General features: G+C 43.5%; 7 protein-coding genes across 13 annotated transcripts; 3 read left to right on the plus strand and 4 right to left on the minus strand.

The window, feature by feature from the left end:
- Window positions 1–3,916: 3,916 nt before the first annotated feature.
- timmdc1 (translocase of inner mitochondrial membrane domain containing 1) lies at window positions 3,917–9,904 on the minus strand. 3 transcript variants are annotated; one of them, XM_086147946.1, is made up of 9 exons: window positions 9,722–9,904; window positions 8,990–9,019; window positions 8,246–8,596; window positions 7,091–7,256; window positions 6,740–6,828; window positions 6,372–6,439; window positions 5,941–6,019; window positions 4,460–4,570; window positions 3,917–4,355 (listed from the first exon to the last, which is right to left on the minus strand). In XM_086147946.1, exons 3-9 carry the CDS (start codon window positions 8,575–8,577, stop codon window positions 4,205–4,207), a joined length of 996 nt encoding a protein of 331 aa, XP_086004072.1. In that variant the 5' UTR covers window positions 8,578–8,596; window positions 8,990–9,019; window positions 9,722–9,904; the 3' UTR covers window positions 3,917–4,204. The 3 variants fall into 3 exon arrangements, with proteins under 3 accessions (XP_086004072.1, XP_086004073.1, XP_086004070.1); XM_086147947.1 differs by lacking the exon at window positions 8,990–9,019 and having other exon boundaries at window positions 8,246–8,434; XM_086147944.1 differs by lacking the exon at window positions 8,990–9,019 and having other exon boundaries at window positions 8,246–8,598.
- Window positions 9,905–10,082: 178 nt separating this feature from the next.
- On the minus strand, window positions 10,083–15,013 carry poglut1 (protein O-glucosyltransferase 1). Its single transcript, XM_086147943.1, has 11 exons — window positions 14,896–15,013; window positions 14,324–14,414; window positions 13,884–14,027; window positions 13,662–13,797; window positions 13,455–13,576; window positions 13,262–13,321; window positions 12,928–13,027; window positions 12,677–12,735; window positions 12,342–12,509; window positions 12,170–12,226; window positions 10,083–12,037 (listed from the first exon to the last, which is right to left on the minus strand). Exons 1-11 carry the CDS (start codon window positions 14,966–14,968, stop codon window positions 11,881–11,883), a joined length of 1,167 nt encoding a protein of 388 aa, XP_086004069.1. The 5' UTR covers window positions 14,969–15,013; the 3' UTR covers window positions 10,083–11,880.
- A 667-nt stretch (window positions 15,014–15,680) lies between these two features.
- Window positions 15,681–23,980, plus strand: LOC147233297 (calsequestrin-2-like). The gene is made up of 11 exons (XM_086147942.1): window positions 15,681–16,157; window positions 18,082–18,166; window positions 18,364–18,464; window positions 19,309–19,417; window positions 20,051–20,124; window positions 20,937–21,067; window positions 21,911–21,956; window positions 22,083–22,137; window positions 22,229–22,329; window positions 22,466–22,540; window positions 22,622–23,980. Exons 1-11 carry the CDS (start codon window positions 15,915–15,917, stop codon window positions 22,829–22,831), a joined length of 1,230 nt encoding a protein of 409 aa, XP_086004068.1. The 5' UTR covers window positions 15,681–15,914; the 3' UTR covers window positions 22,832–23,980.
- Window positions 23,981–25,880: 1,900 nt separating this feature from the next.
- Window positions 25,881–80,511, minus strand: LOC147233298 (vang-like protein 1). Of its 4 annotated transcripts, none has more exons than XM_086147952.1 (9): window positions 80,465–80,511; window positions 65,848–66,081; window positions 55,112–55,238; window positions 40,407–40,838; window positions 39,754–39,929; window positions 31,861–31,994; window positions 29,087–29,234; window positions 28,337–28,571; window positions 25,881–28,009 (listed from the first exon to the last, which is right to left on the minus strand). In XM_086147952.1, the coding sequence occupies exons 2-9, from the start codon at window positions 65,916–65,918 to the stop codon at window positions 27,749–27,751; spliced, it is 1,584 nt and encodes a 527-aa protein (XP_086004078.1). In that variant the 5' UTR covers window positions 65,919–66,081; window positions 80,465–80,511; the 3' UTR covers window positions 25,881–27,748. The 4 variants fall into 4 exon arrangements, with proteins under 4 accessions (XP_086004078.1, XP_086004077.1, XP_086004081.1 ...); XM_086147951.1 differs by lacking the exon at window positions 80,465–80,511 and adding an exon at window positions 79,743–79,943; XM_086147955.1 differs by lacking the exons at window positions 55,112–55,238; window positions 65,848–66,081; window positions 80,465–80,511 and adding an exon at window positions 54,474–54,766.
- A 5,997-nt stretch (window positions 80,512–86,508) lies between these two features.
- Window positions 86,509–119,014, minus strand: LOC147233299 (helix-loop-helix protein 2-like). 2 transcript variants are annotated; one of them, XM_086147958.1, is made up of 6 exons: window positions 118,876–119,014; window positions 118,352–118,530; window positions 96,581–96,761; window positions 91,012–91,133; window positions 89,278–89,345; window positions 86,509–88,778 (listed from the first exon to the last, which is right to left on the minus strand). In XM_086147958.1, the coding sequence occupies exons 4-6, from the start codon at window positions 91,029–91,031 to the stop codon at window positions 88,366–88,368; spliced, it is 501 nt and encodes a 166-aa protein (XP_086004084.1). In that variant the 5' UTR covers window positions 91,032–91,133; window positions 96,581–96,761; window positions 118,352–118,530; window positions 118,876–119,014; the 3' UTR covers window positions 86,509–88,365. The 2 variants fall into 2 exon arrangements, with proteins under 2 accessions (XP_086004084.1, XP_086004085.1); XM_086147959.1 differs by lacking the exons at window positions 118,352–118,530; window positions 118,876–119,014 and having other exon boundaries at window positions 96,581–96,886.
- A 403-nt stretch (window positions 119,015–119,417) lies between these two features.
- LOC147233300 (uncharacterized) lies at window positions 119,418–123,787 on the plus strand. The gene has a single exon (XM_086147956.1). It carries the CDS (start codon window positions 120,600–120,602, stop codon window positions 123,120–123,122), a length of 2,523 nt encoding a protein of 840 aa, XP_086004082.1. The 5' UTR covers window positions 119,418–120,599; the 3' UTR covers window positions 123,123–123,787.
- Window positions 123,788–124,214: 427 nt separating this feature from the next.
- Window positions 124,215–128,643, plus strand: hpxb (hemopexin b). Its single transcript, XM_086147957.1, has 10 exons — window positions 124,215–124,383; window positions 124,842–124,864; window positions 125,003–125,101; window positions 125,592–125,749; window positions 125,833–125,986; window positions 126,159–126,374; window positions 126,468–126,557; window positions 127,856–127,986; window positions 128,082–128,229; window positions 128,320–128,643. The coding sequence occupies exons 1-10, from the start codon at window positions 124,319–124,321 to the stop codon at window positions 128,544–128,546; spliced, it is 1,311 nt and encodes a 436-aa protein (XP_086004083.1). The 5' UTR covers window positions 124,215–124,318; the 3' UTR covers window positions 128,547–128,643.
- Window positions 128,644–129,703: the final 1,060 nt, after the last annotated feature.

Genomic DNA, 129,703 nt, shown 5'->3' on the forward strand with positions numbered 1-129,703 from the left:
AGAGCGTCATTTCAGTTTAAAACGCACGGTTATGGATGGGTTGGTGACATCAGTGTGTATCTCTGTCCGGTCCAATGGGTGAGGTTGCTGGGACGAGGCCTCTTCTCTCATCACTCGCCTCCAGGGTGTGTACCAGAGTAAACAGGAAGGTGAGAATTAGTTCATTGCAGCACGGGGGTCAGTCCTTAGAACAAATGATTGGACCCCTTTTGTTCAACACATGGTTTTTGAGCAACATACATATGTTTTCTGATAAAATTCTGTACTTGAGGCACAACATTCCACCTTTTTGGTTCGAGGAGTGAGATGCTGAACGCAGTCTTTGAAACAAAACAAGGGCCAAACAGTCCTGGGAGTTTGAAACAACAACTGTAACGGACCAAAAAGTTCACATAGTTCGAAGGGCTTAAGCATCTGGTCATTAACCTGAGGCTACCTCTGGGCAAGTTTCTGACTGCATTCGTCACATTACACAAGATAAAAGAAGAAATACCTTATACAATCTTCAACTGCTCTTTGGTTTTTACCTGGGGAGGATCAATAATGACAGGAAGACAACAAAAATGTGGCTGGGAGGTCAAGAAAGGGGAAATGTTAGAAGTTGTTGGCTCGGCCCAGACTGGTGTGTGAAACGCAGGTGTACGAGGGTGAGGTGGTCCAGTCTGGTCTGTAAGGTTTACAGAAACGGGGATCGCACTGCCAAGACTAAATGCGAAGAGTACTTGTGAAGGTTGCACCACAGCTGACTTCCAGATCTGCTCCACCAGGTCTAAGAAGACCAGATCAGCTGGTATCTTACCATCGCTTACCCAACTATTAACCGGGGAACTAATATCCCTGACAAGGTCTTGCATCAGATCTCTAACAACGCTCACATGCTATGCCCTCCTTGACAACTTCGGAAAGGTTCTCTAAGGCATGCAATGTGTTGTTGATGAGGGCATAATGTAAGTTTACAGTGACTATGGTACCTTGGAGGGTTTGAAACAGTCCCTGTAGTTGTTCTAGTTCGATAAGGAGCCTTTGTCGGATTTCTGGCATTTCCTTATCAAGTCTGCCCAGGATCTTTGAAGTGACGCAACGCTTACGGAGTTTGCCGCAGTCCTCATCGCACTCCAACAAGCCGCCAAGATGACTATGGCTCAGCTGGGGATCTGTGCGGACTCCAACTGCGCTCGTCACAGCTTCATTTCTCGTCTCCCAGTGTGGACAAGGAACAATAGGAGAAACGCCAGAAGCAAGGTTAAGAACTCTGAACTCTTCCTGGCTTGCGACCATCTGGTCACGGACCGGGGTATGACACTGGAAGAAGGGGAAAGGTCACTCTCAAACAGCTGGTCCTGAGAAGGAAAAAACAATGAAGCTGATCGCCTAGCAACGCCAGGCAACGAAAGGGGTACATCCCGGGAGTTCAGAGACAAATGGTTTCCTATAATTAAAGCCTGCAAGGTAAACAGCATCACTTGCCGGCAGGCGAGTGAGACTTGAAGACCCCCAGTCCTGCACAGACCTTGCACCTGGGTTGCAAACCTGGTGACGCAGACTTGGTGACAATGCAGGAACGAGACCCAAAAATAAAAGCAATCCGCCAGCTCATTGCAGATCTCTCAGCTCAGGGCGCGCCTCAGAACCCCTCAGCAGAGTCCCGTGAGCAAAGTGTCCTCTGTAACCAATTGCCACATTTCAGGCTTGAAAAAGGCTTGTTGGGCCAAGGACAGTCATGGTTCAGCCCGCTGGGTTGTTCCAATTGACTATAGCTGGGTTATGTTAGGCCACGCCCATGACCTCCCCATCAGCTGACACTGGGGCCATAAAGGCACCCTTGGAAACCCTTCGATTGGTGGCCTACTGGCCAGTGATGGCTCACGGCCGTAATTACCACCGTCCTCCAGCGGAACCACATGTTCAGCCGTGGGGGTTTACCCCTCTTGGTGGACTCTGATTGAGGCACCCATTTCACCTCAAGCGTCATGACCGCCATGTTTGACAGCTTGGGAGTGGAAGTCAACTTCCACATCCCACGACATCCCCAGTCATCTTGCCAGGTTGAATGTGCCAACCGCAAAATTCACCATGTTCAGGAAGTATGTTAGCAGGGGTGGCAAAGAATGGGATGTTAAATTTCAATTGATGCTGATGGCCATACAGTCCACCCCTCACTGCACTACTGGAGTAACTTCCTTTGAGATGGTGACTCTTACCTTGCATTTCCTGTGCCGCCCGGAGGATGTCAGCGTTGCAACTGTGTACACAGCAAATCAATACGTGACAGACCTTGGCAACCACCTCCAAGACACTTTTTTTCATGAGCCTAGGAAAACTTGAATTCTTGCTCCACTCACTGCACAACAAATGGTGCCCCATGTGAGGCTCGAGTAGAAGAGTGCACAACAAGGGTATCATCACCGGGTGCACAATATCTGTTAACCTCTTTGCCCCCTTGCCATGAACATGATGGTCAATGTTGCAGAGGTGGAGTGCAGATGTCCATTAACAAGGTCTGACAAGCAGCTGCCCCCCATCAGAGCCTACATGGATGACCTCACAGTTACAACATCCACCATGCCAGGCAGCAGATAGATACTTCAGGGACTGGAGAGGCGTAGCAAGTGGGCGAGGACGAGCATCAAGCCAACTAAATCCACGTCACTTGTTCTGAATATCTTGATCGGAGTTTTTGATAAATTCCACTCTGACTTGGATGGCAATACCACTCCATTGATCAATGAGAAGCCAGTTGAGAGGTTAGGGAAAGTCTTTGATCAACTCTGTGAGGACAGTGTCATCTGATCAGCCATCAAGGAGCTAGAGAACTGGCTCAGCAGGGTGGACAAGTCAGGACTGCTAAGAAAGTTTAGGTCCTGGATCTACCTGTACGGTATTTTGCTTCGAATCCCTTGGCCCCCACCACATCAGTGGAGTCACTGGAGCAGAAGATCAGCTCATACCTAGAGGTAGCTTGGCTTACCACCTAGCCTGAGCAGTGGAGCTCTGTACAAGAGGAATAAAATACCAAATTTGTCTGTCTTTCATAAAACAGGAATGAGTGCATCTTGACAGGAGACCGTCTAGGTTAATTTTCTGCACATGGACAGTTTGGTATTCGAGGCTTTGGCCTGCACTGCATGCAGGAGACAAAAAAAACCTCACCCGTTTCTTCAAACTCAAAATCAGCAGGACCGAAGATTGCGGTACAAACTGTGTCATCTCTCTGTAATCCTCTGTCCCAGCCCTTGGCCAGCTCCACCAGGGGTTTAAAGGTCTGCGTCTCCAGCTCTGACTCAGTGTCTCACATCTTGTGTGCACCAGGGGCAAGGTCTGTGTGTGACCTAGTTACTGATAAGCCCATGAGGCAAAATCAGATGTTTTTTTTTGTCCTTCAACAAAACAGGGAAAACAAATTTAAAAAGCCAAGCCTTGGATTTTTTCTGCAAAACATCCAACACCTCGCTTTTTTGCAGTCAAAATGAAAGAATAGAATTGTGTTAGAACAATTTCCCGTTAGTTACAAGAATAAAGCCCATCTGAAAATGCCAGGGTGAGGATAAAAGACAGGAGATAGAGTTGGAGGCAGCAGAGAAGAAGATGCGGGGGTTCTTCTTCGCATGAAAGGAGAGGATCAGGAAGTCCGTCAGAGGGACAGCACATGTTGGATGCTCTGGAGATACAGTAAAAGTCTGACTGAAATGGTTTGGACATACACAGGAGAAGGATGGTGAAGATCTGGGTAGAAGGATGCTCAGGTTGGAGCTGCCAGGCTCGAGGTCTTGAGGAAGACCAGAGATTTATGAAGGGAGTGAAGGAGGTCATCAGGTTGTAACGGAGCGAGATGATTCACCCCCTGAAGGGAGCTGCCCAAAGGCAAGAAGAGTTTTTGATAACAAAAACTGAACGCAAATAAAAACTTGACATGGAGTTAAATTATAATAAAAACTGTCTTTATGCAGTGGGGTTCTGAGTATATATACAGTATCAGCCAAAAAATGAACCTTCCGGTACAATCAGACCGACCTATATACGGTTTCTACCTGATTGTTCACCGAATTGATGCCAAACGGACAGCTCTTTATTTTTTGCAGATTTCGTGAAGTCATGTTATGCCTCAGAATTTCATCCAGTCCTGGAAAACTGGTCCTATTTTTCGGAGCGTGTCGATTTCCCACTTTCAGCATTTGACAGACACGTGGTTAGAGGGCAGCGGCCGTCACTGGCTGCTCAAGTCCTGAGCTGCACAATCGTTTCGTGGTGAGCTAAGGAGCTCGTGGATTCTTTGCATGTCCGTATCGGTATCCTCGGGCCGAGAGCTTCTGTTCAGATCTCCAATCAACTCGTCCGTCAGCTGAAGACGCGCCTCCCTTTGGGAAGAAGGAGACGAAAAATGGAAAATGGGGAAAAAGAACAATATTGTAATATTTGTAATGTTTTCACAAAGCTTTTTTTTTATTTTTAATTTACGTACCATTCTGCCAGTTTGAGCTTGTGGAGCTCCCTGCGCTCCCGTTGCCTCCTCTCACGAAGAGTTTCTCCTTGCAGTGACTGCATGCTGGTGATCAAAATCCCTGCTGGAACCCTGGGAAAGAAACAATGTAAATTTATTGAATCGTTTTAGATGTTCAGGTGGCATTTTCTCCGTCTTACGGATTTCCTGATGGAGAAATATTGTATTTTCTGCAGCAATAAATGTACAGAGCAGTGATCTCTTTTCAGTGTGATATGGCTACACGATTGTTGCAACGCAGGCTTCTACAGGGTCAATGGCAGCATCCTTTTTCAGGACGGCTCTGTTACGAGAAACATTAAAAAGAAGGCATTGGACCAAATCTACATTGCTCCCAAAACAACACAGTATGTTTAAACCATCACTGTCAGCGTTTTTCATAGCTATCCAATCCAACATAAAAATATCAGCTGTTTTTTTTGTAACTATTGGATTGGCTCCTTGCTTGCACACTGATGGAGGAGACGGGGCCAGTTTACCCCAAAACATGCCGTTGAATAATATGTTTTGGTGCAACCAAAGCGGTCATGTGCAGGGTAGGTAAATGCACTGAATCATCTTCAAAAGGACTCCATTTAAGCCAATTCAGTGTAACAACTGCTGTCAGCTGTCTCTCGGGATAAATCACACCTTCTGCCGCCCCTCCAGCCCACCACAAACCCTCCACTTACACCTCTGCCATGGGCTCAGACAAGGAAACAATTATAAGAGGGGATCTGGAGCGTGATGTGCTTTACGATTAGTTGCCCACATTCATTTGTGCCCTGGCTGCACCTGGCACAGACAGGGCTGGGCCAGTTTGCACACATCAAATGTTCCAGGTGGCTAGTCACTCAGGCAAACAGGGACTTGGAGGGTGGGGAGTGAGGATGGCAGCGCTGCTAACAGAGAGCCAGCAGGAGAAGGGACAAGGGCAGAGCCAAAACGAAGACCATCACAGAGACAATCAAAACCAACTTTCCGGACTGACTTGCAATCAAACACCTCGCACTCCATGTCACATCACATACAAATCTTGATTTTGGACTCGTGGTTCAAAGTGGCCGCAGGAAGAGAGAAACGAGGTGGGACGAATCCGTGTCCAGATTAGACCACGGTGGATGGAGAGGATGAAGGATGGAAAAACAGAGATGATGTAAATGGGGAGAAAGGGGCAGCTGTTGCCTTGGACGCCCTCCTTGCTCTAGTGCCCAAACCACAGCCCTCTGCGGTTCACATGAGTCCCTCTGGCAGCCAGTGCCGAGCTGGGGATGGAGGCGGGGGCTGAGGTTCAGCTGGGCGACAGAGGGTTGCTAGGAGGGGCACAGCTGGCAGCCAGGGAGCTCATTGCTGTCAAGCACACTAGTGTGAACATGCGCACAAGCATGAGTTCGAATGCTTGCATCTAGACGCACACTCGGCCACTGTCTTGAAGTAGATTAGTAATCAATAGACCCACTTACCCCAGGGCTGCTCCGATCACTGCTCCTGCAACCAGTCCTCCCAGACCCAGGTTCATTCGGAAAAGCCCTCCTGTCACAGCTAAACAGTCACACACACAAATTCATGATTAATTTTGCTGCTTATTGTACTGTAAATGAGCTCATAGGGTACATGTTGCCAGTTTGGTGAGTTTAAGTAATGGGTGATCTGACTAGTTTTCAAAGCCCTTTAATGTTTGCAACTGGATTGCACCGCTGTGAAGTAGAGATGACACACCCTGTACAAAATCTACACCTAGCGTTCACCACTGATTATCCCTGGCACGTAAACCAGAGGAGTTGTTCGGTATGTGGCTTTGAGATGTTGCAATATGACGCTTTCTCATTCAACTTGACTGACGTGAAATAAAGTCTGTATCATGCAATCGGTCCCCAAGGTTGTGCCCACTCACCTCCAGCTGCAGAGTAGTTGCCCAGGCTGCTCCTGTCTCGGTACACAGACAAGCCTGTGCTGACAGAACTAGGACAGGGAAAAAAGGAAAAGAATTAAAAAGTAGTGATAAAAACTATTATTAATACACAATAACATCAGTGATTCTGTCATTAACAACTAAATATACAGGTTTGACAGCATATCTGATTAGCATTAGACCATGATAATGTCTATTCAATGAAACATAAGCATTTCTCCCCTCAACTTTTTCACTAGCAAGTTCATAGCCGAAGTCAATGAATACCCAAGTGGCTCAATAAGAGATAAGTCTCTATAAAACTATCCAAATGATTTGTGAATGATTGTAAAAGTGTTACTTTAACCTACTTGAATAAGGTGACAAATAAAGATACTCTCCAGCTCCATCTGACTCCATATCTCACAAAGCCTCTTATGGCGGCATTGTGGGCCGAGCGCTGATTCAAACACAACAAAGACATACAGTGCTTGTTAGCATCATCCTTTCACATTTGCCTTGAATGACATTTTCAGCCCTTTATCACGTTGCTATTCTTTTATATGTGGATCGCATTACTGGGTTCAAGTGTGGGCAGTTTGTAGAAGAGAAGCGATGCTAACAAGATGTTACGTTGTATTACTGTAAAACTTCATATTAAATTCACAGTTTAAAACGGTTTTTAAAGCACCCACCACAAAGGACTTATTCATTTCACTCACCACAGCATCCACCCGACTTGTATAGATTTCTGCCTGGCTGACTTGGATGTACCTCTCCTTGGCATGTCGAGCCGCTGGCAATCCCCCATAGATGAAACCTGCAAGTGCGGCCACGCAGCCGCTCTTTACCACGTTTGTCAGCTCCTCTGGGTACCTCTGCGTTGCACTGCAGGGCGACATGTGAAAGAGCTCATACGGTCATAAATCACATTCCGCACCGTCACACATGAAAACAGAGATGAGGAAAACTAAGCAGCCTTAAAATACAGCATAACTTCATTATCCAGTGAAGCGAATTCATATTTCTGATATCATAGAAAACAATGAAATGATGACTCGCTGATTTTACAAGCGAAAGTCTATGTTCGATATTTACGAATGCAAATCCTAAGGAACAGGTTGCCACAGTGTTTCTAACAGGCCACTACCAAACAGCCATGAGTAATAGCTGGAGATACAGTGCATTCATTTAATTCATGTCAAAATTAATCTTCTTGGCAAAGCGATGCAAACTGTCAGTATTATTATTGTTTTGTCGTCTATTGTTATCATTATTATCGCTATTACAGAGTCAATGACCTACTGATGTCAAGGTAATGAAGGGTATCCTTTGCAACAGCAAGGTTCACTAACCACTCTAGAGCTTTTGAATTAAAATCAAGCCCTTGGCTTGGCTTACACAGATTTCCATTCTCTTCATGAAATTTACTGACCATACAATAGTTCTTTTATGACACTCTTTTCACTATAATCCTACTTAATGTTGTTGTGAATGACAAAATAAAAATGCTTATTAAAGTACAACAGTAATAGCATTTTAAACAATGAAGTTCCAGCCTCATAGCTACCATAACGCACTTGTTTCGCCTTAAGTATTCAATGTGTGTTCATTTTTAATGCACTTATTCAAATTACTTCAAAACGTTTTCAAGTTCATGCCTATCTATAATATTCCAGTTTGAAAGTCCTATCTGAATATATGTATCTGTATATTACAGTCCTGGATGGCATCATTCATTTCATTGTTTTTCAGAAATTTGTTGCAGATTTTTCATAATGCATTTTTTGGTGAGGATAAATATTGGTAGGTAGTAGTAAGGTGTAGTTCCGACATGTAAAGTGTAAATAGAAAACACAGAAAATAAAGTAACTAACTCTCTTTCAAAGAGGTCTTTGATTCGATCCCATCCAGTGTCCGGGAATTCTGGCTTGCCCAAGGTGCTCGGCATTGTCCTGGGAGTGCAGGCAGGAACAGGAGAAGTGGAGGAGGAAGAGGTGGAGAGGGAGGAGCAAGGAGAGGGCATCTGTTCAGGATGGACAGAAGCCACATCAGCTGCATGGACCCTGGGGAGTAGAAAGCAGAAGGAAGGAGGCCAGGCGTTCTGGATGAAGCCCTGCAGTGGGCCGGTGCTCAATGCGCCCTGGGGGGCTGAATCTGCCTGTCGCCTCCACAGGGCCAAGCCTGTTTTGGGCCGTGCCGGGTGCATTATGCTTCAGCTGGCGTTAAACTGTGGCAGAGAGGCAGAAACACATGGCAGAGAGTTGGGATGCTGCGCTCGCTGCTTCAACATAAGCTCCATCCTCAAAAACAAATAGCCCAGAGGCAGCTGTAATCCTAGCATGGGCTATACAGGCTGTCCAGTACAACAGCTGCTAAAACAGTGCAGCCCTTTAAAAACACACAAGCAAAATCTGCAGTTTATTAAGATTTATTCCTGGCCTTATAACATCTCATTGACCTTCCGGGGATTCCTGGGTAAAAAGGGCGACTGGATTCAAGTGACCTTCCCTCCAAAATCATAAAACTTGCTTCTCTATGTTCAAAGTTATTAGAGAATTAATGGCCAGGTGCAAAATTCACATCTCTCGATATAGGTATAGGATGTGTGAAACACTCTTAACCTTCAAGTGTTTATGCGCTGTAAATCACTGAAAATCCAAACAAAAGGGCAGATAATATGTAAATAATCATTCAAGGCTCTTGAAATTCACCTGAATCTAAATATTTTTTCTTCTGACAAACGTCGAGAGACTTACTGTGACATCTCCAGGCCAAAGCAAAGAAGAGGAATTTTTTGAAATAAAGTGAAAACACGGTTTGAATGATTTACTTAATAAATACCTTGTACGGTTTTAACAAGAGAAATGAAGCAAATTGGGTTTTACAGGCGATTATGTTTAATTTTCATACGCATATGGTAATGTTTAATACCATAATATCACCGTCCCAATGACAAACAGTGGGACGGTGAGGCTTATAGCGATGATTCTCACTTAATGAATATATAAATTATGTAATGTTGCTCTTCAAATTTAAATAAAAAAAAAAAACATTGAATAATTAAAAGCCCGAGCAATATCCCGCTGTGACCTCAGCGTGGAAGCTAACAGCTGCAGCCAGTGGGTATCATTGCCCTCCTGTTTTTAGCTAATACTACCAGAGTTCTTTCTCCCGTAGTAATGCGACGTGACTTTCAGAATAAATCAGCACATTTCTAACAAACGCGTAAGTTAGTCTACTGGATACACAAGTAAAAACAGTGAATACACAAGAAATAAACTCGGGATGTCCGACAATCAGAACATGAGCGGTAGCTGTTAGCATGCTAGCAAACACTGTGTGCAGCTTACCAGCGAGACGTGACAGACATCTGTGAAACATTCCTGGTCACTGCTTAAAAACATTCTCCGGGACTCCTTCTGTGGGACGTTGTAGTTTTTTTTAAACACGAATGTCTTTCATTTTTGTCCTTGTGTTGTTTTTCAGCGGTGACGGAGAGCCGGCGTTTTGACCATTTCTTCTGGTCGCAGCCTAACTAGTGCCGCTTGTAGGTGGAGGACTGTAACTGCCGTGTGTCTGCAGAGATCTGAGGGGAAACAACAGTGAACACAGACCTGGGATTTGAACCGCTCAGGATCACATTTAGTAAATAAAAGACAACAATTTATTCTCATACGCATTTTTGAGCATGAATCAGTATACAAACAGAGCTTTTTTTTTTTAAACAAATACTTTAATGTCATAAAATGTATAGTTGCACAAAAATAGTGGGAATGGATGTTACAAAGGATTGATTTTTGGTCACAACATACAGCTGGACATTCACTACCGCCTTGGCAAACCACACATGATCTAATGCAAATACTACAACATATTCGGCATCATGCTGTGTTGGCTCACAACGATCCCTGCACCTTCCAAAGGTGACGTCAATCCACATTAAAATGTATAAAAAAACATCACACATAAAAATACTATGTGACATATTATTGCTGACAGTTGGCACATTATGTGAATTGACTTGTTGAAAGAATTTCATGGAGACAAGTTTGTTGCATAAGACTCTGTGCAGCTCTAGGAGAGCTGCACAGAGTCTTATGCAACTCTCCTGGAGGTTCTTGGTTGTCCTTTGGAGGGCAGTGTAACAAAGCAGATGCTATGTGGGAACTTGAACTTGGAACTGAAGAAACTAACCACATGTCTCTAAAACTCGAATGAGGTTCACTGGGGAGGACAAGGACATATTATTCCAGCCTAAATCATTCACTGACTGTGACAAACAAATAGCCGATTTAAGCAACTGGTGAATGATGATATCCCACATTGTGTAAAAACCTAGTAAAGTTAGATTAGCAAATGACGGTGAAAGGCATACATTGCCTATTGGGGATGCTTGTTAGTTACTTAAAACACTAAAGATCGAATTTACATTCAAAAGACGTTCGGGGCCCAGGTAAAGGAGCGTGACATAAGGCTAGAATCTGGAGACACACACCCCACTCCCCCAGCTGCCGACATTTGCTGTATGTCACACCCCTATTATTGAAATTCCAGTCCACCGTTTACACTAACAAGGATAAAAACTTTGAACAAGATTCAAAATTGAATCGTCCCTTCCCTGCAGCCAAGTCAGTGCAAAAACGATTCAATCAATGTTTTAGATTTCTTTCTAAAAATGTGCTTGAAAGAGAGGAAATTGTCTCATTATGGGAATAAGACAATTTTTCGCCCTCTTCTGAGCGGAGTAACTCAAGTTGATGGGCAGTTTTCATGAAGTCATCCCAAGAGAGCAAATAGGAGGAACCTTGGAACAACCTGTAGCGATGCTGTGTGTTTGGATATCACATAAACAGAAGGAGGAGAAAGAGAAATCAGCTTGGTGTTGAACCAGCCAAGCCTCATTATAGATTCATCCAGTTTCCAAATATTAGTTAATTAACTTTGTCAAGAGAGATTTTGCTATAGGAGTCAACCAGTATTCATATTCTTGGCACAAAATGAAACACTATAAGAGGAGCTCTACTGGCTGTTGTACTGGGGAAAAAAACAGCAGGTTACAATAGATCTGCTCTAAACTAAACCTTTTATCCTCCTCCTCTTTTTCCATGGGTTTGGCCAAAAAAAGATAAGAGACCAAAACTACTGGAATTTTTCACATATTCAGCAACGACGAGAAAGAGACTTTGAAACGGCGCTATTCTACGACAAATCCAAGCTTTGCCAGGGACAGGCTCTTGGATTTTGTCATCAGGTTCTGCCCACAAGTCTCATTCAAGGTGGAAGGTGAGCAGCCAGAGACGACATTACCGAAACTGTTTGGTTTGATATTGAAAGAGTTAATGAGTGATAATCATGGTCTGTTTTACCGTAGGACTGGAACACGACCCTCGAAAGAGTCTACACAGTCATCTCCTTCTACGGGCTGTTAAATTAAGAATGTTCTGTAATCTTAAAAGGGGGAAGTCAGTAACGTTTCAGGAGATGATGTGTCATGGTGCTGGTCTCTCCCTTACAGCTCAGTCTTTGTTGGCCTGTGGACAATTAGGCTGCAGCTGCTCTTTCTGCTGGGTTTGTACATGAGGAGCTGGCTGAACTCCGAAAGAAGCCTCTCCCAGTAGCAGGAAACGTCTTGCATCCTCAGATGCTCGAGGATGAATTCTTTACCCCTGCAGGGGAAAAGACATAGAAGTTTAAGGATTTCCGCATTTAAGTGAATTCAATCATTTCTGTTTACACCGACACTAGTCACTCATTTAAAATGAAAATATTTACTTTATACGGAATTCAAGTTCCATTACCTGTTGGCTATCTCCTGTGCAATGGCATCATTTTCTTTGGCAAACTGAAGCAGCTTCCTGATGACAGAACCAGGCAGATCACATTTTATACTGAACTGTGATTCTCACTTATTATGATTACCAAAATAAATCAATGCAAGCTGAAGGAAAGCGCCGTTTCAAGTATTTTAACCTGACGTCAGAGAGGTCCTGCTTGACAGGGATGTAGTGGACCCACGGCTTGAGCTGGAGGTAAAAAAACTCCTGCCATTCGTCCCCAACGTGGAACACCAGGGCACCACAGAGGAAGAGGTGTTTGAAGCGAAAGCTAGCGGCCACACCACGGAAGTTGAATAAATATCTAAAAGTGACGAAAAAGGAAGGGTTAAGATTTCCTGCCCCGTATTGCAGTTATTTATCTTTTTAAAAGAGTGAATCAGGTATAAAATGCACAATCTGGATTTAAAAAAAAAAAAAAAACTCAAAGCAAATCAAAATGTACAGAAATTGCAAACAAATCAGCCTCACTTGTATCTGCAGTGATCCACCAGTGGGATCTCTTTTGCCGGCGGTCTCCCCAGTGTGTCCTGTAATGAGCAGCTGTCATGAACAGCAAATACTCGCCACGGATCCATTTCACTATCTAATGACACATCCTTAATGTTTCACTGTTAAAGTTCATAGACAATCCAAAGGAGACATGGTGTGAGCTGGTGGGTTATTCTGAATCTTCAATTTAAAATTAAGCAATAGGTCGGAGCAACTGCAGTGTAACCAACCCGCTCAGACTTCCAGGCCTGATTCTTCGTGTACTCGGCATCGACCAAATCAGGACTTTCTCTGGACAGAAGGACCAGGGGGTCGCGCTCAGGGCTGGTTCTGTGAAAAAATATATAAAGAAGTGCAGGTTCAATTTATTTATTTTACCGCAAAATGCATGTTTGGTCGGTTTCAGGTGCTCTGGTAGAGCATCTGACTTCTTATTGTGTTCACTTTTGCTGGACAGCAGATACTACGTTTACACCTTCCACTTCAAAATTTAAACAACTGGTAAGAAAACAGAAAAAGTTGACGCTCGCCCAATAAAATAATGATTGGATAAACCGGACTGACCTGGAGCCTCTGAAGAATCCTTTCGACTCTTTCTTCTTCCATGGCCACTGAGCAGCAGCCCTGTAAGCACGTGATATATGAATAAGATCAACTTTACGTCACGTTTCTGCCACAAACCGTCTGATTACCTCTTCCATAACCCCTTATAAATGAAGAGTTGATTTGCTTTTGTCTTTTAGATGCTGGAACTTACGTTTTAAGATCCTCTCTCATCAGATCCCATCTTCCAAGTCCAGTTGGGTAGATGGGCCACACAGCAGGGCCTCCCTCCCAAAATGTCCATGCAGGGTACATGATATCCTGGTACTCTGAGGTCTGTTCAGTAGACACACACAAGCACACTTAGTTTACACAGACTTTATCGAGTATATTAAAAGTGAGCAAAGGTACAGAGTCTAACCTTACTGAAAGAGAAGACCGGTAAGGCTGATCCTGCCCATGTCGGGACTTGAGGATAATCCCTGACATTTATCACCATCTCCAAGTCTGGCAACCTGTCAATCCCCTCAAGAATGAAATGCTCCACCCCACTGCACCTGGTAACAGGAATAAATACATTAATTACACCCAGTGTTTATATTAGTCTTGATTAAATAAGTTATTAGCCAGCGCATCCACTTGCCTGGCTGGGAACATGCAGTTTTGCTCTCGATACAACTTATGTCCAATGATCTGATAGTGAGTCCCCACCCCTCTCTGAACTGCCGAAGCCATAAGATCCTTGGAGATTCCCTCTTTAAACGGTCGCAAATCATTCTGAAGGACACTGAAACCAAAGAAAAAATGTTTTTCGCTGACATCGCGCTTGCGGTTTGAAAGTGCATATTGATTCACCCATTCACAAACACATACACGCCGATTTGCAACTGGGGGGTTCAGTGACTCGCTTAAGGACACTTGGATCATCCAGAAACCTTAGGATTGGAGGGAGACCCTGTTCTATAAACTAAACCGCAGCGGCCCATTAAAAAAGAATATTTACATAATGACAAAATTAAAAACATGAAATGACTTAATTCAAATGTATTCCTTTCAATTCAGCCATAAAAAGGAAGGACCCACCTTAGATAGCAGCTACAGTTGGCAGAAATGCACGGCGTGAAATGCTTGACAGCATCAGAAATCTTATCTCTTACTTCTTTCCACTGTTTGCCTGCAGTGAAACAAAAAATACAAAAAAGTGTGACCATAGGGATCTTTATCTTGTCACAATAAAATGCCAGTTTATAAAGAAATTCTTGATGCTGATGCGTTAGAATTGGCTGTTAAAAGCAGATTATCTGAGAAATACTACCTATTGCAACCATACAAGGACAAGATAAATACAACACAACTGCCAGATTTCTTGGTAAAAAACAAAAAAACGAAAACAAACAGGTCCGCTCTTAAGGAACACTCAGATTATGATGAATGACTTCCATGTAAAACAATGCAGTCTTTTGCAAAAATGTACTTAAAACTTAACCAACAGTTAGCTAGCGTTAGCTCAGAGCTTTGTAGCTAGCTAGCTAGCTCGTGAGATGATGAATGACTCCAACACCAAAAGTTAAAAGATGGGATGAAACAATAAATCGAATGTTATCCGTCAAGCTTGAACCACTTGGTTAATGTATTTTCTTTGAACATAATTATACCCGATGCCGCCACCAAGCATAAATGGCACATTAGGAAGAGGAGTAAAATTCTCCAAAGGTATAGGCGCTCCATTTTTCGCTTTATCGTCCAGGTCTGTCTGGGAATCGAGCCGCCGGATGTTGCTTCCATTACTCTTGTCTGACTAGCTATTACGGTAATGTGCAACAAAATAATTTCATGCCGCAAAATTACCGTAAAATCGAAACAAATCCATTGTTTGATATTGACTCGACAACTTTAACCTCCCAAACCAACCCTTGTCTTGCGTGAACAGACGGAGATAGTAAATGTAACTGTTTGTTTATTCATTAATTTCGGGGATGGCTGACTCAACAATGAAAAGATCCTTGAGTTAGTCTTCTTACATTTTATCTTCTTTTTTCCTCAATCTTTTTTCGCGGCCTGCAGAGTGTGTGATATGAATCGGACAACAATAGAAGCAGTAAATAAATTACATTGTATTGTAAACTACACATTTTGATCAGAACCATTGCTGTAAAAAGCTCAGGGCCGTCTCTGATGAGATACTCAAATGCTGAATGTGCAAAGAGAAAAGTGAGGATTTTTGTTTTGAAACTAAAATAATAGAGATGTTGATTATTTGACTGTATAATTCTGTCTTGAAACATTTATTAACCAGGCGCATCATTTTGCATCAGCACCACACCTTCAGCATGTACCGTCCCCGGTCATCAAAACGCCATTGCTGATTAAATGGCCTGACTTACGAAATCCCCAAAGCTTTTCTGCTCTCATTTCTAAAATTATTTCAAGGACATGAATGGCTACCTAATGAATATTTTTTTCTAAATTTCTGTATATTTAGAGGGAAGCGGCATGGGCCTCTCGTGAGACCGGAGGGCTGAGAGAATAACCAAAAAGGAGAGGAGGAGACAGAGGACAGGTAGAAAAGCGGCGACATCAAATCAGAGCGACATCCAGGGGAAGCAGAGGAGCGGTTCTGCAGAGACTTTTGCTTAAATTTGCAGCTTTGAGATCCTTTCACATCTGTGCAGCGATGCAACGGATCCGCCTCTCGCTCCTGTGCGGCCTCCTCCTTCGCCTGGTTTCCTTCTGTGCCTCCGAGGAAGGTCTCGAATTCCCCAACTTCGACGGCAAGGATAGGGTGCTGGACATCAACGAACGGAGTTACAAGAAGGCACTGAAGAAGTTTGACTTGCTGTGTCTGTTCTACCATAAACCTCTGCCAGCCAACAAGGGCCTGCAGAAACGCTTCCAGATGACAGAGCTGGTGCTGGAGGTGAGAACAGGTCGGGAATATTTGGGCGTTTGAAGAACAAAAATGGAGAAAAAAAAAAAAAAAAAAGTAAAAATAAAAATACGGACAGTCAAATTATACGGGTAATAAGATGGATGCTGGCAGTTGTGATAGAATATCTTGCATAAATCTTATATTTCAAAGATGAAGAGGAAAAATTATTTTATAGCCAACAGTAGCAAGCTGCACTTTAATGCTATATAACTCAACACATGAGATTTCAATTGTCACTTTTGTTCTTAATTTTGGAACAACATGTCTGCCCATTAAGATGAATGACACGTATCAGCTTCGTCCAATATAACTGGATCACACATAAAGGGTGGACAGTAATTGATACCTGTCAACTCATTCTAAAATTGGCACCAGTGATACTTATGTAAAATATGAAGTCCGATTTATATCGACATCAGAAGATGAGTTCATTTGATGCCATTTCACAATACAATATAAAACCAGTGAGGAGTGAATAATTAGATTATCGGCTTAGTTACACAGTAATTAAATTGAAATGAGTGAAATTCATCCGGCCGGCGTAGTGGTGCAGCAGTTGGCACCCCCACCTCACGGCAAGAAAGTCCCTTGTTGGAGTCCCACGGGCGGCCTTTCTGTGTGGAGTCTCCATGTTCTCCCCACGTCTGATCGGGTTCTACCGGGTTCTCTGGGTTCCCCCCACAGTCCAAACACATGCACGGGGACGTGAATGAAAGACTAAATGCTTGCAGTTTTTTTTCCAATGAACTCAAATAATTTGAAATGGATTCTGATCCAAGTGACATATTTGACCAACATATTACAATCCAATATTATTAGATATACGAAAAGAAAAATGCCCATTTTTTTGCCCCCATTTTCTAACATAGATAGTTATTTGAACACATCTTTGATTTATGAAAGAAGAAACTAGAAATGATCCAAATCTGTATTTCTGGCCAATACTGGTTAATCTAAAGAATCCTTTGCAGATATACTCTGCTGCAGAATGCTTCTCCAGCCACCAAACAAATCCTGCAAAAGGGATATTGAGTCAGGAAATATGGAAATATACAGCTGATGGGTCCAGGAAATGTCTCAATAAGCCGTGGCTCAGACTCACAGTGTCACTATCGCTTTCATTTCCCCGCAACCTGTAGATAACAAGTTATTGTGCACTCCCTGACCCCAGCTCTGGTTTCATCACAGCGGACGCAACGTGCTTTCTTTTCTTCTCCGGCCACGATGTGTTCGCTGTCTATCACACCAGGAGGCGAATCTTCCCGTCAATCTGTGAAACACTGACGGATGGAATCAAGTGTTTCTCACCTGGAGTGATTTATAATGATACCTCTTCTGCTTTGGGTCATGAGCATCCAGGGACTCTGTTTCTGGGTCATTCTTTTAATTATAGCGTGTGTCCAACATGCACGACTATTAGTCTGCAGATAAGGAGAGTCACTCCTCCATTCCCCTGCAAATTGACATGAGCGAGAAACACATAGAATAGAATAGGATGTGCATTTAATTTCCCCACTGTGGGACGATTCCAGATTTCAATGAAGGTTGGTGAGCACTGCCACCTCACAGCAAGAAGGTCCCTGGTTGGATTCTGACAGAGTGTCCTTTCTGTGTGGAGTTTCCGTGTTTTCCCCGTGTCTGCGTGGGGTTCCCCTGGTTCCTCACACAGTCCAAAAACCTGCAGGAGGCCAAGTGGAGACCCTCAATAATCCAGATTGGTTGTATGTCATTATATGACGTGAGATTGACATCTAACCCGCCCTTTCTGCGGGTTCTTTACGTGCAAAGAATACATTTTAAAAAGAAATCCCATCTTTTTCTTGGTTCCAGTGAAAATCACAAAATATATCTTTGCTTTTTAACCTATTTAAAACCTGTATTTGAGTGAGGTTGTGTGTGTGTGAACTTGCAGCTCACAGCTCAGGTCCTGGAGAACAAAGACATCGGTTTCGGGATGGTGGACGCCCAAAAGGATTCCAAAGTGGCCAAGAAGCTGGGTATGCCTTATTTTCATTTGCATTCTGGAGCGTTGCACGCTGAGCTCCGGGACTTCTGAGAGAAAATCCATCAATATCTGGTTAGCTTTCACTTCTCGTGCTGCAGAAATGACTGCCGTCAATGGAGAGCCATCGGTTCCGTCTCCAGAGCCCCTCAAATTTGCTGTCCCAAAAATGTACTCCTGCTTTTCCGTCAGGTCTGCAGGAGATCGGCAGCTTGTACGTCTTCAAGGATGACCGAGTCATCGAGTTTGATGGCGAGCTCTCGGCAGACACGCTGGTGGAGTTCCTGCTGGACGTGAGTGGGAGGCTACTCCGCAGAAATGCAATCCTATTGAACAGAGCAGAGAAACTCCAGGGTAGATGCTCCAGTCAGCGGCCAGAGAGTATTTTCACAATCTTCTACAAACAACAACAAAAGGTCTCATGGATTCCACCCTGATGAAGGGAGATCACTGTCTTGATTACGCATCAGTGGAAAATGATCCTTGTTTTTTTTCCCTTGTCCAGCAAAGTAGGCCGACGTATTCTTGCGTAAGACATAAACTAGTTTCCCGCGACGGCACGGATGAATTCAGCAAACCCTCTCATCTCCAGTCAGTGGTTTTTTGGTGCTGTGAAACTCGATTATCTGTTCCCATTTGGGGAGGCATGTTAGCTAACCCTCAGAGAATCAAATGCTTTTCTCACACAGCCCTTTTGTCTCGGATGACACAGGCAATATACAAAGCATAATATATAAACAAAGAACTGCAGTGCACCTTGAAGTATTAACAGCGCTTTTTTTCATTAATGGATTCAATTATTTCTTTCCCCCAAAATTCTACACACAATACCCCATAATGACAATACAATTTTTTATTATTTTTTTTGAGATTTTTGCAAATGTATTTAAAATTCACAGGCTTTGCCACAAAGCTCAAAAATGAGCGTAGGGAGAAGCGCCTCAGTTGGGAAGTTAAATCAAGAGCCCGATGGTCACTGAGGAAAGAGGAGAACTTTCCAGAAGGACAACCAAAAACCAAAGCGCTGTGAAAACTTTCATGCCTCTCCAAAGCTAACTAGTATCCCCTAGCTTATCCAACTGAGCAAGAATACCTTCAAACACTTTGTATAAGGTGAAAATCACCTTCTTTGTGTAGGTGCTGGAGGACCCGGTCGAGATCATCAACAATGCAATGGAGCTGCGGGCCTTCGAGAGGATGGAGGAGGACATCCGGCTCATCGGCTACTTCAAGGGGGAAGATTCACGTCAGTTTAGCTCAACTCGTGTATTAACGCTTTGGCGTACTGATATCGCTGTTAAGCACAACACAGGGGTGTGTGACCGGTTGAAAAATACATATATACGCCACTTCTCTGTCCCCGCAGACACTAATGGGATCTAGAGGCTAATGGAGGCACGTCAGGCTGTCGGGGGAAACCTGATTCCACAGTCTGGCACTTCTTCAGTCCCATGAGAGCCTTTAAATAGCTTCTACTTCTCTGTCTAATAGGTCAAACTGCAATTATAGCTTTTTTAAAAAAAAGGGATGGGAAAGATGTTATCTTGTCCTATATGATGGTGGCAGGGAGGATATAGGTTTTTCTTTGGCTGTGACCTTGTTGCAACAGGGGCCAGCGGTGCATTACAAGCCTATAAACCTGAACATCAGTGGAGTGTGTTATTCCAGAGGCGGCAGCAGAGTCGTGATGGTGAACTGAATGAAGGGAGACGGTTTCTCTGCTCTGCTCCCTCATCACATCCCATGGGTTTGGCTCGACGCGTGACAAGAATTGGAAGATGTTCCACTCGCAGAACTTTTACCAGCTTTGCTTTTTGTTCATTCTTCTTTGAGTTTATCACAAATCTCTCACTGCGGTTCCTCTCCCTCTCCCTCTCAGACTACAAAGCTTTTCAGGAGGCTTCAGAACGCTTTCAACCCTACATCAAATTCTTTGCCACGTTTGATAAATCTGTAAGTATAACATTCATTCATTAATAATCCATACTGCTTATCCTGCACTTGGGGTTGCGAGGCCGGAGCCGATCCCAGCTGTCATCGGGCGAGAGGCGGAGTTCAACGTGGGCACGCCGATCAGAAAACTAGAATATTGTGATAAAGTTCTATATCTTCTGTAATGCAATTGCAAAAACAAAAAATGTCATTCATTCTGGGTTCATTACAAATCAACTGAAATATTGCAAGTCCTTTATTATTTTAATATTGCTGATTATGGCTTACATCTTAAGAAAACTCAAAAATCCTATCTCAAAATATAAGAATATCATGAAAAAGTAATTTTTGTTTTTTTAATTGCATTACAGACGATAACGAACTTTATCACTAATTTTCTGAGACAGTCCTGTAGAGACACAACCATTCACACATCATATACGGAGATACAGTAAAACTATTTATTCTCTCACTCATGAGTCATATAGAGACATACAACCATTCATCCTCTCATTCACACGACATCTACAGACCGACAATCATTCACTCTCATTCAAATGTCAGAGACAAACCATTCACTCTCTCATTCTCACATCATATAAGGACATACAACCATTCACTCAGTCATCCACACGTCTGGGCAGTTTAGGGTGTAATTATAAGGTGAACCATGAAATCAAAATGTGCGTTGAAGGGGTTCAGATTTGTAGATCCTTGTCTGAGTTGATCTGTACAGTGCTACGGTTTGCTTGGCACATGTGTGTATGTGTGTGTGTGTGTGTGTGTGTGTGTGTGTGTGTGTGTGTGTGTGTGTGTGTGTGTGTGTGTTTCAGGTGGCCAAACATCTCTCACTCAAGATGAACGAGATCAACTTTTACGAGCCTTTTATGGAAGAGCCTGCCATTCTGCCTGGAAGGCCCCTGTCAGAGATGGACATTGTTGACTTTGTTAACCAGCACAGAAGGTTCATATGACGCACATGTTGTTGGAATTACAGATATTCCCATTTACTACCTAATTTTCTATCAGCTGACAAAAGCTGATCCAGATCCTACAGATACTTATTCAGATGCTATTTTACACTAATACACGCACAACTTAATATGAAGATGGGATATGATAATGTTCTTTTTATATGACCTGGTCAAGCGGTAAGACATGAGTGTCGTCCTACTTTATTCTATCGTATACCGGACTGCCTCAGAAAATTAGAATATTGTAATAAAGTTCTTTATCTTCTGTAATGCAATTACAAAAACAAAAATGACTTTTTCATGATATTCTAATATTTTCAGATAGGATTTTTGTGTTTTCTTAAGATGTAAGCCATAATCAGCAATATTAAAATAATAAAAGGCTTGCAATATTTCAGTTGATTTGTAATGAATCCAGAATGTATGACATTTTTGTTTTTGTAATTGCATTACAGAAGATAAAGAACTTTATCACAATATTCTGAATTTTCTGACACAGTCCTGTGCTTGGATACTTGGCTTTCGAGCAGCACATCATTCATGTTTACCGATCGCATTTCCCGGAGGCTTCCAGCATGACCCACTGCATCATTGACATTCGGCTCCGTCTAAATAGTCTTACATGTCAAGAAATCAATTTCCCCGATAAAACAGAAGATGCTCGAAATGGCACAGTGCAACTTCATGTGGAAGCCGAAGCTATTGCTTTAGAGCTTCAGACAGGTTCAATCTCAACCGCTGTCTGGTTGAAAGACACTGGTCTGGGTTAGAACACACATATATTTGGATCAGATATATTTTCAACGCTGATGTTGTAATCTGGGTGTTCACAGGGCTACGCTGAGGAAGCTCCGGGCAGAAAATATGTTTGAGACATGGGTGAGTTGAGCCGTTTAGTCGTACTGGGAAGCTTTGACGTGGCCTCACACATTCTCTGAATGACCATCTTGTCTGACATCACTCAATTTATTCAGTCGCTCATGTCAGTGAATGTTCTCTCTGCAGGAGGACGACATGGACGGAATACACATTGTTGCCTTTGCAGAGGAGGAGGATCCTGGTTTGTAATGGGCTCGACCTTACATTAAAATTATAATGTCTCTTAGTTTCGCACTTGCTTGCAAAGTTCTGCACTGCCCCCTCATCTCTAGATGGCTACGAGTTCCTGGAAATCTTGAAGGACGTGGCCAGAGACAACACCAACAATCCAGATCTCAGCATTGTCTGGATCGACCCAGACGACTTCCCTCTGGTTCTGCTTCGTTTTCAGCTCAATATTTCCAAACTTTTTTTTAATTTTTTTATCTACATTCAGATAGATTGGAATCGGGGTATAAGAACAGGATCTCTGCTGGTCTGTGTGAACTTGTTTTGTCCGGTCCCTCCAGCTCACCACCTACTGGGAAAAGACCTTCAAGCTGGATCTGTTCAGACCTCAGATAGGTGTCGTTAATGTCACGGATGTAAGTGAGGGTTAAGTTCTCAAAAGAACATCCGGAGAAGCGGCGTGCGGCCTGTAAATATCTCTGTACTGTGTGTTTCAGGCAGACAGCGTGTGGCTGGACATGTCCAACGATGAGGACTTACCCACCGCAGAGGAGCTGGAGGACTGGATAGAGGATGTTCTGTCGGGAAGGGTGAACACCGAGGACGACGATGAGTCCGCTGACAACTGGGAAGACCCTGACAGCTACGTCACAGAAGACAGCGATGAAACTGACGACCCGGATGAGGAAGAGGATGGTGATGACTAACCCGAGGCTCTGTCATCATTGCACCTAAGAATCAGATTCACTTTCATTCAAAGAAACTCACTAAGACCGTGGAAACATTTAAGCCTGGCCTCCCATGGAGTCAGCATGGTATGCAAAGCAGAAATACTCCTTAAAATAACCCATTTGTAAGATTTAATATCTTCAACACGAGCTGAAAAGGTCATGACATCATCTGTGACCATTACATATAATTTCCTTTCCGTGATGATTAAACAACATGTAGGCGGTGATGTTTTGCAGTGTGTATCATATTATCTTATATTGCCATTCTTTGATTGTCTCCTTCTAAATTTGCACTGGAAATAACCATAAAGTTTTATTCTTGTGATTGAAGTCTGGGTGCTGGTCTGAGGCTGGAGAAAAATTAAATTTTAGGATGAACTCGTAAGTAACTCTTTTAGGACGTAACGCAACAGTAACTGTAATTGTTGTATATCTCCTCCAAACCTAATCAAACTCTTCTACATCTGAGAGTTTATCTATCAACATTGACCAATGGCTGAAATCTAGATTCCAACTGCTGAAAATCTTGCACCTTTTTAAGTTTTGTGAAGTATCCGTGTGTATTATTATTGCGATTATCAATATGGGACCCATTTCCTCCCCACAAAATTCTGGCAATTTTTAATGTAAGCAATCAAATCGAACAATTCTGTTTTCATTCTGTGGCTCTTTTTTTTTTCCACTAGGCCTTGTGTCTGAAAACATTACAGATCAGAGTAAATCTAAATGTTAAAAACTGAAAAATCAAATCAGTGAATTCAAAGAGAGTGAAACGGAGAAATAGCAGATAACCTTTTGTCACTCTATTACAAGAGACATCGACAACATGGTAATTTAATCTTTTATGATATTAAAAATGTAATGCAGGTGTAAGGCTGACGTTAATAATGTAATGCGTGTGTTTGTGTGTGTAATTCAACAATATGTGTACAAGTACATTGCACTGGTTTTCTTATAAGGAAGATCATTTAAAATTGACTGAGTGGAGTTTGGTATATCAAGTAACTTGAAAACTGGGATTAAATGAGCAGAGAGCACTGCTAAAAAGGCTCATTTTCAAGGACTTGGTGAATTTCTTGAATAGCGAACTGCCTCTGCTTGGAAATGTGTGTGTGTGTCTGTGAGAGAGAGCGAGAGAGAGAGAGAGAGTGCGGTCAAATTCCCCCTCATTACGAAGGTCCAGACTGATGCTTAAGACGACAGATTGGCACATTTTCCCCCTCAGTCAATGAGTATTTTCACCTTGAATTATTTAAAAAGCGGTGAATTATTCAGCATCGTTATGCCTCCTAATGGGCGGAGGGATCTGGACGGAGAAGCCAGGGGAGGTCGGGGGGCGAGGGAGTCGGGGTTGGGAGGCTCACAGGCTGCCCGCTGGGGCCCGACAAACTGCGTAAGGACTCACTCCTGTTCAGATTCTACTGCTGGCCATGAATTAATAATAGGGGGCCATGCTAGAATCATGGTTCCCCTGGAGCTGGATGGGATGCGGTGTGTAAACAGGATGTTTGCATCGGGGCGGCAGATCTACACATAATTCACGCTGTATATGGACTTCACTAAAATTGTGGCCGTTTGAACGTGACCTGAGGCAAAGTGTCGCCCTGGAAGCGAGAGGTGTCATGTAGGAAGGCGGCGCTGCTCTGCGGAGCCTTCGGGTCGCGTTGTGTAATCCTGTGTGTGTCAAGTGTGATGGTGTTTTACATGGAAACAGACAAAAGAGGGTGGCGAAAGCCCCCCCCCCCGACACACACACACACACACACACACCAAATTACCAAGTGATGACACCATAGCAGACAGTAATACATAAATGGTAAATGGTCTTTTATAAAGCGCTTTACACTAGATAACACTGACACCGCGCACACACTGATGGTAGCTGGCAGAACAGCTATGCAAGGCACTTTGTAGGTGTGTGCTTGAGTGTGTAGCAGTGCACAACAAAGAAATGATAGGAAACAATTGACCGGAGTGGCTCAGCACAGTTCAAAGATGAAGTAGAGGGACCTCTAACCCCCCCCCCCTTCCGTCGCCCGTGCCACCGTCTGCACAAAACCAAGTCATTACCAAACAAATGGAAAAAAAGGAATGAAGGCAAGAAAAGCTGTCTATTTAGATGCAAATGCTCCTCATTTTCCTCCCTATCAATTTCCCGCCAGTGTCCTGGTCCCGTACGGAGCAGGCGGGGGGGGGGGGGACGAGACGGGGATTAAGCCGGGGACAGATGAGTTCCGACAGGCAGCCTCACGCCCAGGGCTGGTGGAGGGATGAGGCTGTTCATTTTCAGCACCGGACACAGATTCATTTGCCCACGAGGCTCGGGTGCGTTGCGTTGACAAGCTGACAGCGAGCCAATTACCAGTGAGCTCCATGACAACAAAAAGCCAAGGCCCACTAGAAAAAAAAAGGGCTTATTTTTCTCTGTGGTGTGTAACGGCAGGGCCAGATGTGTGACAGGGCAGCCGCGGGGAGTGATGGCCAACCTTCATCCGTGCCAACAAACTACAGCAAATTGAGATGCAAGGAATCAATTTAGGAACCAGACAGTTCACCGCAACACAAAGGTACAAAACTGCACAGCGTCTCAGCTGCCAGCGTGAGGGGAGACGCTTTCATTTGAAGCGCCAGCTCATTTGCAGGAAAAATGTAGCCACTTTATCGAAGCAGTTGCCAGGATCACGGTCTCGTCCGGTAATTGAAAATGGCCGAGGGGTTGGAATCAATTTAGAGATTTCAAGATTTCAGTGCGAAAGAAAACAAAATATGACATCTTGAAGCGGATGGCCGGCGAACTGTGCATCCAGGTGTTTTGGGAAAAAGGACAAAAATGGCTTGTGATATCAAGTTAGTGGCGCCACATAAATATAATAATACCGTACTCATTGTGATCAACGATTCGACTTGAGGTTTGCGGACTTTGGTTTCCACAGGAATTTGAAACGATCTACTTCAAACTGTTCGCTTACATATAAAAAGACGATTGAAATGTTTTGAATCAATGAGAGGAAACCAACACACAAAGTTTTTACAAATCATCATAAAAATGTTTAATTTTTTTTTCCTTGAAAATGCCAAAGCTGTCAAAGTGTTAACATTGCAGAGTCACCTCGCCATCGATACGTCCAAGCGAAAACCAAATTCTCACATGGGAGCGTGACGTGGCCGCGGAGCGACGAGGAGGCGGGAGGAAGGGCGGCCATTTGAACTGAAACGCCACACACACACACACGACATTCAAACATAGGGCTTTACATAAATACTTAGTTACAGTGTCAAAGAGAGGATGCACGGTCACGTTGGGGTCAAACACAAGTCATCTGTCGGCAGGTGGAAGAAACAACCAACGACAGGAAATGCGAGAAAACTGCACAACAGTTGTTTCAGTACCCCTACAGCCAACGTGCTCGACCACCAGGGGGCAGGAGTGGACAACCCTGCTCCCTGCCACAGGTCTCACAACTGCATTGCTCCTTGAGCAGGCAACACCTCAGGGTTTTACAACTCTGGCTTGGAGTACAGCAGTTCAACGCAAACCAAATCAGGAGGTTAATTTTCTTGGCACTAGCTTGATTCGACTTTTGATTCATGAAGCAGCTGGACAGACAACCCACTCGACACAGATGCACTCTGACTCGCATAAGGAGGGAGGGGGGGTGGAAGAAGCTGGACAACTGAGGTTGGGAAGGGGGCTCCAACCCTCACGTTGTCGATTCAATGTGCAATGAATTCCAGCTGAAAGGATGAAATCAAATATTTAGATATCCTGCTACGGTAGCCACAAAGGAGGAGCTCTGATTTAGGAGCATTCAGTAGTACTTTTTTTTATTTCTGTTACCCTGGTTCTTTTCATTACACCTTTCTCCTCCCCCTTTCCATCATGTCAGGCAGACGTGAAAGCCCTGAGAAGGTTACTGAACTTGCGAGGCAGGGCAAAAGTGTTTTGGAGAGTCTCTTGAATGTATGATCCGGTTCAGTCATAGTTCACTGTGCTGAGAGAGGAAGAGAGGGCGAGCGTGTCTGTGTGTGTGTGTGTGTGTGTGTGTGTGTGCGCGCGCTGTCCCAAAATGGGACTGGAAAGTCATTTCTCTCCATTGCACCTGGAAAAAAAAAGTTCCTGACTGTGGGAATAGGCAACTGTGTGTGTCCGTTTGTGTTGGTAATGACAGCGGTCAGGATATGACATTTTGAGTTTCAAGAAATCTGTCTGGTAAATAACGTGTGGTCTGGTTTAGCAGATCACCTGCAATAATGTATTCAATACAGAGTCTGATTTACAGGTGGGATTTTGTTTTTTTAAGGAGTCATCTTTCACACCACCAAGGGAAGGAAATCCATTCACGTCAAAAGGGGGCCTCCTAATACTTACAAATGCGGGGCTGACAGCAGCAGCACCGTCAGCAGAGTTGTCATGTGTTTCCATCGGGCTTCAAATAACAAAATCCCAGCCGCATTATTACAATCCTTAGTGGTTTGTCTGTCTGTCCCGGGGAAAGAAAGCACTGCCTGAAGTCTCAGTTCCCATTGTTTTTTTTCTTTTTCATTTTTTTTTTTTTTTGGCTCCAGCATCTCAAAATGCAGGAGTGATTGTGACGACACGTGGCACACATACATACACAAATATAGTACAGACACCCATACACTCACGTTATGTGCACACAACCATTTCTTTAAGTCAGTGAACGTATAATCCTGCGTAAAAACCATGACTCTCTCATTTTCATCCAAATCAAGCACGAGTGGATCAGTATATTCAAAAATGTGTGTAATATATAGACTCATATTATATATAAAAAATTAAAAAAGTTAAAAAAAAAAACAAAAAGAAAAAAACAAAAAACTGCAGATCCAAAATGAGTGTCAAAACACAGTGAGGAATTAAAATGGAAAGTCCTAGACCGAGGTCTCAGACTGTAACCGCAAAACGAACTTGTGAGACTTTGGGTCGATGTACTCCTCTGACATCTGGATGTAGGGGATCTTCTTTGCCGTGACAACCAGACTGAAGTCCACGTTCTTTAACAGGAAGACAGTGCCGTCCCTCAGGCCACTGGTAACCGATGCCTCGCTGATGAGCGTCCACTGGCGGGCTAGCCAGTGATCCCGGCTGTATTGCAGGGTGGGCCCCGGGGTCAGGTAACTCTCAAGGAAGGCCTGGTCAGGAGGGGAAGAAACAAACATACACACACACACATTGAAACATACCTCTTCACCAAGCACTACCCCACTAATTGTACTTAGTCGCCTAAAAAAAACAAAACGAAAAAAATAAAAAATAAATAAATGAATGTATGTATGTATATGGCTTTGAGATGGCTATTTGGTAGAGTGGTCGCTTCCGACTGCCGACTACTGGTTCTTCAAATCTTCAGTGACTGAATTGCACTTTTTGTGAGTCGCTTTGGATAAAAGCATCTGCGAAATTACTGAAATGTAATGACACACACTCCTAGTCAGATGCATAGAGGCCAAAATCCCGACCTTGGGCGTCATGTTGTTGGTGATGCAGAAGGCCAAGTGCTGCTGGATGCTCTCCATGCTGTGACAGTGCTGCTGCTTCGTTGTCCTTAAGTACTTCTGCAAGGCTCGAGCCATGGAGGGAAAGATGGCCTGCGCCGCCTCGCGAGGGTCCATGATGTCACCCGGGGCCTTCTTCTGCTCTTCCTCTTGCATGTGCTTGATATGGGTGAACGCCTCCTCCACAGCTACGACCAGGCTGGGGGGAAAAACAGACAACATGGCTTAGGGTTCTTAGGGTAGGCTGAAGAAAACTTTTTTTTTTTTTAGGAAAATCTAAATAAGCGGCAACATGTTGGGAGTTAATTAGGCTCATGGAGATATTCTCACAGTCACGGTTGGATTTGTCTCCCGCCCACACAAAGGCTTCGTTCATTAAATGAATACCATGCAGACACCCCTGCTGCTGTTTCTTTTTTAGTATAGTAGTATACTATGTTTAGATTTTAGGCTTCTTTTTTTCTTTTTTAGTACTATAAAATGTTCACATCTGCTGTGCATGTTGTTTACTTTATTGTCAAGAAATGTCTTGTCTTTGTGCTTGCGCCTTTTTATTCTGTCACAGTGGGATAGTGAGAAATGTCTTCTCGGTTCCTCTGGTGTCGAGTACATGTTGAGAAATTGACAATGAAGCCTTCTTTGACTTTATTAATCCTGACTATGTGGCTTCTTCCGTACATGCTTGTGGTATTTCACATGCATTTTGTAACTCACCGCGCTCTGCGTTTGCGCACGCGCCTCTCGTGCTCGGCCTCCTCGTAGTACAGCTCATTGTGACTGGAGTCTCTGCGGTGCGCCGCTGCTGCAATCATGGCTCTGGACTGAGAGTGGGCCATTCCCGCGGCCGCATTATTCCCTGGACCTGTCGGGAGCCACAGGAGAGATGACGGGGGCAGAAATGTGAAGCTGTCGTCGCGGCGTTTTGAGGAGACATTGACGCACCGAGGGATTCCTTTGTGATGATGGGATGTGCGTTGTGAGTGGATGGGCAGAATATTAATGCACTTTAACCTTGGTTTTCTTCCTTGGAATGACAAGAGACTACAGAATCCTGTCTCTCATAAGCATGCAAAAATAATAAAACTTACTCAAACTACACCTACTTCCACTCCTTAGCAATTCAGTGCCTTCAGGAGACACAGGCCACTTAGATAGGCATCTCAGCATACTTCAAAAGTTGAGATTTTAGGATTTAGGACTGGGCGGTAGCTGCTGAACAACCGCTCAGTTCTAATGCAGGTTAAAAGAAAGCAGAGCCAGTAAATTATTCATGTGCGGCAGAGAATGGGGCATGATCAGAATAATTCATGGACGGAGCAAAGGGAGTTCCAGGCACCTACTGCTCCAAGTATTACAGCTAATACATGTGATTTACAGGTGAGCAATGCATAGAAGAAATTTAATTGGCCGCATTTCTTGCAAACTCTACACAATCTCGGATGTTGCGCTGATGTCAAAGACAACAATATAAAGCGTAAAAACGTCCTGAACCCATTTCAGGGAGAGTGAAATGAGCTGTTGAGGCTGCTTTGCGCTCAAGGGCCTCGTCACTCCTTAATCAAGGCACGATGATTGGGAGTCCCTGAGACCAACTTATTTATTACAGCGCAGCACAGAGAAGAAAGAAGAGAGGGAGAAAGAGAAGATGAGTGGGAAGTAAAAGTGCTGGACCAGAGAAAAGGGAGGCGAAGTGGCGGAGATCCCCGAGCAGCTGCTGCAGGATGAAAATGAAGGAGGATGAGACACTAGAGAGAACCAACAAGCCCGGCAGAGTAATAGCTATTGATTTATCAGCCTTCTCTGTGACTGTCTCCTTCTAGCGTTTGAGAGTTGGAAGGAAAAATCAGTCAGAGACAAATGTGCAGTGGGGGAAAAAAAAAAAAAAGGAAGCAGGAGGCAAGTTAGTGCACTTCAGTGAAGCTCAAGTACACTTAAGGGAGCGCGATAATTTAATACCAGGTTTGTGTTACATTCCGCCAGCTGGCACGGAAAACATATTGAACTTTTTCATCAACCTGTGGCATGTGGAGAGAGTGGGGAGAAGTGGGGAAGAGTGGAGTGGAGTCACGGTGTGTTGGTTAACTTGTGAAGGAAATGGAGTGCGTTTCGCTCGGTGACATCGTTTCTGTGTCCAGTGCACTCTTTCATCCGCCAAGGTCTCTCCGTGGAAATATAAAGATTTAATGATGTTTCTCTTTTTTTTCTCCATAACGTGAACGGTCTGTTTGTGAGGATGTGTTTACATGCAGAATCAAATGTACTCACTGTTCAAAAGGTAGGCTTTCAGTTTAGCCTTAAAGACATCTTTAAGGAATAGCATTCGTGTAGCATAAGAGCATAAGAGACACACACAAATAGAGACAAAGTCAAACTCTGCTCAACAGTCACTGTTTGCAGGTAGCAGTGACGCTGTGCAGAGGCAAATACATGACTGTGTTTTTGCATTTTCATTCCATTAACTGAACCTCATCAATGTTTATATCATTGTGCGTGAATTTACCAGTAATTTCCGATCTTCTGGGAAAGAATATGTTTGTGCAGAGCTGCAGTACAATAATCACCAAAGTTATTTTTTCAAGATTTTCAGACAAACAAAAAATGAGCTACACGTTGAATAAGGAGTTGGTTTAGGGGAAAAAAATGTCAAAAAAAAAAGACTTTGGCAATTAGATTTAGAAGGTACGATATGGAAAAAAAAAATCATGATCCTGTCCAGGCAGGTAAAATTTAGTTTAGATTGTTACTCATTGATTTCTTTTTTACAAACATGATTGATGCTTTAACACTTCATTTTTTAGGCCTGAGGTAAAACAAAAATTAAAAAAAAGGCAAATGTAAAGAAAAGTAGAAGAAGAGATATTAAGACAAGGGCATTAAAATGTTGAAAAAAACCTATTCGAATTTAGAATAAGACACAGAAATCTGTCAAATATAGTGCCATGACAGCTAAATCGGCTTAGCTTGCCATTAAAAAATACATTGGTTGTTTTTGGCTAATGATACAGAATGTGTAAATCACTGAGTTTTATTATGTTTGGTTTCGTCATGCCATGTAGGTACTAGCTGTCTGGCTGCACAGACTTGCAGACACAGCAGTGGTATAAATAAGTCTAAAAAAAAGAAGGAATGGACTGAACTGGTAAACGTTAAAGAAACTCCTTCTGGGTCTTCTACTCTATTAATTCTTCTTCCTTTACAACCCATTTACACGCCCACACACGCTCGTTGGCGGAGGGTGTTTGCAAGGTGCAAATCTGCCAGCACATTCACACACTGAAAAAGAAGGCATCAGGAGCAGTTGAGGGGGCTCAGCCAACACGCTGATGGGGTGATGTACGGTTCCAGGCTCCTACGGCTCTAGCATTTCATCTGGAAATAACAGCAGAGGGCCAGGGAACCCCTCGCAACATAATACACGGGAAAATAAGAAGCTTGAATAGTTACGGAGCCTGGGCATCAAAGGTCATCTCACTCTTCTGGTAACTCACCATCCACGTTGTAGACCTTAAGTCCAGCCAGGTGCTTGGCAGCGCGAGACTTTGAGGCGGAGAGCAGAGCTGGGTTATGAACGGGGAAGTCACAGTAGTAGTGCTCAATGATGGCCAACGCAGCCCGCTGAATGCTGGAAAGGAGGACAAAACAGGCGCTAACAATTGAAGCTGCAACGAATTTAAAAAAAAAAAAAAAAAATTACACCGATACTCGGCGTATCAAAACTCAACTCTGGGGAAAAAAAATCGTTAGATCAAGACGGGCGAAAGAATGGGAACCGCAAAAGCCGAAAACATCTAAAAAAAATAAAGATTTTGGAGGGCGTCCCATTTGTTGTGCAGCTATAAGAGTAAAGAGACATCTTCTATCTCCAGTGGAAATGGGAATTCCCTGAAAACTTTACCACCACGTCGCACACCTGACGAAATTCAAAATAGCCAAGGACTACACTTGAGAATGAGCAATGTAAACTGTGACTACGACAAATCAGGACACATGTAACAAGGAGCATTATGTACTCAGCTTGGTTAAAAAAGAAATGCAGGAAATCATTAGGCTTGGCTGAAAAAGATAACATGAGAATGAGGCGAGGCAGGAACGGACGCAGGGCTCAGCGAGAGGAGCACAGCATTTTCTGAACAACATAGTAAATATTTCAATGGGACTTTTTTTTCCCCCCTTTCAGAGCTCAAGGACAAAAATCATTATTCTGTATTTGTAGTCCTATTCACAGCAACACTTTCATGAATGAAACATCTTCCTGGAAAATGCAAGCTGAAACACAACTGACCTAACCTGCAACCCACAAGGCCAAGAGTCAGAATATTAAGACTAAGCGTTTAGTTGAGCCAACATATCTATTCTTTATGAAAGCACTTAGTGCTGTTTTTATTCTTGAAACATTAAAATAAAATGTTAACCGTAAGGGTAGGTCAAATTGGAAAGTCAATACGTGGTGGCTGACACACTGGGTCACCGACGGTGCTGAACCAGAGAAACTGATCTCTAAGAGTTCAAAAGCCTTGCAGCTTATTGGTTGAGATTTATGACCTGTGACTCTCACAGCTCCCGTCAGCATAGTTTCTAGACTTGAGCAGAAGTTTTAGTGAAAAAACCTGATAGACAGCTGCAGAGATAACTCAATGTGTGGTGACAACAGCACATGGTGATCAGTGGGCATGTGCTTTCTATTATCCCCGAGCGCAATCACGGAATCACATGCAGTCTAACCGAAGTAACTCGCATTCTTCTCTTCAGAGCAAACAATACATTAATGATCAATCTGCAGTCGTGTAAACCGTGCAGAAAATAATTAAACCTTATGTATTCTTATGCACTGACGTTGGCTAATGGAGCATGAATAGGAGTTCACAAGTCAGTTTTATGAGACAGATGTTAAGGTTTAGAAAGAAAAAATAATAATGAAAACAGGAACAAGCTAAAAATAAGTAACTTTACGAGTCACTTTCCCTGCTGACAAAGAGAAAATATTAGAGAGGGACATGGTAAAAGGAAAAGTGAAATGCAGCTTAGAAGAACAAAGTTACCGCCTGGCTCTGGAAGCGAAATGTTACAACTGACTCCTCATGGAGCCTACCCTACTTCCACAACTGGTACAAATGGTTCATACGATGATTCATGTGTTCCTATCAGCTGTTCTAACACAGCAGTGTTTTGGCTCCAAAGATTCCTTTTAATCTGATCATATTTGTACAGGCTATATCCTTAAAGGATCTCCACTGAAAAAAAAAATTGAATGCAGAGGGGGGGGGAAGGGGGTCTGAACCACAATGATGGTGGTTTTATAGGTGGTTTATTGAGTTAAGTTGTTTTTTCCCCGGGGTGTACTCGCATAAACAGGTTTTACAGTGTCAATTGGAAAACCGAGGGTGGTACCACACGAACCAAATTATATGAATGACGGTTGCCAACTTTGACTGTTGAACCATAACCCAGTGCCCATTTCTTAGTTATGACAACTATGTGACTGTTCTGTGTTTACGGAAAATGGCTCTGTGAAGTTCAATGCCTTGGAAACAAATAGAACCAACAAAGACTGTCTCATCACGGCTATAGTAAGAAACAACAGCCTTACAATAGCAACATCGCATACGGCCATATGACCCAATATGTGCTCTGTATTTGGTTGATGGTGATACAAAGCACCTATAGACAGCTTGTGAAGGGAAAGCAAACACATGGGTTAGGGTTATCAAAAGAGGTCAGAGGGGCAGCTCTCATTTCCTCTGAGCTCGGTAGGAGGGAGTGTGATAACTCCTCTGTTTAAATGAAGACAACTACAACGCCGCTGTTGCATTTTGCATCCAAGTCACAAAGGAGAAGAAGGTTGCTCTGTGGCAGTGGCCACTTCTGTGAGCGAACTGGTCTCTGCCGACCGCAACCTCTGCCGATTACCACGAAAACTTCCACCTTGGAACGAATAAAACAACAGCAATGTAGTTGATCAACATCTGAATACTGCTGCCTGGGAGCAACCAGCAGAGGAATGTGGACCGGGAAGTCCTGCAGTGATAAGTTTTACCGTTCTCCGAGCAGACACCCTCCCAGGCTGTAAGGAATGCATTCATATTTAACTTTTTTGTTCTGACGAGGGGTACAAAAAAGGCTTCCTCTGGCTGTAAGATTGGCATCAAAGGCCAACCGAGCAGAGAAAAGCTCGAGGGCTCTGGGGTCCAGGCCAGGTCTCTTTTGTGATAGGGTTTGGGATGGATGCCAGAGAAACAGGAATGTCAGTAGCAGCAGTAACGTTCTACTTATAGACAGGAGATACATGAGAGGTTGGCTGCAAAAATGTTTGTTGCATGTTTGTGTCTTCACATGCATGTGCACATGTACAATCCAATCCCCGCCCCCCAAAAAACCAACACACACACACACACACACACACACACACACACACACATATATATAAATATATATATGTGTGTGTGTGTGTGTGTGTGTCAGTGGGTGTGTTTCTGGCGGACCAGATGCTTTGCTCCAGTCAGCAGGGAGCTCTAATTAGCTCTGTGTCTACAGTCACAGAGAGACAACAGAGTCAGGCCAGGCCTGCTGCCGGCCAGGCAGGGATGAATGGCACAGCTTACTGAAGGACAACACCCTCAAGGCAGCCAGAGAACACACCAACCAGACTGGAACACACACACACACACACACACATGCTTGACCTGCTTCTACCATCGCAAAGTCAACATGACGAACACCATACATTTCAGACTTTTCAGAGTTTCGCTATTTTGAGGACGAAAAACATTTTAGAACCCTGGTGACAGTTCACCCGTGATTTACATGCAAGCTAAGCTCAAAATGTTCCAAAGACAGGACAACATACGGGTGGGTGACCTTTCAGGATAAATAAAGCTACAAGGGAACATTTTCTCATCTGGACTGAATCCGGAATTTAGGATTAGTTTGAATTTATATAAGCTGTCATACACGGTCAATATTTTTAAGTCACGACTGATTCAAATGGTCTATTTTGAAAATGCGACCTTTTCCCAGCACGAAACATTCTTGTGTCCAGGCTCAAGATGCAGTGGGTGTGCATTTTCAGTTTGAACCACATCATACTGACATTATATACAGTGATTTTAGGTGCCTTGTCTCTAAAGCTAATGGCAGACTGATAAATCGTTGTATTTGTAATGCACTGAGGTCCTCCAATAAAATAATTATAATTAATCCAGCTATAACAAACTCAGAATTCTTACTTCTTTTGGTTGGTTCAATGAATAACTGCTAAAGGTATGGTAGGTAAGATCTTGAAACAATCAAGTTACCCCTTTTTCTTTCAGTCTCAGGCTGATACACAAAACAGAATTTCAGAGTTACAAGCAAAGCTCTAACTGCAATTGTTTTACATTAGAGACATTGACAAGACGTTTTCCTTGGAATGTGGTCAGAATGGTGGATATGAGCTCCTATAAATAATAATATAGAGTCCAGCTTTTTATATAGTAGCCTTGCCTTACCCATTTCTTTCACATGACCTATTTTCATTTCTCATGGGTTTGGCGGGCGCTGTGTTTGTAAATCTTTTTTGAAGCCTCTTTGAATCAAACATTGATCTGTTCATCTGCTATAGGAACCCCAGGAGGTCACTTTTGCAGGCAACTCTAGCATTATCTTTGTCTTCCTGAGATATTTTCCCTGATTCTGTCTCAGTGGGCCATGGATTGTGCCAGGTCAGGAGAGTTGAAACCATCTTGTTAATTTATTGCTGGCTGGGCTAGCGGGCACGTGTTAGCAACTACAGCAGTAAGCAATACTGATTACCTCTAAAAGGTCAATTCAAAGTTGTATGTTTTAAAGGTTATTTTCTAATTGATATTCTAAGGAATGTAAGTACATCTAGAACAATAAAAAGAATTTCAAGGTTTACAGAGGTCCAGCTCTCAACACCCCACGAGGCACTGAAAAGTGGTAATAAGAGATTTGTTAATGTTGGTAGATTCAGAAGAACGCAAGAGCATTTTGAATGACAGAATGATCTTTCAGATTTAAACAATTTCCATTAATCTTCAAAATGTCTGTTTGAGTGCAGTAAGCCACAACAAACCCGAACAATCTTAAAAGATTTTTTCAGAGGACCCCATGTTTACGCCCCATATTTTTGATGCTGAGTCTTTAAGAGCTTCTCTTGTGCCGATCAGGGATTTCCTCCAATTTCAGCTCTGTTTTATTTTGAAATCATGTGGTCATCATCATTGATGCAAGTCTATGCACGGTCCTTTGAGTTGCTAACATATGTTATTTAATTTGTGATGCGAGGACAATTGATGAGGACAGCTATTCTTAATGCATTCAGCGGCTTTCTACAGAACATCATGCACATTTCCTCACTTACACCAATTAGGACCTAGTGATCCATGTCTATTTCAGTTGGCTGAAGGAAAACAAAGAAAATCTAAATCCTCCCATTCTGAAATACTCAAGGGCTTCAAATCCACCTGCAAAAGTTCCACTAATACCCTAGATATAAATCTTAGAATTAAAAAATAAATACAGTGTAATACACCTCAATCATCAATAAAAGACACTTATCTATCCATCGGGGTTTATAGTTGGGCTTAAGCAGGAATTTACTCGAGGCAGATGCTGCTCATTGATAGCAGGGAGAAAGAGGGAGTTGCTGTGTTTAGCTCAAAATTGGATCTTCTCGTTTTTCCCCAGAGATGGTGAGGTAATAAATCCTGGTTCGGTCTCGTCTGAAACTGTTCATTCCTCTACACACTTCTCTTCTTTCATTCCCACAAACATTTTAGGCTTTTTCAGAGTATCCCTCATATTAACTATTAATCTCTTTCTTGATGGCTCTTCATTCGTTTCTGAGGTTTCCTCCCGTCTCCGTTCCCCTGGGTCCTACCTCTCTACTTAGCTCCTCTTTGCTGCTATTTTTTGAAGAGTTTCCTCTGTGAAGTTTTCTCCCGGCATGCTCTCCTCTTCCTATCAGCCTCCATGTCTACACCTTCACTACCATTCTTTCTATATCTCACATTCTACTTGCTCGTCTATTCTTTTTCTTCCCCTTCAAGTGCATCCCTCTCTCATTTTCTGTGACTTTCTTTGCATAAACCTTCCTACCATCACAGAGTGCAACCAGTTATTTCTACTTCCCTTCCCATCTATCGTTTGAGATGTCCCAGTTTCTATCACTCCCCCGGCCTTCATCTTGCCCACACATCCTCAGTTCTCCCCCCCTATCATTCCCCTGTGTTCTTCACCTCTTATTCCTTCTCGCTTCAATCCCAAAATGCAAAGATGTCTTCTCATTTCTTATTATCATATTCTCATTCTCTATTTGCATCCTGTAACAAATACAAAACAGCAATTAAATTGCACCTTCATGTGTTACTACTAACGGTGGCTAAACAGACGGCGCATCCAACTTTCGGCTGATTAAGCAGGTATTCATACAATTTTCAATTTCCTGCAAATTTCCTATTTCTGAACTCGGCCAAGATGGAAACGATTGCCACTGGACCGGTGAGGCTGTGCCACCTTTGTGAGAATTTCACTTGAGATGTCCCAGTTTCTACGGATGATGATGTTATTCATTGCGAAGACAGTTAGGAACCTTGGTCTGCTCTGCGACAGCAGACTTTCTTCTGACCTTCATATTAAAGAGGTCACTGGAGTTGTGTTCTTTCATCTAAGAAACATCAGACATTTGTTGTGGTTAAAGGATGCAGAGATCCTAATCTACGCATTCGTGACATCGTGACTGGATTATTGGAATGTCCATTTATCCGGGATGCCTAAGAAGAGTGTCCAAGGCCTGTCCAGAATGCTGCAGCCTGTATTCTGAGCAGAGCAACTCAATTTGAACATGTGACTCAGGTGCTGACCTCTTTTGGAGTTTAAGGCGTTGCTTCTCACCTAAAAAATAGTTAATGGTGTTACAACGTCTTTTGATTTGACATGGTGAAGCCAGACGTGCATGGACCTGCACTGTGCTTCCATGGTTCTAGTTGTTTGCGTCCCCAAGGTCAGAAAAAGCCTCTTGGTGAGAGGGACATTTCTTTTCATGCACCAACACTGTGGAACGGTCTGGCTCCTGACATCAGCAGGTCCGCTCTGGTGAAAACAAAGCTGAAGACCCACTTGTTTGCCGCTGCATACGAGCGGTGTCTCTGAGTTTTTTTTCTTTTTTTCTGGACGTCACGATAGCACAGTGGTGAGCACCTCCGCTTTACAGTAAGTATGTTCCTGGTTCGATCTGGACGGAGCCTTTATGTGTAAATTTTGCATGCTCTACATGTGTCTGTGTGGGGTACCTCTAGGTTCTACAGATTCCTCCCAAAGTCCCAAAACATGAAAGAGATTTATTGGATGCTTCCCATACCATTGAGTCCCTCACTACAGGATACGTGGACTAAATTAATTCATGTGTGTCAATATATATTTGTGTCCTGCTCTTCGCACCTCTCACTTGCATAGCACTTTGATAGAAAGTGCTTCATAAACATAATACTTATTAATTATGACTATCTAGTTGGAGTTCCCGAAAGTAGCAAAACACAACCGTAAAGTAGACAATTAAATAGGACCCGGGAAATTCTATCTCAGAAAAAGGGTAAAGATTGTCACACATGTCTTCAAATTAAAATGTGATATAGTGGGAATGTGAGCCGACATGCCACAGTGCCTTGCTGGCTGGATGGACTTCATCACTGACCCAGATGTCTGACCCTTAGACTCGGCCTGTTTTGCGCTCAAGTCCAACAATATATACCGAGAAAGTAAACCAAAAATGTTGCGACTTTACATTTACAATGATTTGCAAGATCCATGTAAGGCATTAAGCAAAGGTGATATTTTCGGTCAAAGGTAAAGCAGTGACACTTGAAGCAAAATTTATAGACACCCTGAAGAATATAATATCTGTTACTGTGAAGCCCCCAAGGAGGAGCATGGGGATCTGAAGGTAACATAGGCAGAATAACTATGTTATTAAATGAGATGAGCCCAACTACATGATGTATAAAAAAATTCTGCGTCATGGTGGAAAAGACTGTGAAACAGTGGATAATCTCATTTGGAATGTCTACAAAAGGGACAACACCCAGTCATTTTAAGCCCATTAAGTAGGCCATGTGATAAATCGAATGATAACGCATGGAAGTCTGAAAACATAGAAATATATTCCTAGAAGTAACTCTTTCCTCTTGAGCCACTCAGCTGGGATCCCTTGTTAATATATTCAGAGGGCTTGCTGACGCTATTGAAATCAAATGTTAACACAGGCACACTTTCATCACAAAGATTAATAACAAATCACTGTACACACTTCCTATGTCGCTGTGGCAACCAACGACAATTTGATGGGAACACAGATTAACTGAAGCACAGAACATGTTGCCTCTCACCTGAGCTGCCCGAGGTTGTAGTTCCTTATTTCACCATCAGTAGCGCGAGTGACGCAAACAGAGAAACAAGGCTGAAGCTGCCGCAGCTCGAGTAGAACAATGGCCAGGTAGTGGATGAAGAGCAGAGCGTCCACCAGGGACACAGCGTACTGCACAATGCCCTGGTAGTTCTCATCCTGGAAAGTAGCAAGGGACTGCTTGAGTCAGAGGACATTCTCTATGAACTACATGCAAATGAATTAACGAAAGGCACACATTTCAAAATAAAATCAAGCGGAAAGAGGCCCGCAGGGACATTAAATGTCGCACACTTGTAAAACAAGATGTAGACGATCTGAATATTTTAGCATCTTTCAAAGGACTCCCAGCTTTCTAGACCACATATTTTGTGTGTTGGAACACGCTTGTCTGATTTCCGACAAGCCTTTAAATTAAGGACTTACAGGGATTCTGAATTATGACTCAGACAGTAAACATATAACATAACTTAATGCAGCCAAATATCTTAGTTGTGGTTCTTTGTAATTCCTAACACACATTAAAATGGTCTTGTATAAATGTGCAGCATTTCCTTAGTGTTCACGGTAACAAGCAAATATTCACAAACAGTGATCAGTGTTATACTTGTACTCTATTTTCTACAGTTAGCTCACCTGCGTGTCTAGTATCCTCACTCCGTAGAAGAGCCAATATGAGACTACAAACAGAATAACCAGAACTGCGAGCAGAGCCCGGAAGACAAACACCCGTGGCAGGCTAGCTCGCGGTGGCCGGAAGAAGAGCGCCCAGACAGCAAGCAGCAGGATGAGCAGCTTGAAGGCCACGGAGATGAAGAGGCCTTCGCAAGCGGTGCCACAGCTTTGCAGCCTCTCCGGCCAGAGCAGGTGGGGCAGCACCAGGAAGGCCAGAGGTGTGAGAAACACCAGCAGTCCTAGGATCACCGCCAGGGTCAGGGTGAAGTAACGGCGACAGTCCAGCCCCACGCTATCCTCCAGATCCTTGGTGATGCGGACGATGTCCTCCTGAGAGAGACTGTGCTCTGATGTTCCCGTGACAGCTGTGGTGGTTTCGCCCCAGTTGTCATCCTGGAAATGTGGAAAAAGGAATGATCTATTTTTTTTTTTTCTTTTCAATTTTCAGAGCACTTTTACAACTCTTCATGGAACTTTGGGAAAAAAAGTTCATGTGAATGAAAAATCAATAACCCATTTAACCAAAGACATGTTTCCTTCATTAGCATATTTTAATGCATCTTCAAGAAAGTGACTAAGAAGCAGTGAGGGAAAGGTGGAGGTAATTAAGGGGCTTCAGATGCACCCAAGCGTTGGTCTAGTAAAGGCATATTAAAAAGGTTTTATCCCTATAAAGCTATGTAACTAGAGGGGATACATTATTCAAGACTGGTATAGGGGACTTGGAATTAAAAAGCAGAAAGGCTTTGATTTAAAGTGCTTAACTATGCTACCGCACTTTATCAAGTCACCTGGATTGTAACAATTCCCAACAGGCCGGTCTTTGTTATAAACCAGCTATTTATTACTTCGGACTCAAACATCAGCTTGACGAGGGGAAGGGAGGAGCTTTCTAAGCACATGAAAAAGCAAGGAATAGAAGATGGGAAGTGGAAAAAGCAAACAGAGCGAGCTGCCAACTGGGCAATGCTGACGTCTGGGTCTGACTGCATCCGCAGATAATGAGGGTCAGTGGTGTTGCAGCAAAGCTGCTAGAACAACACAGATAAGGATTCTTTATATGGCAGTCATAACAAGCAGCCGGTGAGGCCGAGCGAGCAGTCGAGTGCTACCCCTGCCAACAGAATAGGATAAACAATGAACAGCTATCGACTACAAGATCATTCAGCGAGACCCTTTTTCCATCATCACACATGCTACCTTTGAGAATGCCATTCACAGAAAAGACATGTCTGAGGACATTACTGAGGATATCAGTAACATTAGCAGCCTGCTAGCATTGTGAGAACCATTATGAAGATGCATTGGGATCACTTGGGAATGATAAGCAGGGGGTGGGGGTGCAAAAGAGATAGAGAAGATCCCACAGGATCCTGGTTTAATCAGCGGTGAGAAAGATGAAACAGAACAATGGGATATTCCAGGGAGTACGCTGAGGGTGTCTTTGAAGCTGGAAATTAGCAACCCTGTACGTTTCTGCGCAAATAATACAATTTGCAGTCTGATTCCCAGCAGTAGGTTAGATGGTTCTATCAAGTGTGTTAATGGACAAAATCCATTTCCACATAAATCTTGTATCTTTTGGGAATTTGAAAGCCATTTCAAGCTTTAAATGACTTTGTGTCTATTGTAAATATTATTGTGTTGATGCAGCCCATCAAAATAAAATGTAAACAGGTCTTGCAAAATGTAACAATGGTCCTAAATATGCCATCTGGAAATTATGTGTTCAAAAAAGTAACTCTACTTTCTCTAAGCTTCAAACCATTTAATGACGTGCAAAGGGTCACACAACAAGACAGTGGCTAAGGCACACCTGTGGCATAAAGCATCAGAACAAATACTGCACGTAAAGAGGAAGAAACAAATGTAACACATTTTAACCTAAAATACATACAGATAAAGCCATTTTACAGAGAAAGAGCTATTGCTTCATCATAAAGCCTTTCTTTTAAAGATCATTTTCTATTACGTCGAGCAAGCAAACAGAAAACTGTGTTCAAAGGCAGTCTTGGTGAGCTTGTCCACCACTGAACCCTATTTCGCCCGACCTTTGACATAATAATATGGTCATAAATACTCATTTCTCTGTCTGTGCTGCTTCAGAGAGAGAGAAACACACCATGAATGACTCATGAGATGAGCAGTAAACCAGAAAAAAGGAATGCATGGCTTGTCTTCAAAAGGTCAAAGAGGAAATACGCTTAAAAAGTCCTGTGGGACTTTAAGAACTACCTGAGATGGAGAAAACATCTACAGCTCATACATTCATGCAAGTCGAACCAAAACAGACATCTGATGTGAGAAATCATAACACAGTAGTCCAGCTGAGATTAAGATTTATAAACTGCAAGATGTGTATGGTCATGTTAACATTTTATGCTTCTGACAAGGTGATTGAGTGGGTGAACATCATAAATCTCCTGAGAACAAAAGTTAATGTTATCTCTCACTTTTGAGAAGGTACTTGGAATTTCAATGTAAGAATTTCAGGTGGGGGTTCAAAAGTGGAATTCCTGACTGAAAACCGACATCAAACAACATGATTCAGGACATGGACAAGATATATTACAAATACCAAACAACACATTGCAATGTGAGTTTTCATGCAATCAGCAGGTGTGTGCACGGTTTTCAAAAAGCACATCGACGCCCACATCTTTAATAAAGAAAGAAGCAGGCTAGGGAGACTGCATCTCCACAGAGGGCCTGCTCTCACACATGAGGAAATGATCCCCTGCAGAGAACAATAGCAACCAAAACCTCATTATATTCTATAACTGGTCCAAAATGGGCCTCAAGCTTCAGTTACACTGAGAATTATTGATGACCCAGGGGTCGGCCAAGTTGTGTAAGAATGGAGAAGCTTCATGAAAACTTTTAAAGATCTTTTTTTTTTTTCAATATACACAAACGCTTTAAGCCTCTGAATATTTAAATGGAGCAGAACTGATCGATACGTCCTGTTGATGAACTATTGGAATTATGCTTGGTTATTATCTAGCTCGTGACAAGGAGGAGGTGTGTATGAGCATAGAAAATCAATACACATTACATGAGTGCGAATGCTAAAATTTACAATAAAAATGTTCTGTAGAGTAACCAACACAATCAATGCGATTTTTTTTCTTTTCAAGTTTTTTTCTGGCTCAACTGCCTTCAATACAACAAGACTTTGTCAGGTTCGGGTTATTTTTGACTTGGAGATGCAAATGAATGTCAATATAAAAGGAGACGGACATCATTAGGCTGAAAACATTGAATCCAACAGAGATGTTGCAAAAACATTAGGAATAACCAAACCAATAAGACACCCTGAAGTAGTATGTCAAGCAAGGTCTACATGAAAGCAAGTTGGGTTGGGTACCTCTCACAGGTTGGGTATAGTTGGGTTGAAGCACAATGGCCAAGAACTGAAAACCCAGACTATATAATATGACTACATTTCAATTAAGCTGGACAGAAAACAAAAATGGACTTATATCAGAATGATGGGAAGGGAAACGTTATGAGTGGGAGGGTCATGACCTCACGCATACCATATTGTCTGTCAAATATGGCAGGGGGAGGGCAATACATGGGCATGTATTGCTTCAAATGGAACTGGGTCACTGGATGAATTCTGAAGTGTCAAGAGGGCCGTGCTGTGTTCAGACCCAAAATGAAACACTGGTGCGTATGGTTGCTACACCGCTGCAAAGCTGTGGACATTCATCACAGTGCAGATGTATGATGGCCCAAAACAAACTGGGAAAGAAACTTTAATCCAATATTTCTCCTTTAACCGTTTTTGTTGATGGCAAAGATATAGGCAGGTTCACTTCAAATAAGCGTCAGCTTAAGGTGACTGCATCTAAGTACATTAATAAATGAGAACCACAGCAAACTGAGAACCTTATGTTCCAAGCTCCAGACTCCCATTTTCCTCCAAGTAAAATAAAAACTATAATTATGATTAATTTTTCACTCAATTAGGAGCATCTAAATCCACAAAGCTGTATTAAAATGCAATTTATCTAAAACATGTGTGGGTTTTCTATATTTCAATCATATCTTGAGAGCTTAATATTGTATTGGAAATATAGGTAAGATCTCTGATGTTGTCTGAATACACCCAAACTGGCGGCAAGGTGCAAATGAGCAACTCTGGAATAGGAAAAAAAAAAATCATTGTCATTTCCTTTATGATTGATTTAAGTATTCAGTGATTTCATTAAATAATAATCACGATTACTATGGCGATACTATGATTATAGTAAGCTCATCTTAAAGATACCGACAGACCAGCTGAACATTACACCTCTGGGGCGCTATGAATCAATCAATTCTGCTACTGCACCTGAGCTTTTTCTCTTTGCTGGCATGGCTATAAATAGAAGTGACCCACATTTCCTCTTGGGATTAACCAATCACCAACATCAAGTTCAGCACAAACAGGCGCACAGGAGACCCATTCCAATTCATCATGTGAAAATGGGTGAAACGGGGGAGCAGCAGAAGGAGAGGAGAACAGAGAAGGGAAAAGGGCAAAAGTGTGACACATAGGCTCGGTAACAAGACGTGCAATTAAAGGAAGGAGAGGAATTCATCGGTGGGAGGGGGAAAGAGGTCAGTGGCAGTTCAAGAGCCAGATATGATTAGCCAATGGCAAAACCAACATGTGAAGGCCTCCACTCAAACCTTCTTGCACCAAGAAGAAAAGCACTGAAGCTTGTAAACCTGCAGAAGTATTTGAGGAAAAGGGAGGAGCAAATTGACACTTTAAAAGAGGACAGCTAATAGGGAATGCTGTGAACCGCGATCACGAGGCTGTGTAAAAGTAGCTGCTGTCACCTATATGTAACTTAATATAAAGAGTGTGGTATCGAGTGTCAACACCAAGTATGGTATTCTTCTCAGTTTACTCTCTGTAAGTAAATATTACAAACATTCTTTTCATAATGATTGATATTTATGGCTTGGGAAATTATCTTGTAATTTGGAGACAACCCCGTCTCTTCAAAGGAAGAGACTGCAAATTAGTCACACAAGCTGCAAAAACAAATTTACACTGGGTCTGGAAATTCATATACAGTCAGAACACACGGGAAAAGGGAGAAAATAATGCTTCGCAAATAGGGCTTTACTCCAGCACCCAGGTAAGAATTCATTATACTGTGAGGAGAACCCTTGCAGCTGTTGGGGATATGAGATGTTTTTAAAACATAGGCACCCATCAAAACAGTGCTTTGATGAATTTTGGCCGAAAGTGCTGGAATGTGATCCAGGAGACGGTGAGCTTGAAGCACACCTAGCGTGACACTTGAGCTGTATGGCGTCACTTGTTTGGATGAACCATTTTAGATAAAAGACTGACTCTTCCTGTTAAAAGAAATTGCCCTTTACAGTGTTTGGCTGATACATTAAAGGATGTTGTTTTGGTCACAACAACAATACAAACAGGTGTGTTAAAACACTGGTATTTATAGTAAAGTTCACAAATTGCAGGCAGTGTTTTTAGTCATCCAGCATGCATTTACAAAGCTTTCACAGGAGCGTTTCTGTCATTCATCCAACCGGACTAAAAGTAATGGGCATTGTCTCTCACAGTAAGTCAAGTGTAGACTGAAAGCCCGTTTTCTGTTGTTGAGTTCTGAGTGGGCAAATAACAAAGACCCTCGCTCAGGTCAAAAAACAAATGCACTCTGCTCACTCCTGGGAGTTGAGGAAGTATGTGCGTTTTTGTAAAACATAATGCAACATGTAATCCCAGGGAGCTTTTCACAGCCATTTAAAACCTATCTTTGTTTGAACTGTGGACTGAGTGGTGGCCTAACAAAAACCTGTCGGGACAAGGATGGAAAGTTACTTGCAGAGATTCCTGCATGTGATTTGCCAATGGTGAAGGGAATATAGAACTGGCAAGTGATCAAAATAAAGAGACACACTGGCATATAGATGAAAAATCAATAATGTTCTCAAATGACATGCAGGCCAATGAAGAGACAATAGTTTTACCTCGCACTTTTAAAATCTGGTGAACACTCGATCTGCCCATGCATCAGAATCACATTCACACAAGCTAATACACTGGCACATGGGGTTGGTCAACGACTGTTGTGGTAGTAAAATGCAAACTGATAAGTGCTATTTAGCAATGCACCATTTCTCTCTTGCTGTATCGGAGCAGGTCTATAGCATTGCCTATTTACGAAGACAATGTCCCTCTGGATTTGGATCACGCAATAAGCACAGCCCCGTACTTCAGCAGAACAACGCTCAATGATGTTGATGACTTTTATTGAAAGATAGCTTTATTTTCCTGTCTATTTGTGCTTAAAAAAGCAGGACTATGGATGGCACTCCGCTGCATCAGACTCTGTGACAACATATAACTGTTTACATGTAGGCTGAATGGAAACTTAACAGTGCAAATATCGTGTGAATCTACCCCTTAATATGTAAAACTCATTTTAACCAGGACATGCATGCTCAAGAAATCCAGCATACTGGAAACAGTCAAATATGGTCAAACGCAAAAGGAAAAAAAAAAAACGTAAGACTAGAGTTGAACTCATGCAGCACAATAAACTCCACACTTGATAAAAGTTGGGACTTTCTGTTGTTCAAATATTAATTTTTACACTACTTTGAGTACTTCTCAAATCTCAAGAGTACATGAGGGATACCTGAAAGACATTGGTTTTGGTTAGTTATTCGAATTTATCAGCTAATTGTAAACAGCTGTCAATGATCCCCAGGTTAAATAGTCAAACCTTGCAGTCCCATTGCAAATGTCAACACCTGTGTGGTCATCTGTGTAGAAATTAAAATAAATAAAAGCTTAATTTTAATTGTCAGTCATTTTAATGGGTGCTGGATGTCTAATTAAGTAAATGTAGCAGCTTTAAATCTGCTGCATCAGCAGCATCTATTGTCCAAAACACGTTTAGCTCTCTAACAGTAAATCTAGGGCAAGAAACCACAGTAAAATTATGCACCATGATAAAGTCACAAGCATCAACAGTCACTTTGTAGATGTGTCACTCTAGACTATGTAGCAGCTCCGTTTATGCCTGAGCAGGCCTGTATCTCAGATCACGCAACTGCACGCAGACAACTAGCCATACCTTTGAAAAAGAGTTACGAGAGAATGCTAAATAACATATTTCTGCTCACAATCAACAACACAATCAAAAATATCACAGCAATTTAGTGCATTATAAAGGGATAAAAAAACATTATACTCATACAGACTAATACAAACCATACGACATACTTGAATACTGTGCAGCACTATTCTTGCATGTTGGACCGATCAGGCATACCTGAGTGGGTTTAGTCCCTGGTCCAGCACCAACCAGTGGTGGCTGGTTAGTAATCAAATCTTCTTCTACATTGGTGACGATGACCTCCTTAATATCCTCCACAGTCTGACAAACTGCAAGCACCTGCAACACTTCATCTCCCACCTCCATCGCACCTGGTGATTGCATCCCAAAGTCCTCATCCATGGCGCTTCAACTCAGCAAAGACATTGTGTCCGTACTCAGTGGCTGCTTTCCCTCCCCGGATTCATCCAGGCTCAGAGTGAGCATGTGTGTGACCTCCCTGACTCGCTGCTGATCCGTAGCCCGGCCCTGCTTTATCCAACTTTATATAGGAATCTCTCCCATCCTGCCTCTGGGGATAAGTATGGGACTCTGCACTCACTTGCCACATAATGTAAGGGGGTTTACGATGAAAGACAAGAGAGGAGTGGAGTGGTGGTTGGGGAGGGGAGTGATGAGTTGATCACATTGGAAATCCTTACAGCAAAAGGGATGGAGGGTTTAATAAATGAACAGACTGATAGAGATAAAGAGGGAGAGGAGGAAGAATTATGATGTAGCACAATAAACAAATATCTGAACCACTCGCGGTTAGAAATAGTAAACCAAATAATACACAATTAGTTTCCATCAAGACCAAGCCATGATGCATTTCTCTTATCATCCTCCCTCCTCTCTGCCTTTTATCTGTATTTCCCTCAAGGCATCCTCTCTCATTCTCTTCCTCACTCTCTGCTTGTCTTTTGCCTCAGCACCACTCTCCATTCATTGCTTCTGCCCCAGTGAACACTGTGGTGTCACTGTGGGACCACTGACATAGCTGTGTGTGTGTGTGTTTGTAATTATGACTACACAACCTGTTCAAATCAATGCATCCTGACAACATGTCTTTAAAGGATTGGTTAGAAGGACATGACAAGCAAAAAAAACTGACTACTCAATCCACAGGAGACGTCGGAGAATGGTGTTGGTTGTTGTCTGGAACTCCCATTTCGGTAAATACCCAAATACGCATGCACGCACGCACCTTCAATTGGTTTTATCCTGATGCAAACTCGGAGTGGAACAGAGCAGATGATGCTAAGGCAGATGGTAAATTACGTGAGCTATAAATACAGCTGTGCCAAACGGCAGAGCTTTCCTTGTGTGACCTGATGATACTGTTTCCTTTGTTTTACTGTCAGAACTTTCCTTGGCAGTGCCCTTTGCTCTGAGCTCACAGCATTAAACCCCTGTTTTTTGTTTTTGTTTATACCTGTTTTAACACACCCTCTTTGTTTTCTACTTCTCTAGTGGCAATGTAATTATCACTGTCAAAGGAGTTTGCCTCTTCTTTTTTTGTTTGTCTTCATTGTCACGTGTTATAACCTGAGGTGCAAACACATTTTACATGCACATGATTTATTAGGAAGTTTCCATTCATGGATACATCTGAGAATATAGCATTCTATTAGGTTATATGCATTTCTACAGCTGCATAGCACTTGAGATTTATAAAAATGAATAAACATGCACTTTGTAAATCTGAAAGAAAAACTATTGACAGTTCAGTTGTAGCCTGAAAAAGCACTTTTACATGATGCCCTGAGAATAGGTTCGGGCCAGGCTTCCCTTTGTTTGGGTGTGACAGGAGGCTTTTGCTTGATTTTCTACCTTTTTTAATCAACCTTTTTCTTCCCTGCATGCTCACAAAGTAAGCAGCCTTGCTGTTGCAGGCTGCTAACGGCTAGCACACGCTCAAATGCAGCACCAGAGATAGCCAGGACACTGCGGGATTCTCCCTTAGAGGCAACAAAGCCGGGAAACACATATTCAGGGAGGGGTTCCTCAAACAAGACTGCAAGAGATTCAAAAGATTCAAAGCATTTATTATCACATGTACAGTGTAGAAACGTGTTTTCCTGTACAGTGAAATTCCTACTTTGCTGTTCGCAGATCATTTGGATAAGTGCTCTGCCTCTCCCAGGACAAATGCATTTCATCGTCATATCTGGGAGGTAGATCCCCTTGGAGTATACAGTAATATGTTGATTCAATGCCAAGAGTTGAGCTTCTGCTACTTTACTTTTTCCACCTCTTGTATACCAGCAGCTGTGATTCCAAAGCAGCTGAATGTAATTGATTTAACTGAGTTACAATGTGCAGCGGTTGGTAGCACTCACAGATGGCAAAAGCAAGTTTAGCTGCTCTTGTTTAAGGCAAAGGTTAATGGATCAGGAAGAAGAGATTTGTGGAAGCTCAGACATCTACAGAACACATTTTGTACAAATTGAATTCACAGCATGACTTTAGTTAGTTTTACATTCACCGGTCCGTTGCGGTTAAAAAAAACTCCAAACAAACCTACAGCTTCATGGGCAGACAATGTCTCACCCTGATGTTTTTAAAAGTTGTTAACTACAAGCTACACATGCCAAGCAATATTATATAAGATGGGCAAATTACATTGTATACATTTTGTTAGAAATTTTCCAGAAAGGTCATAATCCCTTTATGGCAGGTCATATGAACATCTCTGAGGGAAAATGGGAAAGCTCATATACCAGCGACAGCAACGAACTGATCCCCAAAACAAATCCCTATTATAGAAATAAAGCCAGCTCTGTTCTCTTGCGCAGTGTTTTGGGACAGGAGGCACTAATTCTGTTAAGAATGCTTTATGGTTTAAACATATCACATTTCGGTTGTTTGACACCTCCTACAATGGCCCTTGACAACACAAACTTAAGCTGCAAAGCTGGCATTCTGTATTGACCTGAGCAGCTCCAATCTGCCCCTCACCATGCACGCCAATATGCAGTTACACATAACAGTAACTGGGATAGACTGACCCAATTACTTGCCGATTGTAGAATGATCTGGCCATTTTCCTTCATTGTACTTTAGAAACACCCAAGTAAAATCCAGCTGAGGGGCGCTTGCTGCAAATATCGATACCAGGCATTCCCACCTCTGAGTTAACTGCTGAAGGTGCATCTGCAGTGGACTTGTCGCATTAGCACTCAGACACACAGCCTGGGACACAGGACACCTCATTACACAGATCAAAACTCCATCAAAATGCATTTAAACGACGGCAGTGACGCTCATCTGGTTCACTGTGTTCTGGTTTCAATTAGCAAAAGATGACTGCGAAGAGTCAGCTACTGGTTTTGGTGGATAAAGAAACTGAAAACAATCTACATGTGAATAAAATCAACAAGGATAGGAAAATAACACATGGAGGGCTATATGCCTTCGGACACGCTTTGGATAGAATAGCTAAATACTACAAATTTAACCGAGGGAAGCACCAGAGGTACGGTTGCCCAACATCTGTGGAGAATCAAGAGAGGTTGATTATAGCCCTGATTTCAACATCAATGAAGATGGCCTGGGAACACTGCAGTTGATACAGTGATTGTGTTGTCCTGTTGTTGGCCCCACAGACCACTGAAATCCCATAAGCTAAGTTAATCTCCCTCAGACCCTTCAGGAAAAAGGAATCCTAGAGTTTCACTTCTTCACCTTTGTACAGAGGAACATACCGGTCAGAATTGTCTTGCAGATGCTATGCACAATACACAATGCTATGCTTCATGAACAATACATAAGAAGAAGGGATTTCCGCGGCTAAAAAGTGAAGAACGCTCAACATGAAATGTAATATTGGTATGCTGAAATCCTAGAAGTTTGACTGGTAGTTCAAATATTAAACAATGTTGTGTAACTTACAGGTGTGTGATCAGCCCCCACTCACAAGTAACACTAAAATCTCCCAAACTATCACGTCTAAATGTCAAGAGACAATACAGAAACGTCACATTGCACCCATGAGGAACAGATTGCGTGGGATTATCGGGACGTTCCTGCCAGGGGAAATGTGCCATTCTGTCATGTAGCACTTGATGAAGTCCCAGCAGTGAAGTAATGAGCACAATGTCGCTCAGTTGGGTACAAGACTATACCGACGGATGGCAACACCAAATAGCCACATACAGAAACATCTGTGACACACACACACACACAAAAGGATTTGTGCTGAGCCTCTCTCTCAGTAGAATCAGTGGCCTTGATTACTCAAAGTAAAGCCAAACAATCCACACCCAGTCAGCAGCACCACTGCAGGCCATGGCATGAATAAGACATGAGGAGCAAAATACTCAGGGTGTCTGTGCTCTGTGGCAGATCCTGCCATGTGGTAAAATTAGAGGCCCTGCAAAATACAGTCACACACACACACACACACACACACACACACACACACACACACACACACACACACACACACACACACACACACACACACACACACACACACACACACACACACACACACACACACACACACACACACACACACACACACACACACACACACACACACGCAATGCTAACAAAAACTGCCACAAGGGAAAGTGAGCGCCAAGTAGGTCAGTAATTGATGGGGAATGCTGGATTGACTCTGCCCTGTATTTATCATCTTTTGGTTTCCCAGGCTGCATGATGAGGGCCAATGTGTCACACAGTTGTTTGGTTACAAAAGTAGACTGTTGTAGGTAAGCTAAGGCTCTCTAGGGCAGATAAAATGCGCTAGAATTCCTTTTATGTGTGATGTGATAATAATGTTGCCTTACAACAGTACAAACTGGCCACACATGAGTGAAAAGTTGTGCCCTGAGAACTCCTGCTTATGCATTCATGGCAGGGTCTTAGGAAAGGTGGGAGTTTCCTGCAAAAACATGAGAGAGAACGTATGAGAATGTATTCCATTGTTTGTGAGAAAACTGCCGGGAGAAAGAGCATGTCTGTGTGGTGATGAAAGTCTCAGCCTCCTAAAAGCAGGTGCAGATTGAATGTTTGATACGGAGTTTATGGTGCTATTTTTACTCATTTCTACAGTCTGCTCTGTTGATTCGCCCGATTTTCCACTGGATACACATTTGTCATTTTGTGTACTTCAACCTCCATTTCTTATTTGATGAAATCCCTGTAGGTCTTGCTAATACTTGTGTGTTGAAATTGCAGCAATCAAAGCACAATCGGGCAAGAACTGCAAACATGTCGCGATGCAGAAACAAAATAACCGTCTCTTCGAAAAGCCAATGAAACACCTCCTCCTAGTTTATCATCCGAGTATCTAGGCTACTCCTCTAATCTACAAACTTTACAACATAAATACAAGAGATTTAGATATAGAGAAGTCTGGAGGATACATCGGTCATTTGGTTGAAGGAAACAAGGAGTAGATTGTCATGTTTGTGCACATACACACATCTATCCCTCCACACTCAAAAAACAGTGTGCCACAAGGAAAATACTGCACAAAGTTGACCAATGGGACCCCAAGGGTTAGTGACATCGTCACCTGATCTGAGTAGTTGCTAGCAACTCATACCAGAGGAAAGACAAAGGAATGAACAGAATACAAATGTTGAAGAAGAGACAGGAAGGTGTGAGCGACAGATTAATCAGAGTGCTACACAGCTTCAGGAATTACTCAATAAGAACCTGTGAGCAGCTTTTGAAAGTCAGCTATTCAAGCAATAACTTATTTCCATACAAATACTTTTTTTTTTAGCTTGGTAGGGATGGAATTCTCCGTTGAAAAATGTGTTGTCATGGAAATAAAATGGGCAGGAATGATGCAATGCAGTGCCACAAAGTAAACCATGTGCATAGGTGTAATGCTAGAATTACAAGAATGTATTTAGAACTTATATGTAAGCCAGCATCATCACTTTTCCCTATTTATTTCAAAAATGTTATTCATCATTTTTCCCCATCAAGAGCATCAAGCAGACAATGCTGGCTTGACCTTAATAATGCTGATGTCCAGCTGCCGCTGCAGTCTGACAGCTGTGAAGCAAGGATATGAATGCTTAATAGTGGTCTTCGGTAGTGATCTGATGCTTCCAACATTAACATACAAAAATTGGGCCAATCTCCTATAATAAAATGCTGGTTTATTGTCCATATATTTCTATTGCTTAGGATGCATTTATGGTTACAGAGTGACAAGGTTTATAGCAGACTATATAAATTGCATCCGTCAATAGTGCAATGGATCTTTCTGAGAGGTATAAATAAAAAATAAAATAAAATGTTATATTAAGGACAGAAGTAAAAAAAAATAATATGCTGACTGCGGCAATTGGAAATGTCACTTAATACACTGAGACTGTGGATAGGATGGGGAATCACAATACAAACAAATAAGACTGTTCAGACAATTAGACAGCAAGCCCGAATACTTTTAATACCATGACCTTAATAATGTGTCAATGTGATATGATTTGTAGATCACATCAATTCTACGGCATTTTAATACTATGACCCGAATTCTACACAGAAGTGTATGATCCCGCAGATAGTTGAAGTAGTTTACGATTTTTGATTTTTTCATGGAAGCTTAAAATGTCTTCTGATAACCCTAAATGTATTAAATACACATTTGCCGGTCAATTAGTTTAATGAGTTCATTCAATAAATCACATTTTTCCAAATATGCTACTTGGCCTTAAGGTTATCAATTAGCCAAGAGTTTCATGTTTTCACATCAACTTGTAGAACACATCAGGAAACATAAGACAACGGCTACTGATACCACAAACCAAATCTAGTGTATTGTAGTGTATAACAGTGTATTCTATGGAGGAAATATTGTAAATATTCTCATAGCTCCTTATTCACATGGGAAAATGTAAGCAAAGACATCATTTGAGAAACAATTTCCTACCTTGTATTTCTGTTTTATCAAATATTCCATCACATAATCCATATTTAGATCCGACATCCAAACACAACAGAATCAACATCATTCCTGAGAGTTTGAATTTAATTCCACCGGCCAACTAGCTAAGCTGCTGCTTTGGCTTGGCCTGGTCCATTACAGAGGGGGCCCTTGAGGCCAGGTGACCAGGTTGCGATAGACTTTCCCTTCAAATTGAATACAAATTTTGCCTTGTAGAAAATGTCAAACGATAACATACAAGGTCCAGAGTTGAGGTACTCCACAACCATATCCTGGTGTGGATGTTTCTGCATAATAGATTTTGTCTAAAGCTCAAACCTCACCAGCCCTTCTGGCATTTACCCTGAAATACCAGATGGCCTGTCCTAGTCCAGACACAATTACCACTCTGCCTCACTTTATTTTAGTGGCCGATAAATCTCTTGAGCTCCGAATCCATTTAAATGAGATGAGCCTGCCTGGCTACCCCATGTTGCACACATAAGGCAATGTGGAACTGGTTGGCATGTCATTCAAAAGAGGTGAGCGAGCACAGCTGAACGGAACCATGCAGAGGAATGAAGGGGACCTTACATTAGTGAAATTTCATTAAAACATTACTGCAGTAATGTGTTCAGCCCTACCTGGACCTGCTCACTCCGAACAACCGAGTCACCCAGCAGAGGCTCTGCAGGTGGCGTGTTAATTGTTACAGACTTTTCTGAGCGACTGTCTTTACTCCGGGACTTTGGGCGGTCCCGGTTTCTATCCCTGAGGAAAAACAGACAGAAAGGACAAAAAACAGACAAAAAGGTCAGTTATCAGCTTTCGTTGCAAAGAAGTGCAGTGAAGTACACAGATTTAGTTAGTACTGTATATCTACATTCTTCATCAGGTATTTGTCAGATATGAATAAAAAGTAAATAAATTAAAAATAAATAAACACACACACATATATATATATAGACACACACATATATCCATCTTTTGGCGCTGATCCACTGGATGCTGGAGCCTATCCCAGCAGTAATCAGGCAAGAGGCGGGGTAGCGGTCACCAATCAATCGCAGGGTCACATACACATTCACTCACCACTCATTCATTTGGGACAGTTTCCCAATTAACCTGCTGCATGTTTTTAGAATGTGGGAGGAAATCGGAGGTAACCCACACAGACACAGGGAAAACATGCAAACTCTACACAGAAAGGTCTCCTTGTCGAACTAGGGCTCTGGTGCTGAAGCGCTAACTACTGCGCCACCGTGCCATGCTGTGGGTCAGTTGGTAGACAGATTAATAGGGGAAAATGCATTGTAGTTTATTCATGAGTATATTCTTAGTCTAGTTTCTTCTTATCCAAAAAATACATCTTCTGTATTTATGACTGTTAATAAGTTGATATGAGATTTCCCTGTCATTTGACCTGGCTTTTGAATGTGACCCATTTTGAAGCAAAAAAGCTTGGTAGATGATGGTCAAGTCGTAGAGAAAGAACTATAATTGTGGTTTTGCACATGAAAAGGGAAAATGTGAAAGAGTACTGCTGTTTGAGCCTATTAAGACAAGAGCTGATCTCTGTGCGAGGGTGGAGAATTCACAATGCTTTGTTGTGGTCCAACTGAATCCTTATGAGTAAATCATTACAAAGCTTATGTGAACTCTGCCCTAGTTTTGTCCTCCAACTTCAACCTTCCTTACTCTATCCTTGCCACCTCCTCCCTTCAATGCTGCATCATCCCCTCTATGGGGCCTTCTGTCCCTGTTATCGCCAACATATGAGCTCCATTAGCCAGTCTGACCCCTGCACTTACAGGCCTAATCTTGTGTAGAGTGTAACTAACGGGTCTCCACATCCTCAGCCCAGCATCAGCATCACCACTTGGCACAATGCCCAGCGTCCCTCCATCACTACAATAAAGCTCCACAGCGATAGTTAATCCCGCATCTGTCTTTCTCCCCTGTTTGGCTGCTAGCATCCTGGATATACTACACAACCTACAGTTTCAGCAAAAACCCAAAGCATGATAAGGCAAAAAGAGTTACTGCAGAAAGGCAAACTTTTATGGGTTTCATGCTACATACGAGCTTATCAGAAGTTGCGTGACCGTAATGTTTTCTGCATTGCTGACAGAATGTAGATTGATTAATACAGAGTTGATAAACAATAAGATCTCATATTAAATCATTACACGGCAAAGATGTTTCAGATATTATGATACAATCAAACTATTACAGGAGTTACGTTGATCTTTTTCCAGCTATGTGTCTGCAAAGAAACAATTCATGCTTCGTTTGAGCAAAAAAAAAAACTGATTTTCAGTGACAAAGGAGAAATGCGCTGCTCATATTTATATTTATATGGTGGCCCAGTTGGTGGAGCAGGTCTCCAATCAGTTTGGTGGTTCGAATCACAACTACTCCCGTCTGGAAGCCTAAGTGTCCTTCAATCACTCAAAATGATCGGTTTGAAACCGCAAGGTGTTGAAAGAGCGATGAGTGGAGACTATTTACAACATACTTCTCAAGCAAAGACCAAAACCACCAGTGCAATATTCTTGTTCCCTGACAAAACATGCTCTTGGTCATTTCCAGCCTTTAGTGGTATAAACATGAAATCTTAATTCATCAAATATTTTCAGTAGAAAGCAAAGTACAGCCTATCCTGCAATATTAGATTTTAGTTGTAGTGGTAGCTAATGGAGGGGTGGCGGGGCTTGTAAAGCAAGTGTTGAGTGGTTGCAAGTGTGCCGGGCAAGCCGTGGTTACACTTCTCACATCCCACTGCTTACAGAACCGCACATGTGCAAGTAAAGCAAAAATGTTCTCAATGCCATGGTTTTCCACCAGGGGATACTGTTCTGTTCTGTGTGTTCATCATGAGAATACATTACATAGCAACTTTCAATGCCAAGGTCAATGCATAGCATGGCTGTTTCCAAATATGATATTTAACATATTAAACAGTGATAAAAATAGAAGGAAAAAAATCAAAATACAGTAGTGGTCTTACTGGGCAGAAAACTGACATTACCTCATTTAAAATTTTGTCAGAAGTTATTAACAGTACGTTACGGTTGCTGGTTTGCCAACTTATTTTCAGTACCTTTAATAGAAATTCTTCACACAACAGCAAGAGTACCATGAACATATTCAAGATTCATATGGTTTAATTTCTGTTTATGGCATTTTATCTAATAAACTGCCTTATCTTCTTCTTCTTCTTCTTCTTCTTTCGGCTTTTCCCGTCAGGGGTCGCCACAGCGAGTCAACTTTCTCCATCTAACCCTATTCTCTGTATCTTCCTCTCTCACACCAACTACCTTCATATCCTCTCTCACTACGTCCATAAATCTTCTCCTTGGTCTTCCTCAAGACCTCTTGCCTGGCAGCTCCAGTTGCAGCATCCGTCTACCAATATATTCACTATCTCTTCTCTGTACATGACCGAACCATCTCAGTCTGGCTTCTCTGACCTTCTCTCCAAAACTGCCTTATACGTCACCATAACAGGACCAGATTGTGTTGGACTGAATTTGAGGCTCTTTAAAAATATCTTAAAAGAGATTCAGATAAAGTGAATCTGTCTCCATAGTGAGATACACACCCTTGCAACAACTGACAACACAGCTGAAACTTATGGAAAAGAGATTACATTTATGGACATGTGGTCAAAGTCATTGCATATATAATTCAATGTCATTAGGTCATATTTGTAGGTCAATAATTATGTATTGTACATTCTACACTGAAGTGACGTTGTATAGTAAGGACTAAAAGGCTTATTAAAATACTGGACATACAGGACAATGTAAATAGTCTTTTCATGGCATACACAAAAAAAGATGAAAATAAGAATAAAAGAATAGGGCCTGTTCTTTTATTTTAGAAGAACAGTATTAAGAAATTATAGCCTGGCTCTTTGGAGAATCAAAGGTTTGTGTGTATAAAACCTCAAACCTACAGCGACCATTGAATTCTGCTCCCTCATGAAATAACAATTCATAACAATAATATGCAGGATATCCTGGCTGCCGGCTAATGGAAGAAACATTATGACTGACAGCAGGGGAACTGCCGCAGCCTAATAGAGTTGTGTTGAAACTCTGCATTTTGATTAAAGGGTGTTACCCAGTTCGCTTTCCGTCCCGATTCTTGTACTTCCTTTCGAATGCACAGGCCGTCAACAGAAAAAGCGAGTCATTTATCTGCAACCAGGGACAAAATTAATTTCAACAGGTCGTAGCAACCGTCTTCACTGGCAGAATGACAAGAGACCAAGAGATTACGAGACTGACATAAGCCTTTAAGCATATCAAAATATATCATTGTTCTAAATAACATTATGGCTGCTATCATTCCTGCAGCGATTATTCCAGCAGGAGGGACCACCAGTCAAATGATGCCAACTGATTATGATTATTAATTGTGGAGGAGCTGTGGGGGAGCAGGAATCACAAAGCAGGGCATCTGACACAAGGTCCTCGGCAGAATAGTAAGCACAGACAGGGGGTTTAGGAAGGGCTAATAGGGATTTCCAGAAGGTGTTAACTGCTACAGACCAAACACTACTGGGAGCACTATTGGCCAGACCTGCTGTGATTCAGAGGAAAAGACCATATGATGCAAACTACTTGTTGAAGACAGAACAAGAAGCAATGCAAAAACACAAGGAAACCTAACACAGAGGTATAAATAGGTGAGTGGCAATCCTGCACTACGGCTGATAAAGTTGTGATTATTGGTAAATCCATGATGATCATGCAGTGTCAAGCTATGTTTAACTGCTTGGCGGGAGTCCCAGATATTTTACCTCTTAACAGGTCATTGACAAATTTCAACATGTTCACAGATTTAATCACCTGATATAATTACTAAAGCATGTTTCACAAAATCCCCACCATTCTAACACAAATATGTTAGTGAGAGATGTAAAGATGACGTGCGGGATATAAACAAAAAAAAAATCCAAAATGTGCAACAGTTGGAATTCATATACAACCAGACCTGTAGGCAGCCATGGAGGGATATGAACAGATCCACCTCTGTTCCACAGCTCCTCCCCCACCGCCTTCTTTAATTCCCCCTTCAGCCAGCTTCCACTGTGCTTGTAAGTCTCTACCAGCACACCATACACACCTTCTCCTCCTCCCACATCCTCTTCCTGTCTAATTAGCATGCAGCAGACTTCTTGGTATTCCAGCAGCACAGTGTGTTATGATTTGATTTATGAAATTTGACTTCCAGTGTGGATCTCCGAAAAAGGAGAATTGCCTTTTGGAGTGGGGGGCCTGTGCGAGCGGAGATGCCTTGCGCAGGGTCCTGACAATTAGGCCCAGGAAGTAGTGTTTCCCTTGAACACCTCCGGATGAGTGCGGCTGTGATTGTCTTCTCTGCTTCACAGCAGGGCAACAGAATGGCTGTTGAAGAAAGCAGCCCACTGGCATTGCATGCCATCTGTGTCGTCGTTCGTCTTTTTGGCTGGCGGTGTAACCCACGCGGCCAGTGTGACACACATTGTTGTGTCAAAACCAATGCAAAATGGGCAGAGTTACAAGGCCAAATCAAACCCAACCAGCCGCAAAATCAGCGCAGTCATTTTTAAACCCATTCCCATTATGCAAAACTGTGAGAGCATTTAAGCAAGTAATTAAAGCTGTCACAGTCATGAATTTACATTTTCCCCCAGATTTGAGAGAAGGTTCATTAACCCGTAAAAAATATTCAACGAAAAGCTATTCAGCAAAGTTACATTTTTTCTTTTTATAAATTACCATATCTACTTAAAGGCGACTGCTCTATACAATGCCGTGGAAAATTATAGCACGTACACTTTAAGTTGAATCGGAGAGGGCGCTGAGGGGGATAAGCAGCAGCGTGGCCTGGATTAGCTTCTTGCAGATGAAACCACATCAACATGACACCTTCCAGGGACAAATAAGTTTTTCCTCTGCTCGTGCCTTCCCGTAATGAAGGGAGCTCAGCCGGTGCCCTCTCCCAGGCACTCAAAAAGGAAAATGGAAAGTCCTGTTTATGAGATGTGGAAAATCATCGCATTTCTTGTTTGCGAGGTTAAATAGGCATGGTGCTGTAACAAAACAAAAATATTTTAGATTACAGTTCTTTACCCATTTCAAAAGACTAAAAGTAATATCTTCCTCGAAGAGGCAAGTGGGAGAGTTATCACAAAGCCAAAACATTTCGACAACATCAGACAATTGCTTGATATTGAATTAATCGTCTCATTGATTTGAGTCAATGATATTTAATGAGATGGCGGATGCTTTTTTTGATCTGATGTTGTACAACACGGTCTAGTGGTAATGTACAGTATGTATTCATTGGATACCAGGAAATGCGTCTATTTGTTGAGACCGATTAATCTGCGGTCATTCTTATAGATTGAAATGTCACACATGAAATATTACTGGGCTCTAAAATGTAATGCAGATTTGTTTGAGAGGATTGGTTTTACATGGTCTTCGGCTCATTTGGCATTGGTTTCCGGGAGGGAGAAGATAAAAAAATATCTTTGGACACCTATCGGGAGGAAAATGGCACAACACCATCAATGAGACGAAACAACTACAAAACCCTTTGTGGAAAAAAAAACCCAAACTAAAATGTAAACATGATGTAAACATGCAGACAAACTGCTGATAAGGGGTATGTGTATTTGAATGGGCGCAGTGACAAAATGAGCAAACGCACTCCTCTGTGAGTGCATCTGTTCCTAGCATCAGTGTAATTAGACAACAGTGATCCGAATCTGCCTCCTGCATGGAACCCCTCGGTGTAAAAAGATTGCCTTCAGAGGAGGATGGAAAGGGGTTTCAAAGACAACAGTTTTGTTCCTTGTATCAGATTAAAGGCCAGCCGGTGGCTTTGGCACAGTCATGGCGGGAGCTGGGAAGCTGGGGATCCTGGGAGCAGAGGAGTAGAAAAGCGTCTGGCAAGGGATCCCATATGTTCCTTTCCAATTTCTTGTCATTCGCTTGATGGACTGCAGGCACAGAAAAAGGCAAGAGGCCGCCACCCATTTTCAAACCACCATGTCTGCCCTCCATGTTCAATTCAAGTGTGACCACTTGCCCTACATGTAACTCTCAGCATCTAGGGCACATTCCTGCCCCTTGGAATGCGAGCAAGCGGGTACTTATTTTCTGACTATATTGTGGAAGCTATGGGACAGTGGGGAATGGGGGGGGGGGCGTTGATAAAGATGTCAAGAATGAATTTTAAGAAAAGGGGCCTCTGTATTCATTTCACAGTGGACACACAGACGCAGCACCTCGGGGGCCAGCAGTGGAGCAAGTCTGATATGGGAAAGGAGAGAAAGATACTGTGGAAAAGGGTGAAGAGTGGGGAGGAATGAGAGAGTGACAGAAAGTGTTTCGCGACACAGGAGAGGAGATGATGACAAGACAGCACCGCAGGCAGACCTTCACATGTTTCAAGAGGTCAGAAAGTCCCTTATACAGCAACAGGTGGCAGTGTGAAAGGGCACAGCAGCGGAGAACGAAGGAGATATATGACGAGGGAGGGGCTGCTGCGGAAAAGGGGCCTCCCCTCACCTCCCCATATGCTCTGGATGCTCCGAGCTATCAGTCAGTCAAGCCTCTTCAGCACCTGTCTCCTGCTGCTTTCCTGAGCTTGTCAACTGAAGCCATTTTACTGGCGACAGACTAATGTGCCTTTATTATTATCTATGGGCTCCGTGCATATGAGAACACAGAGTAGCATGGCGATGAAGGAAAACAAGATAGAGGAAAGATTTCCTTTTGACATTAAGGAAAAGACAGCACCAAGGATGATAACAACCAACAACTAAAAACTAAATTGTAAAAATAGAAACATTTCAGTGTAAGTTGAGCAAACTGCATGTCAACATTTCTAAATAACCCTTGATTCAGTATATTATCAATGATGCCAGCAAAACAAATAATTAGTATTATTTTCACTAATAAATGTTTAGCTTAATATGTATATTAAAAAGGATCTTTATTTAATTTAAAAATGCTTCTAAAAAATACAATCTATCATTTGATGGCATTTCGAGCAGGTCCTGACTTAATTAGGCCTGAGATAGGGCCATATTAGCTCTTCATTTGAATAAAGGATGAATATGCTGATCAGAACAGACTTGTCACTCTATTTAAGGAGCTCATTTACATATAAATTAAGGCATATAGAACACTTTTGTCAATACGCTAATCTGAGAATGAAAATAACAACCCTCAGCTACCTAAAAAATAAAAAAAAAAATAATAAAAAAAAAAAAACCTATCAGTCTCATATACACGCACACGCACAGTGGGGAGAAAAAGTATTTGATACACTGCCGATTTTTCAGCTTTTCCTATATGGAAAGCATGTAGAGTTCTGTAATTTTTATCCTAGGTACTCGTCAACTGTGACTGATGAAATCTGGAACAAAAATCCAGAAAAGCAAATTGTATAATTTTTAATTAATTAATTTGCTTTTTATTGCACGGCATAAGTATTTGATAAATAAGAACAACAGAACTTAATATTTGGTAGAGAAACCTTTGTTGGCAAAGTAGTTTGTTTCCTGTAGTTCTTGACCAGGTATGCTCACACAGCGGCAGGAATTTTGGCCCACTGCTCCATACAGATCTTCTCCAGATCCTTCAGGTTTCGGGGCAGTCCCTGGGCAATAGGGACTTTCAGCTCCCTCCAAAGATTTTCTCTTGGATTTAGGTCTGGAGACTGGCTAGGCCACTCCAGGACCTTGAGATGTGTCTTAGGGAGCCACTTCTTAGTTGCCCTGGCTGTGTGTTTCGTGTTGTTGTCATGCTAGAAGACCCAGCCACGACCCATCTTCAAGGCTCTTACTGAGGGAAGGAGGTTGTAGGCCAAGATCTTGCGATACATGGCCCCATCCATCCTCCCCTCAATACGGGGCAGTTGTCCTGTCTCCTTTGCAGAAAAGCATCCCCAAAGAATGATGTTTCCACCTCTATGCTTCACGGTTGGAATGGTGTTCTTGGGGTTGTACTCATCCTTCTTCTACCTCCAAACACAGCGAGTGTAGACCAAAACCTCTTTTTACTTCAGATGGGCCTGTGCGTGTACTGGCTTGAGCAGGGGGACCTTGTGTGTGCTGTAGGATTTTAACTCCATGATAGCATAGTGTGTTACTAATGGTTTTCTTTGAAACTGTGGTCTCAGCTCTCTTCAGGTCATTGACCAGGTCCAGACGTGTAGTTCTGGGCGGATCCCTCACCTTCCTCATGATCATTGAGGGTGAGATCTTGCATGGAGCCCCAGACCGAGAGAAATCGACCGTTATCTTGAACTTCTTCCATTTTCTAATAATTGTACCAACAGTTGTTGCTTTCTCACCAAGCAGCTTGCCTATTGTCCTGCAGCCCATCCCAGCTTTGTGCAGGTCTACAGTTTTATCCTTGATGTCCTTAAACAGCTCTCTGGTCTTGGCCATAGTGGAGAGGTTGGAGATTGTTTGATTGAGTGTGTGGACAGGTGTCTTTTATACGGGTAAGGAGTTCAAACTGGTGCAATTAATACAGGTAATGAGTGGAGAACAGGAGGGCTTCCTAAAGAAGAACAAATAGGTCTGTGAGAGCCCCAACTCTTACTGGTTGGTAGGTGATCAAACACTTATCCCATGCAATAAAAAGCAAATTAGTTACTTAAAAATCATACAATGTGTTTTTCTGGATTTCTGTTTTAGATGCAATCACTCACAGTTGAAGAGTGTCTGATAAAAATTACAGACCTCTACACGCTTTGCAAGTGGGAAAAGCTAAAAAAAAAAAATAAAATAAAAACGGTTATGTATTAAATACTTGTTCTCGGACTCCTGTCCTGATTATTCTTCCAACATGGATGTTTCCTGCATCGCAGCTGTGAAGTAGGTTAAAAAAAGGCGATGACACGGATCATGTCGGTGAGGCCCCCTTTTAGAACAAATTTACACCTCAGGCAATTAAAATGGTGGTGTTAAACTCTGCACATCTATCATCGTTCCACGGCTGAGCCCAACTGTAACAGTACGGACATGGAGAAAAACATATTTTTGACCAAAGGGGCCATCAAATACTTAAAACCTCCTCAATTCATTTGAATTTGACAACCCCTAATTAAGTACCTTGTAGCTTTGGGGAGCAGACAACATATATTTTAGATGCTGTAGGATATTTTAGTATCATCTAGAAATAGACTTACAGGGAATGTGAGTATGTTATCGTGATGGGCTATCAGTCCCCTTCTCTTGTTTCACCCTCATTCCTTTCCTCTTACCTTATATTTGTTGTTTTTTTTAGTGATGCTTTTCACTAATTGACTGAATGTTATTCAAGAGAGGAATGAAGGATTTAAAAATAGAGGATAAATTACCTGCAGTTTTGTGTGGTGGTAACGGTTTAATTTCAAAGTTAAAATTTTGTTCATTTGTCATTAATCCGCTCTAAACTACCGATAGCCTTTCCATTCAGTGTATGTTGTGAGCTAACTTTAGTACGTGTGGAAACACAGGCTGACTCATAAGGCACTATCACTGAAAAATATCACAATTGGCCTTAATCTTCAGTATATGCAAAAAAAACATGCAGTTAACATACATTGTAGCATCATTACTATGCTTTTGGGTCTTGGTACTGCTATTGAATATTATGAAGTGGAGTACAGTGCACAGTACACTGCCAACATTATTGGCTGTTGATGCACATTAACTGACCACATTATTTTCAAAGTGCCAAGACACACACTGGCAGCATTGGAACATCAACACCTAGTAGATTGGAGTGCAGAACAGGAAATCTAGTTGAAGCACTATAACCAGGCACTTTCTGTGTTAGCCAGTCTTTACTCTATCAGAGATATCCTTATAAAAACACATTACCTGATATCCCTCTCATTTAATGGTGTAATCTGCAAAGGGGCTCTATTTATCATGTACTCACTGTAGCTGTGAGTTTGTGTATAGTTAAGTGCTGGGACTTGAGCTGGGCCTACATCAGACCATGAGGGGGATATGCATTTGTGGAGCAGGAACGATTACTTTAAGCTAAAAGCAAATAAACATTGCTTAGAAGGAAAAACAAAGTTTACAGCATTTAGTCGGACTGCCTTCTTGTATTTTCTGTTGAGTTGGACTATTCAAAGACACACAAAAAAAAATCTTTTTTCAGGGCAGAAAATCTGAGAATTGGTAATTGACCAGGAAAACAGAAATGACAAACAATGTGAATCCATTTTTCAAGTCAGCCAGTGGATTTGGTCTCCGAGGTAAATCAAAAACACATCTACTGCCCGTCTTGGTGATCAAAGGGAAGGCAAGGAACTTCCTGAGGATTTTGAATGGCAGTTTCAGATGATGTCTGTCATCATGAAGCCTTACCCATGTCTGTGGGAGCCCCGTGAGCGTCCAGAATAGTAAGAATAACCTGAGTAGGTGGACTCCGTATCCATGGTGATGCAGAGCTTAGGGCAACACAGAGGCTGCTCGGCTTGACCGCTGGCAGGTACAGTGGAACTCTGTCCGTTTGAGGACGAGGCCTACAGAGGAGTTTGACGGAGGGGGAGCTGTCCGCTGTCGGGCTTGAAAGCGACCTTGAGGTGAGGAGACATCAACCTGGGGAGAAGAGGGGAGGCAGACAGAAAATTAAATTAATTAAATTGACACTTAAAAGCGAAACAACTGGGGGCGTTGGCCACCTGTTGCCATGAGAAAATGAAAACGTGTCAGTGGAGAGGGAAATACAGAGAGCCTTTTAAGCAAGAGATTACTTTTAATGTTTATTACAGGTCTAAAGTTTACTTATTAATTCCACAAAGTATTTTTTGACGTTGCAGACTTGTTCACATATATCATTTTCCATGTACTCCATAAAATGACATGCACATGGGCTGATCTAAAGCTGTTTTAAGCCTACATCTACCAACAGGCACGGTAAAAATATTTTAGAAGCAGGTCTCAGGAGACCTCTGCTCTAACTGAGCGTCCCTGATTAGAGTGACACGGCTGCAGCAAAATGACGATTTGCCCATATTCCCATGTGGCCGACAATTGTTGCACACAGTTGGAAGTCTGCAAAAGACTGCGAACAATTTATGCCTGACAAATTCAGGGATGAGTGAGGCGGAATTTCAAGACTGGGGTGGAGATAAAGGCAAGAAGATAGGTCTCCAGTTTGGGAGCGGCTTTGGGAATTTTAGCTCTAGCTGGATGGCTGACTGAAATAAAAATAAACAAACCGGCATCCTTTTACCTACTTTGCAGTGTTATGAAAGCTCTGCTCTGAGGATTAGATTTACATGCATTTTTTATGCAAGTGTTATGTCACTATGAAAGAATTCAAAATGAATCACAAAGCGTAATATGGTGGATTAAAATGTTCGTTTTCTTTTTAACAATGGATAGCATGCTATTCTGTGGCAAAGGCAAATAAGACTCAAAACAGGGGAGATAATTCATGGATGGGACTACCGAGCAAACTTTGGAATCAGCAATTCTCCAGAACTCATATTTCATTGAGCTTTTAATTCAGTACAAACTAAAAAAAATGATGTCTGTTTTACATTTATGGTTACATTGCACTTAAGTGAAGCAGTGTTCCAGTGTACAGTAACTACAGGCAAATAGTGAGTGGTCTCACATGAATGGCTGCAAAGCTGAAATGCAAGGCACTAACCAGTCCATGAGGAATGGGGAGCAACTTGGAGTTCAGTGTCGTGACCAAGCACCCTTTTACATGCAGGTGGGAGGAACTGGGAATCAAACGGGCAACCTTCCAACTGGAGGGGAGCCCATACTACAATCCGAGCCACAGCCACCCCACATTTCATAGTTTACTTTCATGGGGGCTTTGAAAATTTGTTTTTCTAAACATCGAGAGATAAAGCATGCATACAGGTGCAGTAAGCAAAATGACACAAACAATCAGTTAAGTCTTTTCACTAATGCTTGTCGGAGGCTCGGTGCGGAGGAAAGCCAAATACCAGTTATAATTTCACGCAAAACTCATGTGCAGCTGCACACCACTGGTTTAGGATCCGTAAACCATCTGTAGCTTTAAAAAAAAAAAGCTGTGATCTCACAATTACCTTGTTTGTAGAATGCTCGATTGGTGCTGTCTATTGTGCCGTGAAACAAGACTTTCATTTTTTAAAACCCCTTTCACTAAATCTAAGAGAAACACGTTCCAGTTGCACCGTGGCTTTGTTCCATCTTGCCTGCTGATTAGATCACTTTCCCCAGAGTAATGTGCTTCCATCATGAATAAGAAGCTTTGTGTGGAAGAATTCTCTGTCTTTTGCCCATTTCAGATTGTGGTTAGATGTTGTACTGCAGCATCCCACCATCTAAAACATTTAAATCCATTTGGTTTTTCATCTTCTCATTACTACTTCATCTTATGAGGTGATGCAATAAATGATTGAGTGCCTGTTGTTTTTTTATTTTATACAACTGGCAACTGGCTTACAGCTCTGTGTTTATTTGGATGCTCCTGATGCTGTGGTGGCATTTTAGGTAAAATCACCAGCATTTACTAGAAAATCCCACCCAGACACTTTCGTCTGATTCTTCAATCAGAATAGATAACAGTGAAAAAAAATATGTGAATAATTCACGGGAATGTTCAAGCCTTTTCAGTAAACTAATTAAAGAACAAGAAAAATGGGCCACATTTTTCAAATTTGACCACTCTGAAGTTTAATCTAGTTTCAAAACAAAAATATGAAAAAAAAAACATCTATGTGTACATGAAAAAATAATGACAAGATAAATTGAGATAAAAAATGTAATTGTTTTTCCCACTAATGCCCTGAGGAACACAACATGTTTCTGGAATCCCTTGCTGTTGATAGTCATGGCAGCGAGCTTCAGGCATGAAAACTGGCCAAGATGTTCATAAACGTGATCTGGCGAGTTAATGCTGAATTTTGATACAAGCTAAACTTACTGGAGTAACTTAATTCTTTTTTGCTCATTCCACCTACTTAAGAGTTTCAGGAGCCTAAAAACAAATAATACGATATCTAAGAAAACCAGGAGGAATAGAATAGCAAGACTTGATCATCTTCTTCTTCTTCTTCTTTTCCTTTCAGCTTTTCCCGTCAGGGGTCGCAACAGAGAATCAACCTTCCCTATTTAACCGTATTCCCTTCATATCCTCTCTCACTACATCCTCTAGACCTCCTGTCAGGCAGCTCAAATTCCAGCATCAGTCTACCAATATATTCACTATCCCTCCTCTGTGCATGACCAAACCATCTCTGTCTGGCTTCTTTGACCTTCACTCCAAAACATCTAACATGTGCTGTTCCTCTGATAGACTAATTCCTGATCCTTTCCATCCTGGTCACTCCCAAAGAGAACCTCAACATCTTCATCTCTGCAACCTCCAGCTCTGCCTCTTTTCTTTCTGTCATTGTCACTGTTGTTAGACCATAGAGCATCACTGGTTTCACCACTGTCTTGTACACTTTTCCTTTCATTCTGGCTGATAGTCTTCTATCACATAGTACCCCTGACACTTTTCTCCACCCATTCAAACCTGCTTGAACCTATTTCTTTACCTCTTTTCCACACTCCCTGTAGCCTCACCGTTACACCTGGGTTCCTCTCATTCACACATGTACTCTGTCTTTGTGCGACTTACCTCCAATTCACTCCTTTTAAGTACATACCTCCTCCTCTCAAGATTTTCCTCAACCTGTTCCCTGCTCTCACGACAGATCACAATGTCACCGGCAAACATCATGGTCCATGGAGATTCCTGTCTCACCTCATCTATCAAGCTTGTCCATCACCACTGCAAACAAGAAGGGGCTCGGAACAGAACCCTGATGGAGTCCCACCTCCACCTTGAACTTCTCTGTTACATCGACAGGGCACCTCACAGCTCGCACAAGTCCTACACCAGTCTAACATACTTCTCTGCCATTCCAGACTTCCTCACACAATATTAGAGTTCCTCTCTTGGCACCCTGTCGTATGCTTATTCTAGGTCTACAACAGCGCAACGCAGCTCCTTCTGACCTTATCTGTACTTCTCTATTAGCATGCTCAAAGCAAAATACTGCATCTGTTGTACTCTTTCTAGGCATGAAGTGACACTGCTGATCACAAATGCTGACTTCTGCTCTCAGTCTAGTTTCCACTACGCTTTCCCATAACTTTATAATATGGCTTATCAACTTCATCTCTTATTTAGTTGCCGCAATTCTGCACATCTCTCTATTCTTAAAAATGGGCACTAATCACACTAAATTACTCTTTCCATCTTCCCATCACTCTTTTAGCATCTGTCAATACATTTCCCTCTCTATCCTTAAACACCCGGACCTGTTGTACATCCTTTCCATCTTTATCTCTCTGTTTTACCAACCTGCATACAAGTCATCATGCACCCTTTGTTTTGCCTTCGCTACCTCTATCTTTACCTTACACTGCATCTCCCTGTATTCCAGTCTGCTCTCTTCAGTCCCCTCATTGTCCAACTTCTTCTTTGCTAACCACTTTCTCTGTATATACTCCTGCACTTCCTCATTCCACCAAAAAGTCTCCTTATCTACTTTCTTTCCAGACCACACACCAAGTCCTCTCCTACCTGTCTCCCTGATCACATTAGCTGTAGTTGTCCAGTCATCTGGAAGTTCTCCCTGACCACCCAGAGCCTTTCTCAATTCCTTTCTGAAAACCATACAATACTCCTCCCTTTTCAGCTTTTACCACTTTGTCCTCTGCTCTGCCTTTGACCTCTTGATCTTCCTTGTCACTAAAGTCATCCTGCAAACCACAATCATATGCTGTCTGGCTACACTCTCACCTACCACTACTTTGCAGTCACCGATCTCTTTCAGGTTACCTCGTCTATACAAGATGTAGTCTACCTGCGTGCTCCTGACTCCGCTCTTTTAAGTTACCCTATGTTCCTGTCTTTTATGGAAAAAAAGGTTCACTACTGCCATTTTCAACCTTTTTGCAAAGTCTATCACCATCTGTCCCTCTGCGTTCCTATCCTGGATATCAAATCTGCCCATCACTTCTTCATCACCTCTCCTGCCTGTCCATTGAAGTCCGCACCAATTGCCACTCTCTCATCTCTGGGGATATTCTGCAATACTTCATCTAACTCATTCCAGAACTTCTTCCTCCTTCTCCTCTAACTCACATCCCACCTGTGGGGCATAGCCACTAAAAACATTGAGCATTACACCTTCAATTTCCAGTTTCAGACTCTTAAGTCTGTCTGTATTCTTTTGAGCTCAAGAACATTCCTAACAAACTCCTCCTTCAAGATAACTCCTACTCCATTTCTCCTCTTGTCAGTACGACTTAAAACCTACTCCTAAGCTTCTACCCTTACTAACTTGCCACCTGGTCTCCTGGACAAACAGTATATCCACCTTCCTTCTCTGCATCATGTCAACCAACTCTATTTTTTCCTGTCATCATCCTAATATTCAAAGTCCCTACTCTCAATCCCAGAACCTTGCCTTTCTTCTTCTCTCTCTTATTATTTTTTTTGCTTATTTCCGCTGGTACCCTAGAGGTTATCGCAGTGTTTCCCAACCACTGTGCCGCGGCACATTAGTGTGCCATCAGAGATCATCAGGTGTGCCGTGGAAAAATGCCCGCTTTCACCTGATTGATCCAAAAATTCTTTATTCAACGTAAATAATGTGTCTTCATATGACCATCTATGTGGCAGCATGCAGTGACAGGCAGAATAATTAAATGCTTTTCTACTAATGGGTTATTTGAGACAGGGACGAGTTTTATGTATGAAAATGCTTCCATCGATCGGTTAGACGTGCAGGGGTTCAAATAATTAAACTTTTGTCAGTTCACAGTATTTAATGTGAATACAACAATTACACTTTACATTAGACAATTGCAATAATATCAATTCGCCATAATGTAGAATCAGTGGGAAAAAGGTGCTCAAGACAACACAGTGAAAGTCATTGTGTTTCCTCAGTTCCTGCAAGATATTTGTATCAACCAAACAGGGACAGTTTTCACACTAAGTAAATTTAGACAACAGTTTCATTCTATTTCATTAAAAACTTTGACATATTCATTTGGTGGTGTGCCGTGTGATTTTTCTAATGTAAAATATGTACCGTGGCTCAAAAAAGGTTGGGAAACACTGGGTTATGGCACCAATGGCGGTTGTTGTTAACCCAGGCCTCAACAGATAATGCGGTATGAGATTCTTTGGTTTGATTCATATATTTGGTTTTAGCAAAAGTTTCATGTCGGACACCCTTCCTAACGCAACCCTCTGCATTTATCCAGGATTGGGACCGGCTCAGGGAATGGACAGGCTTGATGTGGCCATTAAAATGCATTTTGGAGAGGTTTTGATGTTTTGGGAGTATGACACAAAACAAATCCTTCACTCGAGGGGAATTTTTCAATGTAATCATCCCAAATCACTGTTGGCCTGGTAACCAGTACATAAATTGTTAACAAAATGTTTGACTGCGCAGCGTTTCCATCTGCTGACTGCAAAATTACATCTGCCATGGTTTACAAAGGAGGACACCACCCATGTAAAACAGAATCCATATTCTGAAGGTGAGCACTGAGGAAAATCCAAAACAGTTTCTTCCGGCTGCAGCTGACCTGTGATTGCACAAGTTACCGTCGGCAGAGGTTAGACTGTCAGGGCGCTGACGATTGGAGCTACATTTACTATTGTCTAGTCACTTCCTCACATTGAGTGACATCCTTTCCCTGTGAAAAGAAGCAAGTCAACATAACATCTGATGCCACCATAGGCAGATTTGAAGTCACCTTGCAAATGTGATAAATGCTTGTGATAAAAAAAAAAAAAAAGCAAATGCAGCTTAAACCCACAAACCACAAACCCTTGAATTTTCATTCAAGCATTCTTTGATACAGGTGGGCAGTTTATAGAGCACTTTAAGCAGAAATACACAGCAAGGGGAGTTAATGGAGAACTCTTGATCAGATCAGGTCACATAAAGTGGAAAAAACACTCGTGTTAAAGAGACATTCTTGGCTCAGAACCCTCATACCCTATACATACTTTAATGTACTTAATAGTTAAAAGTGAGATAGAAAAAAAAAACTGCTTTAAAATTGTGCTTGAGTAACAGCTAAAGTTCTATCAAATGGAGTATTACCAGAGCTGAATAAAATATTAACACGAGTACTTCAATTTATAAAAAAGGGAAAACTAAATCTATAAACAACACTATCCTGTCCTCCCTCATACCTCTACTTTGTCCTGACATGGTCTGAGGCTTCAGCTCTCCCCCACCACGGAAGAATTCCAGCATAAAACACAAAGATTTATGGCTGATTCGCAGTTACAGTCACCTTCAAGGTGCTGAGAAAGTGTGCAGGCAGATTCCGACCTCTAAAGCATTTTTCTGCTTCCACTTCTTGAGGAAAAGAAAGAGTTACCTCCATGGAATAAATTCAAAAAACTGCCCTTCTTATCTGCCACTTGAGGGAGGACACATGAATCGCTAGTTCAAAAATACATTCCAGAACAACAACACTTCCAAGCATGGTGCCAGGAGATCTCACTGTGGTGTGTGTGTGTGGAATTAAATGGCAGCCACAGAATCCTGAAAATGCTTTAAAGGTTGCGCAAATGCACATTTGGATTTGTGCGCTCTGCAAATCATTTTAAATGGCAGAACGATCCACGTTTTGTGACAAATCCAACAACTGGTTTCCCAGTCTCATTCCCAGCCAGCTGAATTACTGATCGTGGGTGTTTTTTATTGACTGCCTTAAGCCTGCCTCTACTGAATAACTGCTTTTACTTATTGTTCCCTGGGTGTGTGTGTGTGTGTCCGTGAGTTAAACTGCGCGGAATGATTTATGTGCAGTTTGACATAAGAAGGCCATTTTCCTAATCATATGTTACAGGTAGAAAGTTTCTCTGGGCCTTGACAATTTAAAAAAATCTCAGTACCAGTTGGCTTTGCGTAGGAACTAAGATACGGTGACTAATATAATGAACAACTTCCCACAAGGGATTAATGAAATACTCTCATTCTGAAGATCTGCCAGGATTTCTTTTTCCAAACCATTGCCAAGATTTAGGCTGTTCTATATTTCATGTGTGGTCTTCACTGAAACAAAATGACAGCGCTCTCTTTTGAGTAGAAGCAGCTGAAGTTGAGGCCAAATTACTGGTGCAGTGGTTTTCCCCATGCATGAACATACTACTGTTTAACAAAAGGGCAGCGACCAGTTAAAAATAAAAGAACTATTCCATCTACCAGCAAAAAGTAATTAATTTCCAAACCTGAGTTCTACACAAGCTGGACAATATCACAGAGGCATTCCTATCACCTGCTTTAATCCTCTTAAAGGCAAGGGGCACGTGGCTCAATGAGGGATTAATCGGGGTAAATGAGTGCATGGTCCACGTTCAGTCAGAGTGCACTGATGAGTTAAAGCAGTAAGACTACAAGAAGATTGATTATGTCCTTCTTCGCTTTGATTCCAGCTTATACATTATTGCTTAAGATTACCGATACCTCCTGCTGTGGCTGCAAGATCGCAAGGCCTAGTCCTGAAGTGTGCACGGAAAAGAAACAGGGTACAGGGATGCTCTGACATGTGGCGGCTGCCTTTGCTACGCCAGAGAAAACTGGTAAGCATAACTGTTTGGAGTTTGCATCAGGAGAATCTACAGCCGAGATAAGAATACATGGGCTTGGGGGAGCACTTGCAACCAAGTGTTATCCAAGAGCCCCACTGAGCCACCAGCCTGTCTATTTTTCCTGGAAAACACTGGCGACGCGCAGCAGCAGAAGAGGAAGAGGGAAATTATGTCAGAGCAATCGCGTGATGGATCGAATCTGTAACGAGGCCATTTAATTCCCCTTAAAATCATGAGTCACGGTTTAAAACTGCACGAGTTAATGGGAAAAAAAAACAAAACAACAATCTAGGAGGTGAATTATGAAAAACACAAATTGGCTTCCAGAAAATAGAGAAAAAACACACCACAAAGCACACAGAGCCAACAGGCTATGTGAGCAAAGAGTCAAAGAACAACCATGGAATGAAGACCAAACAGCCTCAACTGGGAGTGTAAACAAACAATCTCGTGCCACCAGTCCAAGAAAACGCTTCCATCACCAGCACTGAGACAAATCAAAGTTACATGACTACAGCTTTGGGACATCTGCTGTCAGCCGCCAGAGACAAATCAGCGACGCTCCGCTGCGCCCTGCACATCACATCCCATCAAAGCGCTTAATATCGCCGCTTGGCAAAATTCTATGAATGGCAAACAGATAAATGTGGCTGCTTCTATGAAATGTGATACTGCAAATGTGAACAGTATGCTCTTGACAGTCTCTCTGGTGTCCTTTGAAAGTCTTAGTACAGGTGGAATAAATCTTCCTCTTGGTTGCAAACTGCATAGATGCAATTTTATCCTGAAAATAATTGTCCCTGCCATTTCACTGTCAGACTGTTTCCGGTTGCATCCCAATTCAGACAGTGTCCGAGTTTCCTTGAGCAAGATATTGAACCGTATCATGTGTTTGACTGCACTCTGAGGTGTACGGATGGATAAAAATGTAGAAGGCAGAAAAGATTGTGTTAAACTACTCTTTTAACTAGTACTCTAATGCAGTTGAGAGTTTTCCTGGTGAAAAAAGACCCCCCCCCCCCGAAACCAGACATTTCTATTCCTGGTGTAAAAACGAATCAAAACTGTCACTTTCTTTAACACTGTTTTGTTCCGCCTGGTCTTCACCAAGAAAACTAAGTATATCTGCTGTTCACAGACAAGAACGGAGCTCCTGGCTCCAAATAACGGAATTCATAGTCGTTCTCTCATGTTGTTTATTGGGTCTTCTTTTAGCATTGATTAAGAGTATTTCAAACCTGAACATCCAAACCACATTTAGACGGTTGCCATAGCACGAACAGGAATGCCAGCGCAAAGCATCTGGCACATCAACCCAGTCCACTCTTACCTTTCTGATTTTGAGAGCATTATTTCCACTACCTCTAATTTCAGCTCCATCAAAAAATGTTTTAACCACTGTTCCTCTATTAGCCTTTTCTAAAACAATTCAATTGCACTGCAAGCACTGACTCACACAACCCAGCATATTTATGGCACTGAACTATCTGATGCCCGAGGTGGTTTCAGAACCGACTGGTCATGCCAGCCTGATTCAAACTGATGCTTCCCATCATAGAGCCTGAAGTCACTAGAGCTTCATGTTGTTACTCTTGGAAAATAACTTGTTTATGGAGAGGCAGTCACAGAGACAAACAAGAAGGAGGAAGGAAAGTGAAAACTTCCAGCTTTCCTGTGCAAAGCAGCAAAATAAGCATCTAATGAAGCAAATAGGATGAGCTTGTGTGATTTCATTGACACCTCTTTTCAGGAGAGCTATTCATTTGGTCGTCCTTTAACAGAATAAATGTGCAAAGCACTCTGTGACTCAATTCACACTGCAGCAGGGATTTATTCTGAAAGAATAGTCTTTTAGGGAATCGACTTGATAATTTTACTATTAAAGCAAATACCCTTGCCAATGATCCAGATGTTTTTTCTCTGTAAAAAAAAAAAAAATGTATAAAATCATTCAGCTGAACTGTAACAAAAGTGCACAAAAAACATTCTGAAAAAAACCCATTGGGGTCAATTTGTTAAAAATGATCTGGCCGTTTTGATAGTTGGAGCGGAAACATTGTAAGATAATTATCAACTGTTACTGATTATCATCCTGTACATTATCTATTGAAAGATGGCTTTGCATCCAAAATAGGAGAAAAATAATACACACTACTCAACCTATTGTAGCTATTCAAGCACAATCTGTGAATCGTAGCTTTGTCCATCACTGGAATTACATTAGCTTGTTTTGCCAGTTCTCCAAAAAGCAAGCAGCTCATCTCACTTTCGTTCCCTCCATAGCTGACCACTGCAGCCATTATCATATACACAAATACTACAAAAAGAAAAGAGGCTTGGTGCACAGCGGTGACTTCACATCAGCTAACTGTGATGCCATGATGGAAATAGTCATAAGACACGAAGGGACGCTGTCACATGTTTGCTGTGTTTCACTTCATGACTGAGCAAATGAGGGTTATTACTTCTGTGGAATTCAATTGACATTCCAGACAGTCACTGAATTCAAGCTCTCAAATAGCCAGTGAGGTCTAATGAAGACCATGGCAGGAAGGCAGGCAGTGAGCACAGCTGAGGAGTTGAAACTTGCTCCTTTAGCAGTTAATGAGATTAGATTATTAAAATCTACTCGATGAAAGGGATCACAGACAGGCACCTTTTGTGCTGCTGTGGAGCAACAGTATTAAGTACAAACTACTATCTGTTTGTGTTTACGGGCTGCTGAAATGAGGCCCAGTTCACAGTTTGCTCCCAACTGTTGCATTTTGTGCCTGTGTTTCTAAGCAACCATGACGATGTGCGCCTATGTGGTCAGCCAATCAACCGGCTGTTTGCAATGAAGAAAAATGGTCTCCAGTTGTAGTATAGATCATTGGAAAATTTCTCTTTTGATATTTCAAACTACCTAAATTAAGGTTTGCGTCACAAATCAAAGGGGATGGAAGTCACTCACCAGACCAACAAAAAAAAACTTAGGTCATCTTCTTATGATAATACACAAATTTTTGAAAATGTTTTACAGATTGCAATGGAGACATATTCAACTGATCAATGTGATCACTTTCATTTCCATGATAAAAGTTACACACCAAGTGGATGTGGTAAGTTTGCTCATTTCAAACATTTCTGACAGTACAGCTCATTATATGCTAATTATAGCACTGCTGGTAAAGCTAACAGTTCTGTGAGATTAAAAAAGGTGATGAAACTCATCCCTGCCACCTGTAATCAAAACGTAATCTACATGCATTAATTTCCTGCTTTTGCTGCAGGGGGAGGCTCTTTACCTTTTACTTCCCAGCCCAATGGCTTTAAATGCAGGGTCTAGAGGAAACTGTTCAGTGAGGAAACAATTCTGTGCATCCATCCGGTGTTGTGGAAACAGAACAGAATCCACCTACATCCTGGTTTTACATTTTAAGCCCAGAAAATCAACTAATCACTAACTTTTAAAAAGTAAGAGCGCCAAGTTGGGTAGTGTCACACAGCAATGATGTAATCCCATTACATCAATACAGTATTAGTGGTAGTATAAAGATTGGTTTAAAAAACAGACATCTACCTGTTGAAGAAACATTGCACTTTTTTTCCATGAATAAAGAGGAGAAATACTGAGTGATGAAATGAAATAAATTACCTGAATAATATAGTATAGTTTAGGTGTCAGATCATTGCTCAATATCAGGTCATAGACATGATCTGGTACTATTACTGGTATCATGGAAAATACCAAAACGTTAATGGAGAAAAAAAAAAGTCAGCATAGGATTAACGACAACCAAGTATAGTCTTGCATGATATTCCACCTTTTCATACAGAGTAATACTACAACTGATGTGTTGATAAGCTGCTCTATTTCAGTTTTGGAAGACTTAATTTTACAACGGCATGAACGACCTTAACTCTACAGAGGCCCTCTATGTTCAGAGTCAGAAGAAAACTACCTTTGCGTTCACATTATTCCAGTTCACACATTAGATTCAGGAGCACGTCACTGACAGCGGGTTTGAATTGCTCGTGGACTCCTCCCCATCCCAGTCCCCATGTCTTTACCTTATAATGATCGTCCTCCTTTACAAGAAAACTAAAACTTGATTTCCACTCAGAATACTGTTTTCTGACAACTTTGCACATGATTTTTAAAGGATTACTGACTGAGATTGAAATGAGAGGGTTCATCAGTTCCTTTCTTCTTCTGCTAGTTACTAATGGCTCAGCACAGTTTCCCTACTTAGCTGTCATTTACAATCGAGATTTATCTTCTGCAATCAAAGCATATCATCTTCAATATTAAATACTGAAGGTGTCTTCAGCTCAAAAACATTTGGCACAGATTGATAGATATCTTTCTCGCGTTCCAGATGAGGCAAACTAATGATTTAATAAATTCATCATGGAAACAGGGAGCTGGCTCACTGCTATTTTGACTGCAAGCTAATTAAACACTCTGCTCTGACAGTACATACAAAATGTGTGACTGGAATAACTATGCTCTCGAAAAATAACACAACCTCAAAAGATTCAGAAAAACTGGCTTCATGATTCACCCAACATCTGCCTTGCAGAGCAAAAGACTATTCCCAGAAGGAAAGTCGAGGAGGAAGATATTTAATCAACATGTGATTTGATTGGAGTCACACAGCTCTAATATGTTAGTGTCAATAAAAATGCCGATATTTTTGTGATACTAAAGGACTGTATTGGAGTAAATGAGTAGTTTTGGTAGTCGACGATGCTAAAATGCTGTTCAAAGAGCACAGCTCCCCTCAAGGACAACGCCCCACTTTTTTATAAGCATATTCAAAATAAAAGTAGTCAAGCTTGTCCAGCTATACGAGCAAATGTGTTACGCTGTCCAAGTTTTCAAAAATAATCATGATTTAGAACTGGATCTCTACTGTACAGTGGGTTCTTCCTAAATTAGGACACAGAAAACATGCTCCCCCATAATCCTGCAAGCAAAAGGGACAAAAAAAACTTATCAAACTTGTTACTGCTGGAGGTAATCATCTCCCCACATGAGATTACGGTCTCGACAACACAACAGCAGGGCAATAAATATGGCACCTACATCGATGTAAAGTTAGGATGCAATTAAACCTAGAATTTGAATGCATTTAGACAAAATTAATGGTTTGACACTTTTAAATGAAGTACCAAACAGAGACATACACAATAAGGATTTTGTGTTATGTCATTCTCATTATCAGCAGGTCTGGAGGAACCTGCTGCTGATAATATAAAAATAAAGTACACAGTATTTTACTAAGGACAATTAACATTTATTTTGGCAAAAAACAAGTTGGCCTTTTAAAGCCTAACTTAAAAAGGGCGACACCAGATCAGTTAGCAGAGGTAGCAGATCAGGATGAACTCAGACCCCGAGCAGCACAGGTCACCTAACTGGGTTAACGATATAGCGGCACCTGTTTATCTATCAATATATAGATATCTCTATATATAGATATCTCTATATATAGAGATATCTATATATATTTTCATTATTGTTCTAAGTTAAATGTTGAAGCCATGCTGATAACGAGTGAGCAAGGACGTTCGTATTGCAGCGACTGACTTTGGAGCCGGTCCGACTGGCCATGAATGTTGACGTTCCGGCCGCCCGGCCTCCTACCTGTGACCCCCGCGGGCGGTCCTGGAGGGCAGGAAAGTCCCCGGTTCCACCGTGGCCTCCCCCTCTTTCTCCCCCCCCCTATAACACCGGGATATGAACGACTCCACGGGTGACCCGCGGCTCCGGGTCCGGCGGGGGGAGGGGGTGGCTAAGCGGTGGCTCCGGTTGTGTGTTTAGCTTGCTAATTGTTTTCCGGGGGCCGAAGAGCGACCCGTGTATCCTTCCGCGTCAACTCCGCTGCCGCAGGTTACACTTTCCAGCTGCGCTGCGGCGCACCGGCACCGAATCCACACCCGGAACACACGCTGCCGACTCTTCTCCGGGTCCCGCCGTAGATTTCGGGTAGTTTACCAAAAATGACAGCGTCGAATAACTCGTCGCTGAAGCGAGCGAGGAAAGGGGAGGACAAAAATCAAACGCGGCGAAGTTCCCCCAACGCGAGTTAGTGCGCCTGCAGTTTTGAGGGCATTCAAATGAAGTTGCAAGGCGACCATACAGGTAGGCGAGGCGGTTAGGGCGTGTTCCCCCGGTCTTTGCGGCGAAAAACACATCCAGCCCCCGACGCTGCACCCCGGAGATCCGCTCTGTGTGTGTTCAACAAGAGCCCGGCGCGGTAACGTACATGTTTGAAACCTCGCTGAATGGAGACAGGACATTATAGATCTTGGAAGACGCACCAGCATGACTTACACGCTCTCCTGCGTTACGGGAACATCACTTACCTTTTAGCGATGCAGGTATCATTCCGGTGATTTATGGTGTATCCGGGGGGTGGGGGGTTATAAAACAATTTCCCTCAGAGCACACGGCGGGCTCCAGTAGGACGCAGTCCTTGGTAACCGTAGGAATCACCCTGGCAGACAGGAATTTCACAGGGGGCAGTGCTTCCCGGCGTGCGGGAGGGTGCAGTACCATATTTGGCCACTGGGGGCGCTTCTTCTACTGTGGACATCCTGAAGCAGCTCAAGATGTGCGTGAGCTAAATGACGCGGGACAACTTTTAAATACATCGCTGTTTAACAAGAAGAAACAAATACATGGGACTTTCCCTGCTGCGGGACGACTAAAGATATTATCTTGTGGGTTTTCATCAAAGTGATCAAAATTTCTTTGTTTCCTTGTCAGCCGCTGCAAAACAGGTTTTGCAGTTTCCACAAACAATACTGCGATCGTTTAGGATAAACATCTTCAAGAAGGGAAACGGTTACAACACAATTCCCAGTATTGCAGATAGGAACTAAATCATGTGCAGGAGGAAATGATGAAAAAAATGACTGCAAGGGAGCATTACAGAAACTCTTGAGGCATTAGAATTGCAATTCCTGCTTTCTTTACACCCAACACCGGTTAATGGACACATGCCTCCTATGTTTACTGTGTAAATACGGGACCTTTCCGGCAGATACATGTAAAAACAGATTTCTAGTGTCAAACTGGATGCTTCTCATTCAGCCCTGAGGAGCAGTGAACTGTCACCGGCAGGAAACAATCCAACCCTTCCAAGGAAGAGGGGCTCTTTAACATTGCAAATTGACAGTATTCCTCATTGTATAAGTATTTGCATATCTAGATGTGAGTGATTTAGTTTCATCCATACACACACACACACAGATAATGTTTGTGTCACAGCCCTTGAAGTTGAATAAGATAAACAGTTGTCATTCAGAGTGACAATGCAAGCGAATGATAGTGATCTCATTTTGTCACAGCCTTGTAAAGAAGAACAATGAAGTCTGTGAAGTCTTGAAATGTTCTCTTCAAAAGTAATCTAAACAAATATGCCCTCTTTTTCCTCTGGGGAATGTCTGCTGCATTTGCAAAGGAGAGCACAGGAATATTACTAGCTTTGGGCATTTTAATGATAAGAATGTATTTGGGGTGTGTGCTGTGACGGCAGAAGCAAATGCACTTATATGTGATACTAGATTTACAATTCCTGTTAAAGGGAATGCTGACTCCAGTGAGTATATCTGGTTAAATAGAAGTGCATAAGCGCAATTAAAACATATATCTCTCCAATTGATTTCACATTCTGTGTTGTGGCTACCGTCTTCCTTCCACTGTCATGAGACAAAGGGGAGGGGGTCCACTCGCTCTACGAGCACACATGAAAGTTCTCACCAAAAGACAGCAGATGCCCGCAGCAATTACATGGCTGTATATGAATCAATAGTTTTCTCTCCTTTGAACAGCTCACACCATACCCACCCCACCCCACAACACATCACACACACACACACACACACTTGGATATAACTCATGCCCTCCAGAACACAATGGAGGTCATGGCTGGTACATGACCCCTCTCCGTCCCCATGGAGAGTCAAATAAACACCAACGGTGTGTCAAGGATGGGGGATGGAAGATAAGAGTGTGTGTAGGGGGTTAATTCTCTGCATCAATTTCCCTGGTAAACAAGATGTCACTGATAATTGTTTTTTTTTCAAATGGAACTTTGTCGAATTAAAATGTCGACTTATAACATTGCGAAGAACGTATTTCCAAATTTTGCGAGATTGGTTACTTAGACCTAAATATGCACGTCCTTATTTAACGCCTGCCTTCATTTACACCGCTGTATTGGTTGAGATTCGTGCGCCATCGTGTGGATTATTGACACTACTACATTAGTACAATACGCGTATCAAGCAGCAGGCGAATTTGAAATCTTAAAAAATAAAACCATAATTTCAAATGAATAAAATTAAGTTCAAAAACATTTACATTTGTCGGTTTTTTTTTGTTTTTTTTTTGAAAAATCACCATGAAAAATATAAATAAAGATAAGAGTTGAGAAAAAAACCCACCGGTGTTCTCAACCAATCAGCTCGCTCGTTGGTCCCGCGGGGGCACGCGAGTCCCGCGACGAGCGACCGCCAAGCACGCGCCATCATGTTTATTCAAACGGGAGTGATGCGCGCGCGCAGATGGCCTCCATTGAAGGCCCGAGCCGGGGCCCCCGACATCATTGAATCTTGTGTCCGAAAGATGGATGGACCACTCCCCCCGCAACGCGTCCCAAAGGCAGGCGCTTTATGAGTTTAGGGTGGCTTTTGGTAAATAAAGGAGAAAAATGGAAGCGTGAAAAAATGAAGACGAAGTAGAAAGAGATACGGTATATGAGAGGAACCCCATCCCCCGACAACACACCAATACGCATGCGTGAAGGTGAGACAGTATCACTCCATTGACACAAACGAGCACTCTGCTCCTGTGAAGCAACAGGTTTTTTTTGTTGTTGTTGTTGTTGTTTTCGGTGCAGCAAAAACAAGTAAATCAGCCAGAAGTCATTCCAGCTCTTTCCTGTTTCGGCATTCAAATTGAAATAAAGTTTAGAGTGGGATGGATTCATTTCAAGATCACAAGAGAATTGCCTGGTATTGAACAGAACGTGGCCAAAAAATGTAGCGAATCATAGTTGTCACTGTAAATTGCATTACAATGAACACAAGAGTGGGGTTGATTTTAAAGTGTAAATCAATGAAAGAGATACATAACATGCTTAGACTGACATTCAGTGATGGTTATTATATTTTTAATCGGTTTTATCAGGGTCTGCTGCTCCTGTATTAGTTGTTACACTCTTCAAAACCCTGAGGAAAACTGTAATAGTCAGTACATTATTTTGATTATCCTCCGTAATACAGAATAGCATTTTTCTTGTGTGTGCATAAATGGACCAAAAAATATCTGCACACGCTCTGGATCTGGCTCTGTCATTAAAGTTATCATCTTTTAATCCCACCCATTGAAAATAAGATTAAAAGATCGATAATGGCAATAATTCAAACTGGGACTTCACAAGGAAAAACACAGTTAAGAGCCAGACAGGACAGAGACCAGCAAAGAAGTGATTTTTCAGGAAATAAAAGCTGATATTGTTGTTCCCTAAAGTCTTTGGGATTAAATCTTTTTTTAATTCCTCGTCTTGCTTGTGTATGTTTTCGTGTGCGCGCGCTTGTATGCATGCATATGTGTGTCATCGCTTGCCCTCTTTGACTGAAAATTTCAAAAAAGCAACAGCAGGACACTGAATAAACTCTCCCCCTGACTCGCAGTGACTCACAATCAAAGAGGCCTCAGTCACAAAGGCTCAACAATTGGATTTAAAAGATCTTAACCAAATTGAAACCTAATGAATATCATCATTTTAGGCGGCCAGATTGGGCCAGGCGCCGGGGCCTAATGTATGCATGCACACCTTATGACAGGCCCGCGGTACAGATGGTCCGAGCGTGAGTCTGAATGAGCAGGGAACCGTCCACGGCTGCTGACGCATTGTGGGGGGACGTCGTCTTCAATACACTACTTAATGAGAACAGACTGACTCTTTCTCCCTCCCTTCCCCTCCCCATCTCTCTCTCCCTCTCTCTGATTCTCCACTTCTCCTCTCCTCTGCCCATTTCCATCTGTTTGGAGACAAAGGGCCACGAGCCAGCTCGAGCCCCGGGACCCTGCTGGTGAAGTAGGCAGGGATAATACGACCCATCCCGGGGGCTGCATTTCAACACATGGACCAGGCTTTGTACCTCTGCTGCACGAGCACCCTTCACACAGGCACACACACGCACACACACACACACATACACAGTATGAGTGAGAGTGATAGATAGATAGGTAGATAGATAAATGGGGGGGGCTGTACACATGTCCCATAAACACACCTATTAGAGAGAGAGACCTATGAAGCAAAGGCAAGAAAGAGGAGGGGTCCTATTGATGGGAGCTGTTCTTGCCTTGAACACGAACACGTTCAGAACACCTAGCGACGGGGAGGGTAAAGAAGGGGGGGGCAAAACACACAGACAAAAAAAATGAGGCGGCACGAAACCCCCAAATGTTGTTTCTCATACTATAAACATATGGCTGTTTGTTGTCATACTCTTCGTCCCCGTCCAATTTACACAGAGAGAGCGACTTCTCCGACTTGAATGGGGTTTGTTGGGAACACCGCACACGTGTGTGTATGTGTGTGGGCGCGCACCTCCTGGCTTCAAGTATACCTGAATGATGATGAGCAGGATGCCCAAATGTTGATAATGGCTGCTGGATAATCCCCCCGCCGTCTGCACACACCTCCTGACATATGGTCACTCCTCGGCCTCCCCCATTACATAAGCCCACGGTGGAAACAGAGTGGGGGGTTCGTGGTGAAACGCAGTACTTTCGCACACACACACACACACACAAGTGCGCACACACATGTATACAAAAGGTGCAGCGGCCTCACTGTCAGCCAGGCTGTTCACTGCCCTTAGCGGTTCGGGCCTTGCCTGTCACTCCCCTCTCTCCGACTCCTTCTCGCCATTTGTAAAGAATAAATTGAGGAGGGCCGATGCGACGGGAGCTTCCGGGACGAGGAGCACAAATGGCTCGGTGGTGCTCCACGGCCACGTGCAGATGGAGCCCTTCATTCAATAAGCCCGAGCAGAAGCCCATCTCCACGCCATGCCAGGATGGCAGTGCCTGTTTTGTCTTCTGAAGAGGACAATGTGTTGAAGCAACATATTGGTGCTTTCCTTTTCTCTCCTGCTTTCTTTCTCTGGTTCTTCCAATTAGAGGGTTTGTGGGTTCTCCTGAACTCCTGGAAAAATCCGTTCTCAGAAATGACGATCAAACATTAAAACCGCTAAAAAGTCACTGGCAAAGTGTGCCCTGCTAAATCAGCCGTGTCACCGCATGTTTTAATAGTTATGCAATATAACAACACGTGTGTGTGTGTGTGTGTCTCACATTAAAACAACAGGAGCAGGGTGCAGGAGATGGACACCACAAGGCAGATGAATGACAGACGCCACCAGGGGGAGGAGACATGGGAGGCCCTGGAGCTGCAGGAGAGAAGAACATTTCAGGCAACCTTCAGTCGCCACAGATGAAAAAATTCAAAATGAGGAATGTTGTTTTTCTGAAACCTTCACACCACAGCTGCCACTGCTGGAAGACACACAGACAGATAGATAGATAGACAGATGGGTAGATAGATAGCTAGATAGCTATCTAGCTATCTAACCAAATAGATAGATAGATAGATAGATAGATAGATAGATAGATAGATAGATAGATAGATAGATAGATGTAATATGTAATACCGTGGGCAGGGACGGGCCTATACGGACCCAAATTAATATAAATATTTGGATCTTTCGGCTCATACCATTTGGCAATATTACATGTCGGCGTGGCACGCCGGCTCATAAATTTCCATCCCTCCCGTCCCTCCTCTCTCCTCGGGTTTCCCACGGGAGGTGCCAGACGGCCAGTAATTTGGTTGTCTTGGCTCGTCTGGAGTAACACCTGCCCCCTCTCTGGGGAGGGAGAGAGCCTTTCAGCCAGGAGCACACATGGAGGCTACCACTGCCTTTAGCTGCTGACCACTCTGCGTGTGCGCGTATGTGTACGCATGCATGTGTGAGTGTGTGTGTGTGTGAGTGTGTGTGTCAGGGAGAAGTTCTTCATGCTGAATGCGTTTGATTCGCCTATATGTTGTGTTAAGTATCAAGTGTGCATGTTTGTGTGTGTGCGTACAGTAGCAAGCTGATTTGCATGCTGACGTCATGCCTTCAACACACACACACACACACGCACACACACACATGCACACACACACACACACACACACACACACACACACACACACACACACACACACACACACACACACACACACTTCATCCAACCTCGCAATCAGCTGAATATGAGCTGACTCCTTTTCACTGCAACCCTCCTCCCTGTCACCTCATTCATCCCCTTTAAAGAAATATTTTCATTTGTTTTTATTGGTTGATTTTTTTTTAATCAAGCGTTTCCGTTTTTAATGAAAAATAACACCGTCGAATATGAAAAGAGTCCATCCATTAGAAACCGGCGGTCACAGGAAACCTCGACTACAAAAGACCCGCGGAAAGCAACAAGTAGCGACACAGCACCCTGAAGAGACGGAGAATCTTTGGATCGAGGATCTGTCTGGGGCTCCTTTTCTTTATCTTACTATAAAAAAATAAATAAATAAAAATCACGTCATACATTTCCTAATACAAAGCAGAGAAAAGAAAAATGGAAAAAATAAAAATCAATAAATAGATATATTAAAATAAATTAAATAAATAAGCAATCGAATAATATTCAGATAAAATTAATTTAGATTTTGTAGTTGTTTTTTTTTTTTTGTCTTTTGGTCACAGCAAAAAAAGAGGGTGAATAGTTGTTTTTTTTTCCACCTCTGGTTCTCATCACCCCCCATCCCTCCTCCTCCCTCGTCGGAGGCCGTGATCACATCTCCCATCATCACTGACACGTTTCCAGATTGAAATTTACGAGCAGCCTCTTCGCAGTTTAGGGGACAAAATGATAATAATAATAATGATAATAGCAATAATAATAATGTTCACGGAGACAATGAAGGAACCCCCGTCTTGAAGTGCTTATCGTTGCTATGGATACATAATAGACATTAAATAATAGTTGTAATAATATCGTAATAATAACAATAATAATATACACCAAACATACATCAAATGAATAAATAACGCTATGGAGTAACAACAGAAAGTGCATTATTATTGTTTTTTTTTTTTTCAATGAGTAGGAACACCATCACTTTTCCAAGTTCAATTTCACAGCCTAAAATATAGAAGCGACAAACATTATACATTTATACAAACTGATAGAGGCCAGCCCATAATATCACCGGAAGTGAGAGGCGCCTCGGGGTTTTAACACAAGGGAGAAAGAGAAAATAGAAATTCATTCCGTACACCCGGAAAATAAGAATCGAAAAATAAATAAATGAATAAATAAAGAACAGGTTAAGGTCACAATTTCATGTCATAAGTGGCACTTACGCATTTAAATGGTCTTTTTTTTCTTCTCTTTCTCTCCTTTGACGGAAAACACCTAAACCCTAAGTCTAAAGCAGCTACGCTCCCCGTCCTCCACCCGGGGCCCCCCCACCTTCTCTCCTTTTTCAACATTTTGTTTTCTATATTTAATGGGTCTAAAAAAAAAACAAACCCTCCCGACTACAAAAAAAAAAATCAATTTTTTTGTTGTTTTTTTTTTTTTTGCGAACAAATAAGGTCTCTTATTCCGCATCTTTGTTGTTATTTCTAACATTAACGCCTGCAGGGGAGGGGGCTCAGAAGGGGAGGGGGTTAATACTCCCCCTCCTTCCCCATCTGATATGAAAAAAAAAATAATTATAATAACAATAATATTTATTTTTATTATTGCATCCTGGGGAGGAGGGGGGTGGCAGCTCCAGCCCACGTAACGGATGACGGGGCTCACACCCGGGGTGGAGGCGATGGAAGGGCGGGTGTGCAGATTCACCCGGGGCGAGGGAAAATGCTTACTATTTTAACGGAATTTTTTTCCAGTTAATCATTATAGGCTCCACGCGTGGAGCCGATAATGCGTCCCTCCGATTATTATTTTAAAACTGATTATTAATATTGAAAAAAAAAATGTTTCCCCACCGGAGCGGCGGGGAGGCCGCGACTGGAGAGCGGGCTCCCGGAGGCGCAACGGCGGGGGGGCCCTCGGCGCCGGCCCCCCCTGTCGTGCACGGTTCAGCCCGACCCTGGCTGCGTGCATGTGTGTGTACGTGTGTGCGTGGGGTCGTCTTTTAGACATCCAACACGTGGTTGAGATAGGATATATAGCAGATGGCCAGTCTGAGGATCTCGATCTTGGAGAGCTTCTTGTCCGGGGGCAGCGTGGGCAGCAGCTTCCGCAGCTCCGCGAAGGCGACGTTGAACGCCTCCACGCGGATGCGCTCCCTGGTGGCGTGGGCCGAGCGGTACTTGGCCGTGGCCCGCCGTCGCCGCCGTTTCTCCTCCCGGCTCAGCGGTTGCTCGGCTTTGCACTTGGGCCGCTCCTCCCCGTCCGCCGGCTCGTCGGACGCGCAGCCCGCCGCCTTCAGGCCGCTCAGCAGCATCTCCGGGTCGGACTGCGTCCACGACAGGTCCGCCTCGGCCTGGTCCGGGCTGAGCATCATCTTGGAGCCCGGGGAGTTTGACACCGCTCTTCCACGGGTTCCTGCAAGGAGGAGACAAATAATAAATCCAGATTTCCACACCTTCGTGCATTTAATGCACGTGTAAAAGCAAAAAACAAAAAACAAAAAAAAACATTTTACACTTCGGGCAAATCCAGTTATCGCCTTAATGATTCATGATCCGAATCCGAGCCTCAAACGATTCAAGGCCTCCAAAAGAGCCGGTTCGTTTTGAAAAGAAAAACAAGCCTCTGAGTTTGTCATCTGTTTTGCAAAAAAAAAAAAAAAAAAAAGAGGAAGAAATTCCTCTCTCTTCTTTTATTTTGGATTTTTAACCCCCTCTTCCTCCACCCATCCACTCCCCCCAAACACACACTCCTACGGTCGATTAACATAATCAGAAGGGGCCATCTGTCACGGAGAGATGAACACATCTGCCCGCCTGACGCACGGAGACAGCAGGAACAAACCATAATAATAAAACAAAATAAAATAAAATAAAATAATAATAAAAGAGAAGGGGGCGTGCATGTCACTCACCTTCAAAGAGAGGACTTTTCTGTTGCTCTTCTTCCTCTTCCTCTACCTCTCCCGGATCTAGAAGCGCTCTTGAGCGAAGCCAGAAGTCCGGATTAACTCATATTCCAGCGTGGGGCCCCCAAAACCGACCTCCCCCCTCCCCCTCCTCCACCACCAACTTTATTTCTGCTCGTCTCCCCGCTGCAACGCGCATCTGGGGGAGGAAGAGGAGGGCGGGGGAGGAAGAGGAGGGTGACGGTCGATCCGGAGGAAAACAACCTGCAGCTCGGCGCTTTTTTTTTTTACGTGCAGGTTCGGCTTTGGGTGAGATGACGGCCGGTCTGGATCTTCTTCACGCACATGCACACACACACACACGCATACAGACACACACAAAACCTCCAACCCCACCTCCACCTCCTTCCTCCCAGACAAAAGACGCGCACGGCGGCGGAGGGTCTACCCGCGCATCCGAGGAGGAGGAGGAGGAAGACCCGGCGGAGATGAAGTGGCGCGGGGAAGGTGAGGCGGATGGATGGATGGATGGATGGATGGATGGGGAGGGGAGTCAGCCGAGGGATAATCCGCGCGTAAACGTCCGCGTCCGTGTCTCCGCTCCGCCGGGCGTCAAGTCTGACGGCGGGTCTGCGCGGCGCGGCTCATAAAGGCGCGCTTCGGGGGACGGAGGGATGGGATGGGATGGGTTGGAGGAATGGTATTGTCTAACGCCGCCCCGTCTCTCTCTCACTCTCCTCACTCTCTCGCTCTCTCTCTCACACACGCACACACACACACACACACACACACTCCTCACGCCCCTCAGCCCTGGAGCGCTCTGCCTCCCGTGGGAGTGTGTAGGGGGCAGAGAGAGAGAGAAAAAGAGAGAGGGGGGTGTGCATCATAAAAGAGGGAGGCAGAAAAAAATCCCCCCCCAACGAAAACAACAACAACAAAAACAACAACAACAACAACAACTGCCTTTTCCAAAAGTGCGGATTCGCAGAAGGGAGGAGGGAAAGAGGGATCTTTTGGATGGAACAATCTAAGCTGAGATGAGAGGAGGACAGAGATGAAGAGGAGATAAGACAAGATAGGATAAGATAAAATGAGATAAGATGAGAGAAGAGGATGATAAAGAAGAAGAGGGGCTATGATAAGATGAGATTAAATGAAATGAAGGGGAAGACAAGATCAGATGAGAGATGAGGAAGAAAATGATGAAGGGGAAGATGAACACAGATGAAGAGGAGGAGGAGGAGATATGACAAGATGAGAAGAGGTGATGGAAGAGGAAGATAAGATGATTTAAGAGAACAGGAAGATGAGGACAGAGATGAAGGGGAGGAGATACGATAAGCAAAGGTAAGATGAGATTTGAGAAGTGGCACATGATAGGAAGATGAAGATAAATTAAAATAAGAGAAGACAAAGATGAAGATGGTGGCGAAGAGGAGATATGGTGAGAAGAGGTGAGATGAGATACAGAATAAGAGGAAGATGACGGTGAAAATAAAGATAAGATTAGATCTAGTAGATATGCAACCGACCCGATCCTTCGTTTTGATTCTATTTATTTGCTTCCATAAATAAAGCTTCGTCCCTCATATGGCCTGTGTTCAGGTGTCTTCTTTCCAACACTCTTCAAACTAACTTCTGATCCTCCCTGCAACTGTCGACAAGGGTTCTCCTATCTTAACCATAATATTAGACCAACATGGAATTTAAAGTCATTTTTTCACGTTTGAATCTACTAACTTTGCCGTATCCTTTCTCATCCCGTCCCGTCCGTCCCATCCGGCTCTGGCACCAGCGCGGGGTCAGGAGGGCCGGCTTCCAGAGGACGGGCCGCAGCCAGCGAGTGTTGGGACTGGCTGTGCCTAACGAGGTGATTAAAATGATAAGGGGAAGCATGGATGACTTGCCGTGGCCTGCAGCCACCGCCACACACACACACACACACACACACACGCACACACACATACGCGCGCACACACACACACACTGCCAGCGAAAGGGAAGGACCACTATAGTGCCAGAAGGACCATATCAGTGCAAAGCATGTGCGTGTGTGTGTGTGTGTGTTCACGTGCATTGTGTGTGTGTCGGTAAAAGAGAGACAGAGGAAAAGAAAGAAGCCGAGAATGTGTATAAATGTGTCTGCACATGTGTGTGAAATGACGGACAGCTCGCTTTGGGCTCCGGCCGGGTTCGGCGAGTGTGTGTGTGTGTATGTGTGTGCGTGTGTGTGTATGTGACACAGAGAGACTCACAGCGGGGTGTATCAGCGACATGTCAGGACCAGGAGACAGAGGCCTCCTGACAGCTGGAGCCCATGGACATGCACACACACACACACACACACACACACAAACACACACACAGAGCCAAACTAATTGCGATGCAGACGAGGAAGGAGAGATGTTTTCTGATTGGTTGTCTGTGCTGCGTGGACCCCTCCCCAGCCTGCCAGGCCCCTGGCCAAAGACACGAAGGACCCTTCCCTGGCTGTTTTGTCTGAGCCCGCTGCAGATGCACCCTCCAGCTGATGTGGAGACCCTGGAGAGAAACAGGGGGAGGCGTCCTGGAGGAGTTCCTACACCATGCACCGATCCGTGTGCGGATGCACAACAGCTCTACGATCAAGTTAAATGGAGAGCACACATGTCCAGCGTCAAGTGCTCGGAATTCATTCATTCATTATCGATACAGATTATCCCGCACTCGGGGTCACGGGGGGTGGGGAGCCTAAGCCAGATGTCATTGGGAGAGAGACGTATGGAGACACAGAACCGTTCGCCCTTTCATTCACATCGACGTTACATTGCATTACAGTCATTTTGCAGACGCTTTTCGCCAAAGCGACTTACAAAAAGTGCAATTCAGTCACTGAAGATTCGAAGTACCTGCAGTCGGAAGTCAGAAGTGACCACTCAACCAATAGCCGTCTCAGAAACCATATACATAGACCAGGGGTGTCCAAACTTTTTGCAAAGAGGGTCATATTTGTTGAGGTGAAAATGTAAGGGCTGTAAAATGTAACCTTTAACATTAAATGCAAACTATTGCAAAAACTATTGCAAACTAATGCAAACTATATTTGAAGAGAACGCAAATCTAGATTTTACCAAAATAACTCTGTCTTTCATATATGAATACCCCTTAAAGTGAAGAAAAATCTGTCTGGGAAAAAAAAAGAAAGATTAAACATATCTGGGTTTATATTCATAAAGGATCACAAAATGCCCCTTGACTCTTGTGACAAAGTCCAAAGTGTCCCACTGCAAGAGTGTGTTCACAGGGCTACTGCCATCTTCTAGCAAAGTATAAAATAGCTTTATTTTGCTATGTTTTATAATGTGGTAGAACGTGCTGGTAGCTGCATATTATTGATTTTATGACAGAGGCTGCGGGCCGGTGTAAATTTGAACACGGGCCACATTTGGCCCGTGGCCCGGACTTTGGACACACCTGACATAAACATACGGTCATTCACTCTGTCATTCACATATCATATGGAGACATACAACTATTCACTCTCTCATTCACACGCCATTTAGAGACATACCACTATTCACTCTCTTATTTGGATGTCATATATCCAACATTCACCCTTTCCTTCACAGATCACATTTGCATACAACCATTCACTCTCTCAGTCAAACGTCATATCGGGACACGCGACCGTTCACCCGCCGTGGCGGCCGGGGAATTCATCCTCACCGATAATCACCAGGAAAGGTGATTGATTCCGCAAACTATTGGGAACAAATGATCCCCAACACCCAGCTGGATAGCGGCACAGCGACGGAGGGGTTGAAACTTTCCCTCATCGTTTCCGAGCCGACGTCTCCTCTCATAAGAGTTCATGTCTGGGGGTGAAGCGTCCGCTCACCGTTTGTTCCCGTAATCTTGCGGAAATGGCAAACGCGCAGGAAACCCTTTTCTGATTTATGACTCCGATTATTATTCGCGGGGGTTTATAACACTGATCCAGCTGAGGCCCAACATTCCCAAGTTTCAGCGGAAATAAGATGCAAATTTGAAACCCGACTTTAGGATCGTGTTGCATTCCGGGATCGAGGTGAACCCTCAGAAAGAAATTCACGGCGTTAAATACCCCGATTTTTGAAGGGGCAGATCATTTTAAAGAAGCCGTCACGGAGGAGTCGATGACACCCCGATGACACGGCCCGCGCGGCTAATCGGTCGAAGCTCCCGCGGCTGTCTGAGCCGCTTGTTGAGAAAAAAACACCTTGAACTCGTGTGACAAACTCGCACCTGACACCTATCACACAATAACACTGCGCGCTCTCCCCGAACACTCCCAGGGAGCAGCGGGACGGAGCTGTGAAATGGGAAGGATTAGTCACTTTGTCAGGAGACGAATGAGGCTCCTCTCAGGTGGACGGCGAGCCACGGGGAGCGGCAGGGAGACAACGAGAGGGGAAGAATTAGTGGCCGGCTGGAGGAGACGGGGTGAGCGGCAGAAAAATGAAGACAAAGTGGGGAGAAAAGGCTATTTGCAAGACGCGAAGGGAGGCGACTGATCATTTTGCAAAGTTCCGACCTGCAGCCCAGAACCTCAAAATCCAGGTGATAGTCTGAGCTGAACACACACCCGAGCAGTGAATGGACGTCTACTTCTTCTGCCGTTTCCCTCCGGGGGATTGAAACACACGGCAGTCTGGATCATGGCTTTGCATGCGTGCATGCTTGCATATGTGTGTGTGTGTGTGTGGGTGTGTGTGTGTGCGAGACCAGGAGGTGTGGGATTCAGAGAACTGGGGGTCCCATGTGAGAATGCGGCCATCGTCAGCGCTGCTGTGGCAGGCCTCGGCACCATCTGTGCTCCCAGCAGGGCGCCCAGTGTGCTCCCCGCCACCCAGACGCATATGGACACACAAAGGTGTTCACTTTCTCTCTCTCATGCACGGACACACACACGTGCACGTGCACACACGCGCACTCTCACCGGGAGAAAAGAGAACGCTCTCGGGACAAAACAGCGATAGAAAGCCTGATGACGATTCAGTCGTCGAGCGCGCAGTACGCCGAGGTCTTGTGGATGAGGATAACCTCAGTGTGATGGAGCGGAGGTCCTGTGAATCAGCAAACGAACCAGCTGTTTGGTCCTTAATGCAAATCAATCTCCCGTCCAAACATTCAATTCCTAATCTCCAGCACATACTAGCATGATAAGACGCTCTGAGTTAGCGTCTGAGACACTCAAATCCATAACATGACCATGTTGGTCTCTTGGAGAACATGTGAATGTTATGTGGATAAAGGCGTAAAGCGTAGGAGTGAGATTCATTATCTATGTTGTTTATCCTGCAATCAAGATCGCCTCTTGTTATTGGGCACGAGATGGAGATCATCGTCGATATCATGGCCGCATATAGACACACAACCGTTCACCCTCTCATTCACGTCACATAGAGACACACAACCATTCACCCTCGCATCGGCGAATCCGATGAATCTTTTTGGTGTTTTTGGACCGCGGCGGGAACTGGAGAGCCCAGAGATAGCGTGAAGACCGGTTCTTCTCACGGTGAAGCAGAAGCACTGACCACTGCACCACCATGATGGCTGAGGAATAAGGCCGAGATTCCCAAATGTCAATTTCTGGGGATGTACAAGTGTTTTGAACTGGCCTCCACAGAGTTATAGATGGAAGACGAGGGGTCGACCGTCAGCGGGGTAACAGGAATTTGATCCGTCTTTTTCCCGTCGTCTGCTAAAGAGCATTAGCTGTTGCTAAATTAGCCAAGAGACAGGCTAACGGTAGCTCCGACTGCAATCAAAGGAACACCAGAAACCTCGGAGTCCACATTTCTGAGGGAGCGGTAGGGACTGTATTCTCTTTAGTTGTCATGGGAATTAGCTTCGGGTGGTGGGATCATGTGCTCTTCTTTGGAGGTTTGAGGCCCGGCTGTCAATGATGGGCAGATTCCATAAGTATTGACGAAAAGCGATCGTCCATGTTTGTGTCAAAATGGAGGACGTATGCAGAAATAAAGGTTAAAGAGCTGATGGAGATCTTCCATCAGGCCAGATCAGACCACACCATATCCTGACGGGCCGCGCGTTGAATGGAATAGTCCGTGCACACGCAGCTACAACCGTGCACCCAGATTACAAGCACAAGAGAAGTGTCTGGATCATCTGGTAGGATAACTGTCTACCAAATAAGGGAGCTGTGGTGGCAGATCCAGGCCCGGATGTCAATCGGGAGAATTAAACACTTAAAGACTGCCTCTGTTTGATATGAAAAGACAATTCTAGCTGACTTGACAACAATTCTTGGATCTCCGGCTAGAAGAGGTCACACTATCGTGCGCTTTTTTTCCTCTTCAGATGCCGGGATTGTTGTTGGATGAAAGCGAGTGATTGGATTCTCTCATCACCTGAGCTCCGTTTTGGCTCAGCAGGGGTCATAAATCCAGTGTTTGCACAAGTTTCTCCTCTCGCTCTACCCCGTTTATCACCCTTCACCGCTACCTCCTGCCCGCTGACCCCCTCTCTGAAGCCGCACCTGCTTCACTTACCACGTCGGTTGGTTTCTCCTCATCCTCCATCCTCCCGCACCTAGCCTCCCTCTGGCCCCCACCCTAGTGGCCCCTTCTCCTCCATCCAGGGCCTCCAGCTGGCTGATGAGTTCATTAGGTCCAGAGCTCTGCCAAGGACCGCTACATCGCTCCGGCCAAACCGGGAGGCATCAGGAGGCCCCTGCTAGCCATTGGGTGCGTGCCACAGTCATTGGAGGTGGGACAGATAAAGTCCCAGGGACTCCCGCATGTCCGCGTTGGGCTCGGCGTCCGTTCTTGGAGTCATCGGGTCCATTAACAATCTGGTCCAGGGGCTTGTCGCTCTCTGGAAGTTCGGCGGGGCCCCGTGGTCTGAAGGGGTCCGCGTAAACAATGAGGGAAACAGATTTCTAATAATCCCCACAGGTCGCAGTGACATCTGGCCCCGCACTTGAGCGTCGTCTCAATTAATTCGGAAAACACAAAACAAAAAGCCCGGGGGCAGAGATCTGTGGGACTTAACAGGCTGCTTCGTATGTGTGTTTCTCAGCGCGAGTGTGTGTGTTGGTATTGATTGTGGCGTTTGATTGAGTCAACTGCTGAGCACGTGCGCGTGTGTATGTGTGTATGCATTTTATTCCAATTAGATGGGGTATACAGCTGCGTGTTTTTTTTTTAAGGACGGAGGGAAGAAAGTTGCTGGCGTCGCATCGGGAACGACTGAAATGCACGTTCTGCATCTGCAGCCCGTCTTGCAGCAGCTTCTCACTCCTCACCCCGCCTCCCCCGCTTACCTTTTCCCTCCTCCTTCCTCTCCACGGCAGGTCAGCTGGGGTCGGGGCCTCCACGGCTGGGCTCAGGTGGAGCCTCAGCTGGGCATAGGTGGTGGTGGTGGCGGCGGTGGCGGAGGCGGAGAGGAGACACGAAGGGACGAGATGACGAGAGCCGTGTCCTACAGGGGAACCGAGAGGGAGTCTGTCAAAAAATGAAAAAGAGAAAACAAACATGTGCGATCACACGAGTAAAGAAAAAAAAAAAAAAAGACAGAGACAACAGCTTTGTCCCTCACGCCTCTTTCTACACCTCCCCCTTCTTCTCTCTTCCACTCTCTCACTCCTGCTCTCCTGGGAGCGGCCTGGCCGGGCTTGGCCTGAATGCCATCTGCTGCATAATGTAACGGGATGGAACTCCAAATCCTTCATTTCCACTCACTGCCTGTCATCGAAGTGTGTGTGTGTGTGTGTGTGTGTGAGTGTGTGTGTCCACTCGTGCAGTTGCAAATGCGCACATACACCAAAGGGTGCGAATGTTTCCGCGTATGTGTGTGTGAGATCAAATTTTACGGATCTTGTGGCATCACACTGACCCGGAGCTGAAGCTGAGCGGAGGGTTTGATGATGTGTGATGGATGGAGTGAAAGAGTGGACGCCGGCTGTGTCTGTGTGTGTGAGTGTGTGTGTGTGTGTATTTTCTAATAGGACTGATTGATCGCTTTGTAAAAAAATATATCCAAGGCTTTGCAACATTGTTGTCTTTAAATGAGAAATATATGGTGAAAGTTTCTTCTCGTAGACATGAGCTAGACTTTTAGCTACACAATGCAAATTGATGGAGTTGTTTCTGGCTTGTTAGTTATTCACAGGCCGTTCGTGATGGGATATTCTTTGTCCAATAATGTAGCCGGGATGGCGTGCAATGTGCGATAAATCGGGACAGTGTTGACGAATAAAGATAAACTAACAGCGAGGTTACTGAACATTAAACTCGGTGAACTTGAAGCAAAGTATCAACTTCAGAATCTCTTAAATCCAAAGTGCAAAAGAACATTAGTCATGAAAGAAGCGCTCGCAGAGTTTGTGAGGAAAAAACGATTTCCGAAGTTGAAGAAAAAAATGAGGCCCGAGCTACTCTTTCATTTCCCGTTTCATAATCACTTAGTTCAACCCCTGGACACAACGGGAGCTCCTCTGGTTCCAAAATCTTTGTGACCTGGAGGTTTTAAGCTTCTTGCATCTCCTCATCATCAGACCAGGTGAGGAAAAAGATACTGGTGATGGCATATAAAGCAGAACCTCGGCTCAAGTATTTAATTTGTTCTTTGGTGAACCGAATCTGTGTATCCTATTGAAATCATGGTAAATTGCATTGATTCGTTCTCCAGCCCAAAGAAACACACTGAACTTTTTATGGGTTTATTTGTGGTAAAAAAAAAACCAGAAAGGAGTTAAAGCTTTAATATCACATGTTTCTTGTGTTCTTTCTCTTTTTTTCAGCACTTGTACTCAGTGTTTCCTTCACTGAAATCAGCAAAATTAAAGCCTTTGAGTATTTGAGACCTTCGCTAACGCTAACGCTAACGCTAACGCTAACGCTAACACTATTTCCGGCAAGCTGTCTTCCAGTAATCCAAACTAACAATAACTCCTGACAATAATTTCTACTTCCTCTAAGTATTGAGGCCTTTTCTTCGCAATCGTAGTCACCACTTTAGCCACATCAGCCGTCTTTCGCGCATCTTTGTTCTTCAGGATTGTACAGATGGCTGACTTTGCCATGTTGTAGTGTTTGGGGGGATTTGTAGCACGAACACCGCTCTCACGTTCAGATATTATTTCCTTCTTCAGATTGACTGTAATTCTTAACTTCTTCTTCACACCACTATCACTGACACTTTTAGCTTTTTTTGGGAGCCACGACGAGGGCTAACTCACTGCACAAAGCATGTGAGCGGAACGATGAATGATTTAAACGACGCACAACCGCCGCTACGCTACAACACCACAACATGGACAACCTGTGAGCTTGTTTGTGTGTTCGCGCATGTTCGAAATTTGCTCAAAAACTCTGTCCGTAGGCTGGTTTGTTCGTGATCATAGGCTTGTAAGCCGAGGTTCTATCGTATATGATGGTCTGGTAGGCCGCTCCGATCACATTGCAATGCGTTAAAATAGACGGTCACTTGATTTATGTTAAAAGTCCTGTAATGTCATTCTGCACAGGTGAAACTCAAATATTCAAGTCTAGCTGTAAAAACACCATCTCTGGCCGGAGGGGCGCTTTTTTCAAGATTCATATTCATTTGTTCTCAAGAGGATCCGGGCGAAAAGCGCCGAGCTCCCGGGGAGTCTCGGATCCCCTATCGGCGGGCGGAATGGCAGCCGGCCAGAGGAATCACAAATTTGCTTTTTGTTTACAAGTTAACAAACAAAAGTGCACACACACGGAGTGTTGTTTAAGTGCCCCGCCCCTCTCCGAGGCGCTGCTAACCTGGAGGTGCAAAGAGTTGCCCCTCCACGTCCCTGTGGGCCATGGTGAATTGTGGGGCCATCTGGTTCCTGGTAATAAGCTTTCTCTTCATTCATCCTTTCCCCCTCTTTCACCCTCTAACTTTCTTTCATCCCCCCCGCCCCCCTCTGCAGTTTGATTTTAATTTCCACGTCGTTCCCTTCGCACACAAACAGGCACAAAATAAAAAAGGATAAATATAGACAAAGAAGTATTTGCTTCTGGCTGCTGTGGAGATATGTTGAAATATCACAGCGTGAACCCTGAACTGGGACCGGCTTTCCGCCGCCGATGACATGAAGCCGACGTGACAAGTCTCTCCTTGCATAAACCCGGAGGAGATTCTGTTTTTCCACACCCGCGTCGGGCCGCTGTCTCCGCGGTGCCGTTATTTGCCGTATTCCCCCATCAGAAAAACTCATTTTCGGCACAGGACGATAATAATTACGATTTTATTGAACCGAATTTGCCGGGTTTGCCGCTGCTCAGATTGAGACTGACAGACTAAACAGGCGGCCACCCGCGTCCTCCTGCCACTCGGCCGGAGCCGTCATCATCTCAGCCGGCGAGTCGCTGACGACTGCCTGATTGTTTAAGTTTTCGTTTTGGGAAAAGAAAAAAAAAAACATTGGTATTAGATGGCCCTTGAATCGATCAGAATTGTTGCCATGGCTACGCCGCGGTGTGATGGGGAGGCTGAAGGCGAAAGGAGCAGAGGAGAAGGTGGATTGAAGTTCACACACACACACACACGCGCGCACACACACACACACAGAACCATACATTCACACATAGGCCTTGAGTCTAAACAGAGCCCTGTCCAAGGTCCTGCTTGACAAGTGCACAGATTATTTGCTTTCATAACCGCCCCCCCTGCTCCCCTGGCACGAAATGAACGAAAAAAAAAAAAAAACGCACAAAAACTATGTGAAAAACCTTTTTGTGCCCCTCCAACCCTGAGATTATAAAACACGTTCGCGGCTTGTTCCAGCCATGCATGACAACATCGATATGTCATCTGATATTGTTCATTATCCCGGCTGTTGCATTATCTGATTTGTTCCTTCCTATGGCAGGTTTCAATGCGGCCGAGTGTTATTTCATGATTATGAGCAACCGGGGCGCTCTGATGCTGTCTGCATCTTATTGAGGAAGAATCAAGTGGATCAATATACAGAGGGGGCTCAATTGAGGGCTCTGCATGTGTGAGAGACATGCAGTGTGTGTGTGTGTGTGTGTGTGTGTGTGTGTGTGTGAGTGGACAGCCTTGGGAGATCAGAGTGCACAACTGCTTGCGGCTTCAAACATTGCTTCCCTTTCTGTCTCTCACACACAGCTGTCTTTTTGCTGCGCGCACGAGCGCAGACGGGACTATTTTGACCGGGGCAACATTTGGGCGTAGAAACAATATCATCAGACAGAGAATGGGCCCCGGTCTGTTCCCCCTCCTTTCCTTTGTGTGTGTGTGTGTGTGTGTGTGTGTTGCTAAACTTCACGGAGCAGCGTCTCCTCGGCGAGGCAGCAGGTAGGCAGACGTGCGGGAGTCGGGTTCTCGCTGGTTCTCATTTAAGTGCAGATTTACAAGCTGTTTGCGACAGGAGCTTTAGTGGCCTACCAGGACGGCTTCCGCCTATTTGGCAGGAAGCTGCCGCGCCAATACATCTGTCGTTTTTGTCCAAACTGTATTTTTCCGTGATATAATATCAGACAGGAATCGCTTTTATGCATACAAACAAATCACACGCACACACACACACATGTGTGTGTGTGTGTGTGTGTGTGTGTGCCCTGCTGTTACATCACAATTACACTGATTTAATGCCCCATTCCCCTCCATTAATATCGAATTCTGCGCACATTTCTATCCCTGCTTTAAATGAAGGGGTTGTGACATGCCTCACTCCAGACAAAAGGAAGGTTAGATTTATTCTCCGTTCAGGGGCAACGTGGGTGGGTGGAGGAGGGTGTGGTGACAGCGGTGGTGGGGGTGGAGGGTTCATGGATGGGCATAACCCAAAGAAGGCCCCCGCTGCCAGCTGCCAGCCATAATTAAGCAGCCCTGCCGTGTCTATCACTGATTATGTTTGACCTGGCTAATAAGGCGAGTGTGTGTCACCTATGTGCGGTGGTGGTGGTGGTAGTGGGGGTGCCGTGGCCTCCGTCATGGCCCGCGTTGTTGCTTTTTAGACAAGGTTATTAGTACGGTTGACGGCAAAAAAAACCAAAAGAAAAACGCGCATCGGTGAAAAATCACACCGATTGTTTTTACACCTCCGAGTGCGACGCGCAGCTCGAGGTAGTCAAACACGCAGACCTGTGAAGGCTGCGAGGAACAATTAGCTAATGAATTAGCCTCCATCCCTTCCAGATGTTTTGCAACATATTAAAACTCTCTGCTTCGATGAAGGCATTTATTCTCCCCTTGCCGTACGAGGGTTTGAAAGCCAGCTCCGACATCCCAGTGCAGGAATGCTTAGAAAACTCGATAAATGATCAGTTTTCACGCATTTCCCTCTCCGACCGATCTCGGGCCGTTTTCCGATTCGGATCGGGCCTCGCGTTGAAAAGCGTGAGTTAAGGTGAAACCCGCTTCAAATGTAAACAAATAGTGACTCCTTTTTTTTTTCTTTCTTTTTTTTTTTCTTCTTCCAAACGCAATCCCGGGGAGGAATGTCCTTTAGTAACTGCCTTCGCTTACACGTTCACCAACACTGGGGCAATCAGCTTGAATTAATAATAAGTGAATCAAAGTGCTTAATTTAATGGAGGCTATGAAAGATTAATACCTGACATTATCCAAGCTGCTGTGCTGCAAGAGGACCCGTGCACGCCCGAGGTAAACCAATCACATTTCTATGAATATGACATTAGACACATTGATTTGATGTGTTACATCAATGTCAGTCGGAGTGTTGAGTGCAGCGGGTCTGGATGGAAAGTCCGCCGACTGTGACTGGTCTATTTCTGTCTCCTTTCCGTCCTCTACTCCCTCCTCCTCCTCCTCCTCCTCCTCCTCCTCCTCCTCGCTGGGCTCTAGAGGCGAGAGATCAGTTCAGGGTGGAGGAGAGCTGGTGTTTGGCCTGAGGGGCCCTTGGACACAGATTCTGCCATTGTTCCACAGCTGCCACTCCGCCCCTCCCTTCGCCCCCACCGCTCTGTGGCCATCCTCACCTTAAGGGCGTCCCCTGCTACCCCGCCTCCCTAATGAAGAGTGACATGCGTCCGGACGATCTGATCTAGTCTGAAACGAGGCCCTCGCCGCCTCTGTTTTGTCCCATATTATCGACTGCGGTGGCTCACGCTGAGTCGCAGTGATGAGAGCGCCATTTACCCAAGAGGCATCGCTCTCAAATCAGAGGGGGAGCGCAAAGGCCAGATGCAATTGTATTGAGTCACGAGGACCTAATTCTTTTTATTCATGGGCTGCGTGATTGATATTAGGAGAAAATGAGACACACTAATTATTCTCCTATAAGAGGAATTTCCTATCAGGACAGACTATGGACGGTATGTGTGTGTGTGTGTGTTGTGCGTGTGGGCGTGCGCGCGCCACAGGGTGAGATATCAAACTGACAACTCCTAAAGGGCATCAATGCAGTGGTCTCCAGACATATCACTTGAAATAATTCATGTTGCCTTGTTGTCCTTTCTGTCAGGGTTTTGTTTTTTGGCTCCTCGTCAAACACAGTATGGAGATGAAAATGTGTTTTCTGCGACGAATGGGATTTTGTCGCGAAACACGGACAGACGTACACGTGCATGCATTAAATCCGCTGACTGTTTGCAGCTCCTTATTTGCTTTGAAAAGAGCAGTTAAAAAAAAAGAAGAGAAAATGTTGCATTTCCTCATTCAAACAACTTGATTTATTCATTTTCAATAAAAAGGGGATAATCATGTCTGAACATGCATTAGATTTGGACGGCGTTTTCTCTCAGACGGACGTCCAAATCACTCCAATACTTCAAAAGACATTCTGTACCGTTTCGAATCTAAGGCGACAAACACCGAGCGCCTGGCGGTTTGATGCGCGCCTGTTTCGCTTGTTTGCTGATGATACACTCATTTCTCTGATGGTTGCACCGAGAGATTGACAGGAGACATCAAGACTCTGAGCAGGTATCAAAAAAATCCGATTGCACCGGGTCAGACAAACGAAGGAGTTCAGACTTCCAGTCTTCCTCTATAATTGATGCTCTTCTTCCTCTCCTTCTGGTTGCTACCGTCAAGCGTTGCCACAGCCAATCACCCGCCTCCATCGAACCCTCTTTCTCTCACACCAACTAATTTCCTGTCCTTTTCCAATCCATTTCTGTGCAATATTTCATTTCATAACAGTACACGACAATTTTTCCTTTATCATACTATTGTGCACTCCTTACCTCACTTGTTACTAAGACACTTATAGTTTTATCACATGTTTACTAAGACACTTTACAGTCTCACTGAGACACTTTATAGTTTATAGTTTATCTTATTTCTAATTCTGCCTTTTCTTTTTATTATTTATTACTGTTATATTTTCTGTAACTCTGGCACAACAATTTCCTTCGGGATTAATAAAGTTGTTCTTATCTTATCTTATCTTATCTTATCTTATCTGTAAACCACCTCTCAGGCCTTCCTCTGGACCTCCTGCCTGGCAGCTCAAACCTCAGCATTCTTCTACTCAGATCTTCACCAGCCCTCCTTTATACACATCCAAAGCATCTCAGACTTTTTGTCCAACATCTGAAAAGGGCTGTTCCTCTGACGGACACGTTCCTCATCCCATCCCTCCTCCCCGCTCCCAAAGAGAACCTCAGCATCTTCATCTCTGCTACCTCCAGCTTCAGTACCAGATAACACGGCTGCTACCACCGTTTACTTCAAGATAAATACAATGTCCTTTATCTCCGATAAACTGACTTTTATCTTCCTTCAGTTTGACTCCTGCGCGAAAGAAGCCTCGCCATCGGACCAACAAAGATGCGAGTGAAGCCACTCGACACGCAAACACCTGACCCTCTGCTCCCTCTCCCTCTTCCCACAACAATTTAAATTCCTGGGAGAAAACACCTTGACCGGCCCGGGCGAGCGCAAATTGAAGCTCGCCGGCATTGGTCCGCACGCATCCGCGGCTAATGCTGCGAGCACGGTGTGTTCTTTTGCATGTGCGTAAGTGTGTGCACCCACTAGTGTAATGTGATAAGCTGCAGCATAGCACATACCTGATGCCATTAAATGCAATTTCCCCTGTGTCAGCTGAGCCATTTGTCAGCTGCTAACACTGCACGCTTTATTAAAAACCTCATCCGCTTCAATTAACTGTGCCCGCAAAGCAGTTTAACTCCACTCTAATCCTGTCAAGATGTTTAAACAGGCTTTACGTACAGTAGGTACATCATTTTCAAACAACGTCAGTGACTTTTTAATGACTCTTTTAGCTCTTTTTTTAGCGTTGCAACATCTCGGGGGGGGGGGGGGGTACTGTTAATTTTCTGCTTTTTAGGGCAGCAAGAGGAAGTGTGATTGGGCCTCGGTGGAGGCAGCAGAGGTTGTGGAGATGCTGGGTCGCAGGAAAGCATGGTAAACAGGAGAAACTGCACTGACTGTAATCAACATTTGTTTTCATATTCCCTTTCACATCCTTTTCAGTCTCCAGGTCTGGTTCTCGCTCTGTTTGCCAGCACTCCCTGGTTATTTCTTGCATTTCCCACAAAGCCCGCAGCATTTCCGATAAACTCATATTCTTATTGATAATACAAACTCATGCCCAGCATGGCCTGTGTGAAAGAGGGCCCGCGTCTTTCAATTCCACTTTGGTGCGCAACCTCACAGATTCGATTTATTCTTTCAGCCAATTCGTTCTATTTATGCCAAAACATGCGGTTAGGAATAAAATTAAAATCCTGCAGCAAAGACCTCGTATTGATCAGATGGACAGAAACATAAAATAAAAGCACAGATTCATAAACAAAGATTACTGTGTACCATGCGTGCTTCTGATGATACCTATAAATGGATGCAAAGTTAAACAAATTGGAGGGTTATTCATACATTGATTCATTCATCACCATCTATACCAAATATCCTACACTCAGGCGGACAGGAGCCTATCTCAGTTCTTAATATGTGAAAGATGGGGCTCACCCTGGATCGGTTGCCTGTCAGTCACGGGAACGCTTGCAGAAACGTACAATAATTCACTCTGTCATTAACACGTCATGTAGCAACATGCAACTATTCACCCTCTCATTGACACATCATATGGAGACATGCAAATATTGGCACATCATAAGCTAATAGAAAACCATCCATTCTCTCACTCACATGCAATATAGAGATATGCATCCATTCACCCTCTCATTCACATGTCAAATAGTAACATGCAACAATTACCCTGTCATTTACACATCATGAGGTAAAGCAACCATATTGCAACCATCATCCTCTCATTCACACATCTGGAGAATATAGGGCAGGGGTTTCAATTTTTAAAATTTTCAATTTTTATGCATGGCCCAACTAGGGAATCTGAAAATGAAAATTGAAATCTAAATATTTATATTTTTTGGCATTTTATTTCAACCTTGAAATCGTTATCATATAAATGTACCAACATTATTTTGGATGTAATCAGCCATACAAAATTAAACAAAAGGGAATAATAAGGAGTTTCTAAATTCAATATTTATTAAAATATTCAAAGAAAATAGATTGGCGGGCCGGATAAAAAAGCAAAACGGGGCGGATGTAGCCCACGGGCTGTAAAATACCCAGGTCTGAGGTAGGATCTCCAACGAACCTCCTAAACTCAGAGGAACACACAAACACGGGGAGAACATTTCCTGTCAGAATCCAACCAGGGATCTTCTTGCTGTGACAGTGCGAACCGCTGCTCCACTGAACCACCTATAAACTGTACTGGTAGTATTAAAAGTATGGAAACATCCAGGCAAGACATGAACCTGTGGGATCAAAAGCAATAAAACTGACGGGAACGATGTGGAAGTTGATGTGTTGGAGACACGGAAGGTCCAAAGACAGAAAAGTCATTCCGGGCTCAATTTGTGGATGTGGATGTAAATAAATCTTTGAAAAGTATCTGTCAGAACTTTATCTCTCTCTGCAAAAAGTTGCGTGACAGGATCATTTAAGCACAGATTAAGCATCGTCTAAATCTAATATGTAGTTTCTCCTTTTTAATCCTGATTATTTTCATGGATTTCAGTGACGTCTCATTTGGATTCACAACTTTCATAACTGCCTCTGTGTATGCGAGAAAGAAAGGACAGAACAGAACAACCTCTCCTTTCAAGAGTTTCAGGAGAAACAGGTTCTCGCCAGTAAACGCACTTAAACACACTCTCATTCTCCTTCACACACATACACACACATACACACACACACACACAGACATGCCAGCAGGGAGGCGACGGTTAGCATGGCGCTATCGCCATGGGATATTGGGTGGGGTTTGCAAAAAAGGGAGAGGTGTAAATTGGTTGAGCGCTGGGTGCAAAGTCTCGAGTGAAAGCTCGGTGCTCTTCCTCTCGATGCTCCATCGCTCAGATGTACTCGGGTGAGAACGTGTGACGGGCGAGGCGAGGATGCAAAGGACAGGAAGACGGAATTTGATACGTATCAGGACGATGAGCTCAGTCTTGTCAGGCGGGCGGTGGAAGTCCAGGAAAAAAAAAAAACAAAAACAAACAAGACTGTTGACGGTGACAGCGTTGACCACAAGTAAACACATTTGCCCCATAATTTCATATCCATCAACTTGACGCTGATGAAATTTGAAAGCGTAATCAGCGCAACGAAAGCTAAAGGCGAGCAGGTGTGACTCGCTTTTGATCATAACGGAGACCAATTCCAATTAGATCCAAAATGGCTTGACGGCGGTACCAGGGGGCCGTTTGCAGACTATGTATTTTTAATCAGAGCGGTAAGCATCTGTGATGGATGCCCATTTTACTCACGCCGTGACACGTAGTGCGTTTGCCGGCTATGAATTATCGCTCCGTATCCTCCACATCCCCCCACCTTGCTGCCTGGTGCCTGATGCAATAAGTGAACCTTCTGCTAAACAACACCAGAGCGGAGCCGCCTCCTCGCGCCTCCGTCAATCATCTGAAAGCCTTTTTAAGTGGATTCAACAAACACCCTCCAAAACAACTGACTTATTTTAGTGTCATCTGGATACATTTTGCATGCAGGTGTTTGTTATTTTATTCGCAACGCTTACGTGATCAGGCTTTATCAACAACAACAACAACAACAAGGGTTGCAATTTCAACAGGCTCAGCTTTCTGAACCGCCATCAAAGCGCCGAAATTAAAACAATCAAAAAAATCCAAAATTAAAATTATATTTTACCTCCGTTACAGCGGATCTCACCATCAGAGCTGCCTCTGATTGTAATGTCCGATCAGTGTGTAGTGTCACCGTGGGGAAACGCTCCCTTTTTTGGGTGATTTTCAGTAAGGTTGAAATCGCCTCGAGTTCACTCATAGACTCTGATGAATAATTCTTCTGTTTTTTAAACAAAAACGGGCACTTCAGTCATTCCCAAGGGTTATGGGAGGGCATGCGCATTTGTGCTTTCCTCAGTACAAACGGGTCTCTCTTCATATTCAGAGATTTTCTTAAGGTAAAATGAATAGTCTATACCAGTTGTCCCCAAACTACGGCCCGGGGGCCGGATACGGCCCGCTTCCACATTTTGCCCGGCCCCCAAACAATACCAGAGATGGATTAGGATTTTATAATCATAATGCAAATAATAATACAAATATAAGCATAATCTAATCTACTGGTATTAGAGTTCACAACCATACTGGTAGTGAAATGTGTTGTGTTGGTATCAGTCGGGTTTCATAGCCTGCTTGCTTTCTGGTGTTCACAGTGAATTTGATGTGAGAGAGCTGCAAACAGTTGTGTCTACAAGAAAGTTAATGTTCCTTGTTCTTTTTTTCTGTGAAAAACTTGAAAAGGGTTATTTGGTTATTAAATATTTCTTTGATGGTGTTATTTATTTCATTGATAATGTTATTGTTTATTTCCTGATTTTTTTTTTTTTTCCTGTCAAGATCCCTGAAAGGGTTAATTTTTGATTATGCGTGGCTTTCTGGAAAACAGTGAATGTTTACATTTAGACACCTGCGATTGTCACATTTTTTTGTTACAAACTGGCCCGGCCCGCCGTCAGAGAAAGGAAAAGTTATTTGGCCCTCGCAAGAAAAAGTTTGGGGACCCCTGATCTACTGTATACACTATGGTCAATGCAGACCATTTTGTGAAGATGTTAAATGTTCCTTCCTTGACATCTTTGGGATTATTTTGCTACCTATTGGTTACATGTTGTGCTGCTATGTAGTTTTGAAGAGACAAATGTAAATTGTGACAGTTTTCTGTCACAATTTACATTTCTGTAAATTACATTTCTGTTTTCTTTTAGTCACCTGTTAATTTACTTATTTAATGGGTCACCTTAGTCATCATGGCAAAAGTTGCCCCGCCTAATAATTTTTTCAGGAACCACCACTGGTCAGGCATGAGCTTTCAAACGCCCGTTGTCGGATCGAACATTGCTTATAAATGCCGTCTCTAGGTGAAATTTCAAGTTGAAACCCCAATAACAACATTACATTACATTACGTTACATTACATTACATTAGTCATTTAGCAGACGCTTTTATTCAAAGCGACTTACAAAAATTGCAATTCAATAACCGAAGATCCAAAATACCAGAAGTCATTATTCAGAAGTCATCACTCTACCACCACTCTAATCTCTATACATAAATTAATTTCTTCATTTGGGGGTGGGGGGCAAGTGCGATTAGTGGGGTAGTGCTTGGTGGAGAGGTACAACATCTCGTGTTCCTCAAATACACGACGCAGTAACGAGCGGAGAACGCACAATCGCATCTATTTGACCAAAAACCTTAAAAAGCGCCGAGAAAAACAAGCGGTAACCATGGAGCTTGGCAATACTTTTAGGTCCATATTCCCTGTTGCCTCATTTGTTCGCCGTGCAACTCAAACGAATGGATGTTATTATTATTTTAAAAACCTACCGGTCGGCCCGGCCCAAGACCGTGTGAACACCAATTAACAATGAAAAGTAAATGGAAAGCCATTCCCAAAGTCAGACCGCAGGAAACAGGTTCAACTCACAACATTTGAGCTTCACCCAAAAGGGGAGCCACCCGCTTGGGGATCCCAGTTATTCTGCAATACTAAAAATGAATTTACTGAATAAAACCATGTTTTTCTTATGATGTAGCCTGAAGTGCACAGAGAAGCAGCAATACAAACTTTACAGGGCTTTGTGGAACAGCAAGAGCATCAGGAAGAGTACTTTTTGTAGAGACTTCCTGCACAGTTTATCCACCATTCATAAACAAGACACACCAGCTGCTGTGAAACTGAGCCGGAGCCTTTTTTACATAATTCATCAATTAGTTATCATCTCTAATTAGCAGCCACATATTGGTTCTTGATTCTAATTTTCCCATTCGCAGCGGACAAATGCAGAGCCAGAAGCATGGCGCTTTCATTGAGAAAAATTGGCGTACACGTCTTGTGAAATGATGGGAACGGCGTGCAGGCGGCGGAGTCACTTCCTGTGCGGACCGAAGCCAGTGATGTAAAGCTCCAGTCGTATAATTGACAATCACGGCAGGACCCCCCGCCAGCTGAGCGGGAGGTTTCTTCCGACTCAGCTCATACCTTTCCTCCCCAATTTGGTGGGGAGGCAAGTTTCAAGTTTCTCACAGTTGACGTTTGGTCTCTGACAACTTTTAAAGCAAAGACGGATGAGGATTTTAGCAACCTTTACTATTATTACCAGCCATACATCGGTAGACTTTGAAAAGATATGGAAACGACTTGTGTAAAACTATCGTCTCACGTCCGCTCACGTCTAAAGACTAGTTTTTCGAGTTTTAACTCTCTGCCTAGGCTGGACCTTACAGCTACAGACTTTGTAAAGATTTGGATAAAACTCATGAAAAACTACAACTAGATTCTTTCAGCGACTTTTCCCCACAATGCAATATTATCACCGGATATTTGCAGAGCCCCTGCTATTTCAGTCCACCGGTTATTCTTTCTCCACTCGGTCGAGATGCGTTAGACATCCTACAAACCAGGCTGTTCTTCTCACAGCTCCACCATCTGCTCCCTTTCTAGACGCTCCGTACTGATCGGGACGCGCTTCGCCGTTCCCGTTCATCAATACTGCCAACAAATAGCGTCTTTACCGCCAATTCCGCTCTGGAGTTTGTTTGTCTCCCAGGTTTCCTGTTTTGTCAGGAGCCCATCTATTGGTTGTTGGTTGTGTTACATCACTATAAGGACTTTTCAAAGAAAATTTCATATTGTCTTAAGACCGAGACCAGGAAAGGACTGATCTAAAAGAGCTCAGATTACAACCTTATACTTAGATGACAGGAGCTTGCTGGTAAGACTCTTTCCTTCCGACTTTCGGTTCTAAGCCCGTGAAAATCGTTAGGCGGTGCAGATGGACACAGGAAATGCGACTGCAGCGGAAGTCGCCGGGCAAAAAAAAAAACAACCCGTGATTGTGTTGCGTCGCCGAAAAATGTATCGAAACCAGCCTACCAGCCTGCCGCTTTTAATTTTCATGATTTTGTAGAAATCAGATAGTTGTTTGCGGCAGATGTTTGGAATCGCGGTGTGATGGAGGAAGCTCCAGAGAGGCGGCGGCATGAAGGGGAGCCGCAACGAGACAGAGCACGGGTGTAAATGAGAGGAGAACGGTGAGGATGCAGGGAGAGGAGATGAAGAAGGTGTAGGATTGGAAGCGCCGAGGGTCAACGGTCCAGAGAGGGCGGAGAAGGAACAAGCAGGCTGGAACGAGTGGAGAAAAGTGCCAGGTATGATGACGGACGTTGAAGACGGAGGTGAGAGAAGCTATGAGACGCCGAGAAGACGAAAAGGAGAGATGAAGATATGGAGGTTGGCCTTGGGAGTGAGGAGGACGGAGAGAATCAGGAGTGAGTCCATCAGAGATAAAGTCAGATAGAGATGCTTTGAATATGGATGAGGGAAGATCAGAGGTTTATGGATGGAGGGAAAGAAGACAGGAAGCCTGTTGGTGAGAAAGATGATTCCTGAAGGAGAAGAAGACGACGCTGCAAGACGGACGCGCTCAAAACCATCACGGAAGTTGTGCTCCGCGCGAGCGAAGCAGAGAAAAAGCCGGACGAACGAACACGGCCTCGACACCAACGTTCCGCTGAGGGACAGTGTCTCCCCCGAGAGCGCCGTCTTCAGAGATGCTCTGCCGTCGGGTCATCTTCTCAAAAAAAAAAAAAAAAAAACACCGCGAACCCGAAGGGCTCAGTTCTTCAATCCCATCAAACCATCCTCATTAAACCGCAACTTATTACAGTTTACACAGCCATAAAAAAAATCCACATTTGCTTTGTTTGTCTGCGTTTGTGTGTGTGTGTGTGTGTGCGAGGCCCCTAACTCAACCATGTGCTAACCCCACACAGCTGCAGAGTCCCCTTGAGGGTTTGTCACACAGGCAACAGAGGAAGGGCGGCAGGGGGGGGGAGGAGGAAGAGGAGGAGGAGCAGGAGGAAAAGGAGGAGGAGGAGGAGGAGGAGGGGATCGTGGACTGATCACAGAGACTCTCATTTTCATGCGGCACCGTTCTGGCAAAGACATCGCACACTGCTGTGGATGTGCGTCTGCAGTGCTACTGCTCAATCTCTTTAGGCCTGTCAGTTAGGGTTTCCATCAGACGGCTCCGCGGGCACGGAGGGGGGAAAGCTGATTGTGTACTTCGGTGTGGCAAATGTGCTTGCCGCGCGTGTCACTCGCGCCGGAAATAAAGCGAGAGACAGATGAGCGTGGGGTGGGGTGGGGAATTCCTCGGAGGGAATCAAGAACAACGTTATAATTGTTTTGTTTTAGGGCTACGTCATGGAAATCAATGTAAAAAAGGCTCGTTCATTAATCGGAATTATTTCACCGCGCCGATACCGCGTTCGCTTCCGTAAAACCGCAAAAAGCTATTTCCCGTCGGTTCAACGCAGATGCGGAGAAACCCGGAGTCCGGCAAACACTAATGGAGAAACCGAGGTGTCTCGGGTTCCTCAAATATCCCTGTCAATCAAATCCCGTTTCCTCTGAGTGCGTTTTCTATCTGTCAAGGGTCATAGAGAGTGAGGATGAGACCCGTGCCCTCCCTCCCCCCTCCTCCCTCCCTCCTCGGAGGTGTATCTCTACCTTGAGCATCACGTCTGGGCATGACCTGTTGCTAGGTAACCCTGGGTCACAGCTGCACACTATGGCAAACCTTTTTTTTTTTTTTTTTTTATTTATCAGGGAGTTATGCGGGAGACGGGGGGGCGGGGGGAGGCTGTAATTTATTAGTTTGATATTGGGCGGCCAGCGCAAGTTTGCGATTGTAAAAAGAGAGGCGACGGCCTATAGCTCATCAAAATGCTTATTCTGATCCCGGGGCCTCGACCGCTGAGGAGATTCACAACAGAAGGGGGATCACGATATTACAAATTCATGTGCTTTTTGCTAAGAAAATCAAGCATCTCCGACAACAAAGCCAGTGGTAATGCACTTTCCATGCTGGTAATTGAACAGATGTGGTCAGAGCTCAGAGGACCCGGTAAAAGGAACTCATCCTCTGTACAGTATGCGGCCGATTCATGTCCCAGGATAAAGCCGGCTCAGAAAAATACAGTTACGTGTCTTTTGTAGTCAGAGTTCGCCGTCCGCTCATTAACCAAATAACCGAGAGGACGGTCGAGACCAAACCGATTGACGGCTCAATTTACCTTTTTTTTTTTTTTTTTTGGTTAGGTTTGACGCGCCCTTTGTCGTCATGACTTGAAGCACGCGCGTGCCCGTTAAAAATCCGAAGCCCGGCCGTAAAGCCGGTGTCAGGATGGAAAGTTGTAGTTTACAGGAAGGTTATATGCAGGACGGTTTCTCGGCCGAGCACAATAACCTTCCGGTTGCCTGGCAACCATACAGCGGTAACGGGAAGTTACTGCACCTTGAACAGTTGTGCAAATGACCTCCCGTAAAAAATAAAATAAAATAAAATAAAACCCGACTTGTTTTGGCGCTTTGGGGTTTTGTGCAGAGAAAGTGGATGCCATTCAGGGTGTCAATTCATTAGCCGACGAGCCACGTTTACAGGAACCAAATCACGGGATTGATTCCCTTCCTCTTCCCCTCGTAGCAAGTTGGTGACCCTGTCGCTCACCGGGTAAACATTAAGATAAGATAAGATAAGATAAGATAAGAACAACTTTATTTTTCCCAAAGGAAATTGTTGTGCCAGAGTTTCAAGCAAAAACATAACAATAAAAGATAATAGTAGGAAGGAGGGAGAATAAGAAATACAATAAAATATAAATTGTCAAGGTTAAGGCTATCAAGTGCTTTAAGGTCTTTTTTTAAGGTTTTAAGGTTTTAAGGTTTAAGGTCATTAATGTTTCTTTGCAACACACCGAGTAGGATAAAGAGCGCCCGGCTCGACGGAGATAAAATTTCAAACTTCTTAGTTAAGCATTTTTCATTTTCACGTTCTCACAGATTTCATCCTTAAAAGACCGCATGTAAAAATGTTTTGGAGATTTTCAAAATAATCAGAACGCCGATTTCAGATCAGCGCAAGTAAATGTGAAGAAATGTATCCGTGCGCTTGTGTGCTATAAATAAGAATCACATCTTTGAAAATGTCTCAACTGGCTGGTTGTCAGAGTTTTCGCACGTTATTTATAGCTCTGCTTTTTCCACAAAACCATATAATTGGGTTGGTGCATTTTTTTGCTTTTGGACGGACTGAAAGTTTTACAGTTTCCGCAGCACGCTTGGGCGTGATATTAATTTGCGATGCATCTGCCACCCTCGACTCAGCCGCACATCCGCCTCCTTGCCCTGATGAAAGCTCATGATTGCATCCCGGGTCTCGCCACGATGCTTTGTTAAGTCCCTTGCCCTAATATGCGTGTGATGAATATTTTTCAGACGCTTCCTCTAGGCCATATCTGATCAAAACAAATGCACCTGCACTTTTTTTTTTTCTCCTTGCAACTGCAACTCCCTCAGGACGGGTAAAAATTGACTCCCTGGCTTCCTCCACCAGGCAATTACGTGCCATCTGTTCCCATCTTGGTTGTTCCAGCTCGTTTTGTTTCTGCGATTGTTCGTCTAATATCATAGGCCTGAAAGTGTTAGCGAGGAAGGGGGTGGCGGTTCTAGAGCGGAGGGGGCACACACACACAAAAAAAAAAAAATGAGGAGTGGCGTGAAGAGGAATTAATCGAATCTTCAGCAGAACCAGATCTTCCCCTCTGAAAGGAGATAGTCCCACTAGAATGAGGACCATTACCATATTCATCATCTAATATTGCCTGCTGTATGCAAAGTGGGGGAGAAGAGTGTAATATGACTTTCTTGACCGCCTTTCTAAATCCATCCGCCAGAACTTGCGGACTCATTTTCTAATTGTTTGCAACAAGTCCTCCCGGTACCTGCTCCGCCCAGGTGGCGCCGTTTGTTTGGCCGAGGCAATAATAAGCCATTAGTGTCTCTGTCATGCGGCGCATCTGTACACACACGTGCATATATATCATGTTGTTACGTTTCCACGCTGAAACACATTATTGTTTTGTTACAGTATCGGGCCCATTACTCACACGGGACAGTCAATTTAATTGCAGTGCGTGTGTGTGTGTGTGTGTGTGAGTTTTAACAGCGATATCAATAACCCGCCCGGCCTGACGCTACCTTAGGCCGATATAATTCTCCATCGCTCCTGACAGACGGGGAGATAGAAATAATCAGTCACCAAGCCAGCCGGGCGGCCTGTAGGACCCCGCGTGACATCCAGCAACACTGACGGCTCAGGAGACGCCTGTGTTTCCAGGGGGCACTCCATGTGTGTGTGTGTGTGTGTGTGTGTGTGTTAGTATAATTGGTGAGAACTTTAAGATCTTCATCCTTGCTGCAGAGCACATCCAGGAAAGGTGCAATCAGCTTCAACTCAACCAAGAATTGATCCTCTGAAAGCTACCTAGAACTTTGGAGATATAACCTTCTGTCCATATGATGATGACGAACGAATGAATGAATAAATCAATGAATGAATGAAAACAATGCCGTTTCATGTATTATCCCCTACATTTCTGTCAGGAGGATGAAACCTCTCCATGTTCTTGGGGATCTGGAATTTTCAGTTTCCCTTAATACATATGATTTTTTTAAGCACTACTTCATCATCTTTAGCAATATCGTTGTAAAACACGAATTCCCGATCGGGGCGGCTCAGTTAAAGTAGTCGATCTCAGACCAACGGCTGGACTCTAACCTTCCAGGTAGACGTGCGGACATGCCATGCATCTGCAGGCTGTCACACCATCTTTGCACGCAGTTTGATTAGAATTCCCAGTTTGTTTTGTTAACATGGCTTCGATTATGTCACACAGTCTATCCAAAACCATATTCCACCGAAAAGCAATAAAATAAAAGGGGAGCTGTCTAACTCAGGATTGTCCCAAGCATCAGCAGTTTTTCCTTTTCATTTAATTCGTCCCCCCCGGTGTCTCCGCCTCACAGCAAATCACACACGAGGCCGGCTCGACTTCGACCGGCTCCCGTGTGTGTTTCGGCGTTTGAAATATGCCATTGTTTGATCCGTGCAGACTTAATGTGCATTTACCATCATACAAGACCTCCTCTCAACATTTGACAATGTATTATCATGACAGCGACTGGACACTTTCCTCTAACATCTTGCCTTTGCTGACATCTAGTGGTTAAAATCAGCCATTGGTTAATGTGTCACTGTTTTAATCAGCACAAAAAAACAAATATGAGTCCAGCAGGCTGATTGTGCACGTATGGCTCACTGCACTCACAGGACTCTTTTCAGAGTTATGTGAAATGTAACGACACCGTGTATAATGCTTTTATTCATTTATAATCTACCCTGCAAGTCCCGCACCGGCCGCCATCGGGTGAGAGGTTCACCCTAGATCGGTCCGTCACAGGGCCACGAATAGAAACATGGAACCAGCCGATCACACGGTGTGGAGGCATACAACCATTCACCCTCTCATTCAGACATCATGTTGATATATAACCATTCACACGTCATACAGAGACGTACAACCATTCACCCTCTCATACAAAGACATACAACATTCGCTGTCATTCAAACATCACATAGACAGACAACCAATCACGTCATATGGAGACATAGAACCGTTCACCTTGTTATTCATACGTTATTTAGAGAAATACAACATTCACTTTCTCAGTCACACATCTTATAGAGCAGGGGTCGGCAACCTCATCCTCATCCGAGTGGCTTGGGAAAATAAATTATAAGTATTTAATTGAGGTGTATTTTACCTGTGTTTGTTACTTTTTTTAACTTTGGGTCTAAATTGGAAGATTATTGTGATCTTGAAATCTTAAAATAAAACGATATTTATTATTTTTTGATGCTTAAGATAAACATCACACTCGCGGAAGCCGGTATACCCGCCAAAACGCCATCAGTTTGTCAACACTTTCAACCCCGGGAAGCCAAAATATGGAGTAATTGCGGCTCCCGGTGTTTTCTTTTACGTGGAAACCGGGTCCAAATGGCTCTTTGGGTGTTAAAGCTCGCCGACCCCTGTTATAGACATACAACTGTTCATTCATCCAGAGACAGAGACATACAACCATCCACGCTCTCATTCAAACATATGAACAATTTAGGGTCTCCAGTGAACCTCCTGCATGTGTTTGGACTGTGGAAGGAAGCCAGAGGAACCCCACGCAGACATGGGGAGTGCACAGGCCCCCCCGGGGACCTTCTTACCGAAGACACATGTCGCACGAACAACAGTCAAACATGTTTATTCCGATTTTAGAACAATAGCAACACAACAGAGCCCAGCAGGTCACCAGAAAGATTGTTTTCTCCACAAAGATGGAGCGTGGAATGTGGGCCACCGGTGGTGTGGATTACACCGCTTTCTGTTCGAGGATACTTCGGATTGTCATATGAATAAATAACCATTGAAATACAATATTAATCCAACGTACACAAATGTTCGGCTGAATAAACGGCGGGCTGTGAATTTTTCATGTGCAAGGCTGAAGCTGCACGTCAACATGCAGAAAGATATTTGGTCCGCTAACGAAAGAGGGTGAGGAGGAGGGTGGAGGTGCGGGGTGGGGTAGAACTGGGGGGGCGGCGGAGAGGGAGAGGAAGAAACACAAATTCGTGCACGGGGCTGAGAGAGCAGCACTTGGAGCCGCGGCCGCCTTGAGTTCAGGTAGGAACCATCTGAAGCCAATTTTTTTTTTTTTTTAATTTAATATATCATATGTGCTTTTGCATTTCTGTATTTTCTGTTTACAGCAGAAAAAAAAAGACCAAAATAAAACTTTATGTTATGAATTCTTTTGGAAATTACAAAAAAATCAAGTTTTTTGGGGGATTGGGGTGCTTAATTTCCACTGATTCTATTATTGTTTGTTTGCTGTTTAATATCTCAATAAAAAATTTAGCTTTAGCGCTTTAGCTTCAGTCAGAAGCTCCATTGTTCAGTCCCCGTCCACCGGAATGCTCCTGAACATCCTCCGTAATCCTCTCAATTATGAATGCTATCGTTTATTCTTCCATCTCGGCAGCCCGGCAAAGACGGGACGGTAACTTAGCAACAAGTGCCTCTCATTCAACATTAAAACAGGGGTAACATGAGAAGACCCCCCCTCCCCCCGGCTTCACTCCGGCGGCAGGGTCGCAGGGATTTGTTGCAGACACCCTATATTTCTGCCCCATTCAAAAACAATGTGACCCGCCCCAAACGAAAAAACAGAATTTCTCACCAAAAAAGTGACTTTGACCTCATTTTCTGCAACCTCCTACTTTCTTGCATTCAACCACAGCATTATATTTCCAAAAAAAAAAAAAAAAAAAAAAAACAGGGCTGCAGGTAGTGCCTTTAACTTCTTTTGCATTATGCGAATGAGATTTAATCTCCTCACACTGCGGGGTCACATTTTTCCATTGGGTTCTCATTGTGCAGGTAAACCGACACCTCCCGTCCTTTTCATCTGTGCAAAGCCTTTTTTGTTTTCCTCCCAGGTGAGGAAGGGGCGGAAGTGGGGGGGGGGGGGGGGGTCACAACCTCCAGGAAGAACTGCGCACCAGGGCGCAAACTAACCGACCTGCTATCTCAGAACACAATGCAAGCAGGGATGCTGAAAAGCCACACACGTGCAGGCGTACCTGATATTAGCGTTGAAAGTCACGTCCGATGTTTCTACCCGGCGAACAATCGTCCTTTGTGCCCCGTTTTTTTGGGCGCGGCCACCCGAGACGCTCCGTGATGTCGGTCGAAGATGAGTGACATCTCGGCAGCAGCGGCCTCGGCTTTGCATGAAAAGACCATTTTCACGGGTGGTGACCTGGAGAGGGAGAACGGGGCCCGTGGTTATTTGAGAAGACTCCAGAAAAAAATGGTATCAGAGGGATAAGGTTTCGACGCGGCGTTAATTCTTTTTTTTTTGCAAAAAGATACTCATGTAAACAACTCCTCACATGTCTTTTGTCACACACCTGTGTCTGAAGGGAGGTCAGGGAAGCTAACTAGCTAGCACCAGCTAGCTTCAACTCTGTGAGCAATATATTCTAAACACATAGAAGCACAACTCTGATCTCGCTCTCAATCACAATCAAGGTCAAAGGGCATTTTTTTCTAAAAACACCAGGCACGGATGTGTGGTTTTGTTATGTTTATAGTAGCCGCTCACCTAAACCATGTGGAGAGAGGAAGGAGGCCCCAGCAGACGTTCCCTCGGTGCACTACCAGGGGATCACTAGAGGGCACAGGAACCGGCGTGGCCTTATGAGCGATCGTGAACGTTCCCCATAACAACTCGGACATTTGGAATAAAATCTGAAATCACACGTGCCATAAAATGGTTTACGACAGTAAAATTGCAATTCCTCCCCCTGACGTTAATTTCAAGTCAAATCAAAATGATTCTAGTGTTTTGCTGACAAAAAAAATGATGCGGGAACTCCGTTATAAACACTCGCAATAAGTTTCAAAGTATAATAAGAGGCTTCCTGTGTCCAGTTTTTCAACATTTGAAACCAATTTTATATTCAAAAACGTTCTCGGGAGTGCAGTGGTGAGCGTTTCTGCCTCACAACAAGAAGGTCCGCGGTTTAATTCCATGGGGGGCCTTTCTGTGTGCAGTTTCCATCTTCTTCTCGTGTTCTGGGTTTTCTCCGGTTCTCTCTTACGGTCAGAAAACTTGCAGGAGGTTCATTATGGACCTGGAATTCTCAAGATCTGTGAATGAAAGGGTGAATAGTTGTGTGACAAAATGATATGTGAATGAGTGAGTGAATAGTTCTATGTTTCTCTGCGAGGCTTTGCGGTCGATCCGGGGTTCCGGCCATCCCGAGTGCAGGATAAGCGGCGTAAAGAGTGAACGAATAAATATTTCTTTCTAACATGAGAGGAAGAAGCAGTTGACAAAATTTAAATACGGAAAATTGTTTATCAGACACCAGACACACGTGATGGTCTTTATTATACCATTTGAGTCATGTTTTATTCCATGTCATTCCATAGTACAGTACAATCTCAGCTTAGGAATTTTATTTGATGTTCACGCACGGAATCGGTGTTTCCTGTTGAAATCAATGTAAATCCCATTGATCCGTTCTCCAGCCCCTAAACACATGCTGCGCACTTTCGAAACTTTTTTTAGGGTTTATTGTGGCAAAACACATAAAGGAATTAAAGATAACCTTAATTATTACTGCGTTTCTGGTGTTTCTCTTCTTGCCAGCACTTGTACTCAGCATTTCCTCGACTAAATCAGTAAAACCTTCTCACACGAGACTCTTGTTAATTCTATCTCCAGCAAGCTGTCTTATATCTCATTGATCCAAACTAACTAACTTATCCTCTAAGACTAGAGACCTTTGCTTTGTTAACGTAGACACCCCTTTAGCCACAACAGCAGCATTTGTTCTTCAGTATTGTACAGATGGTTGATTTGTTGTTATGCATCTGTAGCACCAGCACCGCTCTCACGTTTAGCTATTATTTCTTGCTTCAGACCGACTGCAATTCTTAACTTCTGCTTAACACCGCTATCACTAGCTTTTTTAGGAGCCAAAATGAGGGCTAACTTAGTGAAATGGCACAAAAAAAGGAGAACACAAAGATGAACGATGTAAACAACATGGAGTATCACAGAGCACCTCCTCTGCCTGTGTTTGTCCCTGTATTCTTGCACCAAGGGCTTGTTCGCGAGTCGATTAAAAATTTGATTGAAAACGCTGTCCCGAGGCCAATTTGTTCATGATTAGGGGCGTTTAGAGGCCGAGGTAAAATCTGACAAATGGGTTTTGTGACTAACACATCTTCTACTTTTTTTTCCTCTCTCTCTTTTCCTTAGACACGTATGCAAAAAGCAGTGAAAAGTGAAATACCGTCTACGTCCCGTCACCCAGCATGTTAATGCGGTCTCATTCCGAGAGAAGAGCCCTTCTGGGCTTTTCATCTCTTCTGACGCCCACCGTTCCAAAACACAGAGACACGAAGTCCCCGTCTCCTCTCTCCTTCACATCACAGGAATCTATATTTACCCCTGAATCTACCGTTGCGTTCCCTCCTTGGGTGACTCAGGCCCTTTCCAACTTAGAGCAAGGAGAACAAGAACTTCAGAGCCTCAGGGAAAGACAGCAGGCCGAAGTGGAGGCCGTGAACCGCGAGCTGGACAACGCGGTATTTGAGGCCCAGAAGGAAGAGCGTCACCTTCTGGAGAAGGTCGAGCGGGACCACAGGGAAGCCCAGCAGCGCTTCAGTCAGGTGAAGAGGGAGAATGCGGCGGCAGCGCGAGTCGTGCAGTCACTCGTGGACCGGCAGCTCCGAAAGATCGGGCAGCTAAAGGAGCAGATACACAGATGGGGCGGCGCTGCCTGTGGATCGAGCAAACATCAGCTGCAAAGGGGGGTGGCGGAGGTAACCCAGCCATGGGAGATATCTCTCACGCTGAAAAGAGTACACTTTTCGCCGGGCCCGGACTCTAAAACCTTAACTCTGGGGGGAGTCGATGTTCGGGAGCAAGGTATGACCTATCCGATCGGCGTTTGCGGTATCCAAGGCCAGAAGTGTGCTTTGCACTCGGGCGATACCGCGTTTACAAACCTCGCCCCGCTTGAGATCAGAAAGGAGCCCCAGCCGGGCAGAGCAGGGCCGAGGCAGAGTCCACAGGACATCATCAGAGCAAACAATGACAACACGCGTGTTGTTCGGAAACTACGCCTCTCAAGCTCGACAGAAATCGAGGATGACCTTAAATCCCCCACGACAATACACTCCGGTGTATCTGAGTCCTCCCAAGATGAGGATGCTGAGTCTGTGTGCTCAGACACAACAGGGCAAGACCTTTTTCTTGCCATACCACCGGTTTCCGGTCGAGGAGAATCCGAAGGGGATGAATCTCATGGCAAATGGTACGGATCCAAGAAACGTCTGACCCAAAAGGGCAAGAGGAAGCAAAAGGCTCTGATTTTGGTTCCCTATCAAGAGCCGTCCTGCCATCCTGAAGCCAGCAACGCGGCGATATGTAGTAAGACCAAGTGCAAAGGTCCACCGTCCCCCTACAGCCGTGTGGATCTTTCCCAAAAGTCGTTTTCCAAGAAAAAGCCTTCGACTGACTCATCGGTTGATAGCGGGAGCCCTCCCTCCCCGGTGGAAAGCGATGATTCCTGTCACACATTTACTGTGGACGGTTCAGTCGATAGATCCTTCAAACAACAGCACTGCCACTCAATGTCCACCCCCGATCTGTCTGGCAAACTGCACCCTTTGAGTTTCGACGACAAGGTTGAGTGTGGGGCAATCAGGAAAGTAAACAAAATGCGTCTAGCAGCTGAACCTTCAACCGTCGAGCGGGAAACCAGCACCGAGTCCGAATCTGACGGGAACACGAAGGGTTCCGATGGGCGACATTCCAGATACCGGTCTACTGTCGGACGGGATTTAGGTTCACACCCGGGAGGTCGATCTCCGTCCATGTCGGCAAGTGAAAGCGACAAAGCGCACCAGAAACACAACATCGTCCCAGCAATAAGGGAGACGGAGGAAGAGGGTGGTTTAACAGCTCTCGACTCCGCTTATCTCATCAAACAGTTTGGAAAACAAGGATCGGGCCGCACCGACTTTAACCTGCCGAGCGGTATCCATGCAACCGTAAAAGGCCAGTTATTTGTGGTGGACTGCGGAAACGCCCGCATTCAGGTGACCGATCTCCAGAAGAACGTTGTTCAGCAGGTATCGCCCTGCGGATCGGAAAGGTCCTCCCGCGTTTGCAATTACTTCGACGTGGCCGTAAACTCGAAGGGCCTCATCGCCCTGACCTGTGCTGCCGAGCGCGCCGTGTTGGTCTTTAGCCGGCACGGACGCCTACTCCAAACATTCGGCGGCACCGCGATCGGTTCCACCAACGAAGAGCTGGACGCTCCCAGGGGAGTGACGGTGACCTCTCAAGATGAGTTTCTGGTTGCGGACGTCAAGCGCGGGACGCTGACCGCTCTGAAGCTGGACTCCAAAACAGGGGCAAGGTTGGAGCGCACAGTGGTGAGGGGCTACCACAGACCCTACTTGGTGGCCGCTTGTCTCAGGACCGGCCTCATGGCCGTATCGGAGCGAGGAAATGAGACCGGACGGGTCCCATGCATCCGGGTCCTGGAGCCCGGATGGACCACCATCCGCATCCTGGGCGTATGCTCTGGACTGGGGCCGGTTCTCTCTTGCCCCTGGGGGCTCTGTATCGACGGTGATGGGGATGTTCTGGTTGTAGACTGGGGCAAGCAGTTCCACCGAGTTCTCCTGTATCCGTCCGAGGGTGTTGGCTGGCCCGTGGTCACAGACAATCTGAGCAGCCCAAGGGGTTTGGCACTCCTCCCTGATGGCCACTTGGTGGTGTCAGACAGTATGAACCACGCCATCAAGATCTACCGCTACAAATGACTTTCTCTGTGAAAGGGCAATTATTTTAGGTGGCGGGCCGCATTCCTTATTTCATTTTTATGCGCGGGCCCATTAGGTATCATATATATTGAATAAAATGAAAATTGCAATTTAAATATTTACATTTTTGGGCATTTTGTTTCAACATTAAAATCATTAATGATCATATAAATGTATTGACATTATTTTGTATGTAATCAACCATACAAATTAAACAAAAGGGAAAAAATAAGGATCTTCTAAATTCAATATTGATTGAAAATACTTTGTGAAATAGTCAAAGAAAATAGTTTAGCGGGCCGGCTCAAAAAGCAAAACGGGGCAGATGTGGCCCGCGGGCTCTAAAATGCCCTGGTCTGGTCTGTGAGGAAAAACATCATACCTATAAATTCATTTCCTGTCATTATCCAATATATTGATTCAATTTGTAATAGTCGGTGTCCTTATCATTATGATAGAATATTGATCACAAAGGTTTATTTTTAGAATTATCTACACCTCTTACCTCATCATGCAGTATGTATTTATCCAAATTTGCTGCTTTTCTGATTATTCCTCATTTCTAGAATGCGAAAATCCAATCAACAAAATGCCGAATCACCTGTATTCTGATTTCTAAATGCATTTAATCCTCTAGAGTCTCAAAGGTGATAAGCGTGTGCTCTTGTGCGGTAGTTTAAAACTTCTCAGACAAGTCATAGATCACGAATGAAATGTGATATCTGTCTGTAGTTGTCAACTTTGCAATATTAGTTTTGCTGAATAAAAGCCATTAAAGTCTGGTTTAAAACATTTTCCTGTCCTCATTGGGGCTCTTTCCGGTCCGTAGGATCACCTTGTGGTGCAATCTGTGTTTTCACATAAGTATTTGTGCATATTTACATACACAACAGTACAAGTCATGAAAAACATTGTGAAAAAATGATTTATCCCGAATTACAATGTATTTTCCAAGTTCTCAGAACATAGAGAGTCATTTCACAAACAGCAACTTCACCAAATTACTTCACCTAATTTATCGCAACTGATCTCGCCAGTTCTTTTGCAACAACCGAAGTTCAAAATTCATCAGCGCAAACACGAAGACCCACACCAAAGGTTTGTCAACATTGCCCACGCTCGGGGGTATAAAAAAGGCGGACGCAGCCGAGTATCTTCTGCTTTCTACCTTTGGGTCTCCGCCGGGATTTCACGACATGGGGCTGCTCGTGAAGGTTCTCTGCTTGTGTTCGGCACTAAGCCTCACCATCGGGGCCCCAACGTAAGTTAAATCTCTACTCTTCTTTAAGACTCAAGAGAACAACAGTCAAGTAAAAAACTACTTGATCTAATCTATGTGCTATTTCCTGTGGATCTCACTATATACTGGAAGCCATTCAATACGTAATATACATAAATAATGGATACATAATAAGTAGTAGTACGGTTTGTGCCTTGGATTGCGTCTTTGTATTTTTCTGATTTAAATGAGTACATCAAGGGACAAACCCTGCATCCACTGTGTACTTTCACCAGTGAAGAGTTTCGTAACCTGGTGCATTTCACAACTTTATTTGCGCAGTTCACCAGTCAAATTGGTTTGGTCAACAAAAAGAGCTTGGTCAGCACACTATTTAGTTAGTGATTCAAGAACAGGACTTGTAATTGGTTGCTATTTTACACACAATGGTATCTGGGTCATTTAGAAAACCAGCCTTAATATCTTCTTTTCTTTCACAGGCATTCAGATGATGCATTGGCAGGTGGGTCCATATTCTATATTTTCAAATCAAACAACTAACAGTTGTTCTCCATAATATCTAAACATAAATCACAATCCATTTAAAATCCATGCATTAATGCCAAAATGAATAATATCATATTTGAATGATTCCATCAAGATGACCACCATCACCACGGTCCTCTGCTAGACCGATGCCAAGGAATTGAGTTTGACGCCATCACGCCGGACGAGAACGGGATTAATTACTTCTTCAAAGGTACGTCATCAACCTATTTTACATTTCGGGCGGCGTGGCAAAGGAGGTAGAGCAATCATGTTTGGAACTGAATTTCCCCACGGGAATTAATAAAGGATAGATTATTTTTTTAAATATGTTTGAAATATAATAAATTGATATAAAACATAATAATTTAAAATATATATTATATTATATGATACTATATTATATTATATTATATTATATTATATTATATTATATTATATTATATTATATTATATTGTATTATGTTATGTTATATCATATTATATTATATTATATTACATTATGGATGTTTCTTTCTGAAGATATTTTTTTTTTACCCATGGCCTTTTCACCCAAGTTTGAAGAGAATGCCATGGATTAGCTGAAGATATATATATATGCTAATCTCTGATTAATAATGTCTGATTTTAAACCTAGACAGGAAATGTGAACAATGGGATCGGGAGGATATACTGATATTTTTACTTTGGCATTTTCTCTTCAGGTTGCCACCTGTGGAAGGGCTACACCGGTCCAGCTCACGATTCCAACCTGTTCTTTGCGGAGCTAGATGACGACCATAACATCGGCCATGTCGACGCCGCGTTCCGCATGCACAACCCAGAGAACCTGGACGACCACGACCACATCTACTTCTTCCTGGTATGAACGGAAACCTTATTCGCAGACAGGAACTCCACAATAAGACAGCGATTCGCAGTACTGATTTGTCATGGAATTTCCAGGACGACAAGGTGTTCAGTTATTACAACCACACCCTGGAGGCTGGTTATCCAAAACAAATCGAGGAGGACTTCCCCGGAGTGCCCCATCACCTGGATGCCGCCGTGGAGTGTCCAAAGGGGGAGTGCATGGCCAACTCCGTTCTGCTCTTCAAGGGTATGTTTGATTTACACCCAAGTACCTCTCATTTCACGTGATTATGATTGGAAAATAGTTGAATAAAGCTGCGAGAGACAAGATGTTGCAGAGATCTTTGCAGAGGAAATGCTGCCCTCTAGAGAAGGATTTCATCTCCACCCGGGGCAATTTCTTTCTTTTAACTTCCCAGGACACGACGTCTACGTGTATGACTTTGACACAAAGACCTTGAAGACCAAGACGTGGTCCCACCTGCCCATCTGCACGTCCGCCCTGAGGTGGATGGAGAACTACTACTGTTTCCATGGACACCACTTCACCAGGTTCCACCCGGTGACGGGAGAAATTAGCGCCGGGAACTACCCGAAGGACGCCAGAAATTACTTCATGCAGTGCACTGGCTTTGGTGAGCTTGTAAATATATAGTTGTACTTATATTTTATGACAAATAATATTTTGATATGTATTATAATCTCCAGTGATTACACTTTGATTACAGGTCATGGCAATTATACCATCCCCAAATGCAGCGAGGTCAGGATTGATGCCATGTCCACGGGGAGCAGCGGGAAAACATATATATTTGCAGGTAAAACAACAAACAAACAACGTCGCTAAAAAATTCAAAACATTTTTTTAGACATGCCTAGACGTCCGGGTCTATCAGGACCTTCATCATACAACTCCATCTTCATCTACCCGAATTGTATCATTCATTTATTATCTATGAATACGAGATTGCTGGAGTCAATTGCGATTTTTCTAAATGACATTCAACCATTCACATGTCATTTAGAAAAAGACAGCTGTTCACTCTGTCATTCTATATAGAGAAATAAAACCATTAACACTCTCATTCAATCATCATATAAAGACTTGTTCTCATTCACTGATTGAATAAACACATACAACCATTCGCAATCTCATACTTTAGATACATCCAACCATTCATTCTGTCATTCTAAAAAAGGGATGTTAAACTCATTTTGGGGGCCACATACGGCCTAATTTGATGTCAAGGGGTACCAGGACAGTCATTACATAGAAGTAACCCGAAGTCCAAATGTTTCCTTTGATTTAGTGTAAAGGGGGTACACAGGTAAATTATAAAAATCTTATATGTAATGAACTGTTCCTGTAAAAAAATACACGATGAATTAATATTAAAAAAGGATATCAAAAAGGAATTAATGAAATTGCACCCTTAAGAATATTGTTGAATTAAAAGACAAAAATCTTGTCACTGTGGGGAAATTTGCCACTAGAATTGATTAGATAATTGATTGGTAGCATGTATAAGAGGAGGCATAATGTTGACAAGACTATTCTTGTTATTGAATCAATCTTTTTAATTTTGCCTCTTTTTTTTGCCATTGTTATTGTGTTTTGTTTTTTTTTTCTTTAATAGAAATAAGACAAGATCATTTAAAAAATGTCACAAGACATTTTTTCATCAAAAAATCATTTTGTTTTCAAATTTTGAAGCCAAAAAAATACATTGCAAAGTTACTTTTTCATTTTTCGCTTGTCTGGATTTTTTTTGAAACCCCCAAGATGCATATGAGAAAAAATGCACAGGACGCACTAACACAAAGATTTGATTCCAGGCAGGGGGCCACTATAACGGTATATACAATAATCACAATAACCGCAATTGGCCCGCGGGCCGCGAGTCCGAGACCCCTGTTCTAAGACGTATAGAGATAAACAACTATTCACTCTCTCATTCACACGTCATATTCACGTTCACCTGATCTATGGAAATATGGCAATGATGGAAATTTTGTTTGTTATAAGCTATTGTTGTACCTCCTGGACACACCACAAGAGCAGAGTTCTGAAACAAAGCTCTACACTTGCTAATAATTTACATTTTGGCGTCTGCAGGCCCTATTTACATGCGCATCGATGCTCCAGAAGAAGGCTTCCACGCCTTCCCAATCGCAAGGGTGTGGAAGGAGGTGACCAGAGGGGTGGAGGCCGTTTTCTCTTACGATAACAAAATGTACATGATTAAGGTACGCCACAGGAGCGCCGTCCTGTACCGCCCCTGCTTTCACTACAATCAGGGAACGAGTAAAATTAAACGGCGGCTTTTTCCGAACACCCGCAGGACAATCAAGTCTACATCTACAGAACGGATGCCCATTACACCCTGATCGACGGCTATCCCAAATCCCTGGAGGAGGAGCTCGGCATCAGTGGGAAAGTGGACGCTGCTTTCCGCTGCCCTAATGAGGACTTGGTTCACATTATCCAAGGTATGTCGTTTTCCCCGCAAAAGAACCTAATTGCGGTAAATAAATACAAGGAGAATGGTATGATGATAGTATCTAAACGCACTCCAACAGGAAATCACATTTTTGACATCAACCTCACTGAAACGCCAAGGACCGTCACGGAGGGGCGGCCACTTCCTATATCCGAAATCAGTGCCGCAATGTGCCAACCCGACGGAGTTATGCTGGTCAAAGGCTCTCACTTCTATAAGTATGAAAGTGTAGCGACATTCCTCAGCAGCAGGATGGCCCCAGAAGCTCAAAGCTTCACCTCGACCATGATGGGATGTCGGGATTAGAGGTGGAAGATCTTCAGTTTGAGCAAATGACGGCATTGTTGTCAATGCTTTGGTGAAGAAAAAAAGCTTTTGTGCAGAATAAAATAAGGAAAAAGTATTTTGGCATCTCATTTTACTGGAATCCCAATGATTAATTCATGCGCTATAAAAAGACACATACACATATAAAGACAAATACAAAAATTCACCCTCTCATTCACACCATGTAGAGACATGCAACCATTCTTTCTCGCCTTCATTCATTCACTCTCTCACGCACACGTTGTGCAGCCATCCACGCCTTCATTCACAAGTCTGGCAAGTTCAGGGTCCCCAATGAACCCCTTGCATGTTTTTGGCCTGCAGGAGGAACCCGGAGGAACCCTGAGGAACCCCACACAGACACAGGGAGAACGTACGAAATGTAATATGTAAGAACAGCCTATAGTCAGGTGCTCTTATCAGATATGAGTTTCTACAGTTTTCATATGGCAGGTACCCAATGCAAACACACACATACACATTTCCTCAAGTATAAGGCAGCAGATTCACTTCAGTCATTTGTCTCTTGATTAGAAGGAAATGTCTCCATTTCATGTTGATGTCAAAACTGCGTGGTTGATTTTAAACACCGGGGCTGCAATTGTGCAACATCTCTGGCCAAAATACAAAAAGAGCAAAAAAAATCGGGGCGTGGGAAGGGGCAGTGGTAGATAGTGGCAGTATTTGGCCACTAGAGGACCTTCTGTACAAAACAATACATGAAAAAAGTCTCCCTCCGTTGTTCGGATTATTCTACAGGAATAAATATGTGCATGTTTGAGAAAAGTGATTGCTAGAATTACTTTTCTGTGTACAAATATTTGAAGGGTGCTCACAGATGACACCCGCTATTGATCTCGAGCGAAGCCCCTTCAACAGGCGTGTTCATCAGTGGGCGGCGGCAAGGATGCACCTTGAGGTTATGGAAATATGAATATACTATAGATACATTTATAATGCCAGCGTGTTTTCTCACACAGCTCCAAAAACAATACACATGTTTGCTGTCATCTTATGTCACCTCTTCACTCAGAATGCAGAGGCACCACATATAAGCTTTATGCAGAATATCGTATGGGCTTCGAATCAGGGCTCACCAGATATTAAAGCTAAAACTGCTTTGAAAATTGATGCGT

This window comes from Fistularia commersonii, chromosome 6 (genome assembly GCF_037954325.1).
Source record: "Fistularia commersonii isolate RoL2024-O1a breed Wild chromosome 6, RoL_Fcom_v1.0, whole genome shotgun sequence".
NCBI lineage: Eukaryota > Metazoa > Chordata > Actinopteri > Syngnathiformes > Fistulariidae > Fistularia > Fistularia commersonii.

Coding starts and splice junctions, on each gene's coding strand:
- timmdc1 (XM_086147944.1), bottom strand. CDS start 8,577: ATGCACCCGGCACGGCCCAAAACAGGCTTGGCCCTGTGGAGGCGACAG. Junction 6,829..7,090: donor CAAGTCGGGTGGATGCTGTG/GTGAGTGAAATG, acceptor TGTTTGAATCAG/CGCTCGGCCCACAATGCCGC. Junction 6,020..6,371: donor CAACTACTCTGCAGCTGGAG/GTGAGTGGGCAC, acceptor GTGACTGTTTAG/CTGTGACAGGAGGGCTTTTC.
- poglut1 (XM_086147943.1), bottom strand. CDS start 14,968: ATGGAGCGCCTATACCTTTGGAGAATTTTACTCCTCTTCCTAATGTGC. Junction 13,322..13,454: donor ATGAGAGAGGATCTTAAAAC/GTAAGTTCCAGC, acceptor ACGTGCTTACAG/GGCTGCTGCTCAGTGGCCAT. Junction 13,028..13,261: donor GGATTCTTCAGAGGCTCCAG/GTCAGTCCGGTT, acceptor ATTTTTTCACAG/AACCAGCCCTGAGCGCGACC.
- LOC147233297 (XM_086147942.1), top strand. CDS start 15,915: ATGCAACGGATCCGCCTCTCGCTCCTGTGCGGCCTCCTCCTTCGCCTG. Junction 21,068..21,910: donor TTTGTTAACCAGCACAGAAG/GTTCATATGACG, acceptor GGGTGTTCACAG/GGCTACGCTGAGGAAGCTCC. Junction 21,957..22,082: donor AAAATATGTTTGAGACATGG/GTGAGTTGAGCC, acceptor TTCTCTCTGCAG/GAGGACGACATGGACGGAAT.
- LOC147233298 (XM_086147952.1), bottom strand. CDS start 65,918: ATGGATACGGAGTCCACCTACTCAGGTTATTCTTACTATTCTGGACGC. Junction 55,239..65,847: donor CGGGGCTCCCACAGACATGG/GTAAGGCTTCAT, acceptor GTTTTTCCTCAG/GGATAGAAACCGGGACCGCC. Junction 40,839..55,111: donor TTCGGAGTGAGCAGGTCCAG/GTAGGGCTGAAC, acceptor CCACATTTCCAG/GATGACAACTGGGGCGAAAC.
- LOC147233299 (XM_086147958.1), bottom strand. CDS start 91,031: ATGAGAAAGGATACGGCAAA. Junction 89,346..91,011: donor ATGAGAAAGGATACGGCAAA/GTTAGTAGATTC, acceptor GCTTCGCTCAAG/AGCGCTTCTAGATCCGGGAG. Junction 88,779..89,277: donor GAAAAGTCCTCTCTTTGAAG/GTGAGTGACATG, acceptor TCCTCCTTGCAG/GAACCCGTGGAAGAGCGGTG.
- LOC147233300 (XM_086147956.1), top strand. CDS start 120,600: ATGTTAATGCGGTCTCATTCCGAGAGAAGAGCCCTTCTGGGCTTTTCA.
- hpxb (XM_086147957.1), top strand. CDS start 124,319: ATGGGGCTGCTCGTGAAGGTTCTCTGCTTGTGTTCGGCACTAAGCCTC. Junction 126,375..126,467: donor CATGCAGTGCACTGGCTTTG/GTGAGCTTGTAA, acceptor CTTTGATTACAG/GTCATGGCAATTATACCATC. Junction 128,230..128,319: donor CTTGGTTCACATTATCCAAG/GTATGTCGTTTT, acceptor GCACTCCAACAG/GAAATCACATTTTTGACATC.